Below are 121,896 nucleotides of genomic sequence, written 5' to 3' on the forward strand. Positions count from 1 at the left end.
CCTTTTTCTTATGGAAATGTTTGTCTTCAGCTATGCTAATGTACTATGCGTTTACCCCAAACTCTGTCATCAAGTCGGTTCGCCTCTTGGCTCAGAACCTACTTGAAAAACCAGTATGTTATACTCAGATATAGTTCCCCTAATCTATGTAAATGAAACTATTTGTATGGTGGTCTGCCCTTCTTCAAGATTCAAGTTAATCATTTTATGGCCCAGGATAAACCATTTGGTGCCAAGATTATCCCAAAATGCATCTTATGGGTGAGGGGCCGGGAGCCATTCTGAATTTTAAGACATTCCTTTCTTTCATTAACAGACTGCTAGTGACTATATAACATTCAGCTGAAGATTAGCAGAGGGGTACTCTTCTGCCCCCTTCTGATGCCTATGTCAGAAGCTTTCTCTATCTCCTTTATACTTTAATAAAACTTTATTATCCAAAAGCTCTGAGCAATCAAGCCTCGTCTCTGGCCCCGGATTGAATTTTTCTCCTCCGGGGGCCAAGAATCCCCGTGTCTTCGCATGATTCAACAACAACCTTTCAAAGGGATTTCAGACTGTATATATTTTTGAGAAAATATTTTACAAGCCAGACTTTGATGAAGGTGATATTTCCAGGCTGCCTTATTTTTTTAAAATCCACATATTCACAATATCTTTTTTTTAATTTTTTAAAATATAAATTTATTTCTTTTAGTTGGAGGCTAATTACAATATTGTAGTGGTTTTGCCATACATTGACATGAATCTGCCACAGGTGTACATGTGTTTCCCATCCTGAACCCCCCTCCCACCTCCCTCCCCATCCCATCCCTCTGGGTCATCCCAGTGCACCAGCCCCGAGCACCCTGTATCATGCATTGAACCTGAACTGGTGATTCGTTTCACATATGATAGTATACATGTTTATTTTCCCAAATCATTCCACCCTCTCCCTCTCCCACAGAGTCCAAAAGACTTTTCTATACACCTGTATCTCTTTTGCCGTCTCGCATATAGGGTCATTGTTACCATCTTTCTAAATTCCATATATATGCGTTATTATACTGTATTGGCAGAGAAGGCAATGGCACCCCACTCCAGTACTCTTGCCTGGAAAATTCCATGGATGGAGGAGCCTGGTAGGCTGCAGTCCATGGGGTCGCTAAGAGTCGGACACAACTGGGCGACTTCATTTTCACTTTTCACTTTCATGCATTGGAGAAGGAAATGGCGACCCACACTAGTGTTCTTGCCTGGAGAATCCCAGGGACAGGGGAGCCTGGTGGGCGGCCGTTTCTGGGGTCACAAAGAGTCGGACATGACTGAAGCGACTTAGCAGTAGCAGCAGCATACTGTATTGATGTTTTTCTTTCTGGCTTACTTCACTCTGTATAATAGGCTCCAGTTTCATCCACCTCATTAGAACTGATTCCATTGTATTCTTTTTAATGGCTGAGTAATACTCCATTGTGTATATGTACCACAGCTTTCTTATCCATTCATCTGCTGATGGACAACTAGGTTGCTTCCATGTCCTGGCTATTATAAACAGTGCTGAGATGGACATTGGGGTACACGTATCTCTTTCAAGTCTGGTTTCCTTGGTGTGTATGCCCACCAGTGGGATTGCTGGTCATATGGCAGTTATCTTTAAATAGGCATGTGTGTAATATGGTACCCTTCTGAAGAATGAGCTAAAAACTGCAGGAGAAAGAAACAGTTGCTGTCTATTATGAGCATATAATCTGAATTAAAAACAGTCAATATAAAAAGAAATTTTTTTTGACTGTGTCTCATGGCTTTTGGGATCTTAGTTTTGCAACCAAGGATTGAACCTGAACCCCCTGCAATGAAAAAGCAGAGTCTTAACCACTGGACAGCCAGGAAATTCTCACTAATAAAATTACTTTTATTTCATAAAATTTTACTCATTATATGCACTGGGGAAGATAATGTGATAAAGATGCAAGGGTTCCAATTAAAAAAAAATAATGAATAAATTCAGTAGTAGACCACCTTAACTGCCTCCTGAGAAATCTGTATGCAGGTTAAGAAGCAACAGTTAGAACCAGACATGGAACAACAGACTGGTTCCAACAGGGAAAGGAATACATCAAGGTTGTATATTGACACCCTGCTTATTTAACTTATATGCAGAGTACATCAGGAGAAATGCTGAGCTGGATGAAGCACAAGCTGGGATCAAGAGTGCTGGGAGAAATATCAACAACCTCAGATATGCAGATGATACCACCCTTATGGCAGAAAGTGAAGAAGAACTAAAGAGCCTCTTGATGAAAGTGAACGAGGAGAGTGAAAAAGTTGACTTAAAACTCAACATTCAGAAAACTAAGATCATGGCATCAGGTCCCATCACTTCTTGGCAAATAGATGGGGAAGCAGTGGAAACAGTGGCTGACTTTATTTTGGAGGGCTCCAAAATCACTGCAGATGATGACTGCAGCCATGAAATTAAAAGATACTTGTTTCTTTGAAGAAAAGCTATGACCAACCTAGACAGCATATTAAAAAGCAGAGAAATTACTTTGCTAACAAAGCCATGGTTTTTCCAGTAGTCAGGTATGGATGTGAGAGTTGGACAGTAAAAAAAACTGAGCTCTGAAGATTTGATGCTTTTGAACTGTAGTGTTGGAGAAGACTCTTGAGAGTCCCTTGGACTGCAAGGAGACCCAACGAGTCAATCCTAAAGGAAATCAGCCCTGAATATTCTTTGAAAGGACTGATGCTGAAGCTGAAACTCCAATACTTTGGACACCTGACATGAAGAACTGACTCATTGGAAAAGACCCTCATGCTGGGAAAGATTAAAGGCAGGAAGAGATGGGGACGACAGAGGATGAGATGGTTGGATGGCATCACCTACGCAATGGTCATGAATTTGAGCAAGCTCCGGGAGTTGCTGATGGACAGGGAGGCCTGGCGTGCTGCAGTCCATGGGGTTGCAAAGAGTCAGACAGGACTGAGCGACTGAAGTGAAGTGAAATTTAATACAGGGGCATAACTACAGACACAAATGACATTATTATAAAATTTAGTGAGGTTTAGAATATGAGTTATATCATAATTGAAATGGATGGCAGGAAAAAAAAACTAATGTAGCATTTAATATTTGAGGGAGGCTTCTTCTTTATTTTCTTTTCTTTCTGTCTTTTTTTTTTTTTTTTTTGAGAAAGCCTTTTTAGTGTGAGTACAATTTGGACAGTTAAGCTTCAATCTGCATGTGGTTGCTGTTGTTTAGTCATTAAGTCTTCTCTGACTCTTCTGTGGCCTCATAGGCTGTAGCCATGTTCTTCTCTCCATGCAATTTCACAGTTAAGAATACTGGAATAGGTTGCCATTTCCTCCTCCAAGGGATCTTTCTGACCTGGAGATCAAACCTGTGTCTCCTGCATTTGGCAAGCGGGTTCTTTATCACTGAGCCTCAGAGAAGCCTCTACCATCTACACATACTGCCATGGAAATCAAATTAATTAACAAAGAATCTCAGTGAATTTCATTTATAAATTTTCACAAAAGAGTGCTGCAATATATATCAAAAGCTTAACCAATATTGAGTAAAATAATAATAACAAAATGAGAGACAAAGAGTAAGAATATGAAATATAGAGTATTACATGAAGGGTAAATCTACTCCTGAGAAAAAAATATGAAAGTTCAAATTTATTTCATTTAGCCTATTTCCTATTGGTAGATATTTAGATTATTTTCAATAGTTTGCCCCTGATGCTGGGAAAGATTGTAGGTGGGAGGAGAAGGGGACGACAGAGGATGAGATGGTTGGATGGCGTCACCGACTCGATGGACATGAGTTTGAGTAAGCTCCAGGAGTTGGTGATGGACAGGGAAGCCTGGCATGCTGTGGTCCATGGGATTGCAAAGAGTAGTACACAACTAAACAAATGAACTGAACTGAACTGATTATAAGCTCTGATGCAATGAATACTTTGAAAGTGGTAAACTTTTGCAAGTTCAATTGCTAGAATTACTGGTTTAAATGATACCTGCATATTTAATTTTCAAATTCCAGGTGAGTTATATATTTCATTCAAATAATAGCAAATTATCTTCCATAAAGAAGACTAAACTTCCACCAACAATGAATGAGTGTGAAAAAAAAAAAAACCTTAAAATGATAAAGAATTAGACATATGTAACAAGGCCTGGCTCTAACATTAGCGTCTGGCCCAATTTTGTAGTTGAGGCTTCATTGCCTGTAGAATTAGGGAACACCCATACTAAACTGACTTTTCCATTAGTTAAAACCAAAGGTCAAGAAACAGGGCAGAAAAGTTGTCAGCCTCAGTTTCATCCTTTCTTAAGAAAGAAATTTCCTGCTAATCATTTTCCTAAAAGCGTTTTTCACATCTTTGTTCCTCAGACTGTAAATCAAGCGGTTCAGCATAGGTATAATGAATGCATAGAACACAGAGGTCACTTTATCAATATCCAGTAAATGGCAAGCACTGGGATGCAAATAAATGAAGATCAGGGTACCATCGTTGATAGAGACCACAATCAGATGGGATGCACAAGTAGAGAATCGTTTTCTTCTTCCGTCAGCAGATTGTGCTTTAAGAATGGGTGTTATGATGAGGATATAAGAGAAGAGAACTGTTAGAAGGCAGAAGGCTTCCACTGAACTAGCAAAGACCACCAGTACAATGTCATGGATGTAGGTGTCAGTGCAGGACAGAGAGAAGAGAGGGGAGATGTCACAAAAGTAATGGTTAATTTCACTGGAGCAGAAAGACAGGTGAAAGGTATTAGTGGTGTGAATCACTGAGCTCATGGTGCCCCCTAAAAACGCTCCAATTGCAAGCTGGCAGCAAATCCTCTTGGACATAATAACAGTGTAAAGCAGGGGTTTGCAGATAGCTATGTACTGGTCATAAGCCATGACAGTCAAGAGAAAAGGCTCTGTGTCCACCAAACAGCAGAAGAAATAAAACTGTGCAGCACAGCCATTGTGAGAAATGGTCTTCTTATCAGAAATTAAGTCCACAAGTAACTTGGGGGCAATGACTGAAGAGTAGCAAGCATCTATGAAAGACAAAATGTGGAGAAAAAAGTATATAGGGGTGTGCAAGTGAGGACTGATTGTGATTAATAAAATCATCCTAAGGTTGCCCATCAGGGTAACAGAGTAGACGGAAAGAAACACAGCAAAAAGAACACTCTGCAGTTCTGGGTGGTCACTGACTCCCAAGAGAAAGAACTGTGTCTTCACAGAGCTGTTCTCCACCTGCATTCTCTGCAGGGTTCCTGGAGGTTGGAATTTCAGCAGGGTACCAATGGGGATGTTGATAATAATCTGAAGAGAAGCTACAAAGGAAAATAATTAAAGTAGTTAGAATAGTAATTCTAAATCCACTTGGCACCATCATAACACTTGGGCATAAATAAAGTAAATTTAGTATAAGCATAGCTTTTCAACTGAAATACTTTTTTTTTAATTAGTTAATTGCTTTTTTTTTTTTTTTTTTAATGTTTGGCAGAGACATGTAGCTTGCAGGACCTTAGTTCCCTATGAGCAATGGAATCCATCTACTTTATATTGAAAGCACAAAGTCCTAACCACTGGATGGCCAGGGAATTCCCTGAGATAGTTTATTTAATTGAATTGATTGTTTATACTTCTATTTCTTAAAGCTATATATATATTTTTTTTTTTTTTCTTTTTTCCCCCTCATTAAATGAGACACCATCAAACCAGCGGGTGAACTCTGAATTTCTTACTTTTATCAACTCTTTCATCTGTCACCAACTTCAAGTGATTGGGGTTAGTTACATTGATACATAGCAAACTGAGTAACTAGCCTCTCTTTTCCTTTGTGGTATTTTTGTTTACACAACAAATAGATACATTTCTATTTCAGTTGAAGCCTTATACATGTAGAGGAGTAGAAGTTCTTTATTTCTCACCTTGAGATGAGAATTTGCCTCTGAGGACTAAAGAAACTAGTTAAAGTTTCTTGAAATACACTGATGAAATAGAAGGAGGTAAGATTCAGAACTAGTTATATAAGTAACTAAATCCTAACTCTGCCACTTAGCAGTTATAAAGTCTTCAGCAGGCCAAGTAATCACAGAATTTCAGCTTCATCACCTATAAAATGAAGAGGACAGTGCCTTCCTCGTCAAATCGGAGAAGGCAATGGCACCCCACTCCAGTACTTTTGCCTGGAAAATCCCATGGATAGAGGAGCCTGGTAGCCTGTAGTCCATGGGGTGGCTAAGAGTCGGACACGACTGAGCGACTTCACTTTCACTTTTCACTTTCATGCATTGGAGAAGGAAATGGCAACCCACTCCAGTGTTCTTTCCTGGAGAATCCCAGGGACGGGGGAGCTTGGTGGGCTGCCGTCTATGGGGTCGCACAGAGTCGGACACAACTGAAGCGACTTAGCAGCAGCAGCAGCAGCAGCATCAAATCGTATTAAATTTCCTTCTAGGCTCAATATCTTCACCATCTTGTTCATTCACTGTTCTAAAGTTGGCAACACAGTAATTCTGCAGAATCCCGTATATCTACTTTATGTTATCTGAAATCCAAGCTATGAAATACAACTAGAGAAATCCAAATGCTTGCATATTTATTAAATTCATCTAGGCTATTCAATAATATTCAGGAATATTGGATGGCCCCTTTGATTAAAATGATAAAAGATGTTATAAATGCTCAACTACCCACCTCTCTATGTTATCTCTGTACTTCCTTGTCATTGCTTTAGTCCACAGCTCTGTAAATTGTAGATAACCCATAGCAATGCAAGTGACACTTGTCTATAGACAGGCACATTTTGCCCAGGATAGAGATAATTGATTTCTCTCCCCAATGATGGTAAAAATCCAGCTTTACATCTATTTGTCAGTCTATTTGTGAATTCCTGATTTACGATATTGTGGTTCTTTGAATTATGTTATGTACATTTCATAACTTATTACGTATTGAACAAAGTAAGTAAAACCTTTGATGCCTGTAATGCTATATGCATTGTTATTGTTGCTCGGTCATTAAATAAGTGTTTGATTCTTTAGGACTCCAGGGACTGCAGCGTGCCAGGCCTTCCTGTATCTCACTGTTCCTGCCTATAAAAGTTAAAGTTAAACATGTGTGCATATATGTTATATACACATATATATTTTTCTTTAACAATTTACATTATTCATGGCTCTTACAAACTCAGTATTTAAATAACTTCAGATTTGAAAACATTTTCATTGTCATCTCATATTCTCTGTCTCAGAACATAATCTAAGCACATTACTAAAATCTTAACCTCCTGTCCTATCTTTTGTTCCAAGTTCTTAACAAAACTAAATGTCTTATTAAAACTGTGTATACATTTAGAGTTAATAAGCACAACTACCTGTGAAGCTATTTTTGGGGTACAGAAAATGAACTACAAACACAATAATAATTGTAGATTCTGCATTGTTCAACACCTATTTTTCTGCATCTGTTCGTTTCTGCATCTGCATTGTTTCTAGGTAGATTAGGCAAATTCTGGGTAAATGTGTGTATCTGACATTAATACATTTGCATCTCATAATTTTCAAAGTAAACTTTCTCATCTAATTTAATTCTCACAGCTCTTTAAACAGTGCTGATCAACTCTCAGTTTTATTTAGAAGAATTGATGATTTCAGCCCAGTGAATAGTCCAAGTCTGCATAGCTTTGCAATCAAAGAACAGGTCCAAAGTTTGGACATTCTGTACACTGGACATTCTTCAAGAAACACTACCTTCCCAGAAATGGAAATGTTAGAAATGGTGGAGCTTAGAAGATTACTGTAAATAATATAGTTATTTCCCCAAAACTCAATGTGCTCACCTGCCAGGGAAGTCCTTGGTCACTTTTTTTTTTCCTTTTATTTTAATTTCTTTAAGCTTTTTTATTTTGTATTGAGGTATATCTGATTAACAAACAATGTTGTGGTAGTTTTAGGTGAACAGAGAAGGACTCAGCCATACACATGCATGTGTCCATTCCCCCTCAAACTTTCATCCATCCAGGCAGCCACGTAACATTGCACAGAGCTCCCTGTGCTATACAGTAGGTCCTTGCTGATTGTCCATTTTTACTACAGCAGTGTGTGCATGCTCACCCCCAGGTCCCATTCTCCTCCCCCTACTCTTTTCCACTGGTAACCATAAGGTCATTCTCTGAGTCTATAAGTCTCTTTCTGTTTTTATAAGTTCATTGTATCAACTCTTCTTAGGTTCTGCATGTAAAGGATGTCATATGATATTTCTCCTTCTCTGTCTGAATTACTTCACTCAGTATGACACTCTCTAGGGCCATCCATGCTGCTGCAAATGGCACTGTTCCATTATTTTTAATGGCTGAGTAATATCATTATTTTTTAAAACATTTTTTTCCTTCTCCCTTAAAGTCAGCCCTCTTATCTGCCTGAATCCTTTTACTTGTGTATTGACAGTTGTTGGGATCAATGCATTACCATAAGATAGGACAAATAATATTAAAAAATCAGTTCAGCTGTAATTGATATATAGCTCCATCCATTCTTAAAAATAAATAATATATAACGAGCACAGTGTTCATTCTGATTCCTAGTCAGAGTCCAGTAATGGTGAGGTTTGTTTTAAGGTTGGCTGCTGTTGTTGTTTAGTTGCAAAGTCTTGTCCTGCTCTTTTGCGACCCTGTGGACTGTAGCCCACCAGGCTTCTCTGTCCTTGCAGTTTCCCAGGCAAGAATCCCGGAGTGGGTTGCTATTTCCTTCTCCAGGGGATATTCCTGATACAGAGATCACACCCATGTCTCCTGCATGGGCAGGCAGATTCTCTAACACTATCATGTGTCAAACATTAGGTTTTTGTTTCTGCTGTTATTTTTGTTAGATACTTTTTCAGAATTTAAAACCTGTATTACCCTAAGTATGTTTATCCTCAAAACATCAGTTTCTATGTGTAAAATAGGATCACACACTCTGATATCCAAATCCCAATGGGAAAACTTACCTGAGCAATTAGAGTTCTACAGAGGAGTTGAGTACACACAAAGGAAATGATGTAATGTGTTTTTCTATATCTTAAGAACATCTCGAGCAAAAATATATTATGACTTTCAAAATGGTAGATTGTTACACATAAAATTGGAGGATGATAGTTGCTATCTGATTTGACTTGTTCAAAGCAATTTATCAATTAATAGAAGTTCTATGTGACAGAACAGTGGTGAACTGAAATGAAGCCAAATATATCCATACACGAATTGAGAATTAAACATTGTTAACTAAAAAATAATATAGTTACAACCTGTAAGGAGACATTTCACTTGATGGGCATGTTAAGGACTTTGAGACCAGGAGGCAGCATCAGTAGCCATGAGAAAACCACTCAAGGAGGCAGGAGGCGGAGTCAGGCTATACACAAGTTTGCAACCAAGGGGACAGAGAATCGGAACATCAGAGATTATTGTGAGGTAGAGAAAATCAGATATCAAGTTAAGGAGTTAATTTTTCTTCTACATATGGAAAGATGCAAGCCTCTGGGCTCACTGAATTCATTCCTTTCATATGCAATTCAGCTCACTTCAGTTCGGTTACTCAGTCCTGTCCACACCCCATGGACTGCAGCATGCCAGGCTTCCCTGTCCATCACCAACTCCCAGAGCTTGCTATCTGGGCCAAATTCTGTCTCCTGATTGTTTGCATCCTTAATTCCTCGCTCACCTTAAGGCGTGGCCGATGTGGCAGATGGCTGCTGCTTGCATTCCCCGAGCTCTCAGCAAACACCTGTGCGGGTGGCAGCAGCTGCTGGCGTGCAGTTTTGGGAGCCCTCATTCACATTTGGAGGCCAGAAATCATGGATAGTTGTGACATTTCTTGTTTATGGATATGACAGCAGACATTTAATTTCACCGCATGAGAAAGTCAATGATGAATGAAATTGACTCCAATATGTGTTGTCTGTGCATCACGTTCAAGTGGAATTTTGGCCATCCAAGGTCAGAATTGACCTGATAATCTTAATACAAACATTTACTCTATGTATGTGTCTCAGCTGGTGTTCTGGATACAAAACAGAGAAAGGGAGGATAAATGGAACTCCATATGAAGAATTTGGCAAATGGAATACTGAACGAGAGACAAAACAGGAAAAAAAAATAAGAAATTGATGGGAGATTGAAAATTTCATGGCGTGATCGAAGTATTGAAATGAGATTTACAGCAATGTTGCCTCTGTGTGTGTGTGTGTGTGTGTGTATGGGCTTCCTTGGTAGCTCAGTGATAAAGAGTCCGCTTGCCAATACAGGAGCCACAGGAGGAGGAAATGGCAACCCACTCCAGGATCCTTGTTTGGATAATCCAATGGACAGAGGAGCCTTGTGGGTTACAGTCCATGGGGTCACGAAGAATAGGACAAATGAAATGACACAACTGAGTGAACACATACACAGTAAAATGAAGCACAAAAAAATTATAAACGAATGAAAAATTCACACGAATTCTTACAATTTGCAGGTAAGAGAGTGGCCAGATTATTTATGTGAAGCCACATAAAGAAATATAGAAGAACCTTTCTGTGTTTGCTTTACAGACAAGTCGGAGGAGCAGTCAGTGCACCCCCATTACTCCAGATGGGGCAGAGGGGAGCCTCGTACAGTGGACGGTGCACTATCTATAAAGTGAGCCCTCAGCTCACCCATGGCAGTGGAAACTACACTACAGAGAGGGTTCTGTCTATGCAGATCAGTGGTGACATAGGCCTTGGCAAATGCGGACTTCCAATGGGGAAGAAGGAAATGGCAGCCTGAGGGTGATGAAAACCAAATGCTTTGTCTTAAACAGCAGAAAATGGTGTTGGGAATGCAAGCGTGTGCTAAATTAATTGTTTTTTCCTTCATTGGCAGGCAGATTCTTTACTTACTTGGTCACCAGTATATATAAATATATATATAAATATGGGCTTAGCAGGAGACACCGGTTTAATCACTGGGTCAGAAAGATCCCCTGAAAAAGGAAATGGCAGCCCACTCCAGTATATTTGCCTGGGAAATCCCATGGGCAAAGAAGCATGGCTATGGTCCATGGGATAATAAAAGAGTCACATGTGACTTAGTGATTAAATAACAACAAACATATGCAAAAAAAGTGATATGAATCACTTTGCTGTACACCTGTAACTAATACAACTTTGTCAATCAACTATCAGATCAGATCAGATCAGATCAGTCGCTCAGTCATGTCCAACTCTTTGTGACCCCATGAATCGCAGCACACCAGGCCTCCCTGTCCATCACCAACTCCCAGAGTTCACTCAGACTCACGTCCATCGAGTCAGTGATGCCATCCAGCCATCTCATCCTCTGTCGTCCCCTTCTCCTCCTGCCCCCAATCCCTCCCAGCATCAGAGTCTTTTCCAATGAGTCAACGCTTCGCATGAGGTGGCCAAAATACTGGAGTTTCAGCTTTAGCATCATTCCTTCCAAAGAAATCCCAGGGCTGATCTCCTTCAGAATGGACTGGTTGGATCTCCTTGCAGTCCAAGGGACTCTCAAGACTCTTCTCCAACACCACAGTTCAAAAGCATCAATTCTTCGGCTGTCAGCCTTCTTCACAGTCCAACTCTCACATCCATACATGACCACAGGAAAAACCATAGCCTTGACTAGACGAACCTTTGTTGGCAAAGTAATGTCTCTGCTTTTGAATATGCTATCTAGGTTGGTCATAACTTTCCTTCCAAGGAGTAAACGTCTTTTAATTTCATGGCTGCAGTCACCATCTGTAGTGATTTTGGAGCCCAGAAAAATAAAGTCTGACACTGTTTCCACTGTTTCCCCATCTATTTCCCATGAAGTGGTGGGACCGGATGCCATGATCTTCATTTTCTGAATGTTGAGCTTTAAGCCAACTTTTTCACTCTCCACTTTCACTTTCATCAAGAGGCTTTTTAGTTCCTCTTCACTTTCTGCCATAAGGGTGGTGTCATCTGCATATCTGAGGTTATTCATATTTCTTCTGGCAATCTTGATGCCAGCTTGTGTTTCTTCCAGCCCAGCGTTTCTCATGATGTACTCTGCATATAAGTTAAATAAGCAGGGTGACAATATACAGCCTTGACATACTCCTTTTCCTATTTGGAACCGGTCTGTTGTTCCATGTCCAGTTCTAACTGTTACTTCCTGACCTGCATACAAATTTCTCAAGAGGCAGATCAGGTGGTCTGGTATTCCCATCTCTTTCAGAAGTTTCCAAAGTTTATTCTGATCCACACAGTCAAAGGCTTTGGCATAGTCAATAAAGCAGAAATAGATGTTCTACTGGAACTCTCTTGCTTTTTCTATGATCCAGCAGATGTTGGCAATTTGATCTCTGGTTCCTCTGCCTTTTCTAAAACCAGCTTGAACATCAGGAAGTTCATGGTTCACATATTGCTGAAGCCTGGCTTGGAGAATTTTGAGCATTACTTTACTAGCGTGTGAGATGAGTGCAATTGTGCGGTAGTTTGAACATTCTTTGGCATTGCCTTTCTTTGGGACTGGAATGAAAACTGCCCTTTTCCAGTCCTGTGGCCACTGCTGAGTTTTCCAAATTTGCTGGCATATTGAGTGCAGCACTTTAACAGCATTATCTTTCAGGATTTGGAATAGCTCAACTGGAATTCCATCACCTCCACTAGTCAATCAACTATATTTTAATTAAAAAAAAAATAGATTTCCAAGAACCTGAAATTGTGTTTCATTTTTACAGCTGGATTAATTGCTAATTGGATACCAGGAGAATAGAACTTTAAAATTTTGTTTAGAATATTATTCCAATTTATTTCATAGTTATGTAGAGAGACGGCATAAATTATTACACATGGCATGCTAACATAACTACTGCTTCTTTCTCCCCAGCCAACCCCCAACCAAGGGAAATATATTTTTATTAATAGCTCTTCTTTTACAACTTAAATTATATCCACAGGGCATTCAGTTTCTTTTTTTTTTTCCAATTTTAACTAGTGTAATGCTATGAACCCACTGGGGAGATGAAATTGTCCACTGGAAAAAAAAAATGCACAAACTAAAAGTTGAGAGTTATATTTTATTTGGCAGACATTCTGAGGACTTCAAGCCTGGGACACAGCATCTCAGATAGTTCTAAGAAACTGTTCTGCAGAGGTGAGTTCTGAAGAGGCAAGGGGGAGCCAGGAGAGACAGAAGATTTTGCAACAAAAGATCAGATAATCAGAACACCAAAAGATTATTGTTAATAAAATAAAACCAGATAAAGTAAAGAATTTAGCACTTTTTCTGTGTATGGGAAGATGCAACAGTTTGGGCTCTCTGACACTGTTCCTTTGATATGCACCTTAGCTACCTTGAGAGTCCCTTGGACAACAAGGAGATCCAACCAGTCCATCCTAAAGGAAATCAAGCCTGAATATCCATTGGAAGGACTGATGCTGAAGCTGAAGCTCCAATACTTTGGCTATCTGATGGAAAGAACTGACTCACTGGAAAATACCCTGATGCTGAGAAAGATTCAAGGCAGGAGGAGAAGGGGTCATCAGAGGATGAGATGGTTGGAATGGCATCACCAACTCAAGGGACATGAGCTTGAGTAATCTCCGGGAGTTGGTGATGGACAGGGAGGCCTGGTGTCCTGCAGTCCATGAGATTGCAAAGAGTTGGACATGACTAAGTGACTGAACTGAACTTAGCTATCTGGGGCTAGCCTACCTTAAGAAAACCTATTCTGTGCTTTCTCATCCTGAGTTCCCTCAGGGCTCACTGACCAGGCAGCTGTATTATGACAGCTTCATGACTACAAACTCCTTTGTTTACTGATGTGGCAGGCAATAGTTTTCATTAACAAAGTCCTCTCCAGTGGTTTCTGGAAAATCAGGGGATGTTTGGTGATAATAACTGAAGCAGAATGAAGAGAAACTGAGCAGATTTTTACATCAAATAATTCTTGTCCCAGATTCTCATTTTTGCTTAAGGTGAAAGATAACAGTGCAGATGGATTTCACCTAAAGTGAACAGATTAGAATGAAATTAAGGAAATGATTTTTTTTTTTGATAAATTTACAAAGGTTCAATTTTTTAATTAATTTTTCAGGCTAATTCATTCATCTATTCAATAAATATTTTTGAATTGCATCCTGAGGCTAAGCATTGTACATGGTAGACAACAGTGAACTAGACAGGAAGGACCAAACTTCTATGGAATATTTAGTCTAGAGAGATAAATTTCTCATTCAGTCTTACTTAAAAATTATTTGCTTCTAAATGTTATGATGGAGCTTTGTTAGGGTGAAACAAATACATAAAAAGGATATAAACAAACCTAATTTGACCCACTAACACTCCCATCCGACTCAGCAAGTTTATTAAGCCTATTATTAAAAATAAATAAATAAATAGGCGCCTTTAGGAAGGTAAGTCAAATTAACATGGGTCGGGGGTTGCTCTGTGCATGACATCTCACTGAGACTTCTCCAAGAAAAGAAAAAAGAGGTGTAAAAAACCCTCTCTGCAAAACAGAAGAGTGATCCTATTACCACTCTTCCTTAGTTTGGAGAGTTTAATGTAATGACTGTTCCCTAAACTGACTTAGGTGAAAGTGTAAGTAGTGGAAAATATTCAGAAACTGTACTAGTAAGATTACAAGAATCTATGTCAAAGTTCCTGCACTGCTTCTCTTAGAATCTTTAAATACTTTAGGATGAAAGTACTGTATCACCCAGAACATAATTTAGTGCTGGTTGCTTTTTTTAGGGCACCTTTTACATCCTTATTCCTTAAGCTATAGATCAGTGGGTTTAACATGGGGATGACACCTGTGTAAAAGACAGAGGCCGTTTTGTCTGTGTCCATACAGTAACTGGAGCTGGGTCTGAAATACATGAACAGGAGTGTGCCATGAAATATAGCCACAGCGGTTAAGTGGGAAGCACATGTAGAGAAAGCTTTGCATCTCCCCTCGGCTGAGTTCATCCTAAGGATGGTTGTTATGACGTAGCTATAGGAGAGGAGGACAGTGATAATGCTGGTCCCCACAACCCAGCCAATAAAAGTGAACATCACAATCTCATTGATGGATGTATCTGAGTAGGACAGGGCTAATAAGGGTGGGATGTCACAGAAAAAGTGATTGATGATATTGGAATTGCAGAATGACAACTGGAATGTACAACAGGTATGGATGGCTGAATCAACCAAGCCTACGATGTAGGCAATAACCACAAGCTGGGTACAGATTCCCCTGGACATGGCAATTGTATAAAGAAGTGGATTGCAAATGGCCACATAACAGTCATAAGCCATGACAGCCAACATGAGACATTCCACATCTTCAAAGGCTCCAAAAAAGTACATCTGGATGGCACATACATCATATGGAATCCTTTTTTGCTCAGATAAGAAATCAGCCAGCATCTTGGGAGAGATAGTAGAAGAATAGCAAATGTCACAGAAGGACAGATTGCTCAGGAAGTAATACATGGATGTGTGCAGTCTGGGGTCCCTCTTGATCAGCAGGACCATCCCGACATTGGCAACCACAGTTATGACGTGAACCAGCAGGAAGAGCAGGAAGAGCCCCTGCTGCACATCTTGTCTACCGGAAAGGCCTAAGAATATGAAGTCCGCAAACACAGTGCAGTTCTCAGCAGTCATCCCTCACATGTGAAAATTCCTAGTTATGAAAAAGGAAATGGAAGTTAATATCATCTTACTGTCTTAATTGCCAAACTGCTATTTGTTTCTATATTTCAGTAATTAGAAGAAGAGATAAATAATGCTAAGATGCCTTGAAGTTAAATTGACCCTTTGGGAAATATTTCCAACTTGATATAACTGATAAAATGATAATAATAATGATACACTTGTAAACCACTGTAGTGTTTGCAGCACAAACTCATTTAAGCTAAATCAGGCTATTTCCACATAAATTTGTATAGAATTTATGACCATTTTTGCTACTTCAATCTAATATTAAGGAATTTATGTCCTCAGATTGAAGGCAAGATTCTTACAATTAGTTGGTCCAGATAACCCTAGTCTTCTGACAAGATCTCTGCTTTGTTTTGTTTCAATGATGTACGGATGTTATCATATCCTATAATAGAGAAATATAGTTAATGAGTGACATAGATAGTGAATATATTGCTTTGCAATTTCTTCATCTTCCATGAGTGTGGAGCAGAAAGAGCTATGGCAAGTTTCTGAACATAACAAGAACTCTTTTTCCCCATTAAACTCTCAGGTCTGTTCAACTTTAGTATATGAGAGATAGAGAGTTTGTGAAGACTCACTGGAGCAGAAAGGTGATAGCTTTTGGGTAAGAGGGTGGAAGGGTGCCTATGTATGAAATGTTAGAGTGGGAGAGGAAGTCATATTCCAGGGCTGATATTCTCACCTCTGAAAGCTGCTGCTACATAGGGGAGATGATGAAGAATGTCTGGGACCCAGTTGTAGAGATGCTGATAGCACAGGTGACAGAGAGGCAAGAAAGGCAGTGTGGTTTACTGCGTGGATCCTTCTGACCAAGTCTACTCTTCTTAACATGATATATTTAACACAATTTCAGTTATGTAAAACAGATAATATAAATACTCATATGTTCACAGTCCCAGAATCTCAGAGACAATCACGCATGAACTGTGTCCCCATCCCATTCTCTAAAAATTTTAATAGTTTCATTCTTTAATTTGATCCATATTTCTCTTGAATATCTCTGAGGCCAGTCATCCTTGATTTGGGAGTCACTTGTCTTAGGGGTCTAGTGGTTTTCCCTACTTTCTTCAATTTAAGTCTGAATTTGGCAATAAGGAGTTCATGGTCTGAGCCACAGTCAGCTCCTGGTCTTGTTTTTGCTGACTGTATAGAGCTTCTCCATCTTTGACTGCAAAGAATATAGAGTGCCTGATGAACTATGGAATGAGGTTCATGACATTGTACAGGAGACAGGGATCAAGACCATTCCCATAGAAAAGAAATGCAAAAAAGCAAATGGCTGTCTGGGGAGGCCTTACAAATAGCTGTGAAAAGAAGAGAAGCGAAAAGCAAAGGAGAAAAGGAAAGATATAAACATCTGAGTGCAGAGTTCCAAAGAATAGCAAGAGGAGATAAGAGAGCCTTCTTCAGCAATCAATGCAAAGAAATAGAGAAAAACAACAGAATGGGAAAGACTAGGGATCTCTTCAAGAAAATCAGAGATACCAAAGGAACATTTCATGCAAAGATGAGCTCGATAAAGAACAGAAATGGTATGGACCTAATAGAAGTAGAAGATATTAAGAAGAGATGGCAAGAATACACAGAAGAACTGTACAAAAAAGTTCTTCATGACCCAGATAATCACGATGGTGTGATCACTGACCTAGAGCCAGACATCCTGGAATGTGAAGTCAAGTGGGCCTTAGAAAGCATCACTACGAACAAAGCTAGTGGAGGTGATGGAATTCCAGTTGAGCTATTTCAAATCCTGAAAGATGATGCTATGAAAGTGCTGCACTCAATATGCCAGCAAATTTGGAAAACTCAGCAGTGGCCACAGGACTGGAAACGGACAGTTTTCATTCCAATCCCAAAGAAAGGCAATGCCAAAGAATGCTCAAACTAACGCACAGTTGCACTCATCTCACGCGCTAGTAAAGTAATGCTCAAAATTCTCCAAGCCAGGCTTCAGCAATATGTGAACCATGAACTTCCTGATGTTCAAGCTGGTTTTAGAAAAGGCAGAGGAACCAGAGATCAAATTACCAACATCTGCTGGATCATGGAAAAAGCAAGAGAGTTCCAGAAAAACATCTATTTCTGCTTTATTGACTATGCCAAAGCCTTTGACTATGTGGATCACAATAAACTGTGGAAACTTCTGAAAGAGATGGGAATACCAGACCACCTGATCTGCCTCTTGAGAAATTTGTATGCAGGTCAGGAAGCAACAGTTAGAACTGGACATGGAACAACAGACTGGTTCCAAATAGGAAAAGGAGTACGTCAAGGCTGTGTATTGTCACCCTGCTTATTTAACTTACATGCAGAGTACATCCTGAGAAACGCTGGACTGGAAGAAACACAAGCTGGAATCAAGATTGCCGAGAGAAATATCAATAACCTCAGATATGCAGATGACACCATCCTTATGGCAGAAAGTGAAGAGGAACTCAAAGCCTCTTGATGAAAGTGAAAGTGGAGAGTGAAAAAGTTGGCTTAAAGCTCAACATTCAGAAAACGAAGATCATGGCATCCGGTCCCACCACTTCATGGGAAATAGATGGGGAAACAGTGGAAACAGTGTCAGACTTTATTTTTCTGGGCTCCAAAATCACTACAGATGGTGACTGCACCCATGAAATTAAAAGACATTTACTCCTTGGAAGGAAAGTTATGACCAACCTAGATAGCATATTCAAAAGCAGAGACATTACTTTGCCAACAAAGGTTCGTCTAGTCAAGGCTATGGTTTTTCCTGTGGTCATGTATGGATGTGAGAGTTGGACTGTGAAGAAGGCTGAGCGCCGAAGAATTGATGCTTTTGAACTGTGGTGTTGGAGAAGACTCTTGAGAGTCCCTTGGACTGCAAGGAGATCCAACCAGTCCATTCTGAAGGAGATCAGCCCTGGGATTTCTTTGGAAGGAATGATGCTAAAGCTGAAACTCCAGTACTTTGGCCACCTCACGTGAAGCGTTGACTCATTGGAAAAGACTCTGATGCTGGGAGGGATTGGGGGCAGGAGGAGAAGGGGACGACAGAGGATGAGATGGCTGGATGGCATCACTGACTCGATGGACGTGAGTCTGAGTGAACTCTGGGAGTTGGTGATGAACAGGAAGGCCTGGCGTGCTGCGATTCATGGGGTCGCAGAGTTGGACACGACTTAGTGACTGATCTGATCTGATCTGATCTGTCTTAGGGGGGCCAACTGAACTTTATGTCCCCTTGTTATACTTTGCCCTAACCAACTGTGTGATATACAACGTCATACCCATCCTCGTAAAAAAAGTGGAGTTGAACAGGTGGCTCAGTGATATAGAATTTGCCTGCCAGTGCAGGAGATGCAGAAGACATGAGTTTGCTCCCTGGATCAGGCAGATCCCCTGGAGGAGGAAATGGCAACTCGCTCCAGTATTCTTGCCTGGGAAATCCCATGGACAGAGGAGCCTGGCAGGCTACAGTCCATGGGATCACAAAAGAGTTGGACTATGTATATTTATCTGTGTATATCTGAAGAATGGATACTTTCAAATTGTGGTGCTGGAGAAGGCTCTTGAGAGTCCTTTGGACTGCAATGAGGTCACACCAGTTAATCCTAAAGGAAATAAACCTTCAATATTTGCTGGACGGACTGAAGTTGAATATTTTGGCCACCTGATGCAAAGAGCTAACTCATTGGGAAAAAACCCAACTCATTGGAAAAGACCCTGATGCTGGGAAAGATTTAGGGAAAAAGAGAAAGGTGCAGCAGAGGATGAGAGGGTTAAATAGCATCACCAACACAATTTGGTGCAAATGAATTTGAGCAAACTCAAGGAGACAATGAAGGGCTGGGAAGCCTGGTGTGCTACAGTCCATGGGGTTGCAGAGTCAGACATAGGTTAGCAACTGAGCAACAATAACAAATATATTCATTTGAAATAAAGATTGGAAAAGTAAGTAAAATGAAATTTTGTGTATATTTCATATCTTCCTTTGTTTATATAACATGCTTTCTTTCAAAAAAAGGATTAAAAACCTAAGGAAATCTCAAATATATATCAGAGAAACAAGAAAGATATCAGTACCTGTCCCAGAATTCCTGACTTGTTTGTTGCATGCAGTTGTATCTGCCAGAGGATTCAGCATTGTCTCCTGCATGACCTAGATTATATAACCATCTCTGTGTCTGGTCCCTGGGTGGTGAACCCTTGGTCTCTCAGGAATAATTAACAGACATCATGATGTAGTTTATCATCTGGCATTTCATACAAGTAACTTGATTGTGAATGGAATATAGATACAGTTAAATAGTACCAATCAACAAGCATTCTTTATATCCAGTTCACAAATCCTTATACATGTACTTTATTTTTGTTTGATAAATTACAAAACAAATGCATAACCATTCACCCTTAGATAATTACACAGACACACAGGCATCCCATTAAACACATCCACAAAGTAAAGATTTTGTAAAAACAGCAAATATCTGAACATATATATACTACCTACGGATAACTAGATTTTGTTTTCTACACCACTTGGCTCTTAATTTTTAAATAAAAATGATGTTACAATAAATTATGTAATTAATTATACATATACATATATACACATAACACCACTTAGTGTATATTCAATTACTAATACCATAAAACCTGTGACGTGAGAAAATTAAATATATATAATTTATCATCTTTCCACATTTTCATATTGTGTGGATCACAGCAAACTGTGGACAATTCTTAAAGACACAGGAATACCAGACTGCATTACCTGCCTCCAAGGAAACCTGTATGCATCTCAAGAAGCAACAGCTAGAACCAAACATGTAGCAACAGACTAGCTCAAAATTGGGAAAGGAGTTACCTTAAGGCTATATATTATCACTCTGCTTATTAAACTTATATACAGAGTACATCATGTGAAATGCTGGGCTGGATGAAGCACAAGCTGGAATCAAGATTTCTGGGAGAAATATAAATAACCTCATATATGCAGATGACACCACTGTTATGGCAGAAAGTGAAGAGGAACTAAAGAGCCTTTTGATGAAGGTGAAAGAGCAAAGGGAAAAAGCTGGTTTACAACTCAACATTCAAAACACTAAGATCATGGCATACAGTCCCATAATTTCATGGCAAATACATGGGGAAACAATGGAAACAGTGACAGACTTTATTTTCTTTGGCTCCAAAATCACTGCAGATGGTGACTGCAGCCATGAAATTAAAAGACACTTTCTCCTTGGGAGAAAAGATATGACCAACCTAGGCAGAATATTAAAAAGCAGAGACATCACTTAGCTGACAAAGGTCAGTATAGACAAAGCTATGGTTTTTCCAATAGCTACGTATGGATGTGAGTTGGATCTTAAAGAAAGCTGAGCATCAAAGAATTGATGCTTTTTTTTTATTTTTATTTTTTTACTTTACAATATTCTATTGGTTTTGCCATACTTCAGCATTTTGTTGTTGGAGAAGACTCTTGAGAGTCCTTTGGACAGCAAGGAAATCAACCAGTCCATCCTAAAGGAAATCAGTCCTAAATATTCATTGGAAGGACTAATGTTGAGGCTAAAGCTCCAATATTTTGGCCACCTGATGGGAAGAGATGAATCATTGGAAATGACCTTGATGCTGGGAAACATTGAAGGCAGGAGGAGAAGGGGATGACAGAGGGTGAGATAGTTGGATGGTATCACCGATTCGATGGACGTGAGTTTGAGCAAACCCCAGGAGACGGTGAAGGCCAGGGAAGCCTGGCATGCTGCAGTCCATGGGGTCGCAAAGAGTTGGCATGACTTAGCAACTGCACAACAACAACATAGTTTATCAAAGTCAGATATTTCTTAAAATAAATTCTATGTGGGAACTTCCCTGGGGGTCCGGTGGTTAAGACCCTGCACTTCCACCACAGAGGGTGAGGGTTCCACTTGGCACCCTTGGTGTGGGTTAAGATCCCACATACATGGCAGGCCAATAAATAAATAAATAGAATTAAAATCATAAAAATAAATAAATAAATTCTATAAATGATATTTAGGAGCAAAAAGTATTAAAATGACTTAAAACTTGCAATTTTTGCTTTTTCACCTATACTCACTTTATATTATCTAATTTTCACTGCATGTTATTATAGATTTGACATATTATCACATATATCCTGACCTAATAGCCTCATAATACGAAACAGAACTTGAAGCCCAGAGGGAATAATATTCTGCAATTCTGTAGATATTGTTTCTTTGCTTCCATAGAAATACCTCAAAAATAGATTCCTGAATATAGCACAATGAAACAAATTTGTCTTAAAATATAACTCTAAGTAGTCTTTCAGATGTTATGGCTTGTTTATGTTAAAGTGACACTTGAAAACTCACAAAACAATGACATATGGCTCCTAGATTTCTGGGAGGACTGATGGATCATACAAGTCCCATTTCTAAACCAAGGAGGGATCCAGCAGTGACCGAGAGCAGAGGGGCAACTAGGAAGTGCTGTCACACTGGGAGGGCGTCTGTTTTAGTTACATCACATGGACTCGAACATAATCAATGTCGGGGTGAAGAGAAAGTGATGTGGGGGACCACTTCGTTGCAGTTTCAGGAAGGAATAGGAAGTAAAGAAAGTGGTGTTCCTTGACATTGTACACCCTGACAGTTTTGAGGAGGTGATCTCTGCATTATCCATCTATTGCAGTATTTTATCACACGTGTGAATCATTGCTGTATACTTCTGAGCACAGGTTGCTACTTGTTCTTTAGACACTTATAGGTGATAAATATTCTTCCCAAATGTACTATAATCATGTATATTACCTCTACAACTTCAGATGTGTAAATGCAAAATGTGAGCAAACAAGAAAAGATGTGCAAGGCATGTACCAGTTTATGCATTCCAGTAATTCAGTAAGTTTCATATTTCTTCTGAGCTCTAACTTGGAATAAATACAAAACAAATGACTTTCAGTTATTTTTCTTTATGCCTTCATATTGTTTACTGTTATAGTATTTCCCCTTGCTGTCTATAAAGCTAAAATATCCTTCAGACAAAATTCAATTAAATTAATAATTTTCATAAAAGAGATTTTTGTTACAATTATTAATGCTTTTCCTTAGTGTATTCTCTTCTTTATGTGATTACCTCAATATGAAAATACCAAATGTACTTCTGTGGCAAATATTGACAAGAAAAATCTCAAAAACCCTATGTAATTGCAAAAAGTATTTCAGCATGTATGTATAAGATGATGATATATTTGTGGTCATTAAGAATTTATTTCCATTCTCTATTTCTCTGGTGTGAAGTCAATCATCATCACCATAACCTGATTTCTTTTTTTTTTTCAATATTTATTTATTTTATTTGGCCGTGCTGGGTCATAGTTGTGATATGCGAACTCTTTCATTTTGGCACGCAAATTCTTAGCTATGCATGTGGGATCTAGTTCCCTGACTAGGGATCGAACCCAGGTCCTCTGCATTGGGAATGCAACATCTTAACCACTGGACCACCAGGGAAGTCCCCCATAACCTGATTTCTTTCCAGACTTATTTTTCTCAGATGCTTCTCTTTCTCTAAGAATACCATGTTTCCTCAGGCTACACTCTGTTTAGACAGAACCCCATCTTATCTTCACAAACCTGACTGCCCATCCAGGCCATGAGGACTAATTCTCCCTAAATGTATAACATGGATAGCAGTACACTACTGACAATTGAATAACATAAATTGCCAAGCCTAAAGACTCCACCAGAAAATTACTAGAGCTAATCAATGAATATAGTAAAGTTGCAGGATATAAAATCAACACACAGAAATCCCTTGCATTCCTATACACTAATAATGAGAAAATAGAGAAATTAAGGAAACAATTCCATTCACCATTGCAACGAAAAGAATAAAATACTTAGGAATATATCTACCTAAAGAAACTAAAGACCTATATATAGAAAACTATAAAACACTGGTGAAAGAAATCAAAGAGGACACTAATAGATGGAGAAATATACCATGTTCATGGATTGGAAGAATCAATATAGTGAAAATAAGTATACTACCCAAAGCAATCTATGGATTCAATGCAATCCCTATCAAGCTACCAACGGTATTTTTCACAGAGCTAGAACAAATAATTTCACAATTTGTATGGAAATACAAAAAACCTCGAATATCCAAAGCAATCTTGAGAAAGAAGAATGGAACTGGAGGAATCAACCTGCCTGACTTCAGGCTCTACTACAAAGCCACAGTCATCAAGACAGTATGGTACTGGCACAAAGACAGAAATATAGATCAATGGAACAAAATAGAAAGCCCAGAGATATATCCACACACCTATGGACACCTTATCTTTGACAAAGGAGGCAAGGATATACAATGGAGAAAAGACAATCTTTTTAACAAGTAGTGCTGGGGAAACTGGTCAACCACTTGTAAAACAATGAAACACTTTCTAACACCATACACAAAAGTAAACTCAAAATGGATTAAAGATCTAAATGTAAGACCAGAAACTATAAAACTCTTAGAGGAGAACAGAGGCAAAACGCTCTCCGACATAAATCAGAGCAGGATCCTCTATGACCCATCTCCCAGAATATTGGAAATAAAAGCAAAAATAAACAAATGGGACCTAGTTAAAATTCAAACCTTCTGCACATCAAAGGAAACTATAAGCAAGGTGAAAAGACAGCCTTCAGAATGGGAGAAAATATTAGCAAATGAAGCAACTGACAAACAACTACTCTCAAAAATATACAAGCATCGCCTGCAGCTCAATTCCAGAAAAATAAACGACCCAATCAAAAAATGGGCCAAAGAACTAAACAGACATTTCTCCAAAGAAGACATACAGATGGCTAACAAACACATGTAAAGATGCTCAACATCACTCATTATCAGAGAAATGCAAATCAAAAAACCACAATGAGGTACCATTTCATGCCAGTCAGAATGGCTGCGATCCAAAAGTCTACAAGCAATAAATGCTGGAGAGGGTGTGGAGAAAAGGGAACCCTCTTACACTGTTGGTGGGAATGCAAACTAGTACAGCCACTATGGAGAACAGTGTGGAGATTCCTTAAAAAATTGGAAATAGAACTGCCTTATGACCCAGCAATCCCACTGCTGGGCATACACACCAAGGAAACCAGAAATGAAAGAGACATGTGTACCCCAATGTTCATTGCAGCACTGTTTATAGTAGCCAGGACATGGAAGCAATCTAGATGTCCATCAGCAGATGAATGGATAAGAAAGCTGTGGTACATATACACGATGGAGTATTACTCAGCCATTAAAAAGAATATATTTGAATCAGTTCTAATGAGGCAGATGAAACTGGAGCCTATTATACAGAGTGAAGTAAGCCAGAAGGAAAAACACCAATATAGTATACTAATGCATATATATGGAATTTAGAAAGATAGTAATTTAGAAAGATAATCCTGTATGCGAGACAGCAAAAGAGACACAGATGTATAGAACAGTCTTTTGGACTCTGTGGGAAAGGGAAAGGGTGGAATGATTTGGGTGAATGGCATTGAAACATGTATAATATCATATAAGAAACGAATTGCCAGTCCAGGTTCGATACAGGATGCTTGGGGCTGGTGCACTGGGATGACCCAGAGGGATGGTACAGGGAGGGAGGTGGGAGGGGGGTTCAGGATGGGGACCACGTGTACACCCGTGGCAGATTCATGTTGATGTATGGCAGAACCATTACAATATTGTAAAGTAATTAGCCTGCAATTAAAATAAATAAATTTAAATTAAAAAAAAAAAAGAATTTTCCACAGTTTGTTGTGATCCACACAGCCAAAGGCTTTAGCATATCAATAAAGCAGAAGTAGATGTTAAAAAAAAAAAGAATAACATAAATTGCTTCTCCAAAGGTTTGGGCATTAATAGAGAATACCTTTTAGAATCATGAGGGCATGGAGGGAGAGACTGAAGGTTGAATTTAAAATGCAAGACTTTGGAGACAAACAACTGAGATAAAAAATCTGTATCTAAACAAACTTCCTTGATGCCAATGATGTCCCTAAACATAATACTGTATAGGTAACTATCTATTTAAAATTTAAAAATAAAATTTACATTTAGTAAATATTCATATAGTTTTCTATAAAGTATGTCAATTCACACCTCCACTATGACTTTTCAGTGTGAATCATCTGGGTTTTCCACATCTTGTGTTAGCTGCTCAGACGTGTCCGACTCTTTGATTCTATGGATTGTACCCCACCAGGATCCTCTGTTCATGGAATTCTCCAGGCAAGGATACTGGAGTGGGATGCCATTCACTTTTCCAGAGCATCTTTCTGACCCAGGGAATGAACCCAGGTCTGTTGCAGGCAGATTCTTTACCATCTCAGTCACCAGGGAAGCCCTTCCACATCTTAAAGAACACTTATTGTTGTCTGTCTTTTCAATCCTCGTCCATTGTGTAGAATGTCTGAGTCCCTGATGATACAAAAAGCTGGAGATAAACTTACGTGAATATCCCTTTTGACGAAATGTCTCTTAAAGTCAAAATTCTGTATAGGTCAGTTAATTCGGCTTGATTGATGGGATTGGGCCTTCTGTAACCCACTGGACTGGAGATGTAATTTTTCCATCCATTGGTATATATGTATGCATTCAGTTCAGTTCAGTTCAGTCGCTCAGTCCGATTCTTTGTGACCCCATGAATTGCAGCACGCCAGGCCTCCCTGTCCATCACCAACTCCCGGAGTTCACTCAAACTCACGTCCATTGAGTTGGTGACGCCATCCAGCCATCTCATCCTCTGTCATCCCCTTCTCCTCCTGCCCCCAATCCCTCCCAGCATCAGAGTCTTTTCAATGAGTCAACTCTTCGCATGAGGTGGCCTAAGTACTGGAGTTTCAGCTTTAGCATCATTCCTTCCAAAGAAATCCCAGGGCTGATCTCCTTCAGAATGGACTGGTTGGATCTCCTTGCAGTCCAAGGGACTCTCAAGAGTCTTCTCCAACACCACAGTTCAAAAGCATCAACTCTTTGGCGCTCAGCCTTCTTCACAGTCCAACCCTCACATCCATACATGACCACAGGAAAAACCATAGCCTTGACTAGACGAACCTTTGTTGGCAAAGTAAAGTCTTTGCTTTTGAATATGCTATCTAGGTTGGTCATAACTTTCCTTCCAAGGAGTAAGCATCTTTAAATTTCATGGCTGCAGACACCATCTGTAGTGATTTTGGAGCCCAGAAAAATAAAGTCTGACACTGTTTCCCCATCTATTTCCCATGAAGTGGTGGGACCGGATGCCATGATCTTCATTTTCTGAATGTTGAGCTTTAAGCCAACTTTTTCACTCTCCACTTTCACTTTCATCAAGAGGCTTTTGAGTTCCTCTTCACTTTCTGCCATAAGGGTGGTGTCATCTGCATATCTGAGGTTATTCATATTTCTTCCGGCAATCTTGATGCCAGCTTGTGTTTCTTCCAGCCCAGCGTTTCTCATGATGTACTCTGCATATAAGTTAAATAAGCAGGGTGACAATATACAGCCTTGACGTACTCCTTTTCCTATTTGGAACCAGTCTGTTGTTCCATGTCCAGTCCTAACTGTTGCTTCCTGACCTGCATACAAATTTCTCAAGAGGCAGATCAGGTGGTCTGGTATTCCCATCTCTTTCAGAAGTTTCCACAGTTTATTGTGATCCACACAGTCAAAGGCTTTGGCATAGTCAATAAAGCAGAAATAGATGTTTTTCTGGAACTCTCTTGCTTTTTCTATGATCCAGCAGATGTTGGCAATTTGATCTCTGGTTCCTCTGCCTTTTCTAAAACCAGCTTGAACATCAGGAAGTTCATGGTTCACATATTGCTGAAGCCTGGCTTGGAGAATTTTGAGCATTACTTTACTAGCGTGTGAGATGAGTGCAACTGTGCGTTAGTTTGAGCATTCTTTGGCATTGCTTTTCTTTGGGATTGGAATGAAAACTGCCCTTTTCCAGTCCTGTGGCCATGCTGAGTTTTCCAAATTTGCTGGCATATTGAGTGCAGCACTTTCATAGCATCATCTTTCAGCATTTGGAATAGCTCAACTGGAATTCCATCACCTCCACTAGCTTTGTTTGTAGTGATGCTTTCTAAGGCCCACTTGACTTCACATTCCAGGATGTCTGGCTCTAGGTCAGTGATCACACCATCGTGATTATCTGGGTCGTGAAGATCTTTTTTGTACAGTTCTTCTGTGTATTCTTGCCACCTCTTCTTTATATCTTCTACTTCTGTTAGGTCCATACCATTTCTGTCCTTTATCGAGCTCATCTTTGCATGAAATGTTCCCTTGGTATCTCTGATTTTCTTGAAGAGATCCCTAGTCTTTCCCATTCTGTTGTTTTTCTCTATTTCTTTGCATTGATCGCTGAAGAAGGCTTTCTTATATCGTCTTGCTATTCTTTGGAACTCTGCATTCAGATGTTTATATCTTTCCTTTTCTCCTTTGCTTTTCGCTTCTCTTCTTTTCACAGCTATTTGGAAGACCTCCCCAGACAGCCATTTGCTTTTTTGCATTTCTTTTCCATGGGGATGGTCTTGATCCCTGTCTCCTGTACAGTGTCACGATCCTCATTCCATAGTTCATCAAGCACTCTATCTATCAGATCTAGGCCCGTAAATCTATTTCTCACTTCCACTGTATAATCATAAGGGATTTGATTTAGGTCATACCTGAATGGTCTAGTGGTTTTCCCTACTTTCTTCAATTTAAGTCTGAATTTGGCAATAAGGAGTTCAGGGTCTGAGCCACAGTCAGCTCCTGGTCTTGTTTTGGCTGACTGTATAGAGCTTCTCCTTTGGCTGCGGAGAATATAATCAATCTGATTTCGGTGTTGACCATCTGGTCATGTCCATGTATAAAGTCTTCTCTTGTGTTGTTGGAAGAGGATGTTTGTTGTGACCAGTGCATTTTCTTGGCAAAACTCTATTAGTCTTTGCCCTGCTTCATTCAATATTCCAAGGCCAAAGTTGCCTGTTACTCCAGGTGTTTCTTGACTTCCTACTTTTGCATTCCAGTCCCGTATAATGAAAAGGACATCTTTTTTGGGTGTTAGTTCTAAAAGGTCTTGTAGGTCTTCATAGAACCGTTCAACTTCAGCGTCTTCATAATACATGTATATATAATATAATATATATTATATTTATGTATAATATATAACAATATAATAATTATTATAACAATATATAATATATAATAAATATATAATATACACAAAATAATATATAATATATAATAATATAATATATATTATATATATAATTATACCTATATAATTATAAATTATCTGTATAAATATATCTATAATTATAAATATAATATATATTATATATAATTATATATTTAATAATATATATCTTAAATATGTTATAAATTATTTACATATATTTAATATATATGTAATATACATGTTTTATATTACATGTAAATTACATATATATTAAATATGTATGTATATTTAATATATAATATATTTAATATATTATATTATTAAATATATAATATATTATATATATTGTATTTATAATTATTTAATTATACATATTATACATTGTATATGTGTGATATATACACATTATACATATTATATATATGTATAATATGTATACAATTATACATATTACACATATGTATAAATATACTATATACATATTATACATATATAATTATATATATCTCGAGTGATCTGATCTGATCTGATATATATTATATATATTATATTATATATTATATATATTATCAGATCAGATCCTTCGCTCAGTCATATCTGACTCTTTGCGACCTCATGAATCACAGTACGCCAGTCCTCCCTGTCCATCACCAACTCCCGGAGTTCACTCAGACTCACGTCCATCGAGTCACTGATGCCATCCAGCCATCTCATCCTCTGCTGTCCCTTTCTCCTCTTGCCCCCAATCTCTCCCAGCATCAGAGTCTTTTCAATGAGTCAACTCTTCGCATGAGGTGGCCAAAGTACTGGAGTTTCAGCTTTAGCATCATTCCTTCCGAAGAAATCCCAGGGTTGATCTCCTTCAGAATGGACTGGTTGGATCTCCTTGCAGTCCAAAGGACTCTCAAGAGTCTTCTCCAACACCACAGTTCAAAAGCATCAATTCTTCGGCACTCAGCCTTCTTCACAGTCCAACCCTCACATCCATACATGACCACAGGAAAAACCATAGACTTGACTAGACGAACCTCTGTTGGAAGAGTAATGTCTCTGCTTTTGAATACGCTATCTAGGTTGGTCATAACTTTCCTTCCAAGGAGTAAGCGTCTTTTAGTTTCATGGCTGCAATCATCATCTGCAGTGATTTTGGAGCCCAAAAAATACAGTCTGAAACTGTTTCCAATGTTTCCCCATCTATTTCCCATGAAGTGATGGGACCAGATGCCATGATCTTCATTTTCTGAATGCTGAGCTTTAAGCCAACTTTTTCACTCTCCATTTTCACTTTCATCAAGAGGCTTCTGAGTTCCTCTTCCCTTTCTGCCATAAGGGTGGTGTCATCTGCATATCTGAGGTTATTGATATTTCTCCCGGCAATCTTGATTCCAGCTTGTGTTTCTTCCAGTCCAGCATTTCTCATGATGTGCTCTGCATATAAGTTAAATAAACGGGGTGACAATATACAGCCTTAATGTACTCCTCATATTATACATATATTAGATATTATATTATATATATATAAATGTATATATATACATATATTACGCATATATTATATATATATTATAATATATATTATAATATAATATATTATACATATATATTTATATCATGAGAAACATTGGGCTGGATATATTATGTTGTATATATATATTAAATATATATATATATATTTCGGAGAAGGCAATGGCACCCCATTCCAGTACTCTTGCCTGGAAAATCCCATGGGCGGAGGAGCCTGGTAGGCCGCAGTCCATGGGGTCACGAAGAGTCAGATACGACTGACTTCACTTTCACTTTTCACTTTCATGCACTCGAGAAGGAAATGGCAACCCACTCTAGTGTTCTTGCCTGGAGAATCCCAGGGATGGGGGAGCCTGGTTGGCTGCCATCTATGGGGTCACACAGAGACGGACATGACTGAAGTGACTTAGCAGTAGCAGCATAAATATTTAATAATATATATATATATAAATATATATTTATATATTTATAATATTTATTTATATAATATATTTATATAATATATAACATATTTATATAATGTATATAATATTATATACATGTTATTTTATATATTATATATAAAATATTATAAACAATATTATATACATATTATATGTATATAATTTACATATTATAAATGTATATTATATATGTAGTATAAAATATACATTTACATATGTATGTTATATAGGTTATATATAATATGTATTATATTATTATATATTATTGTAATATATATTACATGTATTATATATATTATAAAATATACATGTTATATTATATTATTGTATATTATATATAATATATATCATTATATATATTATTATATATAATATTATATATATACACACATATATGGCAAATTTGGCCATATATAAATTATATATATATTATTTATAAATATTAATGTTATATATATTATATTTAATATATTTAATATATTTATAATATATATTAATATATATTAATATTATATACTATATATAATGTGTATTATATATTTAGATTATCTATATTATATATATTATATGTATATTATGTATATTATATATATTATATATATAGAGAGAGAGAGAAAGACAGAGAGAGAGAACCCCATCCTTCTGTTATACTTTTTAAATTATCCCAAATAGAAATTATTGATAGAGGCATATCGACATAGATACAGCACATGGTAGCTGGAATATTCAGTAGTGATTATTGCATTCATAACTCTCTTTTGACCAGTGGAAAATGAGGCCCATGGAGGAAGTGATTTCTTTAAGGTTACAGTTACTGTAAATTGAGTGTTCATACATACACAATTTTGTTGAAACTGCTTCTCCAGTTCATAGCTTATTTCTAGAGAGGTTTTCAAGCTAAGTTAAATTTGCTGCCTCTGAAGAAAGAACCACATACTTATCAAATCAATGGAGCTCTTACAATTTTGATTCAACAAACTCTGCTAACTATCTTTCTACCAGTATGAGCTCATGGCTTCTATTATTCTGTATATAACCTAACTACCATCCCTGGTTTTGCTTATTTGTGGGGATACCAATTGCAGAGTAGAAAGAAAGAACTGTGAGCAAAAAATTGACCTAAGTTACAATCTCATTACACACGGTTACTGAAGGAGGCCATGCAATGAGAGGCTGACAAATGACTCAGAGAGGAAATTGGACTGGACAATATAAAGAAAGTGTTAAACTCAAAGTTGAAGTTGAGTAGTCAGGGAGAGGGTGAACTAGCAAGAGAGAAGAAAGCCTTCAGTATTGAAAATGTATGCTGTGTAATAAATTACATCAGAGTTGCATTTATTGCAGTGGAAACTATCTTTAACAGTAGTTTTTTCAGAGGAAGGGATAAGTTAGAAGGTTGGAATCAACATAAACACACTACTAGATATAAAGTAGATAATCCACAAGATCTTACTCTATAGTATAGGGAAGTCAGTACTCTGCAATAACCTATATGGGACAATAATCTGAAAAAGAATAGATACATGGACTTGTATTACAAATCACTTTTCTGTACAACTGAAACTAAGACAAAATGTTAATCAACTCTAACCCAATATAAAATAGAAATTAAAAGTAAAATTTTGCCAATACAGATCACTGTGAAGGTAAGGTGTGGGTAATGCTGGCTTTCCGTGGGGAAGAATGGAATGGTAGCCTTATGATGAGAATCAAGTGTCTTGTCCTAAATATGGAACCAGAAATGTCCTAAGTGTGTGAGTTCGTCACAAAAGATAGACATTGTTTCCTTTGCAGCTAAATGTGCCATTTCAACCATGGCCCTTGGGGCAGGACCAGAGAATTACGGATTTATTAGCCAAATTACTTCTTGTTGAGGTGCAACCAGGGAATTGCATCATTAGTGTTGTTTCAGGCATTTGGGGGAGAAGGCAGTGGCACCCCACTCCAGTACTCTTGCCTGGGAAATCCCATGGACAGAGGAGCCTGGTGGGTTACAGTCCATGGGGTCGCTAAGAGTCGGATGTGACTGAGCAACTTCACTTCCATTTTTCACTTTCATACATTGGAGAGGGAAATGGCAACCCACTCCAGTGTCTTGCCTGGAGAATCCCAGGGACGGGGGACCCTGGTGGGCTTCCGTCTATGGGGTCGCACAGAGTCGGACACGACTGACGCGACTTACCAGCAGCAGCAGCAGGCATTTGGACTGATTTGGGAATGGTGTGCCTAACATAGATCACTGTGAAGAGACCTCTGCTCAACTCGGACAAAGAATGAATGCAGGGTCCTGAATGACCAGTCCTACGGGCAAAGAACTCCAAACATGATATGATGATGGGATGTGTAGTGAGATCTGAAACCCTGGATGACCTGCCTCTGAAGTGGATAAAGATGGATCCTGAAGACACCACTCATGACCTGGTGCTGTGAATTTTTGCCATCTCATTTCAGGGCTCGTTCCTGAGGGAGTTATGAAGCCTTATATGATTGTGCAACCTTATGTAAAACAGCGAGTTGGAGCCTGCTGTACAGCACAGGGAGTTTGATGTGGTGCCCTGTGGTGACCTAGAGGGGTGCCATCCCAGAGCGGAGGGTCAGGGTCGATGGGGGCAGTGGTGGAGGGGTGGGGGGGTGGTGATATATGCACACACATAGGTGATTTGTTTGATGCACAGCAGAACTAACACAACATTGTAAAGCAACTGTACCCCAACTTTAAAAAATCCAGATTGAATACTCACCTCTCTCACATCTTAATCATTATGTTAAAACAAAAATAAACAGAAACAAATGCAAAAAACCCTGGTTTCCTTATCATATGTAAAGGCATTAATACAGTGTCATTAGATAAAAAGTTAAAGGAACAAAGTAAAGTCTATCTTTTTTTCCTTAAACATACAGTGGGTAGATGGTAAAGAATCCATCTGCAATGAAGGAGACTAAGGTTCAGTCCCTGGTTAGAAAGATCTCCTGAAGAAGGAAATCCAGTATTTTTGCCTGGAGAATTACATGGACAGAAGAACCTCATGGCCTATAGTCCATGGGCTCAGCAAAAGTCAGACACTACTGAGTGACTAAGCACCTCAGCACCTTATATGTAAATGATGGCCAGAGAATCCAATTTTACATAACACAAATAAGCTTATTTTTAATAGGCATGACTATCTTTAATAGGTTTTTAACAAAGTACATTGAATGTGGAAGGGGTTTGGACAATAATTAAAAGGTACTGATATATAAAATATACTGAGGGGAAAAAATCCATTATTTGAAGTTATAAAAGAAAATAGGTGGGTCATGGAGAAAGCAAGGGAATTTCAAAAAAACATCTGCTTCTGCTTCACTGGCTGTACTACAGTCTTTGACTATGGATCACAAAAATCTGTGGAAAAATCTTAGAAGTGATGGTATTTTGCCAAAAGTTTATTGTTGTTGTTTTTGCCAAAAGTTTTCATTTCCTTCTCAGGTTCAAAGGATTTGTTAACAAAGTAACCCACTCATTATACACAATTATATAATGCAGATATTTAATAGACAATTATCTAGCTTACTTTCAAGATACTAACATTAACAGAGCAGAGGATACATCACCAAACTGGGTTTTGACCAACATCCAGACTTAAACAGCGCTGGGAGTTTCCATGTCACAGACATCTGGAGTCCCAACTGGGAAAGGGTCCCAGGCAGTACCTCCACTCTGCTCTGTGGGTGAGACTTCAAAGACTGTCCTGATTTCGACTTATAATCCCAGGACAGACTCAAACGGATACATTCATCAATCTGGGACCAAATTGCAAGCCTGGTTTCAAGATAATGCTGTTGGCTTTGCCATGGAAAACTTGGAACGTGGCAAAGCCTGGGGCTTGGTTGGCCAGGCCGCCTCCAGGGGCTCAACTATCTCAGGATTCTTCCCTCATCTTATCTATGGGGCTGCAAGTCTTGCACTCACAGCGGTCACTCCCAGTCAGGGCAGTGCCCAGGTAGGTTAGAAGCAAGGTCACAGGCCTGCTCTGCTTTGTCTCTGAAGCCTAAACAAGACTATTTATTTACTTTCTTTAACAGATGGGAGTACCAGATCACTTTATCTGTCTCCTGAGAAAATTGTATATGAGTCAAGAAGCAACAGTTAGAACTGTACATAGAACAAATGACTGGTTCAAAATTGGGAAAGGGGTATGACAAGGCTGTATATTGTCATCCTGTTTATTTAACTTATATGCAGAATGCTGGGCTGGATGAATCACAAGCTGGAATCAAATTTGCCAGAAGTATCAACAACCTTAGATGTGCAGATGATACCACTCTGATGGCAGAAAGTGAAGAGGAACTAAACAGCTTCTTGATGAAGGTGAAAGAGGAGAGTGAAAAAGCTGGCTTACAACTCAACATTCAAAACACTAAGATCATGGCATCTGGTCCCAATGTCTCATGGCAAATTTTGTTGTTCACTCACTAAGTCGTGTCTAACTCTTTGCAGCCCCATAGGCTGCAGCACGCCAGGCTTCCCTGTCTTTCATCATGTCCCAGAGTTTTCTCAAACTCATGTCTATTGAGTCGGCAATGCCATCCAGCCATCTCATTCTCTGTTGTACCCTTTTCCTCCTGCCTTCAGTCGTTCCCAAATTCAAGGTCTTTCCCAAACATTTGGCTCTTTGGATCAGGTAACCAACATATTGGAGCTTCAGCTTTAGCACCAATCTTTCCAATGAATATTCAGGGTTGATTTCTTTTAGGATTGACTGATTTGATCTCCTTGCTGTTCAAGGAACTCTCAAAAGTCTTCTCCAACACCACAGTTCAAAAACACCGATTCTTTGGACCCAGCCTTCTTTATGGTACAATTCTTACCTCTGTACATGACAACTGGAAAAGCCATATTTTGATGACTACTACTAAAATTCTGTTTAGAATAAAGTTCCAGTACACATCGCAGATACACAGGGAGCCAAATCAATCATTGCAAATATAATCAATTCTAAACATTACCTTGCGTTTGTTTCTTATCTTCCTGTATACCAATACTTAAAATGATAACTTTCTATTTCACTTAAAAGATAGCAATTGGGCTTTTTCCTTTTTTTTAAATATTAACTGAGGTAATGGCTCACTGGTAAAGAATCAGCCTAATAATGCAAATGACGTGGGTTTAATCCCTTGGTAGGGAAGATCCCCTGGAGAAGGAAATGGTAACCCACTCCAGTATTCTTGCCGGGGAAATCCCATGGACAGAGGAGCCTGGTGGGCTACAATAGTGTCACACACAACTTTGTGACTAAAAACGACAACAGCAAAAGGCTCATGCTAGGAACACCTCAAGAGGTGGAGTTGTGTTTTCCAGTGACCTTTAAAGAAGACCCAGGTTCTTCATCCCCAACTTCTAATCATGAGTTTCTGTGCATCTGTGAAGAGCACCGTATCTGTTCTCTGCAATATTGGCAAAATAGAACATCCACAGGATGATAACCAGTCTCTGAAGTGTAATAGCAATCTAGTACACATGATTCTAAGGTTACTTAGTGATATTATTGGGGCAGAATTATAAGGAATAGACTATGCATGAAGTTCTGTCAATCCCTATGATCCCTGTGTCTGTTACTCATTCAACTAAGTCTGGAGGCACGAAACAGAGACGTATTTCTTTTACACTGAATACACATCTGTGCTAAGTCGCTTCAGTTGTGCCTGACTCTTAACGACCCCATGGACTAAAGCCCACCAGGCTTGACTGTCCATGGGATTCTCCAGGCAAGAATACTAGAGTGGGTTGCCATGCCCTCCTCCAGGGAATCTTCCCCATTAAGGGATCAAGCCCACATCTCATTTCTCCTGCATTGGCAGGTAGGTTCTTTACCATCTGGAAGGCACAGTAAATATACTAGAATAAAGTGAAACAAAGGGAGGGGTTCTTGCTAGTGTATTTGGTAAATTTACAAGGACTCCTTTGCTTAATAATGCAAGGGGTCCTCATTCATTTATTCAATAAGTGTTTTTGAATGGCATTCTGAAGCCCAGCAATATAAATATCAAAATAGATAATAGGTGAACAAGAAAGGAAAGGAACTTGCATCTATCGAGGTTTTAATTACAACACATGGTTTTATGTTTATTCTTATTTATTTATGAATTTATTTTGTATATGAAAGTATTTATTCACTGCCTCTACAATTTTACGTGCTATGATGACACAGTTATAGAGTGATACAAGTACATAAAAAGTGTACAAAAAAACTATTTGACTCACTAATATTCTCTTATTGCTGAGCCACTTTATTAAATCTATTGTTTAAAAAATGTACTGGAATCATAGGATGGTAAGTTGAATTGACATAAGTGGAGGGATAGCTTGGTGAATGCTATCTCACAGGAGGCTTATCCAAGGAAAGAGGTATAAAAAAGACCCTCTCTGCAAAACAGCGTATTGCTCCCCTTTCTCAGTCTGGAGACAAACTAAGATCACCAATGACTACTTTCAACACTCAATTTATGCACAAAGGTAACTAATGGGTAATATCCAGAAGACTGTAATGATGAGACTACAAGAATCTATCAGTACCTGAACTTCAGCTCTCAGAATCTTTATATATGTAGTTTTGGTTGAAAACACTGTATCACTCAGAACACAATTTATTTTTTTATTTTTTTAAATAGATTTTATTATTTAGAGTAGTTGTAGGTTCACAGCAAAGTTTAGCCAGAAATACAAAGGCAAATACAAAGATTTCTCATACAGACTTTATCCCCTCCAATTTTTCTTTCAAAATAGAAAGATCTGGCAATGTTTCCCACATAGCAAGATTTGCTTTGAGCTTAAGAGCAGCTGTCCTGTTTACTGGGGCTGCTGTTCTCTATTTTACCAGTTTGCAGTCAGTCACTCCCTACAAGCAATTGCCTTCTGTCATGTACATTATCTAACTCTTAAAGATATGTAAGAATAAAACTTCCTTGTGAAAGAAAATCACCTTAACTTGTTGCAATAAAAAATCATACGAGAATCTGCTATAACAGCTTATTGAAGCTACAGAAACCTACAAAATGTCAATATTTTGACTCTATAAATTTGAACTCCTAACAGTGAACTTAAAAATTATGTATATCAAACAGTCCCATAATTAAGGGAATTTTAATTTGGTACATTGTCATATAATCTATAACCAGTGATTAAAAGTTACAATTGTAGAGTATATGACACAATAAAGCATGTTACAATTTAAGAATACTTTTCCTAAATAGATAGTAGCAGTCAAGCGCTCTCTGTAGTTAATTTTCCACATAGTAGTATTGATCCATACCTGCTTTAAAAAAAAAGTTACCACACAGGTAATCATTTCTCCATTGCTAGTTGAATCTGACTACTCTTCCTCTGCTACTTCTGAATTTCTTCCAAGCTGTCTCTCCTGCCTGCTCACCTAAGCCAGAAACCTGGTTATCCTGTTTTCACTTAGTCATCTGTGTTACCACTGCATCATACTATTCTCTCTGCCTCCATTCTTATTCCCTTTTATCTTCCACACAGGTGCCAGAGTAACCTTTAAAATTTGAATTTGATGATGCTATTCTTTTCAGTGGCTTCCTAACTCTCACCAGCTTCTTTAGCTTAATGCCTGGTTGTCACAGAAGATAGTGATGTGACTTGTGGAAAGGTGTCAGCAGACACAATGGGAAGTTTCTTTAATGGCAAAAGATAGAGACTTTTAGAGACCCAGTGTTATTTCCTACTGAAGCTTTTCTAATTGTCCTCCTCTGTCTGGAATGTACACTTCATTTCCCTGGTTCTGTTTCCTGGGGTTAACTCTTATCTGACTTTTAAATGTAGCTCAGATACTATTTTTCCCCCAAAGACCCCGTTTCCCCCACCCCTGTTTAGGTTAAGTTCTTTCTCCTGTGTTCCTATAGCTCTTTGCACATCTCTGTCATTATTCAATGTCTTCTGAAGAGCAGTGTTTCAAAAATAGCTATGAAATAAGTGGTCTATGTCAAACAGATACAGAATACAAAATTGAGTACTCTGGAATTTCTAAAAGCCTTTATGCTAACATGCCTCAGCATTCTCCAAGAGTAGGGTACAGTATGAAGCATCTTCCAAACAGAGCAATGAACCATCTATTCAACTATTTATTTTAAATTTCAAGTTTCTTAATTATTCACTTTTTAAAATTTAATTTAATTTTATTTTTTAACTTTACAATATTGTATTGGTTTTGCCATATATCAACATGCATCTGCCACAGGTATACACGTGTTCCCCATCCTGAACCCTCCTCCCTCCTCCCTCCCCTTACCGTCCCTCTGGGTCGTTCCAGTGCACCAGCCCCAAGCATCTAGTATCGTGCATTGAACCTGGACTGGCGACTCGTTTCATATATGATATTATACATGTTTCAATGTCATTCTCCCAAATCATCCCACCCTCTCCCTCTCCCACAGAGTCCAAAAGACTGTTCTATACATCAGTGTCTCTTTTGCTGTCTCAGATACAGGGTTACTGTTACCATCTTTCTAAATTCCATATATATGCATTAGTATACTGTATTGGTGTTTTTCTTTCTGGCTTACTTCACTCTGTATAATAGGCTCCAGTTTCATCCACCTCATTAGAACTGACTCAAATGTATTCTTTTTAATGACTGAGTAATACTCCATTGTGTATATGTACCACAGCTTTCTTATCCATTCATCTGCTGATGGACATCTAGGTTGCTTCCATGTTCTGGCTATTATAAACAGTGCTGTGATGAACACTGGGGTACACGTGTCTCTTTCAATTCTGGTTTCCTCAGTGTGTATGCCCAGCAGTGGGATTGCTGGGTCATAAGGCAGTTCTATTTCCAGTTTTTTAAGGAATCTCCACACTGTTCTCCATAGTGGCTGTACTAGTTTGCATTCCCACCAACCTCAGAACACAATTTAGTACTGATTACTTTTTTAATGGCAACTTTCACATCCTTATTTCTTAAGCTTTAGATGAATGGGTTTAACATGGGGATGACAACTGTGTAGAAGCCAGAGGTTATTTTGTCTATGTCCATGGAGTATCTTGAGTTGGGTCTGAAATGCATGAACAGGAGCGTGCCATGAAATATAGCCACAGCTGTTAAATGGGAGGCACACATAGAGAAAGCTTTGCGTCTCCCCTCGGCTGAGTTCATCCTAAGGATGGTTGCTATGATATAGCTGTAGGAGAGGAGGACAGTGATAATGCTGGTCCCCACAACACAACTACTGGATATGAACAGCATTATCTCATTGATGGATGCATCTGAGGAGGAGAGGGCTAGCAAGGCCAGGAAGTCACAGAAAAAGTGATTGATGACATTAGAACTGCAAAATGATAATCAAAATGTACAACAGGTGTGGATTGCTGAATCTACCAAACCTTTCACGTAGACAACAGATATTAGCTGGGTATAGAGTCTTTTGGACATGGAAACTGTATAAAGAAGTGGATTGCAAATGGCTACATAATGGTCATAAGCCATGACAGCCAACATGAGACTTTCCACATCTGCAAAGGTCCCCCAGAAATACATCTGCATAGCACACAAGTCAAATGGAATCCTGTTATGCTCAGATAGGAAATCAGCCAGCGTCTTGGGAGAGACAGCAGAGGAGTAGCAGACATCACAGGAGGAAAGATTGCTCAGGAAATAATACACGGGTGTGTGCAGTCTTGGGTCCACCTTCATCAGCAGGATCATCCCAACACTGGCGACCACAGTTACCCCATAAACCAGCAGGAAGAGCACGAAGAGCCCCTGCTGCATGTGCCTTCTATCTGAGAGTCCTAGGAATATGAAGTTAGTAGTTACACTGCAGTTCTCGGCACTCATCACTCAAATCTGTTGGGAAATTCCTGGTTGTGAAAGAAGAAATGGAAATGGAGGGTAAATATGTCAATTTACTATCATTATAGTTAAACCCCTGGTCCTTTTGTAGATGTAAGTAATCAAGAAAAGAGACAGACCTTCCTAGGACTGCATGAGGCCAACAGACTCTGAGAAATATTCTCCAATTTTGTTTAAATGAAAAAAAAAATTGACAACAATACATTTGCAAAGCACTGTAGAGTTTTGCAGTGCCCTTTCATCCAAACTAAATCAGACTGTTTTCAATCCAACTTGTGTAGTATTTATGACCATGTTTGTGGCTTTCCTGATGGCTGAGATGGTAAAGAATTAACCTGCAATGCAGGATACCTGGGTTTGATCCCTGGGTCAGGAAAATACCCTGGAGAAGGGAATGGCTATCCACTCCAGTATTCTTGCCTGGAGAATTCCATGAACAGAAGATCCTGGTGGGCTCTACAGTCCATGGGATCGCAGAGTCAGGCACAACTGAGTGACTAACACTTTGCTGCTGCTGCTGCTAAGTCGCTTCAGTCATGTCTGACTCTGTGCGACCCCATAGATGGCAGCCCACCAGGCTCCCCCGTCCCTGGGATTCTCCAGGCAAGAACACTGGAGTGGATTGCCAGTTCCTTCTCCAATGCATGAAAGTGAAAAGCGAAAGTGAAGTTGCTCAGTTGTGTCCGACTCTTAATGACCCCATGGACTGCAGCCCACCAGGCTCCTCCATCCATGGGATTTTCCAGGCAAGAGTACCAGAGTGGGGTGCCATTGCCTTCTCTGAACACTTTGCTACTTCTGTCTAATACTAACAAAATGATATGCTCTGAGTGAAGCAAGGGTCTGATAATTGGGGGTTCACATAACTTGTCTTTTGACAAGATTGCTGGTTTTTTTGGTTTGTTTTGTTTTTCAGTGATGTAGAAATGTTGTTATATCCTGTGTTAGAGAAGAGTATTAAGTAAGAAGCACAGGTGATGAATATATTGCTTTCTTATTCCCCCTGTGGAGAGGGCAGAACTATAGCCAGTTCTGAATATAAGAAGTCCTCACTTCCCCATTAACCTCTCAAGTCCCTCCAACCTCATCATAGGAGGGATAGATGGTTCATGTCTCAGAACCCGCTGGGACAGAGAGGGTGGTGATTTTTGGATAAGAGGGTGGAAGGGTCTCTATGAACTAAATGCTGAGATGCACACAGAGTAACATGCCAGTGCTGACCATTCTTCTGCTTGGAAGTTGCAGTTATACTGGGGAGATGATGAAGAGCATTTGAGATCCAGTTGCAGAGATGCTGGTAGCAAGGGTCATAGAGGCAAGGAAGAAGGCTTGGTTTGCTGCGTGAGTCCTTTCTGCCCTAACCTACTCTCTTCCACACTTTGTATTCTGCCATAACAGTTTTGTAAGACACATAACATAAATGCTCTCATAGTCACACTTCTGTAACCTCAGAGACATTCACGTCTGAGCTGTGGCCCCACTCCAATTCTCTAAACATTTTAATATTGTTTGATTGTTTTATTTGAGCCAGATTTCTCTTCAGTATCTCTGAGTTCTGCCTTTCTTTGGTTTAAGAATTACTTGTCTTTGGAAGGACAATGGAATTCTATGTCCAACTGTTATATTTTACCGAAACCAATTATGTGACATATAATGTCATCAGTTAGTCAGCTGAGTCACTCAATTGGGTCTGACTCTTTGTGACCTCATGGACTGCAGCACGCCAGGCTTCCCTGTCCATCACCAACTCCCAGACCTTGCTCAAACTCATGTCCATTGAGTCAGAGATGACATCCAACCATCTCATCCTCTGTCATTCCCTTCTCCTCCACTTGTCCTCTTAAAAAACAGGAATTGAATGTAGATGAGAGATAGAGAAGAGCACTGGAACAGTGGTCTAGTGATCACTGTGCAGGTTTTCAACCCTAGGACTTAACTCGTGTATCTGCTTAGAAAGACATAATTAAGCAAAAATACTTTCCTTTAAAACTTAAAGCATTTATAGAAATATAATATGTATGTTACACATAATGCATAGTATAACAGATAAATTTTTAAAATAGTAAAACATCTGACCATTTCCATAATGCATGTTTGCTCCTTTTATATTCCCTATTTATATGTATTTAAAATAAACAACTTGTACAACTAACTAAAATAAAAATGTGTGTACTATTTCATATGTTCCTTTGTTTATATAAAATACCTTCTTTCAAAAAAGCATTAAAAAATAAGGAAATCTCAAATATAAATGAAAGAAACAGCAAAGATATCAGTGCCTGTCCCAGAACTCCTGACTTGTTTGTTGCACGCAGTTCTGTCTGCAGGAGGGTTCAGCATTGCCTACTGCCTGACCCAGATTATATAATCATATCTGTGTCTGGTCCCTGGGTGGTGAACCCTTAGTCTCTCAGGAATAAGTAACAGATATGATGTAATTTATCATCTGATATTTCATACAAGTAAGCTGATTGCACATAGAATATAGACCTTTAGAATAGTTTGCCTTTGGCCCCCTTAATGCCCAATATTATACTTATTCAGAAACAGTGAATGCCTCTGATCTGCAAGCATTCCTAATTCCCAGTTCACCAATCCTTATGTAGCCACTTTGTTTTCATTCAACACATTAGCAAACAAATGCATACCCATTCCCCCTCACACACTTACACAGACACACAAACACTCTCCATTAAACACAGTCATGAAACAAAGATTTTGTAAAATCAGCAAAAATCTCAACATATTTACATTCTGAAGGGATAACTGGATGTTTTCTACACTATTTGGCTTTTAGTTTTTAAATAAAAATGATGTTAGGATTATGTGTATGTACAGGGAAGCCTGACTTGTATGGACACAGTGACTGACCAACAGTGACTGACCAACAGCAAGGCTTTTTATATTATGTCATAATTACAGTCTGTTAGAAATAATTTTAATAATTATTTAATTGACAGTGGTCACTTCCATTATATGGCAAGATTCATTAGTAGAAAAGCAGATGGAGTCACGATGAAATAAAGCCCACATAGAGTGCAACAGCAACTTAGAAAACACTAACTTTCGGAAAATTTAAAAAATTAACACATATAAAGACTGAAGAAACACAAATTTGACAAATAAAGAGTCTGAAAATTTTCCACAAATAAGGAGTATTAAACAGAAGTTTAAGATATAAAATGAAACCTGTGGCATTTAGGAAATCATACATATTGCTAGGAAGATAGTACAAATACAAACAGAATCATACAACATTAGTCAAACCAATTTTGATTTTCATATATTATTGTGTAACATTGGGAGGAAAATGTATACGAGCAAATTTTCAATGGAACCATTTTATATTTTTACATTTCATCAGAGCCTCTTTCACATCTTTGTTCCGTAGGCTGTAAATCAGAGAATTTAACATGGGAAATCACAAGGGTATAGAACAAGGAGGTCATTTTGTCTTCGTCTAGAGAGTAGGAAGTACTTGGCCTGAAATACATGAAGAGCAGAGTTCCCCGGAAAATTGCCAAAGCAGTTAGGTGGGAGGTGCAGGTGGAGAAAGCCTTGAACCTCCCCTCAGCAGAGTGGCTCTTTACCACTGGTAGGCTGATATAACAGTAAAACACAAAAAGACCTGAGAGGGTGATCAGTTCAATGAAGCCAAAAATGATAAATATCACTAATTCATTGACCTGTGTATCTGAGCAAGATAGCAAGAGGAGAGGAGGAACATCACAGAAAAAATGGCTAATTTCATTTGACCCACAGAAACATAAGCGGAAAGTTAATATTGTATTTATCGAAGCATCCATAATTCCCACCATATACACCCCAGCCATCAGCAGGGAGCACACCTTGCCAGACATCTTGACTGTATGAAGCAAGGGGTTGCTAATAGCCATGTACCAATTGTAGGCCATGATCGCCAACAGTAGACACTCAGAATCTGCAAAGGTACAGAAGATCAGGAATTGTAGAGCACAGCCATAGAAGGGGATTGATTTGTTCTTAATGAGGAAGCCTGCCAGCATCCTGGGTCATGGCTGTGGAATAGCAGAGGTCACTGAAGGAGAAGTGGCTGAGGAAAAGTACGTGGATGTGTGCAGCTGGGGGTCTGTTCTAACTAAAATGATCATCCCGAGATTTGCAACAAGAATAATGAGATAAACAACTAGAACGTGGTAAATAGAGTCACTTTGATTATAGGGCTACTACTAATTCCCAAGAGAAGGAATTCTTTCAAGGAAGTGCAATTTTCCCCATCCATTCTTCTTTATTCTTCTTGTAAAAATGCTCCAGAAATGACTGAAACAATGACATGTCAATGTTTTTACTCTTTTTGAGACAAAATATTATCTGTAAATCAGATAAAATTAATTCCAGTACATTTTATTCTGAGAAAATAGCCCATACAAATTTCCCCACGATTTGATTTTAAAAGGTTAAGTGTGGGATAGGAGTTTTGAGAAAGTCTGACTCTAAATTTGGATGTCACCTATGATGTATGTGACTAGTTGGAACCTTCACTTGCTTTATTTCAGCAATCAGTTCTTTACTGAAACCTCATTGCATGTCAAACATAATATGAAAGTAACACTTTAATTAAAGACGAGGTTGGAGTATTCAACCTTATATTTTAAAGATACCTATCCAACTAGGAATACAAGTGATTACACTTCTTGAGTACTTAAGAATCATAATGTGTTTATTTGTTCTTTTGCTTGTTCAATTGCTAAGACGTGTCTGGCTCTTTCAACTCAATGTTGAAGCCTACCAGGCTCCTCTGTCCATGGGATTTACCAGGCAAGGACACAGGAGTGGGTTGCCATTTCCTTCTCCAGGGCGTCTTCCCGAATCAGGGCGTCTTCCCCATCCGCTGAACTGCAGGCGAATTCCTTACCACTGAGCCACCTGGGGAGCCCAGTTTGCTCATTATTGTGTATTAAATAATGACAGAATGAACTTATCTCTGATTTTGAAAGAATGAACAATATGGTATTATTGTCTCTGCTCTACTTTTTAGTGTAGATATTGAGCATTCAATATATTTTAGTAAAATTATCTCTAGAAATATTTTACTGCTTTGACACATTATTATTACTCACGTGCAGGAGCAGTCTGCTATCAAAGGACATATCTCTTGACCAGATAAAGAAAAATTCTAGAAACAAGAAACTTTAGCTAATGCATTTTCATCCCTTTTGATCTTAACCCTGCTTGTTCATTAAAAATAGATGGGACAAAAGTGGCAAACATATATTTGATATAAGCTTCTATTTGTGTGTATGTTTATATGTATGTGCACGTGAGTGCTTGTGTGTGCATGCACTCTGTTGATATGACATTTGGAGTATGAATGATGAACTGATTTTGCTTTAGATTTGAGTAAATATGATATGTGGTTCTTATGGATTGAATTTGCACAAATTATTAATAGTATTAGTATTGTAATAAGTCATTATGCACAGCAGCAAAGAATTTGGCTGCAATGCAGGAGACACAGGTTCAATCTGGGGCTCAGGAAGATCCCCCGGAGAAGGAAATAGCAACCCACTCTAGTATTCTTGTCGAAAAAATCCTATGGACAGAGGAGACTGTTGGGCTACAGTCTTTGCAGTCACAAAGAGTCAGACATGACTGAGTAATTGAGCACACACAACATGAACAATATGACACTTTTTACTGTTAAAATATTCAAAAAAATCTTATATCTTTGTTATACCTTTTCACAGTGCTTAAAAAAAAATCCAACTTTTCCCCTTAATTTTAAGATATACATATGTAAAATTGTTTCCTAATCAAAATAAATCTGATTTGTCCTGCTTTAATAAGAAATACAATGGGGGACAGATGTATACCCATGGCTGATTCATGTCAGTGTATGGCAAAACCACCACAATATTGTAAAGTAATTAGCCTCCAATTAAAGTTAATAAATTAATTTTAAAAATAAATACAATGTTTTTTTTCCATTAGATTACAGATAATTAACCAAAGAAAATAAATAAATAAAGTGTTCATTTACAAGTCTCTAAGTATTTGATTCCTTAGTTTTTGAAATCTTATTCTTCATTCTTCAAATGTGGCAACTCAGAAACCTACCTGCGATGAGCAAGTTCTCCTGAGCTTGCCTCTGGCAGGTGAACAATGTAGACAGATCACACTTAATTTTTACTTAGTGACAGTTGGGAGTTAAATCTCTAAGGCACTTGCCCTCACTTTTCTGTGTTATGCAAGCATGAGATTAATTAGATTTCTAGTTTTGTATTTTCCCCCATGAATGCTGTAACTTTAGAAAATGCCAAACTTTAATTCTTCACACTTGAAGAAAATTGATCGTATCAGGACGGTTAAATGATTTTTTAGTATGATTTATTGTGACCCCAAGTCTACATCATCTTCCTCCTGTCAAATAAGACATATAATGAAACTCAAATGGACTCTCTACTTATTTTATCTGTTATTATTTCTTTTGCTAAATTTATGAAATTAATAGATTTATTAAATATAGTGATTATTTATTAATTTGTTTACCCTTAATTATTTTCAATGTTTCTTTACTGCTGAAACAATTTCCTTCACCTTCCTACTTTGGAATATAACAGTTTTTCAATGGTATGTTACTAACCAATACCTTCTTATCCTCATAAACTGTCTGTGATTTCATTTCTGAAGTCACATGTTATCCAACAAGATTTCAATTATTTGTATAATTTCACACATATAAAATCATTTATTTTTTTTCTCTAAATGGATTCTGCAGGAAGAAAAAAAGTGAATTTCTAGATCCAGTTCTAAACTAATTTGATTCATCAGAACACCATTGAAATCCTCAGTTACTTAGTTTCTTTGATGATCTTACACCAGAAGTTTATATTCAGTTTATAATTATGGTGGTATTAAAGAGTTATCATGTTTCATCTTATACTTTGCACTGTTTAGCAAATCAAAACCAAAATATTTTTATAAATAAAGATATTGATGAAGTGATGTGCATTTAAGTTCCCTTAACAATCATTTTGTTAACCTCTACATCAAAGGGTAATACAAAAATAGCTGTTCAGAGACATATATGGTACTCAAGTGGTAAACTAATAGCTGAAGGTAGGGCAGGTTTCTGTATATGACTTTTATTCTGCAACTCTGTTGAATTTATTGATGGGTCCTAATAGTTTTCTTTTTTGCCGATGTCTTTAGGATTTTCTACACACTGTATCAAGAATCTTCAAGTAATGGTGTGTGTGTGTGTGTTTGTGCTCAGTTGTGTCCGACTCTTTGCAAACCCATGGACTGTAGCCCGCCAGGTTCCTCTGTCCATGGGATTCTCCAGGCAAGAATACTGGAATGGGCTGCCATTTCCTTCTCCAGGTCAGGTAATGACCAGTTCAGTTCAGTCGTTCAGTCGTGTCCGACTCTTGGCGACCCCATGAATCGCAGCACACCAGGCCTCCCTGTCCATCACCAACTCCCGGAGTTCACCCAAACTCATGTCCATCAAGTTGGTGATAACCATCCAGCCATCTCATCCTCTGTCATCCCCTTCTCCTCCTACCTCCAATCCCTCCCAGCATCAGGGTCTTTTCCAATGAGTCAACTCTTCACATGAGGTAGCCAAAGGATTGGAGTTTCAGCTTTAGCATCATTCCTTCCAAAGAACACCCAGGACTGATCTCCTTTAGAATAGACTGGTTGGATCTCCTTGCAGTCCAAGGGACTCTCAAGAGTCTTCTCCAACACCACAGTTCAAAATCATCAATTCTTCAGCACTCAGCTTTCTTCACAGTCCAACTCTCACATCCATACATGGCCACTGGAAAAACCATAGCCTTGACTAGACGAACCTTTGTTGGCAAAGTAATGTCTCTGCTTTTGAATATGCTATCTAGGTTGGTCATAACTTGCCTTCCAAAGAGTAAGCATCTTTTAATTTCATGGCTGCAATCACCATCTGCAGTGATTTTGGAGCCCCAAAAAAATAGTCTGACACTGTTTCCACTGTTTCCCCATCTATTTCCCATGAAGTGATGGGACCAGATGCCATGATCTTCATTTTCTGAATGTTGAGCTTTAAGCCAACTTTTTCACTCTCCACTTTTACTTTCATCAAGAAGCTTTTTAGTTCCTCTTCACTTTCTGCCATAAGGGTGGTGTCATCTGCATATCTGAGGTTATCGATATTGCTCCCGGCAATCTTGATTCCAGCTTGTGCTTCTTCCAGCCCAGCATTTCTCATGATGTACTCTGCATATAAGTTAAATAAGCAGGGTACAATATACAACCTTGACGTACTCCTTTTCCTATTTGGAACCAGTCTGTTGTTCCATGTCCAGTTACCCATTTAAAAAAAATGCAGAATGAAATAGTAGTTTAATGGGTCCAGCTTGATGGCATTAGGATTCCTGAAACACATGCTAACTATCTTATGATTGCCACTTTCATCCAAGGTCTAACTGACCTAGAGATATCACATATTCTATTGTTATGAATATGCTTAAAGAGAAAAAAAAACAGGCACACCAATATAATTGGCTATTGCCTTGATAGGTTCATACTAATGTAGCTACAGAATGTGGTAGCAGGAATAGACAAGAAAGATTATTCTGTCTAACCCCATCTTTTAGCAGAGTAGACACTATGTCCCAAAGAGAAAAAGTGATTTGTTGGAGGTCACATTGCTAGTGAGCTGAAATACAAATTCAGACCCAATTCCATTATTGTTTCTTCAGTTCACAGAATGCTGAAGAAGATGACTTCAAACTAGGTTAAGTTTGCTGCCTCTTAAGATCAAGCCACACACATTGATGTAGTGAGTACTAATACACACAGCAGAATTATCACACATACACAGGCACAGATATACACACTATATTTTCATACTTTAAAAACGTCATCCAAATAGTCTTTAGAAAATTACATTATACTTGACCAGACAGAACATTGAGTGTTTACTGCTTGATAATTTTCTTAAAATTAAACACAAACAGAACCAACAAATCCTATTAAAGCAGTCTTTAAAGAAAAGAGTTTAAAAAAAACAAGGGTAAAGAGGTTAAGGGATGTCTCTTTATCTTAAACATATATGTGAAAGATAGTCATTGAATCTAATTTTATGCAACACAAAAGGTTTAATTTTATAAACATAAATATGTTAAGTATGTTTTTATTAAAGTAAATTGAGTGTGGAAGGAGTTGGACTGTAATTAATTTCCTGATATGTGAAATATTCTATGAACAGAAAATATATTATCTGGAATATAAAATAAAATATTTTAGAGTAATATATACTTTTGTGTTAAAACTCAATTCAATCAGTAATTGAAAGCAAATAACCTGCTGATAATTATGTTTTAATGTGTTGCTTTATTCTTATGATATTTTAAAGTACATAATATTCAGCACTCTTTATGCCTAACGAGATATATAGAATTAGAAAAGAAATTAAATTGAAAACCTTGTATAACTCATTATCCCATCCTCCTGGAATCAGAAAAGAGTGACTCCATGTTCATTTTTGATGATGTAAAATAAAATGAGTGGTCATGACAACCTGATATAATGTTATGTTTTTCATAAATGGATTACTGCTAATTTATTACTGTGAGAACAACCTTAGTACTTAATTTAGTGTTACAAAGTGAGGATTACTTAATATCCATCTACTTGGCAATCACCACTACTTAAACTGTTAAGAATACAGTTCCTGTTTATTTCACAAATACACAGAGAGTGAATATAAGTACTCACAAATGGAATACTAATGCAAATACTACTTTTTCCCCCACTGAACACAAATTTTTTAATAACCATTCCTTTACAACTGCAACTGTATTAACCAGGTTTTTTTTTTCTTTCCCCTAATTTTAAGAAGAATAATGCTATGAGCACACGAAAATGGGGCAAAAATGGAAACAGTGGTAGAGTTTATTTTCTTGGGCTCCAAAATCAGTGTGGACAATGAATAAAGTATGAAACTAAAATATGCTTGCTTCTTGGAAGAAAAGCTATGACAAACCTACAAAGTGAAAGTAAAGTGAAGTCACTCAGTCGTGTCTGTCTCTGTGTGACCCCATGGACTGCAGCCCACCAGGCTCCCCCGTCCCTGGGATTTTCCAGGCAAGAGTACTAGAGTGGGTTGCCATTTCCTTCTTCAGGGATCAAACCCAGGAATCAAACCCAGGTCTCCCTCATACTAGACAGACGGTCTAGACAGTATGTTAAAAAGCAGAGACTTCACTTTGTCGACAAAGGTCTGTACAGTCAAGGCTGTAGTTTTTCCAGAAGCCACGTATGGATGTGACAGTTGGACTATAAAGAAAGTTGAGTACCAAATTGATGCTTTAGAAATGTGGTGCTGAAGAAGAGTCTTCTCTTGTGTTGTTGGAAGAGGGTGTTTTGCTATAACCAGTGCATTTTCTTGGCAAAACTCTATTAGTCTTTGCCCTGCTTCATTCCGTATTCCAAGGCCAAAGTTGCCTTTTACTCCAGGTGTTTCTTGACTTCCTACTTTTGCATTCCAGTCCCCTTTAATGAAAAGGACATCTTTTTTGGGTGTTAGTTCTAAAAGGTCCTGTAGGTCTTCATGGAACCGTTCAACTTCAGCTTCTTCAGCATTACTGGTTGGGGCATAGACTTGGATTACTGTGATATTGAATGGTTTGCCTTGGAAACGAACAGAGATCATTCTGTCGTTTTTGAGATTCCATCCAAGTACTGCATTTCGAACTCTTTTGTTGACCACGATGGCCACTCCATTTCTTCTGAGGGATTCCTGCCCACAGTAGTAGATATAATGTTCATCTGAGTTAAATTCACCCATTCCAGTCCATCTTAGTTCGCTGATTCCTAGAATGTTGACGTTCACTCTTGCCATCTCTTGTTTGACCACTTCCAATTTGCCTTGATTCACGGACCTGACATTGTAGGTTCCTATGCAAAATCTACAACTGGGTATTGTTTTTGCTTTGGCTCCATCCCTTCATTCTTTCTGGAGTTATTTCTCCACTGATGTCCAGTAGCATATTGGGCACCTACTGACCTGGGGAGTTCCTCTTTCAGTATCCTATCATTTTGCCTTTTCATACTGTTCATGGGGTTCCCAAGGCAAGAATACTGAAGTGGTTTTCCATTCCCTTCTCCAGTGGACCACATTCTGTCAAACCTCTCCACCATGACCCGCCTGTCTTGGGTGGCTCCACAGGGCATGGCTTAGTTTCACTGAGTTAGACAAGGCTGTGGTCCGTGTGATTAGATTGACTAGTTTTCTGTGAGTATGGTTTCAGTGTGTCTTCCCTCTGATGCCCTCTCACAACACCTACCATCTTACTTGGGTTTCTCTTACCTTGAACGTGGGGTATCTCTTCACGGCTGCTACAGCAAAGTGCAGCCACTGCTCCTTACCTTGGACGAGGTGTATCTCCTCGCTGGCCTCCCCTCCTGACCTTGAACATGGATTAGCTCCTCTCGGCTGCTCCTGCGCCATCGCAGCCTGGCACTCTCGGCTGCCACCCGGACCTTGGACGTGGGGTAGCTCCTCTCCGCCACGCTTCTGCTGGGTCAGTTGCAGCCGGCATTTTACTTCACGGTCCGTCACAGCCGGCGCGCTTCTCAATGCAACTGCTAGATATTGCTAATTCAGTCAGACCACACAGATATCTTATATTCGGGGGAAAGGCTCCACCAGAAAGCAAATGTTCACCAAAAATCCCTATAAGGCAAGAAGCAAAATGGATCTGAACTTGAAACCCAGATCTGGGGCAAGGGCTGTAGGGAGCATGACACTGGTCTGAGCTGGGGGGCAGTTCCCAAGCATTATGACTGGTACTTAACCACCTTCCTGGCTCAGGGTTTACAAGTCAATAGTTGGAAAGGACCTGGAAGATTATGTCATCCAATTCCTGCCTTTGACAGATAAGGAAATGGAGGTGCAGGGAGGTTAAGTGCCTTTCCCCAAGTCCCACATCCAGAATTAGCAGGGGCAGGACCAAAACTCAAGACTTTCAACAATTTCCCACCTTGTCACCTCTGCTTTAGAGCAAAACGACCATGGTGTTGCCTGTTGGTTAAATTGCCATCTCTCTCAAAATAGACCTGTCTCTGTCTGCACAAAGGTCCATCTAGTCAAAGCTATGGCTTCTCCAGTAGTCATGTACGGATGTGAGAGTTGGACCGTAAAGAAAGCTGAGTACTGAAGAATTGATGCGTTCGAACTGTGGTGTTGGACTCTTGAGAGTCCCTTGGACTGCAAGGAGATTAAACCAGTCCATCCTAAAGGAGATCAGTCCTGAATATTCATTGGAAGGAATGATGCTGAAGCTGAAGCTCCAATACTTTGGCCACCTGATGCAAAGAGCTGACTCATTGGAAAAGACGTTGGGAAAGGATTGAAGGCAGGAGGAGAAGGGGATGACAGAAGATGAGATGGTTGGGTGGCATCACCGACTCTATGGACATGAGTTTGAGCAAGTTCTGGGAGTTGGTGATGGACAGAGAAGCCTGGCGTGCTGCAGTCCGTGGGGTCTCAAAGAGTTGGTCACGACTGAGTGACTGCACCGCACTGCACTGTCTGTATCTGGCTCTCTTTCTCAGCTGGGAGAGTGACATCAGCTCTCCCGAGAAGCCCAACTGCCTCTCTGCTTAGCTGTGCCATCAGCTTTAGAGTACCTAAGCCATGACGACATGGCTCAGCCATTCTGAGATCCAAAACTCACCAGGTGGATAGGTTTCCTGTGGCAGAAGTCAGAATACTGCCAAGTGGGTGGCTTAGAAGAGCAGATGGAAATGTATTCTCTGAAGGTTGAAAATCTGAAATCAAGGTGTGGGCAGAGCCATGCTCCCTCTGAAGGTTTTATGGAGAGACCCCTCCTTGCCTCTTCTGGCTTCTAGGTGTCTCCAGCCATCTTTGATTTCCCCTGGCTTGTTGCAAACCCTCTACAGCATCTTCCTTCATCTTCACATGGCCTCCCTTCTGCATCTTCTTCTCCTCTTAAAATAACATTAGCCACTTTGGATTTAGAGCTCTTCCTAATCCAATATGACCTGATCGTAATGTAAGTAATTACATCTACAAAGAATCTATTTCCAAGTAAGTTTGAGTTCCGAGACCCTGAGTGGACCAGTTTGGAGAGGTCACCATTCAACCACTGGGTGAATAGTACACTGGGCTTCCCTTGTGGCTCAGCTGGTAAAGAATCCACCTGCAATGCAGGAGACCTGGGTTCAATCCCTGGGTTGGGAAGATCCCCTGGAGAAGGGAAAGGCTACCTACTCCAGTATTCTGGCCTGGAGAATTCCATGGATTGTATAGTCCATGGGGTCGCAAAGAGTCAGACATGATTGAGACTTTCAGTTTCAATTTTCCTGTGGCTGGCTCAGCCAACTGCCCTGAGTGTAGAGCATACGCTACTGTATTGAGTATGGGCAATCCCCTCCATCCTCCTCCCCCTCACCCCTCCCCTACACCAGGACTGTGTAACCCAGGACCCAAACATTGAGCAGTTAATGCTGGAAATAACTTCTGAGACCATCTGACCTGTGGCTGTTAATCTCTGTTGCATAAGAGAATCTTCCCAGGAGAGTTTTGAAAACACCAATGTCCAAGCTCAAACCCAGAGATTCTGATTCAGTTGATCTGAGGCATGCTTTGGGCATTTATAATAATCAAGGCTACTCAGTTGATTCTAATATGCTGTCAAGGTTGAAACCCACCAATCAAGCCCACCACTTAGTTTTCAGATGAGAGACTTGAGGCAGACAAACCTTAGCCACTCCCCTCTGCTTCCCAATCCCATCCATTCATTGCTACTGTCCAGCTTCTGATTCTCTGACTGGAACGTCTCACTCTATCCAGATTGTACAAGGCCCCCAGAGTTGACAGAACAATATCACCATGGTGGCCAGCATGCCCACTCATGAGAGTGTGTGTGTGCATGCTAAGTCTCTTCAGTCATGTCGGACTCTGAGACCCCATGGACTATAGTCCACCAGGCTCCTCTGTCCATGGGATTCCCTAGATAAGAATACTGGAGTGGGTTGCCATGCCCTCCTCCAAGGGATCTTCCCAAACCAGGAATCAAACTCAAGTCTCTTATGTCTCCTGCACTGGCAGCCGGGTTCTTTACCACTAGTGCCACCTGGAAGAGAATCCAGTAAAGCCCCTCAAGGACCATGAGGCAAGATGGCAGCCACCTTGCTGTGGTCACCATATCCACCTCAATTTCCAATGCACACCCATGACCTATGGAACCACAAACTGGCCCAGGCTTTGTAAAGTGCTACCCAAATGCACTTGGTCACTCTATTATATCATTCGTGGTAGCATCACCTCAGGAACCTGGTAAAAGTGTGCACTTTGCCCACTCACCCATTTGCTTCCTATTACACATGTTCTTAGGCATCTTTCTGGTGCTGTTCTATTTTGTCATTATCACTGCACAGTTTATAAAAGCAAGACACATTTTTCTTACTTCTTTTTAATTTTTGTATATTCTGGTATCACACCCAATACAACAAATTCTTTTTCCCTTGCTTTAGCCAGAAAAAAAAAGCCAAAATACACACCAAAATGGCCAGCTCAACACCTGAACCACCACCAAATAACCCTAAGATTTTCTTTCAAACAGCACTCTCTTTTGGGACCAGAGCTGCAAACAAAAGTTGAACAATTATGATGGAGGCAAAACAGGTTCTACTGCTCTGTCTCTCCTAGAATTCTAGGCACCTCCCTAATCCATTTCTCCTTCCTCTTGTCTCCAATCTTGAGGGAGCCCAAGATCAGCAGGAAAAGGAACCCCACAAACAGCCTCTACACCTTTGCCTTGTCAAAGATTTAAAAATCAGGAAGCAAATAACCTTAGTAGAATAACCTGTGTGCTCCTTTTGCTTCTTTTAAGTGTAGTCCACACTGTTGGGAAATTATGTGCAAGTGTTTCAGAGACTCCAATGTACCTTTCAAATACTTTGGCATATGGTATGACCAGAAACAGGGCTTTCCAGGTGGCACTAGTTGTAAAGAACCTGCCTGCCAAGGCAGGAGTCATAAGAGATGCAGGTTTGATCCCAGGGTTGGGAAGATCCCCTGGAGGAAAGCATGGCAACCACTTCAGTATTCTTGCCTGGAGAATTCCACAGACAGAGGAGCCTGGCGAGTTGCAGTCTTAGGGTCGCAGAGCTGGACACAACTGAAGCAACTTAGCACACACGCACATGACCAGAAACAGCCAGATGGGACAACACTGCCCAGGGCTCAGCAGCAGGTCTAGGCTCTGGGCCTCCCCCCAGGTCACAAACCTCAATCCTGGGCATTTTGTGTTTGTGAAAGTCACTCAGTCATGTCTGACTCTTTGTGACCCCATGGATTGTAGCCTGCCTGGCTCCTCTGTCCATTGAATTCTCCGGGCCAGAATATTAAAGTGGGTAGTCATCATTCCCTTCTTCAGGGGATCTTTCCAACCCAGGGATCAAACTCAAGTCTCCCACATTGCAGGCAGATTCTTTACTGTTTGAGTTACCAGGGAAGCCCTAGTTGCAGCTAAACTCAGTTTTTGTGTCAGTTCTGTGGGCTTCCAGAAAGAATTCAGAACTATAACGTGAACAAACATCCTCTAACTGATCCACCTTAAGTAGCCAGGGTTTTGTGAATTACATGTTCTTAGGACGATGCACACCTTGGTTCTCTTAACTGTAAAAGAAAGATTGGTTTTTTTTCCCAAAGCCTAATAGTGAGCCCCTGGAGGTGGGGAAGGAGACCTGGGTGGAATGTTGCCAAGAGTGTGTTTCTGGTCAATTATCTGGTCAGGGAAGGAAGGAACCTGGACCTCACTGTACAGGTTGTGTGTGTGTGCACATATGTGGGTACATGAGTGAATGAGTGTGTGTGACTGTATTGCATGAGTAAGTATGCTTGTGTGTGTCTATGGGGACGTGTGTGAATGTTTGTGTGTTTGTGTTGCAGGAAGGGGGATCCCTTTCAGGGCATGAGAGTGGGCTCTCATTTGCATTTCTGAGTCTAACACTCAGAAATGAATTGTCCAAGGAGAACCCATGTGCTGACTAAGCAAGAGATTTTATTGGGAAGGGGTGCTCCAGTGGAGAGCAGAAGGGTAAGGGAACCCAGAACTGCGCTGCCACATGGCTTGCAGTCTCGGGTTTTATGGTGATGGGATTAGTTTCTGGGTTGTCTTTGGCCAATCATTCTGACTCAGAGTCCTTCCTGGAGGTGCACACATTGCTCAGCCAACATGGATACCAGTGAAAAGGATTCTAGTAGGTGGTCAGACATGTGGCATTTCCTTTGACCCTGCCTGAATTCTTCCGATGGGTGGTGGCTTATTAGTTCTGTGTTCCTCACCAGGACGTCCTCTCATAAAATATCTCAATCAGATGGTTACTGTGGTACCTGGTCAAGGGGGATGGTTTCAGTCAGTGTGTTTCTCCTAACATTTGAACAGGTGTGAAAGAGTTCTGTGACCATGCTGTGTGCATGAATGTATGTGAGTGTGTATGTACATGTGTGTGTGTGTGTATGTGCATTTGTGTCTGTCTGTGGGGGCTTGGGCATATACTCAATTCCTGGGGATAGTCCTGTAGTTCACAGGTAACCTGTTGAGACCTCTGGTCTCAGAAGGTTGGTTCCTGGGCTAAACAGGTTGCACCCCTGTTTGCTGGACCATGCCCAGAAAGTACACCTCTGTGGCACTCATATTCTTTTCCAGCCTACACTTGGAGATTCTGTGTTCAGAAGTAAAGCTAATTTTTTCTGAATCGTCCAGCCTCTTGGGCAACTGAAAGCAAGAACAGAATCTCCTTAGCCCAAGAACCTCCCCAGGATCAGCCTCAAAGGAGAGCTGCTCTCACGACTTTTATTTGCATCCCTGGTGACAGGGTAGAGTCTGCCTGCAATGCAGGAGACCTGTGTTTGACCCTGGGTGGGGAAGGTCCCCTGGAGAAGGAATTGCAACCCACTCTAGTATTCTTGCCTGGAGAATTCCATGGACAGAGGAGCCTGGTGGCCTATAGTCCATGGGGTCACAGAGTTGAACATGACTGAGCAACTAACACACACATATGGTATGTTTGGAAGAACAAATGCATTTAGTTTCAAAAATGCACGCCTGGAGAAGACTTTAAGGCAGGTGAACAACCCTGGGATACTTCTCACCTGCCAGCACAAGAACAGCTTTTGAGGGGCCTGCGAAGTGGGTGTGGGGTCCCTGGGAGGGGAAGGCTGCCAGGAACCAAGAGATTTCCAACTACACTTAAAAATGGAGCTACCTGCAAGACCTGTATGTCAGCCACCTGGGCAAGGACAGGCGATGTGCATTTTTTCAGACCTCTTTAAGGCTCTGTTAAAATGTCTTTGCATGTCACAATTCTAATACAGATAATTTCTAATTTAACTAATGATAACCAGTCAATCCTAAAGGAAGTCAACCCTGAACATTCATTGGAAGGACTAATGCTGAAGCTGAAGCTCCAATATTTTGGCCACCTGATACAAAGAGCCAACTCATTGGAAAAGACCCTGATGCTGGGAAAGATTGAGGGCAGGAGAAGAGGGAGGCAAAGGATGAGTCAGTTGGATGGTGTCACCGACTCAATAGACATGAGCTTGAGCAAGCTCTGGGAGCTGGTGAAGGACAGGGGAGCCTGGTGTGTTGCAGTCCATGGGGTCACAGATTCAGACACGACTTAGTGACTGAACAACAACAGCAATACTTTCTAGTTCAAAGATGCTCTTGCAATTTTCCTATTATTATTTCTTTGACCACACTGCATGTGGGATGCCAGTTCCCCAACCAGGGATGGAATCTGCATGCCCTGCAGTAAAAGCACAGTGTTAACTACTCGACCACCAGGGAAGTCACACTCTCATCATTTTTAAGGAAGCCCACTTCAGTTCACTTTCTCAGTGGAGGGTCCCCTTCTAAAGTTTCTGTAAGCATTAACTCCTATCCCATCTTATCTAACATTATTATTATTACTTTGGCTGCCCTGTGTCATTTTGAGGTGCATGGGCTTCTCCAGTTGTGGCACTCTGGCTCAGTAGTTGTGTTGAATGGGTCTAGTTGCCTGGCAGCTTGTGGGATCTTAGCTCCCCAATCAGGGATCAAACCCGTGTCCCCTGTATTGGAAGGCAGCCTCTTAACCACTGGACCACCAGGGAAATCCGATCCTACCTTTTTATTTTAAAAAATAGTGTAATGTAGGGTTATCCCTAGGATAATGTGGGTCCTGGTCATTTTAGTGGTGTCCTGGGGCAAATCACATCTTGTGACTGACTTCCCGTCTTTCTCCATCAGGCAAGGATCGGGTGAAGCAATACATACATACACATACACACACACACACACACACTGTCTCAGTGGAGGATGCAAAGTAAAATAAGGAAAAATTAAAGATATTGGTTCCAAATAAATATTTTCATAATTTGTTTAATTTCTAAGGCACAAAGGGTTTTCGTAGATCGCTTTAACCTCTAAAAATACAAACTTGGCACTAGTAACATCAGGTAGTCAATTCATTTACTAAATTTATTTTTTTTTTCATTTACTAAATTTAAATGTAACATGGTAAAACTCATCTTCAGAATCTGATTCCTAAACAGATGTGAAACAGGAATCACCAGGACTCATGCCAGAGACAACTTCCTAAAATAAATGGCTAACAAAGCAAGTGGACGGCTGGGAGTTTGGCTGCCCCTGGTTAAACCACAGCATCCAGTACGAGGGAAGAGAAAGTGGCCATCGTATGAAGGCTTTGTTCCTCTTACTAGACATCTTTTTCTAAATCCCAGAAACCTCAGAATGCTGTCTCCAACTCCACAAGCGAGTTTTCTGGAAGGTGTGTGCCAATGTCAAAAGGACACAGCCTGGCGGATAACGCTGGAACCCTGGGAGTCTAGATGAGCATGGAAGGAGTCTCCCATTCTGTCCTCCAAGCCTTGAGTAGGAACCCAGACCCCACACACGGCTGCCGCCATGAGGCTGGCTCAGGGGTGGGGGAGGGGAAGGCATAGATGAACCAGAACACTCTTTTGACTCAGTACTTTCCACTTCCTCCCCATCTTGCCTATTTACCACAACTGCCCAAGATGAGTCACCAAGAATTTAATCTCCCTGGATTTTCCCTGCCCGACCTTGAAATGATGCTAGAGAGCGCAAAGATCCAGCAGGATACAGGCCAGCCCAACACGACATCATGGCCAAAGAGGTGCAGTGTTACGCCATCTGAAGAACCGAGATGTGCTTGGTCAAAGTTGAAACAGGGGGCAAGGAGATTCTGCAACACAGATGATGTTAAGAGTCCTCCCGCAGGCCTGGTGTCTGAGAGGGAGGGAGCAAGAGAAGGCCTCTGAAAGGGAGCCAGAAGGAGAGACAAAGAGAGGCACCCTCCTCTGTGCCTTCCCTGGAATCAGGGACAGAGGCATCATGGAGACAGGAACAAGGTAGGCGGCGGTGGGGCCCTCCCACAGTTTCCGGTCCCCGCCACCCTCCCACTGCTGCCGGTCCCCGCTGGTCTTCGTAGGTCCTCACATCTCTGTGGACCCTGAGGTTCTCCATCCCTCTGAAACTTGGCCACAAGCGTTCACTCGAGGTCTGTGGTGCCGAATCTCTGTTTTAGGTCCTCTAGGGCTGACCATCAAGGTATTACCAAGGGGGGCAGTCCCTTCACCAGTCCTTGAAAATAAACTAACACAATACCACAGAGGCAGGAAATTATATGTGGTGTGAATGCATGTGTGTCAAAGAGTCTGAAGACTCGGAAGATACTCACCGATACACTATCAGTAGTTATCTAAGTGTAGTGAAATTCTAGGTGACTTTTGTCTTTCTTTTTATACCTTCTGACTTTGTTTCAAGTATTAAGATAAGCGAGTATCACTTTGTAATTATAAAAATTATTTTGTTCTAAAAAAGTTGAACTACCATTTTAGAGCAGAAAAATAGGTTACGCATGATTATGAAAACTATCAGAGAAAAACACATTTTTTAAAAAATAAAGGAGGTTAATAATAAATAAGGTTTGAATCCAAACCTTATTTGCTTTGAAACGTAAACTGCACAACACATGCCCTAAATATCATGGATTACAAGGTCCCAGAATGCCAAAGATATAAATGAACATAAACCAGACAATTGGAGTGTATAACAACAGATACTGGTATTATTCAGATACACAAGTGAGCTGACAAATTACAAGGCTAGGAATCATTTCCTGTTGAGTGGATCATGCTATGGTATCCCCATTGCTAAAGTATGGGCATTATTTTGCAAAGAATGGTTACTGGGAGGAAAACACAAAGGAGACACTCTTTTCATAGTCTAGCTCACATAGCTGAGAAATGAGACAGAAAACAGCCCAGGTTCACTTCATTCTTTTGGCAACATCTGAATATGCGTGTTCAATCTCCTGGTCGGCAGGACATGTGTTTGTGAATTCATCCCGAGCATATGCATTGTTCAAGTACCTCCAGATGCCAGTCATTTCAGAAGGAAATTCAAAATCTCTGTATCTCTTGGCCACGATCTGAAAATGAAAAGGAAACAGTCAAGAAGGGAAAACCCACAAACATAGGCAGTTTCTTCAGACAATCCATTCTTCTGAGGCGTGTACTATATTCTTTCTCAAGTTCCCATGTCATTCTACAGCCTTTCAAGCTGCCCAAATTGCGATGAGTTTGCAGGGGGCACACTGAGTGTGGGACTCAAAACACAGGTGCTACACAACTGTGCCCATCCATTCATCACAGATGGTCCTCGTGACCCGCTGGCATGAATTTGCTCTATTGTCTAGTCGCTCAGTCATGTCCAGCTCTTTTGTGACCCCATGGACTGTGGCCCACCAGGCTCCTCTGTCCATGAGATTTCCCTGGCAAGAATACTGGAGTGGGCCACCATTTCCTTCTTTAGGGGATCTTCCTGACCCAGAGATTGAACCCAAATCTCCTGCACTAGCAGGCAGATTCTTTACCATCTGAGCCACCAGGGAAGCCCTGAGCTTGCTCTGTAATCTGGTGGATTTCTCTTTGTGCTTCTAGTAGTTTTCTCTCCCTGTGTTCTGCTGCTGAGTTATTTGGTGCCTAAAGATTCAGATGGCTCAGATGATAAAGAGTCTGCCTGCAATACAGAAGACCCAGGCTCAATCCCTGGGTCAGGAAGATCCCCTGGAGAAGGAAATGGCAACTCTTTCCATTATTCTTGCCTAGAGAATCCCATAAACAGAGTAGACAACTCATGGGATCGCATAGATTCGGACATGACTAAGCAACTAACAATTTCACTTTCAAGGGTTCGGGATGGATTTTCAGTTTAGATTGTGCTAGGATCACTTTGTAGTGCCCTCTCTTTTTCCAATTTGCTGAGCCTCACCTCCTGAAACCCCAAGCAACCATGTATGTTACACCTGTGGATTTCCATCATTCTGCCCAAGAGTATCATTTCACTGTGGGTCTACCGTGTGCAGAGGGCAGATTCATGAACTGAAAAATCCTTATCCTCAAGGAAACAGTGGATATAAGGATGGGGTAGCTGAGAATGAATATCATGAAAACACAGTGGTGTGAGATGTCTCCTCTGGCTGGAGGGTGTCACTGGGAATTCATCACAAAGGACAGTGTATCCTCTTTGCAGATGGTATGGGTTCCCTGCGGTTGCCTTAAGAAAGCACTACAGTCATGGGTGGCTTAAACAACAGAAATGTCTTCTCCCACAGTCTGGGAGGCCCAGAGTCCAAGATCATCGTGTTAGCAGGGCCAGGTTCCCTCTGAAGCCTCCGGCGAAGGATCCGTTCCAGGTGTCTCCCTGTCTCTGGCTCATGGGAGTACAGCTCCAGTCTTCACCTGGCATTTTCCCTGTGTTGGCATCTCTGGATCCAAACTCCCTTTTATAGGAACATCTGTCATGTTGGATTAGGGGCCCACTCCACTGCTCCTAATCAATTAACATGACCTCATCTTAACTAATTACATCTGCAAAAACTCTATTTCTAAATAAGGTCAGTTTTGAGATATTGGGAGTTAGGAGTTGGGTCTAACTTAGATACGAATTTGGGGGGACAAATATTTAGAAAGCTATGACAAACCTAGACAGTTTACTAAAAACCAGAGACATCCCTTTGCCAACAAATGTGCATCTAGTCAAAGCTGTGGTTTTTCCAGTAGTCATGTATGGATGTGAGAGTTGGACCGTAAAGAAGGCTGAGCACCAAAGAATCGATGCTTTTGAACTATGGTACTGGAGAAGACTCTTGAGAGTCCCTTGGACTGCAAGATCAAACCAGTCAATCCTAAAGGAAATGAACCCCGAATATTCATTAGGAGAACTGATACTAAAGTTCCAATACTTTGACCACGTGATGCAAAGAGCCGACTCAATGGAAAAGACCCTGATGCTGGGAAAGATTGAAGGCGGGAGGAAAAGGGGACGACAGAGGATGAGATGGTTGGATGGCATCACCGACTCAATGGACATAAGTTTGAGCAAGCTCTGGGAGTTGGTGCTGGACAGGGAAGCCTGGCATTCTGTAGTCCATGGGGTCCCAAAGAGTCAGACACTACTGAGCAACTGAACAACAATACTTGGAAGGACTAATATTTCCCATTGTATTGCCTCCTGGGATGTTTGGATGACAAGAGCATGGAATTCGTCACCAGTTAGAAGATCTTAATGACTTATTTCTCAGATTTTGGAAGCTGCAAGCTAATGATGCAGCAAGACAGGACCACATAACTTTCCAAAGAACCTCCTAAATTAATATCTTTTACTTGAATTCAATCTTACTAGATGCATTGGAGAAGGAAATGGCAACCCACTCCAGTGTTCTTGCCTGGAGAATCCCAGGGACAGAGGAGCCTGGTGGGCTGCCGTCTATGGGGTCGCACAGAGTCGGACACGACTGAAGCGACTTAGCAGCAGCAGCAGCAAGAGATTACTGTCAAGACTCCTGCTTTTCTTTTATTTGCATTTGCCTGCTTTTGCTTTACCCAAACATTCTGGGTAAATTTATTACATATGTGCCTCTCATAAATGTAAACTTGTTTTATATCCTATCTTACTAATGTTATACTTTGTTTTCCAACTTCCTGTAAATATTTTTGCATTTGTGTATGTGTGCACTTCCCTCTCTGGTGGTTTGGAAGGTTTATGGTCTGTTTTAACTCTTCCAGTGGTGGTGGTTGTTTAGTTGCTAAGTCATGTCTGACTCTTTGTGGCTGCATGGACTATAACCTGCCAGGCTCCTCTGTTCATGGGATTTCCTAGGCAAGAATACTGGAGTGGGTCCGGTGGTTTCCTATATAACTTAAAAAAATAGGAATTCTTTATTTCCTCACTATCAACTATTCTTTGACTGATCTCTACTTACTCCTGACAATAAGCAAGGAAATTAGTATACTTACATTTCTTTTCATTTCTGATCTATTATACTCCTTCCAATGGTGTGAAAATAGAAGTTTACTATATTTGATTCAGTCCTGTATCTGTAATTCCCACTGCTCTTGAGTTTTAGTTCTGGTTTCAGATCTAAAGAGGTTCTATGTCTATCACTAATGCTTTTATACCACACACCTTCTCTGTTCCTGGATTCTTATTTTATCCTTTTTTATTATGTCATAATATAGAAATTTTATTTTTACAAAATGGCTCAGGGATGCTTATTCCATCAAGACCAGAAGTCTAGGTGAAAGCAACAATTTACTTGGATATAAAATTCTTACATCACACATCCTTTCCTTTAATCCTTTAACTATTAGCTGTGCTGGGTCTTCGCTGCGGCACGCATTTTCTCTAGTTGTGGTGCATGGGCTTAGTTGCCCCAAAGCATATGTGCTCTTAATTTTCCGACCAGGCATAGAACTTGCATCCCCTGCACTGGAAGGCAGATTCTTAACCACTAGGCCACCAGGGAAGTCCCCAATCCCTTAACTATTAAACCACTGTTTTCTGGCTTTTAATGTGATCCTAGAATCCCACGGAGAAGAGAATGGCAACCCACTCCAGTATTCTTTTCCTCTTTTAATTAATTTATTTTTTTAATCAAAGGATAAATGTTTACAGAATTTTGTTGTTTTCTGTCAAACCTCAATATGAATCAGCCATCAGTTCAGTTCAGTCGCTCAATCCTGTCCGACTTTTTGCGACTCCATGAACTGCAGCACACCAGGCCTCCCTGTCCATCACCAACTCCCAGAGTTTACCCAAACTCATGTCCATTGAGTCAGTGATGCCATCTAAGCATCGCATCCTCTGTTGTCCCCTTCTCCTCCTGCCTTCAATCTTTCCCAACATCAGGGTCTTTTCAAATGAGTCAGCTCTTTGCATCAGGTGGCCAAAATATTGGAGTTTCAGCTTCAACATCAGTCCTTCCAATGAACACTCAGGACTGATCTCCTTTAGGATGGATTGGTTGGATCTCCTTGCAGTCCAAGGGACTCTCAAGAGTCTTCTCCAACACCACAGTTCAAAAGCATCAATTCTTCTGAGCTCAGCTTTCTTTATAGTCCAACTCTCACATCCATAAATGACCACCGAGAAAACCATAGCCTTGACTAGATGGACCTTTGTTGACAAAGTAATGTCTCTGCTTTTTAATATGCTGTCTAGGTTGGTCATAACTTTGCTTACAAGGAGTAAGTGTCTTTTAATTTATTGCCATAGGTATGCATATATCCCCTCCCTTTTGAACCTCCCTCCCATCTCCTGCCCCATCCCACTCCTCTAGGTTGATACAGAGCCCCTGTTTGAGTTTTCTGAAACATACAGCAAATTCCCATTGGCTATCTATTTTACATAGGGTAATATAAGTTTCCATGTTACCCTTTCCATACATCTCACCTTCTCCTCCCCTCTCCCATGTCTGTAAGTCTATTCTCTATGTCTGTTTCTCCATTGCTGCCCTGTAAATAAATTCTTCAGTACCAGGATTCCATATATATGCATTAGAATACAATATTTATCTTTCTATTTCTGACTTACTTCACTCTGTAAAATAGGTTCTAGGTTCATCCACCTCATGAGGACTGACTCAAATGTATTCATTTATGGCTGAGTAATATTCCATTGTGTATATGTACCACAACTTCTTTATCCATTCATCTGTCGATGGACATCTAGGTTGTTTTCATGCTCTAGGTATTACAAATAGTGCTGCATTGAACAATGGGATACATGTGTCTTTTTTGATTTTGGTTTCCTGAGGGTATATGTATAGGAGTGGGATTGGAAGAAGCACAAGCTGGAATCAAGATTGCCGGGAGAAATATCAATAACCTCAGATATGCAGATGACACCACCCTTATAGGAGAAAGTGAAGAGGAACTAAAAAGCCTCTTGATGAAGGTGAAAGTGGAGAGTGAAAAAGTTGGCTTAAAGCTCAACATTCAGAAAACGAAGATCATGGCATCCGGTCCCATCACTTCATGGGAAATAGACGGGGAAACAGTGGAAACAGTGTCAGACTTTATTTTGGGGCTCCAAAATCACTGCAGATGGTGACTGCAGCCATGAAATTAAAAGATGCTTACTCCTTGGAAGGCAAGTTATGACCAACCTAGATAGCATATTCAAAAGCAGAGACATTACTTTGCCAACAAAGGTTCGTCTAGTCAAGGCTATGGTTTTTCCTGTGGTCATGTATGGATGTGAGAGTTGGACTGTGAAGAAAGCTGAGTGCTGAAGAACTGATGCTTTTGAACTGTGGTGCTGGAGAAGACTCTTGAGAGTCCCTTGGACTGCAAGGAGATCCAACCAGTCTATTCTAAAGGAGATCAGCCCTGGGTGTTCTTTGGAAGGAATGATGCTAAAGCTGAAACTCCAGTACTTTGGCCACCTCATGCGAAGAGTTGACTCATTGGAAAAGACTCTGATGCTGGGAGAGATTGGGGGCAGGGGGATAAGGGGACGACAGAGGTTGAGATGGCTGGATGGCATCCCCGACTCGATGGACGTGAGTCTGAGTGAACTCCGGGAGTTGGTGATGGACAGGGAGGCCTGGCGTCCTGCAATTCATGGGGTCGCAAAGAGTGAGACACGACCGAGCGACTGAACTGAACTGAACTCATGGTGCTTTTATTCCTAGTTTTTTTTAAGGAATCTCCATACCATCTTCCACAGTGGCTATACCAGTTCATATTCCCACCAACAGTACAAGAGTGTTCCCTTCTCTCCACACCCTCTTCAGCATTTATTGTTTATAGACTTTTTGATGATGGCCATTCTGACCTGTGTGGTGTGATAGTTCATTGTAGTTTTGATTTGCATTTCTCTGATAATGAGCAATATTGAGCATCTTTTCATGTGCTTGTTAGCCATCTGTATGCCTTCTTTGGAGAAATGTCAGTTTAGGTCTTTTTCCCACTTTTTGACTGGCTTGTTTGTTTCTCTGGTATTGAGTTGTATGAGCTGCTTATATATTTTGGAAATTAATCCTTTTTCAATTGTTTCATTTGCTATTAGTTTCTCCCATTCTGAGGGTTGTCTTTTCACCTTGCTTATAGCTTTCTTTGCTGTGAAAAGCTTTTAAGTTTAATAAGATCTCACTTGTTTACTTTTGTTTTTATTTCTATTACTCTAGGAGGTGGGTCATAGAGGATCTTCCTTTGATTTATGTCAGTGCCACTCCAGTATTCTTGCCTGGAGAATTCCAGAGGAGCCTGACATGGGGTTGCACAGAGTCAAACACGACTGAGCTGCTAACACTGTCACCTCAGTTTAGAGACGTATGAGGCTAGTCTGAATTTCTTTGTTGGGTAGGTGCACTTACCTTTTATTATTACTATTATCATCATCATCTGGGCACCCAAAGGGGTTTTTTTTATCATCAAAGTTCAAATATAATTTACCAGCTATATCACAGTGTGTTGACTGTCCAGGACAATATTTTTCTAATCATGGATGGCTATTTAAAGTCAATGTTCAGGTCATCCTTTAATTCAAAACACTTTACCTCTGAGTCTTCTTTTGCCTCTTTTTTTCTTTCCTGTTCTTTTTCCTGGAGGTTCACCTTTACCTCTTGCTTCTTCTCCATTCGATTTGAGATCATTTCCTCAGGCTGTCTTCCAAATCCTTGATGGATTTCTGCAATGTCATTTTCCACCTCTTGCTACTCCTAATACAACTTCTAAACAATTTCTGAAATTGTTTTGTCTTTAAGGTTTTTTTCAGTTCCACCAGTTTCATTTTCATCCTCTTTATGAGATTATATTTTTTGACACTTTGTTACTTGTCTTCGAGCACTTTCTCCAAAGGTTCATGTGTTATGCTGAGTAGCTCAGTCATGTCCAACTCTTTTGAGACCCCATGGACTGTAGCCCGCCAGGCTTCTCTGTCTATGGGATTTTTCACCTAAGAATACTGGAATGAGTTGTTATTTCCTACTCCAGGGCATCTTCCCAACTCAGGGATCAAACCCACATCTCCTGTGTCTTCTGCATTGCACTTGGGTTTTTTACCCACTAAGCCATAGGGAAGGATTCATATTGTCTTTCATTTCTTTGAGGCTGTAGAGAAGTATCTGTCTGAAAAGTTCAAATACTTTTCAGTTACTGAAACCAATCTTAACCAGAGAGGTGTTTCTCATCTGCCTTTTTCTCTTTTGTTCTATTTAACCCTTCCCCCTCTTCTTTGTGATCATCTCTATCCACATAGAGGTCCCACTTAGATTCCTCTTGGTTACTAACCATCCTTTAATGGGCAGACCCATTGGACCTACTATTTGCTTAAAAACAAGGTGGAGAGCAATGGGAGGAAGGCCAGGCAACAGGCAGACCAATTTGGATATTTATCCTCAAACACCTGTTCATCAAGGGGCTTCCCTGGTGGCTCAAATGGTAAAGAAACTGCCTGCATTGCAGAAGACCCAGGTTCAACTCCTGGTCAGGAAGATCTCCTGGAGAAGAAAATGACAGCCCACTCCAACAGTCTTGCCTGGAGAATTCCGTGGACGGAGGAGCCTGGTGGGCTAGATTCCATGGGTGGCAGAATCAGACACAACTGAGCGACTAACACTCCAACTTTTTTCACCTGCTCTTCAAACACTGCTCTATACTCTGCCCCAGGGACACATGAGGGTCTAGTGCCTCCTCCACTCTGAAGCTCATGGATTAGGAGGAGGTCGCCCTGGCTAAAAGTGATGCTGAGGTCATCTACAGTCTCTCTTCTGAGTGATTCCAAGCTTATTTCTTTTCTCTGCTCAGCAGTCACAAAGCAGAATGCCTCTTTCCTTCTCTCCTCTCCTCCATCTCCCCTCCCTGTTCCTTTGGCTCAGGGGACAGTGGCAGAACACACAGATGACACCTCTGAACAGTTTCACCTTCAGCTCTGCCTCCACAGAGATCTCATCTCCGTAGGGCTGGTCCCTGCCTCTCTTGGCCCACTCGGTGCTCTGTCCTCAAACAAAGAAGCTTAGGTTGGGCACTTCAAGGCTGTATTATTTACTTTTACAGACATCCGAACTTTACTGAAGATCTAGAGAAGCTAGTGTCTAAGTCTTTGAGTTGGTGGTCCATCCTTCTCTAATTTTACAAAAGGTGGAGGGGGATTTCCCTGGTGGTCCAGTGGCTAACACTCTGAGCTTCCAATGCAGGAGGTGCATATTCAGTCCTTAGATGGGGAACCAAGGTCCCAGGTGCTACCCACTGCAGCCAAAAAGAAATTAAAGGTGGAGATAATGCTTTAGATTTTCAGAATGCTTTTGCTGGTTTCAGGATAGGAATAGATTATAAAGTCCTCTATTTTCTCATTGTCTTACCATAAATTCCTGTAGATTGATTCTCATTGCCTTTCAGAAGTGCTCCATCCTGGAAGATTATTAAGCTGCTGGGTATTTTGAGTGCTAAGTGGCTTTGAAGATTTTGCAGTTAGGTCTTCCATTGGAGCCGTGGACTGCTTTATTTTACTCTGAAGTTTATACCCTCTACTGACATTTTAAACATTCTTTTTTTATAGGAGCTAAACAAGTGGCACCTGATCTGTGTATGTATGCATGTGTGTACATACGTGTCTTTTTCTTGCCTTCCCTAAACTCCATGTGCTTCTGTGATGTTACACTAGTCAGAGCAATGATGAGAATATGTTTAATAAAGGGACTAAACCAGACACAATGACATAAATAATCTATTGGAAAATGGCTCCCAAATGTCCGGTTTGGATAATCACCAATGTGGCAGGTTTGAAGGACTGATTTGCCATCATGAAATTTTATGTCAGAACACTGGCATTTATTAAAAAGAAAATTCACTTGGAGGATCAGCAGCATCCTCAAGGCTTAGCTTTCAGGTTGGTGCCCCTTGAACACATCAGGGAAGAGAGAAGAAAGAAGATGAATGGAGCAAGGCTGGGAATGGAGTAGGGAAGGAAAAGAAAGGCAAAGAGTGACTGGAGTAACGGGGTGGCCAGTCACCCACAGGACAGCTATGCCACAGACTGTGGGAACCTAATTTGTAAATTTCTAAATGCCAAATTAGTCATGTATGGATGTGAGAGTTGGACTATAAAGCTGAGCACTGAAGAACTGATGCTTTTGAACTGTGGTGTTGAAGAAGACTCTTGAGAGTCCCATGGACTGCAAGAAGATTCAACCAGTCCATCCTAAAGGAAATCAGTCCTGAATATTCATTGAAAGGATTGATGCTGAAGCTGAAACTCCAATACTTTGGCCACCTGATTCGAAGAGCCAATTCCTTGGAAAAGACCCTGATGCTGGGAAAGATTGAAGGCGGGAGGAGAAGGGGACAACAGAGGATGAGATGGTTGGATGGCATCACTGATTTGATAAACATGAGTTTGAGTAACCTCTGGGAGTTTGTGATGGACAGGGAAGCCTAGCATCATGCAGTCCAGTTCAGTTCAGTTCAGTCACTCCGTCATGTCCAACTCTTTGTGACCCCATGAACCTGCAGTCCATGGGGTCGCAAAGAGTCGGACACCACTGAGCGACTAAACTGAACTAAAATGTCAAATAAACGCATTATTAGAACACAAGGTCGTTGACTTGTATTTCCCTATGTCTTCTCTCCAATCTCCCTATCCTTATACCAAGGACCTAGTTCTAGACCTGGTATGATCTAAATAATAAGGATGCCCCAGAACAAGGGTTGGGCTTCTTCCTGGGGCATCTAGGGCTACTGAGGACCAAGGGCATAGCAACAGTGATAATGATACAACAGCTAACAGCGGAGTGTAACAGCCAGACTCGGGCACTTTGGAGAGCAGCCATAAATACGGAGACCAAGGGTGGGGTCATCTGCTTCTGAATTTCAGAGTCACCCCCAGAAGTTCTGCTTTTAGTAAGTCAGGGGCTGAACTGATGGGTTTACATTTCTAAAAGGGCTTCCCTGGTGCCTCAGTGGTAAAGAATCTGCCTGCATTGCAGGAGATGTGGGTTCAATCCCCAGGTCAAGAAGACTCCCTGGAGGAGGGCATGGTAACCCACCCCAGTAAACTTGCTGGGAAAATCCCATGGACAGAAGAGTCTGGTGGGCTGCAGTCCACGAGGTCAGAAAGAGTCAGACACAACTGGAGGCCTGAGCAGGCACATTTCTAAATTAGAAGGCATAATTCTTATGCCAACAAATGTTGGAGAACCACTGGTCTAGGGAATCTTTAAACCCTAATTATACATGACCAGTGACCCTTATTTCATGTTCAGTCACCTGGGAAAACAGGCTGCATGTGGTCCAGCCAAGGAGCTGTCAGCTGCTCACCAGCTGTTAAGGGGTCTGTGTTAAGAGCCAACCTCCTCCTTTATCCCAGGGTTAGGCTTACTCTTCCCATCACCAACAATTGACTGAGTTCACAATTTTTTTTTTCAAGGTTGGCTCAGTTTTTTGGTTGTTGTTTTTGCTTTTGGACTGCACTGCTCAGCTTGCAGGATCTTAGTTCCCCACCCAAGGATTGAACCCAGGCCACCCGGGTGAAAGCGCTGAGTCCCAACCACTGGACCACCACCAGGGAATTTCTAGAGTTCACATTTTAATCCTTGTAGATTCCACACACCATCTCCAAGACTGGAGTGTGAAATACCAGCTATAATCAATGTATTCCCTCAAATTGCTTTCACAGAGCTTGTCTTTAGGCTGTGGGGGTTAAGACTGGAAAAAAGAAGCTGTGAGGATGGAGGGATGAGAACCAAGCTCTCAGATGCTTCATGAGAGCCGCCAAGGAACACCTGATAATAGCATCCACAGATCTCAGACTTGGGGCTTGGCTGCCGCAAACAGAAACGAGCTAGACTTTTAAATTCAAGAGCTGGTGTTTTAGATTGTCTTGGGAAAAAACCCACAAGTCAAAACAAAATGGAACAAAGCCCCATTCATGTATTCAGCACCCGACGTAGGAGGAAGGACAAACCTTAATAATGTGGAGCTTGGGTAAGAGGTTGCAGTCAGCCAGCGTGAGCTCATTGCCATCCAGGAACTTCCGCCCAGAAATAGCAGCTTCCTCAGTGCTGTAGGCATCTATCTCATCAGGCAGGGGACTGTTCAGATAACTATCTAGCTTCTTCAGGGCCTTTAACAGGTTCCTTTCATAAACTGAAATAGGAAGGCAGAAAACAACTAAGATGAGCCATGGAAATCCATGTCTCCTCTGTCTTTGTCATTGTTCAGCTGCTCAGTCATGTCCAGCTCTTTGCGACCCCGTGGACTGCAGCACACCAGGCTTCCCTGTCCTTCGCCAACTCCCAGAGCTTGCTCAAACTCATGTCCATTGGGTTGATGATGCCATCCAATCATCTCATCCTCTGTTATCCCCTTCTCCTCCTGCCCTCCTCTCTCCAGATATCAAAAAAAAGGAGTCTGTCCCTTCCCTCCTGAGACACGGCCAGTGAATGTTAGAGACTCAGGAAGGAGACAGGTGGGTTTATGAGATCTAAATAAAAGACTCACTTCTCCTCGGAAAATAATTCTGCTCTTTAAACAACACTGTTGCTTCTAGAACTCATTCATTTATTCAAAAATCTATATGGAAAAACTTTCATGGTGGGCATCACCGACTCAATGTACATAAGTTTGGGTAAACTCCGGGAGTTGGTGATGGACAGGGAGGCCTGGCGTGCTGTGGTCCATGGGATTGCAAAGAGTCAGACGTGACTGAGCGACTGAACTGAACTGAATGGTTAAGACTCTGCTTTCCAGGTGGGATGGGAGGTGGGAGGGAGGCTCAAGAGGGAGGAGATGGGTGTATACCCATGGCTGATTCATGTTGATGTATGGCAAAAACCAACATAATATGCTAAAGGAATTATATTCCAACTAAAAATAAATAAACTAAAAAAGACTCTGCATTTCCAATGCAGAGACATGGAACTAAGATCCCACACACCACACCATGTGATCAAAACATTTTTTAAAAATTAAAAATTAAAAAAAAAATCTTTATGGAAATCATATAATGAAGGAAGCATCAATAGAAGTTTCATTCACCCTGAATTCCATGGGAGAGCAAGGAATTACTGGTGGTGATGATCTTCTCCTAAAAATGTCCTTTTCTGGACAATCTCTAGAAAAGCACTCAGTCCCTGAAACCCACGTGCAGGCTAAGAGTAGGAGGTACTTTTCCCTTATTTCTATACACAGGTCCCTCCCCCCTGTGCAGTGAGTCAGAATTCCCCAAATCTTATAAGAAGCCACACCAGAGGCGGAATAGAGGTCCATGCAGAAAACAGAAAACAGGAAGATGGGAGGGACTCACTCTCATTTGCATCCTTCTTGGTGTTTTTTATAAATGCTGAGAACTTGGCAAACACATCATTTCCAGCAGAGTTAGATTCAGGGTGTTGGGTTCCCAGCTTAGGGTACCTTGAAAAGTTCAAAGTGAGAGTATCACAGATCAGCAATGTTTGAGTTAGGAGAATAGAAAGCAGGAGGGGAAGAAATGCCTTTCTTTGAGCAGATATAAAAATGAAAACTGCTCCTTAAGTGTTTTCCTAATCTATCCATCTTCAAAGTTGGGAGCAACACCAGCCAGGAGTAAAGCACTGGATGGACTGTTCTCATCCTGGGATGGAGGGTCCCCTGGCCTTGCTGGTCTCGGTTCTCTCCCTCCTAAAATAAAGATGATGAACTAGAAGGCTCCCTTGCAGGCCCAGCCTGCTGCGATGTTGCATGTAACACACATTCCCAACGGGCCATCAAAACGGGCCACCCACGTGACATCAGCCCACTTCCTGCCATCAAACCCTAATTGCCAAATGGCAGAGTAGAGAATTCCCAGCCACCTAGACTCAGGGCTTCTAATCTCGCTGTGTTTCCTGTGGCACATCACAGGTACAGCTCAGGAGGTAAGCGCCATGGCCATAGAAAACCAACACACAGCACCAAGAGCTTTAGAAGTGTCTGTGGACAGGGAAGGTTTTGATGAGGCCCACCTTGGGGGAGCCAATTTCTCCTCTAAGAACTCCTCGATCTTATTCACATCTGTCTTGACTTCGCCGTCAAAAGTCATGAAAGGTGGATTGGTGCCGGGAGCCAAGTTCTGCAGGTCCGCAGGTTTCCTGGGCAGGGGGGAAGGGCAGTGCCAGGGTTGGGATCATTGCCAAGGCTTAACCAGGCCCCCCGACACACACACATACACACAACAGTGGAAGAGAAACCACCTTTGAGAATTTCAAAGGCAACTGGGAGTTTACAAACTGTCCTACTGGCAAGGAAAGTGTGGCCCTTTATCTGGAGACGAGGCTGAAAAGTTAACCCTCCCCAGTGTTATCAGCCAGGAGCGGGGCTCAGGCAGGCTCCAGAGAGAGTCACGGCTGACCAGTCACGGGGTGGGCAGGCTCCTCCCGGTTCCCCTCCTCCTACTCCTTCCAGGTTACATCTGACCCCATCCTGTAATGACTCTGTGGCCCACGTACTCCCGCTCCAATCCAGGGTCTTGACCCAGGGTGGATATGCCCGGGACAGGGCCCACGGGTCCTAGGAGTGTGCATGCGTGTACCCGTGTGTTTCTGTCTCTGTGTGTTCCGTCTGTGTGTGTATGTGTGTGTGTGTGTCTGTGTATGCGCCTGTGTCTGTATGTCTCCATCTGTGCATGTGCACCTGTGTGTCTGTGTGCCTCTGTGCCTGTCTGTCTCTGTGTGTGTATGTGTGTCTGTGTGTTGTGTCTGTGTATGTGCCTATGTCTGTATGTCTCCATCTGTGTGTGTGTGTGCACGCCTGTGTGTATGTGTTTCTGTGTGCCTCTGTGCGTGTCTTTGTCTCAGTGTTTGTGTGTGTGTGTCTGTGTGTTTGTGTCTGTATTTGGGTCTGTGTTTGTGCCTGTGTCTGTATGTCTGTGTGTATGTGTGTCTCCATCTCTGTGTGTGTGCCTGTGCCTGTGTGTCTGTATGTGTCTGCCTGGGTGTCTCTCTGTGTGCCTGTGTGTATAGGGAATTGGGGATAGTTATTTCAATACTGTAGAAATCTGGTCTTACCTTTTCAAGTCCACTGTTGTCACATTAAATATAACACCCTTTAGCCAGAGAATCATAAAGAGACGCTGAGAAAATGGGCAATTTCCAATACTCTCACCATCACAGCCAGCCTGCAAATGGAAGAGGAGATCTTCATCAGAACTAGTCTCACAATTACAAGTGCCAGACTCCACTCTGCACGCACACAAAATCATGGTGAATGTTTGTTAACAGTGATGATACTGTAAGTAGCCTTCTGAGGTCCCTTCCCCCAGCCTACAAGTGGGAGATGTGGGCGGGGAGGACACACGCACTCGCTGAGCCTTCTGCCTTCCTTCCATCTCCTCACCACTTACTTCCTGCCATTTGGGGCCTCTGAATAGCAGTTCTCAGAGGGAAAAGAGCAGCCAGAGGGAACCCCCTTTATTACTAAAGGCAAAAAAGAAAGACATACTCTTCCCCTCCCTCCATCTCTTGATCCTCTTTAGAGACACACCTCTCTTGCCAGGATGATCATTTGTGAAAAAGACCAGCAGGCTCTCTCACCAGGACACGATGCCCAGCATTCTCTACTGTTTCCATCTCTGGAATGAGGACTAGTTCCTATGAGTTCTAGAACCCCAGGACACTAAAATGTTTAGGTCCCCTCCTCCACTGGGGAGCATTTGTACTTAGATGGCAGATTGTTCACAGTTGATATGGAGGGTAGGAAAGTAAGTAGAAACAATGTCTCCCTGATAACCTGAGCAGGTCACATCCACACACAGGTACCCGGACGCAGGCACAGAACACTGAGCAGACATCCTCCCTTCTGGGGCTTACGGGAGAAAAGAAAGGCAGATGTTAGAGAAGAGAGGGGAGCCATAGACTTCATCCTCCTGGGGCAGTTCCCAATCTCTTCTTTCTCTTCCCAACAAAGTTATAGCACTAACAAAATGCTGCCGGAAAGACCAGAAGACTCAGCCAGGCTCTGATGACAGAAACGGCCATATTTAGGCCAGGAAGTCCATTTATTCCACCTGCAGTCCAAACGGAATTGAGAGGAAAGCACTGAATCTATAACCTGAATAACAGAAAGGGAGAAAGTCAACTGCTGGTTTGAGAATTGCAGAAAGGAAAAAAGATGCTTCAAGAAAATCGGGCATCTTAAGAAATTCTTCAGAGGTGGTTCTCTGGCATGAAGTTCTTAAGTCACCTGGAGAGGCTGTTCATAACAAGCTGTTCCTACAAATGATGAGTTGATAAGAGACCCCAAACTCAGTATTAAAAAACACTCGATCCACCTCTTCACAAAGACAAAGCCCAGATGGCCAACAAGCACGTGATAAGGTTCTTAACATCATTAGCTAACAGGGCAACGCAAGTTATAACCGTAAATAGATTCGACGACACACCTACCAGAATGGCTAAAATGAAAAGCTCAGACAATATGAAGTGTGGACAGGAAGGTAGAGCAGCGGACTCACCATCCACTGTTGGTGAGAGTGCAAATTGGTGCAACCACTCTGGAAAACTGTTTGGCAGTTATTTACCCAAAATAAACATGCATTTATGCTATGGCAATTATTTACCCAAAATAAACATGCATTTATGCTATGACATAGTAATTACACTCCCAACAGAAATGAGTGTTAGGGGCACAAAAAGCACTTAAATGAATATTCCTAACAGCTTTAGTGTCATAGCCAAAACCTGGAAACAACTGAGACACCGCCAAGAGTAGAATGAATAAATAAATGGTAGTGAGAGAGTCATTTCCTAGGCAGGTTGATAAGAAGTCTAGGGGTCCCCAAGGGTCTGGAATTCTCAAGGAGTAAGAAAGGACAAACTTTCTTTTTTCCTCCACATTCCTTACGATTATGTATCCTGCCTGAGGACAGTCTCTGGATTAATCGTTCTGGCTAATCCTGTTATCTTAAAATGTAAATTATGGGAGTAGGTCTGGTCTTTACAAGGATTATATAACAATAATGTATCCTGCCTGAAGGCAGTCACTGGATTAAACCTTCTGGCTAACTCTGTTATCTTAAAATGTAAATTATGGGAGTAGGTCTGGTGAGATCTTTACAACCTCCAGACATTCTTTGGATTCACTGGAGAGTATATAACTCCATTGCTAACATTAGCAAGTGGGTACTCTTTCTACCCTTTTCTGATGTCTATGTCACAAGGTTTCTCTAACTACTTTATACTTTAATAAAATTTTATTACACAAAAGGACCCCATAGCCCAGGGGCGGCAGCCAAGAGGAGCTACCCCATGTCCGAGGTCGGGGCAGTGGCCGAGAGTGCCAAGCTGCAACGGCAGGAACGGCCGAGAGGAGCTACCCCACGCGAGAGGTCAGGGGCAGCAGCTGAGAGGGGCAATCCCACGTCCAAGGAGCAGTGGCTGTGCGGGCGCCATGAGGGCCTAGAGGAGGTACTCCACGTTCAAGGGCAGGTGGGCTGGTGGTGAGGAGATACCGCTCATCCAAGGTAAGGAGCAGCAGCTGCGCTTTGCTGCAGCAGCCTTGAAGAGATACCCCACGCCCAAGGTAAGAGAAACCCAAATAAGACGGTAGGTGCTGCAAGAGGGCATCAGAGGGAAGACACACTGAAACCATAATCACAGAAAACTAGTCAATCTAGTCACACTAGGACCACAACCTTGTCTAACTCAGTGAAACTAAGCCATGCCCTGTGGGGCCACCCAAGACAGGCGGGTCATGGTGGAGAGGTCTGACAGAATGTGGTCCACTGGAGAAGGGAATGGCAAACCACTTCAGTATTCTTGCCTTGAGAACCCCATGAGCAGTATGAAAAGGCAAAATGATAGGATACTGAAAGAGGAACTCCCCAGGTCAGTAGGTGCCCAATATGCTACTGGACATCAGTGGAGAAATAACTCCAGAAAGAATGAAGGGATGGAGCCAAAGCAAAAACAATACCCAGTTGTGGATGTGATTGGTGATAGAAGCAAGGTCCGATGCTGTAAAGAGCAATATTGCATAGGAACCTGGAATGTCAGGTCCATGGATCAAGGCAAATTGGAAGTGGTCAAACAGGAGATGGCAAGAGTGAATGTCGATATTCTAGGAATCAGCGAACTAAAATGGACTGGAATGGGTGAATTTAACTCAGATGAACATTATATCTACTACTGTGGGCAGGAATCCCTTAGAAGAAATGGAGTAGCCATCATGGTCAACAAAAGAGTCCGAAATGCAGTACTTGGATGCAATCTCAAAACAACAGAATGATCTCTGTTCATTTCCAAGGCAAACCATTCAGTATCACAGTAATCCACGTTTATGCCCCAACGAGTAACGCTGAAGAAGCTGAAGTCAAACGGTTCTATGAAGACCTACAAGACCTTTTAGAACTAACACCCAAAAAAGATGTCTTTTTCATTATAGGGGACTGGAATGCAAAAGTAGGAAGTCAAGAAACACCTGGAGTAACAGGCAACTTTGGCCTTGGAATATGGAATGAAGCAGGGCAAAGACTAATAGAGTTTTGCCAAGAGAATGCACTGGTCATAACAAACACCCTCTTACAACAACACAAGAGAAGACTCTACACATGGACATCACCAGATGGTCAACACCGAAATCAGATTGATGATATTCTTTGCAGCCAAAGATGGAGAAGCTCTATACAGTCAGCAAAAACAAGACCAGGAGCTGACTGTGGCTCAGATCATGAACTCCTTATTGCCAAATTCAGACTTAAAGAAAGTAGGGAAAACCACTAGACCATTCAGGTATGACCTAAATCAAATCCCTTATGATTATACAGTGGAAGTGAGAAATAGATTTAAGGGACTAGATCTGATGGATAGAGTGCCTGATGAACTATGGACGGAGGTTCATGACACTGTACAGGAGACAGGAATCAAGACCATCCCCATGGAAAAGAAATGCAAAAAAGCAAAATGGCTGTCTGGGGAAGCCTTACAAATAGCTGTGAAAAGAAGAGAAGCAAAAAGCAAAGGAGAAAAGGAAAGATACAAGCATCTGAATGCAGAGTTTCAAAGAATAGCAAGGAGAGATAAGAAAGCCTTCCTCAGCGATCAATGCAAAGAAATAGAGGAAAACAACAGAATGGGAAAGACTAGGGATCTCTTCAAGAAAATTAGAGATACCAAGGGAATATTTCATGCAAAGATGGGCTCGATAAAGGACAGAAATGGTATGGACCTAACAGAAGCAGTAGATATTTAGAAGAGGTGGCAAGAATACACAGAAGAACTGTACAAAAAAGATCTTCACGACCCAGATAATCATGATGGTGTGATCACTGACCTAGAGCCAGACATCCTGGAATGTGAAGTCAAGTGGGCCTTAGAAAGCATCACTACGAACAAAGCTAGTGGAGGTGATGGAATTCCAGTTGAGCTATTTCAAATCCTGAAAGATGATGCTGTGAAAGTGCTGCACTCAATATGCCAGCAAATTTGGGAAACTCAGCAGTGGCCACAGGACTGGAAAAGGGCAGTTTTCATTCCAATCCCAAAGATAGGCAATGCCAAAGAATGCTCAAACTACCACACAATTGCACTCATCTCACACGCTAGTAAAGTAATGCTCAAAATTCTCCAAGCCAGGCTTCAGCAATATGTGAACCGTGAACTTCCAGATGTTCAAGCTGGTTTTAGAAAAGGCAGAGGAACCAGAGATCAAGTTGCCAAGGTCCGCTGGATTATCGAGAAAGCAAGAAAGTGCCAGAAAAACATCTATTTCTGCTTTATTGACTATGCCAAAGCCTTAGACTGTGTGCTAAGTTGCTTCAGTCGTGTCTGACTCTGTGTGATCCCATAGACGGCAGCCCACCAGGCTTCCCCATCCCTGGGATTCTCCAGGAAAGAACACTGGAGTGGGTTGCCATTTCCGTCTCTAGTTTTTTTCATCCATATGGTCATCCATACATGATCACTGGTTTTGCCAGTGGTCATGTATGGATATATTGACTGTGTGTATCACAATAAACTGTGGAAAATTCTGAAAGAGATGGGAATACCAGACCACCTGACCTGCCTCTTGAGAAACCTGTATGCAGGTCAGGAAGCAACAGTTAGAACTGGACATGGAACAACAGACTGGTTCCAAATAGGAAAAGGAGTACGTCAAGGTTGTATATTGCCACCCTGCTTGTTTAACTTATATGCAGAGTACATCATGAGAAACCCTGGGCTGGAAGAAGCACAGGCTGGAATCAAGATTGCCGGGAGAAATAGCAATAACCTCAGATATGCAGATGACACCACCCTTATGGCAGAAAGTGAAGTGAAGTGAAGTCACTTAGTCGTGTCTGACTCTTTGTGATCCCATGGACTGTAGCCTACCACGCTCCTTTGTCCATAGGATTTTCCAGGCAAGAGTACTGGAGTGGGTTGCCATTTCCTTCTCCAGAGGATCTTCCCAACCCAGGGATTGAACCTGGGTCTCCCTCATTGTAGGCAGACGCTTTACCAGCTGAGCCACAAGGGAAGTCAGAAAGTGAAGAGGAACTAAAAAGCCTCTTGATGAAAGTGAAAGAGGACAGTGAAAAAGTTGGCTTAAAGCTCAACATTCAGAAAATGAAGATCATGGCATCTGGTCCCATCACTTCATGGCAAATAGATGGGGAAACAGTGGAAACAGTGTCAGACTTTTTGGGGGGAGACTCCAAAATCACTGCAGATGGTGACTGCAGCCATGAAATTGAAAGACGCTTACTCCTTGGAAGAAAAGTTATGACCAACCTAGATAGCATATTCAAAAGCAGAGACATTACTTTGCTGACAAACATCCGTCTAGTCAAGGCTATGGTTTTTCCAGTGGTCATGTATGGATGTGAGAGTTGGGCTGTGAAGAAAGCTTAGAGCTGAAGAATTGATGCTTTTGAACTGTGGTGTTGAAGAAGACTGTTGAGAGTCCCTTGGACTGCAAGGAGATCCAACCAGTCCATTCTAAAGGAGATCAGCCCTGGGATTTCTTTGGAAGGAATGATGCTAAAGCTGAAACTCCAGTACTTTGGCCACCTCATGTGAAGAGTTGATCACTGGAAAAGATTCTGATGCTGGGAGGGATTGGGGGCAGGAGGAAAAGGGGACAACAGAGAATGAGATGGCTGGCTAGCATCACCAACTCGATGGACAGGAGTCTGGGTGAACTCCGGGAGTTGGTGATGGACAGGGAGGCCTGGTGTGCTGCGATTCATGGGGTCGCAAAGAGTCGGACACGACTGAGTGACCGAATGACTGACACAAAAGCTCTGAGTGATGAAGCCTCATCTCTGACCCTGGATTGAATCCTCCTCCAGAGGCCAAGGATCCTGGCGTCTTTCCGTGATTCAGCAACAACTTTTCAGTAGTATACTCATATACGGGCTTCCCAGATGGCACTAGTGGTAAAGAACCTGCCTGCCAATGCAGGAGATGTAAGAGATGTGGCTTCAATCCCTAGGTTGGGAAGACCCCCTGGAGGAGGGCATGGCAACCCACTCCAGTCTTCTTGCCTGGAGAATCCCGTGGACAGAGGAGCCTTGCGGGCTACAGTCCATAGCGTCACAAAGGGTCAGACATGACTGAAGCAACTTAGCATGCAAACTCATATACTACCCCACACTACACCACATACACCACACCATACACTCATACCACAGTGGGGAAAAGCAGCTATTACTACAAACTGCAATGTGGATAAATCTCACACACATAATGTGGAGGCAAAGAAACCAGACTCAAGAGTCCTTTAGGAGAGTCCAATGTAGGTGAAGTTCAAATACAGGAAAACTGTGTGACAGGAGTCAGAAGAAGAGCTGCCTTTGGAAGCTGGGTATTGTCTGGAAAGGGTGGAAGGAGCCCTTAGGGTGGTGGAAATATTCTATAGCCTGAGTGGGGTGGTGGCAACATGGTGGGTATACTCACCTTGACAAAGTCTTAATTAAGGTTTGTTTCCTTTACTGCAGGTTTTACTCCAATAAAAAAAAAAGAAGAAGCAAAAGTATTAATTTTAAAAATAGAGAGTCTGATTCAATAGGTATTGTATGGGGTCCAGAGATCTGAATTTTTAACAAAGTTTGCCAAGGTAACATAATGCTGGCAGTCCAGGGCCTCAACCCCACCTTGGACAAGAGATAAGGCTGGTCCAGTGCTACGGTTAAGGCATAAGACAGAATGGTTTGAACGACACCCCAGTGGATGATCTGTTGATGAGAAGGTTCTTACAAGAACTTCTAGCTGATAAATCCAGCTGCGTAAGTGTAAAGATAATGGGTGAACTTAATATACATGAAGAGGCACCAATAGACTCAGGTAAGTGGCCTCAGAGTTCCCTAAGCTGTGAAGCACTGGATTCACAGGCTCCAACTCCTCCAGCTCTCCCTTCCCGCTTCTAGCATTTATGGGCAGGTCCACCTGGTGTTTCCAGTAGTCATGTATGGAAGTTGGACCATAAAGAAGGCTGAGCACCGAAGAATTGATGCTTTCGAGCTGTAGTGCTAGAGAAGATGCTTGAGAGTCCCTTGGACCGCAAGATCACGCCAGTCCATCCTAAAGGAAATCAACCCTGAATAGTCACTGGAAGGACTGATGCTGAAGCTGAAGCTCCAATATTTTGGCCACCCGATGCAAAGAGCCAACTCACTGGAAAAGACCCTGATGCTGGGAAAGATTGAAGGCAGGAGGAAAAGGAGGTGACCGAGGATGAGATGGTTGGATGGCATCACCAACTCACTGGACATGAGTTTGAGCAAACTCTGGGAGATAGTGAAGGACAGGGAAGCCTGGTGTGCTGCAATCCTTGGAGTAGCAAAGAGTCGGACATGACTGAACGACTGAACAGCCTGGTGTCTGTGACAGATTAGGGGTGTGACAGTTAGGACCCCTGCAGATGGCCCTGTGGCTGCCTGAGGCCATACCCTGCCGGGGGGCCCCATAGCCTCATGGCCATTTTGAAGGCTGCCCAGTCTCCTATAGGCTGTGTCCTGGAGCAGGCATCAGCACAGAGCTCAGCTACATAAAACTCTGAGCAGCTTGTTGCTGGAGATCCCTCCTAATCATGGTGCTTTCTTAACCACTGCAGGTTTGGGCAGAGTCACACCAGAAAAGGGGGCGAAGGAGGAGATGAAAGTTCAGGGACACAAAGGCACGTATTTGGGTCAGTGCTGACTTGTTCCACAGCTTCTAAACCTCTTATTTTTATGGTGGTTACACTAAGCTCAGTCAAGCCTAAGGTAAGTTCTGCATAGTCAGGCCATTTTGTTTCTCCTTCTCTCTTGTGTCTCTACCCTCTGGAATCCTCTTATAACTCTATGCTGAACGGGGCAAGATCCCCGAGGAAATGCACTTTGACCAGGAGCTCTGTGCCTGGGACCAGCCGCTTTCTACGGCATCTGGCGAACAGCTACCCTGAATGGGTCTCTCTGCCTGGCTGCTCTGTCTCTTTCATGGTCTCAAACTCAAGCCAGTGTTTTCCCTTGAAATTGTTCTCAGCTTTTCCTGAACCCTGGAAGCTCCTTCTTAAGGAGAAACAAAAAGGGAGGGAGGAGCAACTCGTCTTTTAAAACCTAAAAATGGCCTGTGTCATCCAGCCAGGTAAACACTTCACCTTCTTAACAGGTTCCTTCCCAGAGCTGGAACTGGGAATTAACACAGGACCTGGAAGGTGGAATGATGGTCTGCAAGGCACAATGCCCACAGCCCAGAAGGTGGTGATGAAAGCTGCCTTTGTACATTGCCCACCCATGTGATCATCAAACAGAATTGTTCCGACCCAGCTCGGGCGCTGGTCTGAAGGCTGTCAGGCATTTTAGAAGAATCAGCCAGCTGCCACGACTGCCCATAAAAGATTTTTGCATATCCAGTGTTGCCTCACCTTAAATTGTTCTAAAAAACAACAAAAAAGTTTTCTGTCTCAGTCTGTTGTAAATGAGGGGGTTATGGGAACATGGCGGGAGTGATTAGGATGCCTTGCTGCCTGATTTTATTACTTTAATGTGCTTCAATGCCAGGATGTGCCAGCAAAAATAAAGGCAAAGATACACCATCTCCACTGCCCATTATTGGGCAACACCAAGGGAGTATCGCCCTGGTCATGGTCATTATCAGACGAGACGATGGGATAAACACACAGGCATTAGGGGTGAATAACTGACACGGCTGCCATAATTAAGACATCATATGCAGTTTTATTTTCCGATGCTGGTATTTTTACACTCTGGGCTAAGGTTTCTCAGCAGAGTTCTCAGTCTACAGGGAAATTTTTGTATGTATAAATTTCTGATAAAATCAAATTAGGCAGTTTGAGAGATCAGAGTGTCTTTTTGTTTCCAGTTAAGACCCAAGCACTTGGATAACCCAGATTCGTAGGCCCGCCTTTCGAAATGGAACATTTCTGAGTGCCTACGACGATGGTCACTCTCAAAAGAAAAGCACTGGTGCCTCTGACATGTTCTGAGAAATCTCGTCTGCCCCAGAGCCCGTTTGCAGCATTGGAGGATGTTGGTAATTCTACTGAGTCCTGGCCTGGGCCCACCTCCCACCTCCCAGCCCGAGCTGTAAAGGTTCAAATGTCGCTACAAAGGTCAGCAGGTCTTCAGACCGGAACCTACTCTCACCTCCTCTTTACGCACTTAACTCCATTTAGAGTTTGCGGAGGAGCATTTTGGTAAATTTCCTTTCAGTGCTTTTTGCTTCCAGCCAACGACCTTTCCAAGGCTGGGCTGGAGGGACACATAAGGAGCACCAGTCACCCCCACCTGCCACTAAAGTCACTCCTACTCCCCACGGCCTGTGAGGGACTGTCCCCCACCCCACCTGACAAATGGATGATGACCCTCTGGTGGCTCCAGATCACACTACCTGACCCTCCAGCTGAATCCCACCTTCAGGGTCTCTTTCTAGAAAATTCCATGAGGGCCTAAAAGGTAAACACATTCTGCAAAGGAAGCATTTTTCCTTACTCCACGTAAAGGTCATGAAAAAACAATTGGAGGGGACTTCCCTGGTGGGACAATGGATGAGAATCCACCTGCCATGAAGGGGGACATGGGTTTGACCCCTGGTTCGGGAAGATCCCACCTGCTTCAGAGCAACTCAGCTCGTGTGCAGCAACTACTGAAGCCTGTGCACCTAGCACTGTGTTCTACAACAAAGAGTGCAGCCAAAATAAATTAACTGTTAAAAAAAAAATAGTTCAAGGGTGGAGGGAAGATAAAGGAAGAGGCAATAAACTGGAAGTACTCTGTCCCTTTTCTGACAACTGGTTTTCAACCAAGAAGATGAGAGTGAAAAGTGTTAGTTGCTTCATCATGTCTAACTCTCTGTGGAGAGAGTTAGCCCACCTGGTTCCTCTGTCCATGGAGTTCTCCAGGCAAGAATAGAATTTTCATCTCGTGTGCAGGAAAGTGTCCTGTAGAAACACAGGAGGAATCCGGGGGTCAAACAGCTAATGTAGTCAACTCCATCCCAGGGATCCAGAGAAAATCAGTGAGTAATGATGGACGGTGTTCCCAACATTCTGGGGAGGACTTGCTGCTGTTTAGTTGCTCAGTCATGTTCAACTCTTTGCGACCCCATGGACTATAACCCACCAGGCTGAATAAAAGAGTTGCTGATCTGAGGAGGTGAAGGTCAGAAGACAGTTTGATGTGGGAGGCCACAGGCAGCCACGAAGAACAGCACTCCCCCAAGAAGAATGATGTGGTCAAAGGGCTGGTCAGGACTCTCCTCTGTTGGCAGCTGCCCCCGTGGAAGGCTGGAGACAGCACAGCCAGAGAGGAACAGCTGCAGCCAGCCGGATGGGAGCCGACTCTCCACTCCAAGACCTGCCTGCACACTCCCATGAACTCCTCCAAGGTCCTCTGCAGGAAGCCTGATGCCCTCATGTACTTTGGGGCCTGGCGATCAAACCCACCTTGCAAGGCCAATGGCAGAGATCCTGCCTCAGAGCTAGACAGGCAGCCCTCCCGTGGCCACGGTTCCTGCACACACACCATCTTATGACTGACTCCAGGGGTGGCTGAGCACCCGTCCTGGAAGGTGGGAGCTATAAACTCAACCCCAGGAGGGTGGGAGGGTGAGCTCGGGGTGCTGGTAAAGAGAAATGTGGGTGCAGTTCTGCATGTGCACCCCTAGAGCACAGCCTGAACCCACCATGTCCACCTGCCCCTAGGAGCGACAGGTGGGAGATGCTCCTCCTAGGTCTTTCCCTGCTCCCAGGGAAGCAGGTGGGAGCTCCAGGATCTCCCTAACCATCCACACAGCCAGTGTCTAGAGCCAGGGACCCGTCTTCCTTCAGCCAAGGGTCCCACAGGACATGGTGGAGTTCCAGGCCCACGGTAAGCACTCCATGTGTGAAACACTAAGGGCCTGAATCCCATGGCTCCAGGCACCTGAAGCCTGGTCCACTTCACAAAGTGCCTCCCAGGCCCGCCTTCCTCTCTCTTCTCAAGGCCAATGTCCATGAACTCTTGATTTTTTTAAAAGCTCACAAAGATAAGGTGCTGAAATGGAAGACCTCGTGTACTCACGAATCTTCAGAGCTTCCTAAGGGACATATTTTCTTCTTAAGAATGGAGGAAATCTCTCCCATTTTTGAGCCATACTTTTATGACAATTCTACAAAATTGCATGTAACTTTATATTTTAAAAAGATACAGTTTTGTAAATATTTGTATGTACATATATTACAAATATTCCACTTGTTTGATTTTGAATTACAGATGTCAAATATTCTGTTTTGGGGGGGTTATGTTTTATTATACTTTGTTAAAAAAGGAAAAGTTGTACATTTTTAGAATGTTTGTATGAGTAAATTTAATGTACTGGAAATAAAAATTTAAAAAAGAAAAAAAGCTCACAGTGTCTCACAACTAAGAGATCACCCAAGGAGAGCAGCATTCAATGGGAGTGGAACAGAAGAAATGGCAGCGAGGCGGGAGGGGGAGGGGAGACGGAGGGGAGGGAGGGGTGGGGGAGAAAGAAGGAAAAGGACAGGGGAGGGAAGTGGGAGGGGATCAGAACACGAGGCACTCAGGTCATGGGCAGCAAAGTCTTCCCAAAGCCTCTTGGATTTGAGGTTTGACTTAAAATGCAAAATTTAAATCAATCTGAAACTTCCTGGTTTTGAATAATCTGTACGTTTGACAAAACATCTATACAATTCTTCCTGTTTGCCAGACACCTTGAAGTTTCTGTTTTGAGCAACATGAGATCTCTCGGAGGCAACGCAGTCCAGGAGGATGGGTGGGGGGCCAGGGAGGGCCAGTGTGAACTTGGGTCCCACTCCTTACTAATCGAGTGGCCTCGGGCAAACCATTTGTTCTCCCCAAGCCTCATTTTCTCCATTTAAAAGCCAGGGATGAGAATCCCTACACCTCGGAGGATCTCTAGGTAATACACACCGGAGTCTCCTGGGCACCCAATAAAGGCGGCTATTAAAATTGTCATTAGCATCATCATTCCTCTTCTAAATCTGCAGGGCCCAGAACAATTAGGGAATTTAGGATACTTTTTAACAAGGCTCAATTAGTGTGATTTTCATGCCAAATTGTATAGGCCTTAAAGAAATACTGATTTTTTTTTTGCGCCCCAAAACCTAACGCCTCCTGTATCTATTCCAAGTGAAAATTAACAACGTAAGTAGCTTTCTTAATTGCAAAAGCAAACAGATCCTCAGCCAGGAGGCAAAACGGCAGAGCTCCAGCCTGGCATTTGTATCTGGGAGTTACCCCAGCCTCTTGGGGAAAAGTCCAGAGGAAAGGGCATCTGGAAAGCTGGGGGCACCTGACCGACAGGAGGGCTGAGGAGCCCAGGGAAACTGCTTTCTTTTCAAGAAATGATGCCGCAGGCCTCCGTCATTTGTCCACCATCATCTGGGCTTCCCTGGTGGCTCAGAGGGTAAGGAATCTGCCTGCCATGCACAAGACCTGGGTTCGATCCCTGGGTCCAGAAGATCCCCTGGAAAAGGAAATGGCAACCCACTCCAGTATTCTTGCCTGGAGAATCTCATGGACAGAGGAGCCTGGCGGGCTACAGCCCATGGGGTCGCAAAGAGTGAGACACCACTGAGCAACTAACACTTTCATCTGAGGGAGGGTGAGTTTCATATAATGAGGGAAGAAGGCAATCCCTTCCCCATCAGGACTTGGTGTTCAACATGCTGGAACTGCAGATCCACGTGGAGAAAGGCTATTTTAACCAAGCAGAGGATAAACAAGGAAGCCCATCTCTTCCTTGTCAAACTAGAATGTTTTGGAAGCAAAAAGTAAGTAGGTAAGTAAGTAAAGTCACTCAAACGTGTCCGACTCTTTGCAACCCCAGGGACTGTAGCCCACCAGGTTCCTCTGTCCATGGGATTTTCCAGGCAAGAATACTAGAGTGGGTTGCCATTTTCTTCTCCAGGGGATCTTCACAACCCAGGGATCGAACCCAGGTCTCCAGCATTGCAGGCAGACACTCTACCATCTGAGCCACCAGGGAAGCCCTTCGGAAGCAAATGCCCCCCCAAATCAGCAATTTTGAAGGTGATCTCTAAAAAGTAACACTTCTTAAAGCCCTGTTCTGTCTTCAAGTCTTTCCAAACTATTTATAGACATGGGCCTCTCCTCTCAATGGAAACAGTGACAAATATTATTTTCTTGGGCTCTAAAATCACTGTGGATAGTGACTACAGCCATGAAATTAGAAGATGCTTGCTCCTTGGAAGAAAAGCTATGACAAACCTAGATAAGCGTATTAAAAAGCAGAGATGTCACTCTGCAGACAAAGGTACGTCTAGTCAAAGCTATGGTTTTTCCAGAAGTCATGTACAGATGTACGTGTTAGAACATAAAGAAGGCTGAGCACCAAAAAACTGATGCTTCCAAACTGTGGTGCTGGAGAAGACTCCTGAGAGTCCCTTGGACTGTAAGATCAAATCAGTCAATGCTAAAGGAAATCTATTCATTGGAAGGACTGATGGTGAAGCTGAAGCTTCAATACTTTGGCCACCTGATACTAAGGGCCAACTCATTAGAAAAGACCTTGATGCTGGGAAAGATTGAGGGCAAGAGAAAAGAATGACAGAAGATGAGATGCTTGGATGGCATCACCAACTCAATGGACATGAGTTTGAGCAAACTCCAAGAGATGGTGAAGGACAGGGAAGCCTGGCGTGCTGCAGTCCATGGGGTCACAAAGAGTTGGACACAAATTAGCAACTGAACAACAACAGATCCTCTCAAACTCTTGTAAGATGTCCTATTTCTACTCCCATTTCACAGATGAAGAAACCAAGGCTCAGGGGGACTAATAAACAACCTGCCCAAAGACCCAAACATGATTAGGTGAATAAAGATCACTCATGTTCTTGTAAACTGGATCCAGTTAATGATCGCAACTCCTCTCCAAGCCTTCAAGATGGAAACCAGACTCCTCACCACCACCCTTTTCCTGAACATCACTCAGACCCCAACACAGCTTTCTCCTTCAAAATTCTTTTTGCCCAGGTCTCCTAGCTTCCCACCCAGATTCCTGCAGCAGTCTCCAGATGGGTCTCTCCTTCCTGGGATTTCTAGCCCCTCTGATCTTTCCTGTATCCTGGACAAGACGAACCCAGATAAAATGCCACTGTCTGAGCTCATTCTGCCGGAATGTTCCCCAAGTGCAGATTCCAGTTATGTTGCTCTCAGTTGTGTGTGACATGGGCAAGGTACCTGACCTCCCAGGGCAGCTCTTTGCTCATTTACAACAGAAGGTTAATTGTGCCTGCCCCTCCATGTAGGGTGAGAATGAAACAGATGTTATACAGAATACACAGGACAGTGCCAGACATGAGGAAACACTCAATAATCTGTTATGCCTCCCCTCCTTTCCTCCTTCGCCTTCCTCCCCTTCTCCCTCCTCCTCTCCATGGTCTAATAGATGCCGGCCAGTGGAGCCAATCACTCCCCTTAAATGCTGTCCTTCAATATCCCATGTCACCTTCCTGTCCACCCCGCCACCACCTCACTCCCACTCAAGTCAGGTCAGTAAGTTCTCCCAAGCTCTGGACCCTTTTCTGTGACTCTCTGGTCAGTATTTCTTTTTGCCTTTTCTGAAGTCCGCTGACCATACTATCCTCGGCTCTGCCCGGTGTTGCACCAAACTGTTCCTTGATTATTTCCTATTGGTTCCATTCCTTTCAGGGAAAACCATGCCAGACTCCATGGAACCAATGATTAACGGCAGTGCCTGGGACAGGTTCTTCCCACCCACCACTGACAGCATCCACTGCACACAGCCAGGCTATGGAACCATTCCAGGAAAACTCACGTTGAGGAGCCAGTGATCACTGTACTCAGAAGTTCTAGGAAGCTCCTTATCACGAGGAGTTCATTGAAATACAGGGGAACCAGTCTCACCCCCGGAAAGGGTTATCAGCAAGCCCAGCCTCATCGCCCCCAGTTCTCTCCCCAGGCCGTCTGTCCTGGGGCTCCTTTCTCCTCCCACCCAAAAGGACAAGGCCTGGGTGATCTGGTTTGTTTGGGACTGTGATGATTTAAAGTTGGAAATCCCTCATCAGCCCCCTCACTAAGTCTCAGGCGTGCTAGGATGGCTGGTCACCCCACTGTCCACTCAGATGACAGCTTTGTTTTTTGAGAGGGTCATAAAAAAGCATTAGTAACAACTTCCGAGTAACCTAGAAGGAGGAAAGGAGGAGAAGGGGATGACAGAGGATGAGATAGTTGGGTGGTATCACTGACTTGGTGGACATGAGTTTGAGCAAGTTCTGGGAGTTGGTGATGGACAGGGAAGCCTAGTGTGCTGCAGTCCATGGTATCACAAAGAGCTGGACACAACTGAACTGAGTAACCTAGAAGTGGGGCTTTGCTCCTCCCGAACCAGAAAAACTTCAGCACAGATGAACGTAACCCATTGATCAGATTAGGTAGCTGATCCTTGAAAGCTGAGGATCCAGGACTATAGGTCCCTGGAAGAGAGAACAGATGAACAGAGGTTGAAGTCCATGAGGGGTGGGGAAAGAAGTGGGAATTTAAGACAATCTTGGCAAACTCCTCAGTAGCTCAGGGTCAGCTATTAAAGAAAGGGCCTTCTTCCTCCCCACTGTCAGACCACCTTTGGGAAAGAGAAGCAGTTAAAAATCAGTAGTGCAGTGCAGTTAACAAATGTTCCCCAGAACTGCCCATCTCTGAATGTGATCAGTGCAGAAACACTAACTAGAAAGATATATGCACCCCCATGTTAACCAAGATATGGAGACAACCAAGTGTCCATTGGCGGATGAATGGATAAAGTAATATGATATGTATATATCGTGCTCAGTTGTGTCCAACTCTTTGCAACCCCATGGACTCCAGATACATTCCCTTCTCCAGCTACATATATCATCAGGTATGTGTGTATATATCTTTAGGTATGTATATCTAGAGAAGGAAATAGCAGCCCACTCCAGTATTCTTGCCTGGAAAATCCCATGGACAAAGGAGCCTGGACAGCTACATACAATCCATGGGGTCACAAGAGTCGGACACAATTGAACGACTATACCACCACTACCCTCTCTCTCTCTCTCTCTCTCTCTCTCTCTCTCTATATATATATATATATATATATATATACACACACAAAATTGAATATTATTAATCTATAAAAAAGTTTGAAATCTTGCCATTAGTGACAATGGAGATACTTGCCATTACAGACAAAGGAGAGACCTTGAGGGTTTTTGAGGACACAAGAAGACAAACACCATAAGATCTCATTTCTACATGGGATCTAAAAAAGAAAAACTTCATAGATTGGTGGCTGCCAGAGATGAGGAGGGAGGGAGGTGAAATGGGTGAATGAGGTCGAACGGTACAAACTTCATGTATTAAATAAGTCATGGGAATGTAATGAGCAGCATGGCAATTATGGTTAATGATACTGTATTGAATATTTGAAAGTTGTTAAGAGAGTAGATCTTAAAAGTTCTCACCACAAGAAAGAAAAAAAATGTTGTAACTCTGTGTGATTTATGTTAACTACACTTATTGGGGTGATCACTTTAAAACATACACAAATATCATATCATGATGTTGTACACCTGAAGCTATATCATGTATGTCAATTATATCTCAATTTTTTAAAATTTAAGAAATTAAACTAAAAAGTTATTAAATCAATGGATAATTGAAAAAACTGCCCTCCATCATGGACACCCTGGATACTGAGTTAAGCCTGCATTAAACCACAGCCCCTGGAAGAGTCGTTCATTCAGCATTTCAGTCAAGATCTTCCAGACTCTCAGGTTTAGCCTCTGAAGTTCCAGGTAATTGAGGAAATAGCAAATTGAAATGAAATCAGAACACTCCCAACATGGGGATGCTAAGACTCACCTTTCCACAGCATGACATATTACTATGCGTCAATCTCCTATTTCCTTCTAACGGCGCTTGGTTCAGTAGACTGAACCAAGGGGAACTTCCCTGGCAGTCCATTGGTTAAGACTCAGTGCTTCAGCTTCAGGGGGCACAGGTTTGACCCCTGGTTGAGAGAGGAAGACCGTGCATGCCACTCGATGGAGCCAAAAAATCATAAAAAATTATTAAAAAAAAAATGTGCCAGCAGGTCTTGGGCCTAGTGAAGTACTTAAAAAAAAGAAGAAGAAGAAGAAAACTGAGGGGCCTCTGAGAGACTGGACACTAGCAAAAGGTGCTGTTCCTTCCTCTTAAATTAGAGGATGAAAACCTTGAATTATTTTCAATATTCTTGCTTAATTGAGGGCTTATTTCTTTTCTTTTTTTTTCTTATAAGATGACCTACCTTATTTGAGAATCATCAGTAAAGAGTTGAGATTTAAAAAACAAAAAACTGTAGAGCAGATATATTTATATTGGCATAGTGGTTTCTTAAGATTAACAATCATAACCACCAGGTGCACAAAGAGAGGGAAGTGGGTGGAGTATCACTGAGATCTAAGAAATATAATAATGAAAACCACTTTAAACAGGTAGTGCAATTCATGTGACAAACCTACCCCAGAATAGCCCATCTCTGGGTGTGACAGACACTCCAGACTAAAGGGTACCACACAGAGGAGCCAGAAACCATCACCTGCTCATTCTTAAATCCTTAAATTAAGCTCAGCAAAGGCCATGATTTCTCTTTGACCCTCCATATGACCCTTTGGGTCAAAAAGAACAGCAAAAACTTCTGTCCCTAACAGGAAAGTCTAGGTACCCCACCCGCCTCAGGTCAGCAGCTGGAAGAAACCCTGGCAAACCTGAATGTCCACCTCCCCTAGGGAACTTGGGGCTGAAGTGTTCATCACTCTGTCATGTCCAACTCTTTGTAACCCCCTGGTCTGGGGAATTCTCCAGGCAAGATACTGGAGTGGGTTGGCATTCCCTTCTCCAGGGAATCTTTCCGACCTAGGGATCAAACCCGGGTCTCCTGCATTGCAGGCAGATTCTTTACCATCTGAGTTACCAGGGAAGCCTCTAGGGCTGAAAAGATCAGTATAATTAGTAAGTGGCAGCTTGGAACTCAGCTCCCATCTTTCATTGTAAAAAAGAAGACATATAAGTAGAGGCATCTTCTCAAAATAGTTCATCCAAGGCCCTAAGAGATTCGCAGATTCCCAATCTGTCTTTTGACAATGTCATTACAAACAAAATAGCTGTGTTATGAAATGATGATGTTGATGGTAATGGTGATGATGATAGCAACTAACACAGAGCCTTTACTCTTTGCAAGTCCTAGTTCTAAACACTCTACTGATATTAACTCAATACATCCTGACAGCAACTCTATTAGATGCATACACTATTACTATCTCCATTTGCTGGTGTGAAAATTGAGATACAGAAAGGTTAGCGTAACCTGTCTAAGGTCACATTGCAGGCCTTGAACCCAAGAGTCATCTAGAGTCCATCCTTTTCATCCCATTCTAGACACTGGCTCATGTCCAAATGGAGAGGCTCTAGCTCCCTGGGTGGGCAAGATCCCCCTGGAGAAGGAAATGACAACCGACTCCAGTATTCCTGCCTGGAGAATCCCATGGACAGAGGAGACTGGTGGGCTACAGTCCATGGGGTCATAAAGAGACACAACTGAGCAACTAACACTTTCACTTTCTTTCCAGCTTTTTTTCTTTCCAGCTCCAGCAAGATCCCTCCTCAGGATTAATGCCTCTAGGGCTCTGGCTGGGTTATCTGCTTGTTTATCTTAACCCACTTCCTTTCAGTAAGGTAATTTGCAGGATCAGATCAGATCAGATCAGTTGCTCAGTCGTGTCCGACTCTGCGACCCCATGAACCCATTATAAAACACACAGCAGAGGGCTTCCCTGGTGGCTCCTGGTACCTGCCTGCCGGTGCAGGAATTCGATCCCTGGTCCGGGAAGATCCCACATGCCTCAGGGCAACTAAGCCCATGCACAACAGCTGAGCCTGAGCTCTAGAACCCAGGAGGGGACCCCAACAATTGAGCTCAGGGGCCACAAGTACTGAAGCCCTCACGCCCTAGAGCCCGTGCTCCACAAGAGAAGTCACCGCAATGAGAAACCCAGGGACCACAACCAGAGAAAAAGCCTGCGTAACAAAGACCCAGCACAGCCAAAGATTAAATAAATACATAAAGTCTTAAAAACACACAGCAAAAGCAAGTGGAAAGTGCAGAGGGCAAATAGTGTTGGGACACTGGACAGTCCTGGGGGGACAACTTTGGTGGCCAAGTGGGCTGGGTGCTGGAGAAACCTCTGGCTGTGTGCAACAACCCTCTCCAGGAAACTTCTGCAAGAAATCACCGTGACAGTGGGTTCACACTGCGTGCTCCAGCCCACACGTGGAGCGCAAACCGTCTTTCTGCCCGATGAACGACAGGTCTCCCTCCTTGGACATGCACAGCCATGCAGGGCTGGCATCGACCTGCGAAAACTGAGGAGTCAAGTCCTGCAAAGCTGTGCTGCAAAGCCCTTCTTCCAGCAGGGCAGGCAGAGCCAAGGTGTTCCTTGAAAAACCCTTGTTGAATCGACTCTAACCCAGCTTATCACAGTCCCTGCAGCACGTTTCATGTCAGGTGGCCAAAAGAGTTTGGGTCTGGGATTTTTAAGGCAAGTAAAACCAAATGTGTATTCTTGGCCATAAATAGCTTTCTGTAAACCCACCAGTCCATCCTAAAGGAGATCAGTCCTGAGTGTTCATTGGAAGGACTGATGCTGAAGCTGAAACTCCAATACTGTAACCACCTGATGCGCAGAACTGACTCACTGGAAAAGAGCCTGATGCTGGGAAAGATTGAGGGCAGGAGGAGGAGACAACAGAGGATGAGATGGTTGGATGCATCACCGATTCAATGGACATGAGTTTGAGTAAACTCTGGGAGTTAGTGATGGAGAGGGAGGCCTGGCGTGCTGCAGTCCATGGGCAAAGAGTTGGACACGACTGAGTGACTGAACTGAACTAAAACACAAAAGAAAGTGTTGAACACAAAGCTTGACACTGCCTACTGTAGAAAAATGATTTTTTAGACTTGTCTTTCTCATGTCAGAGTCCAAGAAGGCACTGGTTAAGGAGGACCAGTGGGCAATCGCAGAAAAAGGCAGGAAAATAACCACCAATTCACTTTCCAAGTAGGTCTTTTGCTGTTGTCGCTGTTATTGTTGTTTGTTGTTTAGTCACAAAGTCATGTCCAGCTCTTTTGCAGCCCCATGGACTGCAGTCTGCTAGGCTCCTCCATCCACAGGATTTCCCAGGCAAGAATACTGGAGTGGGTTGTCATTTCCTTCTCCAGGTGATCTTCCCAGTTCAAGGATTGAGCGTGTGTCTCCTGCATTGGCAGGCGGATTCTTTACCACTGAGACACAAGGGAAACCCAAGTAGGTCTATGCCTGACCACAAGTCATCCCAGCCATGGCCTGTGGTGACAATGGTGGAATATGAAAGAACAAATTTAAAGACTATTTGCTGCTTCAGTAAGCTGGACAATGACCCCTCAAAGATGTCCACATCGTAACACTCAGAACCGGTGAATGGCAACAAGGTTATGAATTTGAGATGGGGAGGTTTCCCTGAGCTGTCAGGTAAGTGGGCCCACTCTGACCACATCCATCCTTAAAAGTGAGAACCTTTTCCAGCTGCAGTCAGCGAAGATTTGACTAGGGAACAGTAGTCAGAGAGATAAACCTGCTGGCTTTGAAGACGGAGGAAGGGGGCCCTGAGTTGAGGAAGGCAGAAGACCTGCAGAAACTGGAAAAAGCACAGATGTGGATTCTCCCCTGAGCCTCCAGAAAGGAGGTCTAGAAGGCACCACCTTCTTAGTGGTGCCTTAGTTTTAGCCCAGGGAGATGTGTGTCAAACTTTTGACCAATGGAACTGTCAAATAATACATCTGAGTTGGTTAAAGCCACCGAGTGTATGGTCATTTGTTACAGCAGAAATAGGAAACTAACACAACTGATGATGATTCCATATGGGAATCCTGAACCTTTTTCTAAGACGATTCAGTGGATCAACTGCACCCCAGTCACGCAGAAGGACCCTGAAGCAGGCAGTATGTGGCCTATTTCTGGAAACTTCCTGCACGAGCCTCTCCTCAAGGCCAAGGATTTGCAAGGTTGACAAACAGCCAAGCTAAGACCACAGCCCCTCTGTGTGGGCTTGAGAATACAATGACCCCTTTGAAATATCGGGAGGCTTGCTCATTCCTTCACACCACCCCTTAGGGCCACATGGTCTAGCAGACCAGCTCCTCAAAGAGCTTTCTACTTGACTCTGCAGGCTATATACTTTGCTCTAATTTCTTAACCTGGTAAAAGCGATCCGAGGATCCATCTGGCCAAAACCTAAGAAGGCATAGTCCCAGATCATCCTCTCAAGAGGATGAGGAGGTCCACTGTGATATTCTGCTCTTTTTATTCTTGTTTCCTCCCAGTGGTTTTTCTAGAATCTGCCTTCTCAAAAAAGAGCTTTATGGCTTCAAGCCATGGAACGTGTTCAATAGACCTGGCGCTCCCTAGTGGTCCTGAGATGCACTTTCTGGCTTACCACCTTCCCTTTAGACATATCCATACAGTCCATCCTATAGGAAATCAGTGCTGAAGATTCGTTGGAAGGACTGATGCTGAAGCTGAAACTCCAATCCTTTGGCCACCTGATGCAAAGAACCGACTCATTGGAAAAGACCCTGATGCTGGGAAAGAGTGAAGGCAGGAGTTGAAGGGGACGACTGATCTGAACTGAACTGACTGAAACACAGTTGTGACCCGAACAGTAGTGGCTTTACTGATGCATTTCAAGTTGAGATCAGCAGCTGATGTGTGCACACTTTGTTCGTGATAGGAAAATAGCAACTGAAGATTTGTAAACTACTTAGGAGAGAGGAAGTGTGAAGAGTGGAAGAGTAGGGTCACCCCATGTGCTAGGCAGAACCGATCATGAAAAAGAAATTCTGATTTTCTCCAGAAATATTCAGATTAAATGTGTTCAGAAGTCTCTAGCTCGTTTGCATAATTATTTAGAAACAAGGGCTTCCCCAGTGGCTCAGTGGTAAAGAATCCACATGCCAATGTAGGAGACATGAGTTCAATCCCTGGGTCAAAGATCCCTGGAGGAGGAAATGGCAACCCAATCCAGTATTCTTGCCTGGGAAATCCCATGGACAGAGGAGCCTGGTAGGCTACACACAGTTGTATGGGGTCGCAAAGAGTCAGACAGAACTTGGCCACCACACAACAACAACTTAGAAACAGTCAGCCTCCTGAAAACTTTAAAAAAAAAATCCCTCTCTATTTTTTCTTTGTAATGTCTGTAAGTTTTAAAGAGACCAAAGGTCTGAAACTATCTATTTACAAAGATGAAAGTCTATTGCCTTAAAGACACAGTAGTTTGATGACCAACTTATGAAAATTGTTTGGATCAGAGTCAGGAAGGGAGGGGAATGGAAATTTCATATATTTTGTTCTAACTGAAACTAGTCAGTTAATCAGAAACAACTTAAAGGTTACTGAGAGAATTCTTGTGACCAATGCTTTTAAGATTTTAGAATGTATGCTTTTAAGATTTTAGAATGTGTTCCCTTTAATGCTTAAAGATGGCAGAAATCAGAGGCTTTATGCTTAATTTTTTCAGGTAGAAAGGAGGCATCACCTGTGTGGTATGATATGTGAGTTCTGGAAGAATCCACATGTCTAAAAATGCCCACACCAGCCCTCCGTGAAAGCCTGAATCTCAAAGAATTGTCTAGAAAAAGCCACTGTCTGTTAAGAAGTGGCAGTGGTTATCTTCCCCAGGACTAACACAGGAAAAGACACCAGTCCCAGAAACCTCTAACCTTTCCACAAGCTGACACTGTTTGTCTATTTACATGAAAGGGTCCATTTTGGTGACATTTTCTACATCTTCTTACAGGTGTTTGATGAAGTGGCAAAGCCATTAAAGTCTTTTTGTAAAGGTATGCTTGTCAGATCTTATTCTAAAAGATTCAAGGCACTTTTGAGAAGCCACATTAATTACTACAGCTGGTCACTATAGTGATGAAATATATTTAAAATGTAAAACTAAATCCCAAAGACTCTAAATAGAAAGAAAGCTTGAGAAAGAACATCAACATTGGAAGCTCACACTTCCTGATTTCAAACTACATTACAAAGATATAGTAATCAAATAGTATGGTATTGGCATAAAAATGGGCACATAGATCAATGGAACCAAATAGAGAGCCCAGAAATAAACCCATGCATGTATTTATAGTCAATTAATTCACAACAGAGGAGCCAAGAATATACAATGGGGGAAAGGACAGTCTCTTCAATAAATGATGTTTCTTAAACTGGACAGCAACATACGAAAGGATGAAACCAGATCACTATTACATTACACAAAAAAATTATTCAAAATGGATTAAAGACTTGAATGCAAGACCTGAAACCACAAAATTCCTAGAAGAAAATATATGCAGTAAGCTCCTTGACATCAGTCTTGGTGACAACTTTTTTCCTACTTGACACCAAAAGGCAACAAAGGCAAAAATAAACAAGTAGGATTACATCAAACTGAATAGCTTCTGACCAGCAAAGGAAACCATCACCAAAATAAAGAAACAATTTACTGAATGGCAGAAAATATTTTCTAATCATATACTGATAAGGGACTAATATCCAAAATGCATTAAAAAAACATGTACAAACTAACAGCAAAAAACCAACAATCTGATTTTTAAACGGGCAGAGGTTCTGAACAGACATTTTCCAAAGAAGGCATATAGATGGCCAACAGGCACATGAAAAGATGCTCAACATCCCTCATCAGAGACACAGGAGATCAAAACCACCATGAGCTATCACCTCACACCTGTTTTAGAATAGCTATTATCAAAAAGGGCTTCCCAGGTGGCACAGAGGTAAAGGATCCACCTGTCAATGCAGGAGACACAAGAGACACAGCTTCGATCCCTGGGTGGGGAAGATCCCCTGGAGTAGGAAATAGCAACCCACTCCAGTATTCTTGCCTGGAAAAGTCCAGGAACAGAGGAGCCTGGCAGGCTGCAGTCCAAGGGGTTGCCAAGAGTCGGACACCACTGAGTGACTGAGCCCATACGTCACATTATAGACAAAAATATAACAAGTGTTGTAGAGGATGTGGAGAAAAGGGAACCCTAGTGCTCTGTAGGTGAGAACGTAAGATGGAGCAGCCCTATAGAAAACAGTACGCAATTTTCTCAAAAAATTAAAAATAGAACTACCATTAGATCCAGCAATTTCATTCCTGGGTATTTATCCAAAGAAAACGAGAAAACTACCTGCTGCTCACAGGTCAAAGACCAGTGGTTCCAGTTGTGCCCTTCTTCTCTGCTTTAACTTTTCTGTAGGGCAGAGAGAGTGCTAATAAGACAGGAAACCACCCAGTTGGCCCTCTGGACCTTGGTCCCGTCTCGTCCCTTTTCTGCCCTCTAGTGGAGCAACAAAACAGGACCGTGAGGACAGCAACAACCAAGAAAACACCTACTGCCAGAAACAAGTTTTTTCTTTAAAGAAATAAACATCTGCACAGTTGCTAGCACTTTCTAGATGACTTTGTACACCCACCAGTGGCTGGAGTCGTCTGTGCCCAGTGGAGGGGCAGGCTTTGCTCATGGTCTGTCTGTACTTTATCAGTAAAATTGTTCATTAGAGTCCTCGATCCACGTCACCAAGGGGACTATGCCCTATTTTAAAGCATGGTCCTCACTCCTCCATAATCTTAGAACATAGGGATGGCTTCATTCCTCTTCACACTTAGATTTTAAGAAATCTATTTTAGATTCTAAGATCTGAAAACAGATCTGAACCCTAAATGCATCCCCAAGTATCAGTTCAGTTCTTGCTCAGTCGTGTTCAACTCTTTGCAACCCCATGGCCCACAGCAAGCCAGGTCTCCCTGTCCATCACCAACTCCCAGAGTCTACTCAAAGTCATGTCCATTGAGTCAGTGATGCCATCCCACCATCTCATCCTCTGTCGTCCCCTTCTCCTCCTGCCCTCAATCTTTCCCAGCATCAGGGTCTTTTCAAATGAGTCAGCTTTTCGCATGAGGTGGCCAAAGGATTGGAGTTTCAGCTTCCACATCAGTCCTTCCAATGAAGTGATGGGACCGGACGCCAACTTAGGACATGCGACTTAGCACTCTCCTAAGCTGGTAAAATCTGAGCGGGTGAAAAGATGGCCAAGGGGAGAGGTCCAGAGTGGGTAAGAGCAGTTCCGAGGGGCGGGGGGCAGAAGAGATGACAGGAGGGCTGTATGTGGCCAGGTCTTCTGTTTGGTGCCTGCGTTTCCCCTTTGAGTCACTCTAAGCAACGGAATACGCTCAGTCATTCAAGAAAGTAAACCCCCAGGGGATAGCAAAATGGGCTGCATTATTAAGCTGGCTTTCCAGAACAAGAGGTTCCTTTGTTGTAATAATTCCTTGTGAGAATTTTACAAGGAAATAGGCTTTTCATCTCTATGTGAAAGCTTCAGTTGGTATCAGGCCATATTATTAAATAAGGATTAAAAATAGCCCTGGAGTTTTTAAAGCATAATTCCTATAGGAAGATAAATAGCGAGTTTCATTGTGTTGGTCCACTTACTTCTTATGAGTTGATTCCACCCGCTGTGACCATAAAGACTGACACACAACCTAGCCTTTGGTCAGAATTTAAAGCTAAGAGCAACTGGGTTCAGTGATTAAGTTATGTGGATCAAGGGTGGTCACCCACCTACTCCACCTAATAAGACATTGATTGTTACTACAGTTGAAAAGAGAGTTGGACTATGAAGAAAGCTGAGCGCCGAAAAATTGATGCTTTTCAACTGTGGTGTTGGAGAAGACTGTTGAGAGTCTCTTGGACTGCAAGGAGATCCAACCAGTCCATCTTAAAGGAGATCAGTCCTGAATATTCATTGGAAGGACTGATGCTGAAGCTGAAACTCAAATACTTTGGCCACCTGATGTGAAGAGCTGACTCACTGGAAAAGACCCTGATGCTGGGAGGGATTGAAGGCAGGAGAAGGGGACGACAGAGGATGAGTTGGTTGGATGGCATCACCGACTCAATGGACATGAGTTTGAGTAAACTATGGGAGTTGGTGATGGACAGGGAAGCCTGACGTGCTGCAGTCCATGGGGTCGCAAAGAGCTGGACACAACTGAACGACTGAACTGAACTGAAGTTGCATGTCCAGTTACCAACTGTCCAGGAAAACATCACTCCACATTTAACAGCCTCAATTGTCTGTTTTATTATATATCATGATTTGGTGAGTCAGGAATTTGGGGAAGGCTTGCCTGAATGATGCTTCTGTTTCATGTGACATTGACAAGGTCACTCAGTGGTGTTCAGCTGGTGAACCAGGTGCATGACAGCGTCACACACCTGTCAGGTGTTTTGGCAGAATGGCCAGAAGGCCGTCCTCAGCTGGGACTGTCAAGTGGGTACCTACAGGCAGCCCCCAGCGTGCTGGCCTCAGGGGGGGTCAGTGGACAAGGCGGAAGCTGCATGGCCCTTTGAAGTGAGAGCCACACAGCATCACTCCTGCCATATTTTCTTGGTTACCAAGTAGTCACCAAGGTCAGGCCATATTCAGAGGGAGGGGAATCAGAGCCCACTTCCCAAGGGTCTGATGGGAGGTCCGGGAGGAGGGTCAAAGAATTTGCAGCCATCTTGAATTCACCACACTATCTGATTTCAGAGTGTGCTGAAATGCTCAAACCATTTACTTATAGATTCAGGTCTTTACTGAAGTTGCTCAATCATGTCAGACCCCTGTGACCCCATGGACTGTAGCCCACCAGGCTCCCCTGTCCATGGGATTTTCCAGGCATGAGTAGTGGAGTAGGTTGCCATTTCCTTCTCCAGGGGATCTTCCCGACCCAGCGATTGAACCCGGGTCTCCAGCATTGTAGGCAGACACTTTTACCATCTGAGCCACCAGGGAAGTCCAGGGCTTTACTAACTTGAACCAATTTAAAAAAAATTTTTTAGCCGGGCATAAAAGCAATGTTGTTCTTTCATATTATCCAGTGATGAGCAGGGCACTGTACCTGTACTACTTTTTACAGTAAGTCTCACTAGCTGGAGAGTGACAGACCAACCTTCCTTTCTTGTTGCTGCTCACAATGCAAATAACCATAATATACTGGTTAAAATGACATTAACCAAAAATCATCCTCCTCCATTTCTGATGTGTCAATACCTCTAAGTTTTCTCTTTTTTTCCCATGGAAAGCAAAGGTGACCTTTATTCAAATGGTAAAAAAGAATGCTTTCTGCATGACGTCCAAAGGTGATACGAATTTTAGAAATACATTTTTTCCATGAAAGACAAACACACACACACACAATAAAGGAGAAAGATTAAGGGTTAGAAATATGTATCACAGGTGATTAATTAAGCACTAAAAAGTATGCAGGAATACATTCACTGTCATTTTTTTAAATCAAGTAATTTCAAGTGGAGAATATTAAGTAAAAGCTCAATTCTTTCAATTAAAAAAATTTAAAAAGCGGTGGACAGAACATCGTATGACTGACCAAACAAACTTTTTATATTGTCCAACTTTCTCACAAATATGTCTATACACACACAAAGGCAAGCAATTGGGGGAAAGAAAACAAAACGTCCAATTCTTTTTGAATAATGTGATGAAAGACCAATAAAAGCACTCTACTTGCTGCATACAAAGGGTTCTCACAGACAAGTTTTGATTAACAGAGTAGATGTCTAACACAGAGACAAACGTGTATGTGTGTGTGCACGGGCATGCACTCAGTCACTTAGCTGTGTCCAACCCTTTGGGACCCCATGGACTACTATAGCCCATGGGGCTCCTCAGTCCATGGAATTTTCCAGGCAAGAATACTGGAGCAGGTTGCCATTTCCTACTCCAGACCTCTAAGTTTTGTTAAGCATGGAATTCTCTGCTCAGAGAGTTAAATGATAGCAAAAAGCCACTGAGTGCAACCCAAACTTCATCTTGTCGGGTAATTTATGGGAAGAGAGTTGAAGGCATCCAGCCTGGATGAAGTTCAAATGAAAGGGACAAAGTAGAGGAGAGATAAAGGCTTTCAAAGATTCTTTGAATCCACCGCATCCGAGGACCTGACACCCACCGAAAACACAAAGTGTTAACTGTCCTCATTTAGGGAGAAAGCCTGAAGTCTCTGGCTCTCCATTCTCACCTTCATGCTGGATGACCTTCACAGCACTTGGCAGCTGAGCTGTGCTGGGTGTCTTGGCCACGCCCGTGGCCATTGTCCTAAGGGCCCCATCCGACTCCCTGGTGCGCCCACCAAGGGTGCCTCCCTGTCCTGATTCTCATCCCCACAGCTCTCGGTGGTTGGAGGTGGACTGAGGAACTGTGGGTGGCTAGGGGTGCACAGCGAGGGTCTTTCTACTGGATCACCAAGAACCTCACAGGCCAGAGGCAGAGTCCCGCAGGTTCAAAAAAGGGAACCCAATCTCTGGCTTCCCAGAATAGCCCTAAACTTGCACACTCTAAGTGAAAAGGGTGCACTGAGGCTAGTAGCTCCTTAACCAGCACATACTGCTTCTCCTGGATAAGAATAAATGGCTGCCACTTAGACATGACAAAGAAGTGACTGTAAAAAGGGCCTATGGGGACTTCCCTGGTGGTCCAGTGGGTGGGGCTCCATGCTCCCAATGCAGGGGGTATGGAGGTTCAGCCCCTGACTGGGGAACAAGATCCCACATGCCCGCCACAGCTAAGAAGTTCACATGCCACAGGGGGGGTCTCTTGGGCCATGGCTAAGGCCCAGTGCTACCAAAATAAGTAGATAAATAAAATAAGTATTTTGTAAAGGGCATATGGAGTGGCCCACCCAATTTTTTCCACATGATGTAACAGCCATGTTTGTCATTCATCCATCCACTGAGCACAGCTGGTGGCTGAGACGGTCAAGAAACCTCCTGCAATGCAGGAGACCCAGGTTCGATCCCTGGGTCGGGAAGATCCCCTGGAGAAGGGCATGGCTAGCCACTCCAGCAATTCTTGCCTGGACAATCCCATGGACAGTGGAGCCTGGCGGGCTACACTCCTTGGGGTCAAAACGAATCGGACACAAATGAGCAACTTTCACTTTTACTTTTCAACACAAAGGCGGAGCCCTCACTGTTTGAGATCTAGAGACCACACATCTCCTTTCTGTTGGTCGCCGCCCAGCCTTCCATCCTGCTCGTCCCACCTGTCCCAGCTAACTCCGGCCCCAGTGCTCTCCTGCCTCATAAAACATCGAAGTTATTTCCTCCCAGATCACCCTCTAAGGCTGAAAGCTCCAAAAAAGAAGGTTCTGTGTTCATCAACACTGGCCTCAAGCAGTGTTACATGGTGTGTACTCCTGATTCAACTTTAAATAGACTTCTTGTTGATCAGTCACTAAGTCATGTCCAACTCTTTATGACCCCATGGACTGCAGCACGCCAGGCTTCCCTGTCCTTCACCATCTCCCAGAGTTTGCTCAAACTCATGTCCATTGAGTCCGTGATGCCATCCAACCATCTCGTACTCTGCAGCCCTGCTCTCCTTTTGCTTTCAATCCTTCCCCGCATCAGGGTCTTTTCTAGTGAGTTGGCTCTTTACTTGGGTCCAAAATACCACTTGGTAGTTAGAAAGACTGAAAAGCAGCTTTTACGTTGCCCTACATCAAGACTCAGCTTTCACACAGATGACCAACTACAGAAGAAAAGAGAAAGAGTTGAAATAGAGCCCATAAAACTAGTAAAAATGGAGAATTTTTGGTTTTTTTTTTCCTGGCTTTCAACTTTTTATTTCATATTAGGGAACAGTCAATTAACAAGTTGTGGTAGTTTCAGGTGAACAGCAAAGGGACTCAGCCATACATGTATGTGTATCCCCCAAAACCCCTTCAAAAAATGGAGAATATTTTTAATCTCATGACCATGCAGGGATATTTAAGATCAGACTTACTCAGTCTGCAAGGGAAGTCTGATCTTAAATATGTGCCCACATGGTCTGCATTTCTTCACAGAGCTACACTTTCAGAAGCTTCAAAATTATCTTTTCAAACAATCTTTGGTATTTGTGTATTTCCATCCTCTGTCTCATCTGACGTAAGCCACGGGTAGGCTTCCGCAATTCCCTGGTCCTCTGCAAATAGGACTTGTCATCCATCTCTATACATTGTGGTCAATTCTTTCAACAGATGGAATCCAAAAAAGAACACCTGGCTAGGAGGCACAATGTTAGAAACAGTACTTCACCACAGATAATTATTTGTCATGAATTCATTTCAGGAGATGGCAAGATCAAAGGGATATACCTTTACATTTTCAGGTGGAGCAGTGTGGGTGTGAAATGATGCTGCTATCTATACATTTTAAACTTTGTTTGAACAGGAATTCTAATAATGTAGGCAAGAGTTTGATCCTGAAAGGATGTGTGCTTGATAAAATGTAACCTACTAATTAAAAAGAAAGGGAGAAAGGCAAGATTTGAAATACCTAATCCTTCAGGACTTAAGAAGTTAGAAAATAAAAAGCAAAACAGAGCATTTAAACTTTTCAGGAAATGCAGTTTCTAAGAGTGCTGTCACAGCCGATGCTTTGTTTTCCCAAGTATCCATTACAAGAAATTACTAAAGCAAAAAGGATACATTACTCCAGCACAAATAGTCAAAACAGACAGGGGTCTAACTTCCTTAATATAAAAATCAGGAAGAACAAGAACAAATTTCAAAGGCAATTTGAAAAATGAGCAAAGGACATAAACAACAAAGGATAGATCACAGAACAGATGCTAATGGTTTTTAAATATGTAAAATTAAACTCAGTCTCATGTATACTAAAAGAAATGTGCGTTAAATGACAATGGATCTCATTTTTCACTTCTCAGATTCAAAAGGTAGGGAACACACTGAGCAGGCAAGGATGAGGAAGCAGACACAGCACTCATGGCGGGTCAGGGGAGCACTGTTTGGCATAACCTCTTTGGAGAGCAAATTTAATACACGTTATCAGAATCTTAAGTATGCACATCCTTCCTCTTAGCAATATCATTTCCAAGAGTTTAGGTTCCATATACGAGTATACATCTTTGGATGGATTTTCACTACAGCACTGCTTATCACATGAGAAAGGGGAAACGACCTAAATATCCAACAGTGCCAACTGAGAGTAGAATACACCCACTACGAGAAAAATGCAAAATGTTAACAAGAATGTGAGGGAGCTACAGGCACCAATGGGGAATGATGTCCAAGACACAATGTTAAGTAAAGACAGCAAGATGCAACCAAATGTATTTCCAGTGCACTACCTTTCATGGCATCTGGTCCCATCACTTCATGGCAAATAGCTGGGGAAACAGTAACTGACTATATTTTTGGGCTCCAAAATCACTGCAGATGGTGACTGCAGCAATGAAATTAAAAGATACTTGCTCCTTGGAAGAAAAGTTACGAGCAACCTAGACAGCATATTAAAAAGCAGACACATTACTTTGCCAACAAAGGTCCATCTAGTCAAAGCTATGGTTTTTCCAGTAGTCATGCATGGATGTGAGAGTTGGACTATAAAGAAAGCTGAGTGCCGAAGAATTGATGCTTTCAAACTGTGGTGTTGGGGAAGATTCTTGAGACTCCCTTGGACTGCAAAGAGATCCAATCAGTCCATCCTAAAGGAAATCAGTCCTGAATATTCATTGGAAGGACTGATGCTGAAGCTGAAACTCCAATCCTTTGGCCACCCGATGCGAAGAGCTGACTCATTTGAAAAGACCCTGATGCTGCGAAAGATTGAGGGCAGGAGAAGGGGATGACAGAGGATGAGATGATTGGATGGCATCACCAACTCAATGGGCATGAGTCTGAGTAAACTCCGGGAGTTGGTGATGGACAGGGAGGGCTGGCATGCTGCAGTCCATGGCGTCGCAGAGTCGGACATGACTGAGCAACTGAACTGAACTTTTCGTGAAAAAAAACAACAACAACAACAAAAGTGTGGTATTTTAAAAACGTTTTTGGCCTTCTCTTTAAAAAGTGGAGTTGAGGTACTTCCCTGGTGGTCCAGCAGTTAAGACTGTGCTTCCAATGAAGGGGATGTGGGTTTGACCCCTGGTTGGGGAACTAAGATCCCACATGTGGTGTGGGCAAAAAAATAGCTTCTAAAAAATAAATAAATAAATAATAAAAAGTAAAGTTGAATTCCACTCTCCTTGAAGGCTAGACTACAGTATAAGACAGAAATTATAGCGTGTGATTTCTCAGTTGCTGTGCTCAGTCAGTCAGTCATGGTCAGCTCTTTGTGACCCCCTGGACTGCAGCCTGCCAGGATCCTCTGTCCATGCGATTTTCCCAGGCAAGAATACCAGAGTGGGCTGCCATTGCCATCTCCAGGGGATCTTCCTGACCCAAGGACTGAACTCGCATCTGTTTCATCTCCTGCACTGGCTTCTGAGACAATGTCATAAAAGGCTTCCTCTCTTGGATCTGTGCTCTGGGGAGAGCCAAATGCCATGTGACCAGGACACTAAAGCAGCACTGTGGAGAGTCCTGGTGACGGACAAGTGAACCTCTTGACAACAGACATGAGTCAACCACCCCCACGGAAGTGGATCCTCCAGCCCCAGTCGGTCCTTCAGATGAGACCACAGTCTTGGCCAGCATCCTGGCTACAACCTCATGAAGCAGAACTACCCAGCTTAAGCCACTCTCAAGCTTCTGACACACAGAAACCTTGAATAGTAAATGTTTGTTGTTTTAAGGTGCTAAGTCTTAGAGTAATATGTTACACAGCACTCAGTAACCAATGCAGTGAAGATATTCACATATATGCTTAAATATTTGCAGAATATCTCTAAGGAGAAAACTAAGAGACTGGGCCTCAGGGGTGGAAGAAAACATTTTTTATCGTACTGTATCTTCTTATATTTATGTTTTTATTTTCCTAATGTATTATCTTTTCTTTAAAAAGATACATTTAACAAAAGAACCTCATAGATTCCATGAATGACTGAATTGTGCATAAATATCTTTAATCTCCCTATTTTAACTCTTAAAAAATTTAATTTGTTCCACTTGTGAAATAAAACTGAAGTAAATAGTAAAATACAAGTTGAAATATTTTAGAAAATATCTCCCCCCAACTCTGCCCAGATACAGAGCCTACTTTATAAATCAGTACTCTGTCAGAAAAAGAGCAGAGAAAATTAATGATGAAAAAAGAGAAGCTTAAGAGATTTAAATATCCACCTCCCTGATTCTCAGAGAAAACTTTTCTTGGCTGAATATCACAGGAGCTCAGAGAATGGTTAGGGCAAAACCAGCCTATTTTAGAAAATCTTGAAGAATTTGTGCTAGGGATTATCCAAGGGTCCCACTCTCTGTGTCTCCTCAAATACAATTAAGTCCATAACTCTTTAGGGACCACTCTACACGCAGGTCCTCTGTACATGCTTGTAGAGCCCCCACTCAACAGGATCCCACTGTCCCTTCCTCCCCAGGTGACCATTATGTGCCAGACTATAGTGCCTTCATGGAGAAGACTAACTCTGGCCCTTGAGCAAGGGACCCTGGACTGAGCAGTGGGGAACAGAGTTTGAATCCAGCAAGGCACCTTGAACCAATCATCCATCCTTCTGACTTATTTACCTTCCATTACCAAGAAGAAATCTGAGCACCAAAGAATTGATGCTTTTGAACTGTGGTGTTGAAGAAGACTCTTGAGAGTCCCTTGGACTGTAAGGAGATCCAACCAGTCCATCATAAAGGAAATCAGCTCTGAATATTCATTGGAAGGACTGATGCTAAAGCTGAAACTCCAATACTTGGCCACCTGATGTGAAGAACTGACTCATTTGAAAAGACCCTGATGCTGGGAAAGATTGAATGTGGGAAGAGAAGGGGATGACAGAGGATGAGATGGTTGGGTGGCATCACTGACTCAATGGACATAAGTTTGAGTAAACTCTGTGAGTTGGTGATGGACAGGGAAGCCTGGTGTACTGTGGTCTATGGGGTCACAAAGAGTTGGACACGACTGAGCAACTGAACTGAACCAAGAACAGATGGAGGGCCTCCCACAATCCCTCTGCCGTGCCAGGTGGTGAGGACATCCCATGAATCTCACTCAAGGGCATGTGCTGTGCTGTGTGTGCACGTGTGTGTAAGAGGTTAGCAAAGCATCTCTGTTCCCACCCCAACTAACCCTGTATGATTTCACAAACGTAATGTGTAAGGGGACGACAGAGGATAAGATGGTTGATAGCATCCATTGATGACTCAATGGACATGAGTTTGAGCAAATTCTGGGAGACAGTGAAGGACAGGCAAGCCTGGCGTGCTGCAGTACATGAGGTCCCAAAGAGTCGGACACAACTGAGCGACTGAACAATCACAAAATTTGTAAGCAAGTGGCATAGACACTCAGAAAATAATGATAAAAGAAATGTCATTTGGGGGGAAAAATTAAAGTTACAGAACTGCATTTTTGCTCATTTCCCTTTTGAACACAAAATTCATATTTGGTTATGGAAATAGCATCTCCATTTTAAGCTTTTCGGACACCAAACCAAAGAGGTCTCAGCCTGCTTGCTCCTGGAGAAAGATGCACAGAGTCCACCAGATGTTGGTCCCAACAGACCCCTTTGCCACTCCCAACCCCCATTCAATGTGACAATGTTAGGACAACTCAGTTAATTTACTTATCTATTTAGGGGGGCAGCATCTCTTGGAGACAATGCTTATTCAAAGGCCATGACTTGAGTTCTACTTTGTTGCACTCAGTTTCACCTCCCTGGAGAATCTAAATATAATGGCAAATACAAGTTTCCGAGCTCAGCAGTAGCTGTGTATTAGTGGTTAAATGTATGGTGTCCAAAACATAGTTTAAGAAATTCTTAGATTCTGGTCCAGGATTAGTCACTTGTCATGTACATTAAGGTTTTTTTAATTAAGTCAGGTGAAATCTGCTAGGAAATCCATTTTTTAGACTATCCCACCCCTGCTGCATGTGTGCTCAGTCATGTCCGACTCTTTGAGATCCCATGGACTGTAGCCTGTCAGGCTCCTCTGTCCATGGGATTCTCCAGGCAAGAATACTGGAGTGGGTTGCCATTCCCTTCTACAGGGGATCTTCCCAACCCAGGGATCGAACCCGTATCTCCTGCATTGCCAGGCAGATGTTTCATCAATGTGCCACCTGGGAAGACCTATCCCACCCCTGGACCCTGCCTGAAAGTATTAGAAGAACCAAACCTGTGAGCAAGACTTCCTTAGCTACTAAATCCTTGTGTCTAAAGTCCTTACTTTACTCCATGGTGTTAGTATCTTGTTTGTCATTTGTTCTTGGTGTGTTATTATGTTGTCATCCTTTCCTTTGTAACGAAGAGAAGAATTTTTGTTTCTAAAGACATTGCCAGGGTTACCCTATAATTTGATAAATAATTGTCACTTCTTTGAGAAAACAAAACTAAAAATTACATGATCAGCAATTCATTTACCACACAATAATTCAAGGAGGCTTTCCAGTGGCCTGCTTTATACATTCATGGCTCTTTTACAACCAAGAATACATTCTTGCATAGGTACAGAATAAAATAAAATGACAAAGTAATAGAATGACAATTCTTACCAAGATAGGTAATATAAACTACCAGGTGACTAAATTTAGAAGCACATCTTATTATTACATTTCACTGTGTCGTATGTCATTACTTTCTGATAACCAATACATTTGTCACCTATACATTTTAAAAATAGGAATAAATATTAAAAATTTCCCAAATAGAATGAGACCTAATTAACTTAAAACTTTGTTTAAAAGAAAAAAAAAACTGTGTTTACTAGGCTGTCATGAAGGCTAGGTGAATGGTTAGAGGAACATTGTAGTATTATCCTTAAAGAACAGCTCTGTGAAATTTACACTCCAGTCATGGCATCAAAAACCCACCAAGACACACTGGCCCCTGACATGTTTACAAAACCTAGATGGTCAGATGTCCACTATGGAATACAGCGTCCAGATAAAGTACAGCCCAAATAAGGAGCTTGCTAAGCTGCTAAGTCACTTCAGTCGTGTCCGACTCTGTGCGACCCCATAAATGGCAGCCCACCAGGCTCCCCCGTCCCTGGGATTCTCCAGGCAAGAACGCTGGAGTGGGTTGCCATTTCCTTCTCCAATGTATGAAAGTGAAAAGTGAAAGTGAAGTCGCTCAGTCGTGTCCGACTCTCAGCGACCCCATGGACTGCAGCCTACCAGGCTCCTCCATCCATGGGATTTTCCAGGCAAGAGTACTGGAGTGGGGTGCCATTGCAGTTAAATTTGGCAAAGAAATCCTATTCTGAACTAATTTAAGGATTCTAAATCAAGTATCACAAAGTCAAGAGATAAAACAGGCTAAAGGGCTTTTGCTTGAGTTTTGCTTTGGGATTCTTTTGTTTTTCAGGACAATGATTATTAGAAGCAAGAGAAGAAAGTGAGATGCCTTAACAATCCTATGGGACACATCCCAAGAGACCCTTAGAAGCTGCCTCAGGCAGTAGTTGCTTCAAAACCAGTTTCACTGTTTGGAGGTCCATTTGTTACTTTAACAAAAGGAAAAGGACTGAGCACCCTGCCAATCATCAGAGTCAAACATTCTGGCTAAGCCACTCAGGACACGCCCCCTTGCCTCTGCCTACCCACACTACGCTAAGCAGAATCTGAGAAAACAACTTGTTTTTACTTTTCATAATATTCTTCTCCCCCAGAGAATGGAAGTAATTGGGTATCTAGAGGTATTTTCCCTAAAATAAAATAAAATGGCAGGGATGGAATGGAAAAGGGACTATCCCCATGCAAAAATCAATGAAAGTTGATCAGAACTAGCAGATGTAACAAGAATTCACACTTATACCAGGCTTCTTTCAAGTCAGGTACTGTTCTAAGTAGAATCTTATCTTGAATCCCAGCAACCTCATAGAGTAAGTACTATTGTTGTTCCTGTTTTATCCATAAGCAACGAAGGCACAAAAAGGCTAAGTAACTTGCCCAAGGTCACACAGCAAGAAAGAAACAAAGCCAGGATTTGGCCCCAGCTCACTGGCTCTAAAATCTGTGCTACTGATCATTACAATATACCACCTCCTACAGGCAGCCACCGGTTCACACACACCATGCATTTCCAGACCTGTGCTCCACACTGGAGACAGCGTACAGAGGGTGGTGTGAGTGGAGCTTTGACATGGGGTACCCAAGCCAAATCAGGGTTGGGAAAGCCTCCCTGGAGGAGACGATGGCCACGCTGAACCTTGGACACAAGCAGATAACCAGGCAAGGGAGGGCGAGAGGGATGAAGGGGAAGAAACTTGATTCGGGTAGAGCACATGGAAAATTTCAAGGCAGAAAAGAATGTGGTTCTCCCAAGGACCAGTAAGTAGTTTAATTTGGTGGCACAGTGGTATCAAGAGGTGGGGGTGAGGGGGCACCCAGGCAATGCCAAGGAGACAGGAATCACATCCCAGAGAGCCTCGTGATCTGGCTAAGGAGTGGGGATTTATCTGCCATAAACAACTGAGGAATTTTATACTAGGAAACAAAATGATCAGATCTTTTCTTCCTTAGCTCACTGGCTATGACGAAGGACTAGACTGGAGAAAACCAAGGATGGAAGCAGAGTCCAGTTAGGAAACTGTTTCCAAGCTGTAATGAGAGACTGGTATCCTATAGCCCAGAAACCAGAGCCAGGGGGAAATTTCTTAAACCAAGGAGCGGAGCTGGAACACGCACAGCAGTGCCGTGTTCAGGTTCCCCCTCCCTTAACTCCCCTGAAGTCTTCGTGCTCCAGGGACCCTCCTTGGGGTTTGTACCCTCAGATTATGTCCCAATACATGATCTGAAAAGTCTCAGCATCTTAAAAATTGCCCCGAACAACACAATGAATAAAAGCAAGCCCATCCTTCCCAAACTCTCTTGCCACTCAAAGAATTCTTGAAATTCTGATCTTAATCATGTTGGGAACTTTTTTTTCCCTTATTTCCTTTTTTTTTTCCAGTTATTAAAATTTGCTTACATTTCTCTCAAGGAGGTTGGGTCATAACTGGCCTCTATAAGCCTGGAAATATTTTGCAAGGATTATGATTTAACATACAATGCACATTCTTGACCTTATTATCTGCTGCTTTCCCGGTCTGGCCAAAGGTCTTTGGGAAGAGCTTTTTCAACAAAAAACCTGCTCCTGGACCTTGGTCCTTATTTGTGATGCCTTATAGGAATCCCTATTTAAACTCAAAACTACCTCACTTGTATCTCTACAGAATCTTTGTCCTCTTTGACTCTTTGAAGTAAGGCTGAAAATAAGACAAAGAAGCAAACAATGGTTATCAGCATATTGCATGCCTCTTAAAAAAAATGCTAAAATGTTCCAGAAATATTACCATATTTAAATAAACTTCCATTTTCCTCCCAAACATACGTTATTGATTCTCCCAAAACGAAAGAGGTTTTGGGAGTTGAAAATTTGGGCCAGGTCTGGGCCTCTGAGATTTGAGTCCTAGTATACAGTTTCACTTTACAACCTATCTGTTAGCATTTTTTCACTTTAAGTATTAGCGTTTCCTTTGGCAGAAATTGTTCGGAACATCAATAGGGCTTGTCGGGGTTTTGCTTTTGTTCTGTAGGTTCTTTGAGAACCTCCAGACTAGAAGGGCCAGTTAGGATTTTCAGGACAAAGGCCGGTGGAATGCTGAACCTACCTCCCACCATCCCCATCCCAACCTCTTTGTTTCCAAACCCTCAATTCTTCCCCGTCACATTCCTTTGGATTTCCCCGACTCGGTGAGAAAAAAAAATTCCGCCTGCCAAAGCAGGAGACGTGGGTTGGATCCCTGGGTGGGGAAGATCACCTGGAGAAGGCAATAGCAACCCACTCCAGGAGTCTTCCCTGGGACATCCCATGGACAGAGGACCCTGGAGGGCTAGAGTCCATGGGGTCGCAAAGACTCGGACACAACTGAGCGACTTAACAACCACGCTCCTTTAACTCTTCTCGTTGAAACGCAGGCTGTCCTGCCTGGCTCCCGCGGACAGAGGGCTCGGTGACCATTGGGCGCCGAGAGCATGATCCCTGAGCGTCCCTCTGGGATCAGATCTGAAAAGACACGACTGAGGGTGCTGGGAGGGGGCGTCCCGGGAGTTGCGGGAAGCCAGGTTTACCTTAACGAAGAGGGTGATGTCGTGGTCCTGCCCCGGGGCCCCCTCCTCGGACGCCTCGCCGCCCTCCTGGCCGCCGTTCTCTGGCACTATCCCGCCGCCGCGTTCAGCGCTGCGCTCGTCCGCCAGGTGGTTGCTCAGGTCGGCCTGGGGCTCCCCGACCTCCGCCGGCTGGATCGCCTCTCCAGCCGCGGTGCCGTCGGGGGACTCCTCCTCGCCCCCGGCCGTGGCCTCCTCGCCCGGCCCCTGGAGACCCTGCTCCGGCCTCTCCTCTTCTGCCTCCTCCTCCTGCCCCGAGGGCCCACCCTGGTCCGCTTCCTCACTGGCCTCTGCCCTCGCGTCCCCTGGAGCCGCTTCCCCCGCCTCTTCTCCCTCGGGGTCGCCCGTCTCCTCCGCTGAGCCCCGAGGCCCCCGCGCAAGCTCCCCGGGGGTGCACTCCGCGCTCTCCGGCGCTGGGGCCTCAATCGCCTCTGCCTGGGACTGGGATTTGCGGTCCCCTCCGTCCCGGGACTCACCCTCGGAGCCCTGCGCTCCTGCCGTCGGCACCCCAACATCCGTACTGGCCCCCGTTGGCCCCCCGACATCTGTGCTATCCGCCATCGATTCCTCGGCTCCCACACTCTCCCCCGCCGGCCCCTCTGCGTCCACGCGGGCCCCCACCGACCCCTCGGAGTCCACGCTGTTCCCCACCGACTCCGGGGCGTCCACGAGGGCCCCCATCGACCCCTCGGCTACCACGCTTTCCCCCACCGACTCCGGGGCGTCCACGTGCGCCCCGGACGCCCCAGGCGCGCTGCCGGCCGGCTCCCCCGGCCCGTTCCCCGCCTCTTCCTTCGCGTTCAAGGCAGCGGGATCCCTGAGCCCCGCCTGAACCTCCCCCGGCTCCTCGCCCTGCGCGCCTGGCCCGGGGCTCGCCTCCTCCTCCGGCTCCGCGCCGCTCGTCGGCCCCTCTCCCTCGCGGGCGTCCTCCCCTGCCTCGGCCTGGCCCTGCGCCCCGCTCCCGCCCCGCGTCTCGGCTCCTGGGCCCCCGCCGGAGCCAGGTTCCAGCCCGCCCGCTCGCCCTCCGGCCGGTCCCGGGCCTTCTCCCTCGGGCCCCGCGGCCGTCGCGGCTGCGCCCGCCCCTTCGCCCCCCGGCGCCTCCGCGGGGCCCTCTCTAGCCTCCTCTCGCTGAGCCTTCGGGCCGGCGGCCTCCGGCTCGTCCCGCCTCTCCGCCTGAAGCGCCGGGCCCCCGGACGGGCTCCGAGGACGCGGGGCGCCCCCGTCCAGCTCCGCGACCCAGGCCATGGCCGTAGATCCCTGTCTTGAACCGGTGACCCTTCCTGGACTCTGCTGAGGAGCCGGTTGGCGCTAGGCGAAGGGGACGGCGCGGGGGACCGTTGCACCCCCTCGGAGAGGACACCCCTGCTCCGGGCTCTGGCGGCGTCTGAGCGGTGCGCTGGGCGCGCGGGGCGAAATCCTCTAGTCAGAAGACGCCGCGCCCCTTCCCCCGGGGTTAAGCTCTCTGGGTTCTTTCACCGCTCCTGTTTCTCCCTGGTTCCGCGTCTGCTTCCCACCTGTACCCCTAATTCCGACCTTGGTTCCCTGGAATGGCGCCCGCGGGGGTGCGGTGCGCGGCTAGGGAGGGCCGCTTAGCGCCTGCACCCGTGGAGGTGCCTGGCTCGGCGTTCGGAGGTTGACCAGGAGTGCCCGGTGCCACCTCCATCCCCGCTGGGGCTTGGGCGGGGTTTGCATCCCCCTCGGTTCCCCCTACGTGGGTGGCCTGAGAGCCTGGCCAATGACAGCCTTTCTTGCGGCCCTTGTGGATTTCAGTGAAAAGATCCTGATCCTGCCGGCAGCTTGGGAGCTTTCTGGAACAGCTTCAAGTTCCAGAGCCATTAAAATCACCCCCAGACGCCCAAATACCTAATCCCCACTTTCCCAGGAGTCAAGTGTTAAACTTCAGCAGCTGCGCAACTGCAGGTGCCCCTGAAATGCCTCAGTGCCTACGAGTCAGGTGGATACATCCTGGAAGAAGGAAGGCAAGGCAGCACCCTTTCCTTCTGATTTCTGCAGGGGCCTATTGAGAAGTTCCAGAGGCCCCGATATAGAAGGAGAGGAGCTGTATCATGTAATCTATCGTATAATTCTGCATCTTTCTTTGATTTTCTGTAATTTAAAATGCATTATTTCTAGCTCCGGTGGTTCAGATGGTAAAGAATCTGCGTGGAATGTCAGACACCAGGGTTTGATCCCTGGGTTGGGAAGATTCCCCTGGAGAAGGAAATGGCAATCCACTCTAGTGTTCTTGCCTAGAGAATACCATGGACCAAGAACCTGGCGGGCTACAGTCCATGGGGTTGCAAAGAGTCTGAGCGCGACTAAAACACACATTTTACAATGAATACAGGCTCAATGCTGAAAATAGGGTAGCTAGAAAATAACAGCTCTTGAAAAATTTTCTGTAATCTCATTACCCATGTTAAATGAAGATATCTCCTGCCATGTCAGTAAACAAGAAATGTCACAGCCATGAGTGACTTCTGGCCTCCAAATGTGATTGAGGGTTCCCAAAACTGCAATCCAGGGGATGCCACCACACTCCATGGTGACTGCTGAGGAGCTGGGGGAATTACAAAAAGCAGCCATCTACCACTGTTTAAGGAGAACGAGGAAACTGGATTTGGCCCCAGATAGATAAGGTGCATATGAAAGGAATGAATTCTGTAAGCCCAGAGGCTTGCATCTTCCCAGACTTAGAATGCTAAATTCCTGAATTTGATACCTGATCTTTGATGCTCAGACTGCCTAGTCCCTTTGTTAAACTTGTTCATAGCCTGACTTCCCCTCCGGCCTCCTTGGAGCAGTCTCTCAGATTTAAGTAAGGTGCTGTCTCCAGGGCTGCAGTCTTCCCTTTGCCCCAAATAAAACTGAACTCACAAGTCTCAAGTTATACATATTTTTTAGTCGACACCCACAATAAACACTTTATTTTAGAGAGAAATAAGGAGGTGGGGTGGCCTGGGGGCTGGGTGCTAGGAGGCCAGAGCAAGACTTTGAGTATACAGCAGTGAACAAGACTGAGAAGTTTCCTCCCATTATCAGAGCTTTGAGGTGGAACAACAGCAACAAAAAATAATCAAACCAGATACCTTTGGAGTTTTATATAGACATATATACTGGAATAGGGCTTTCCTGGTGGCTCAGACGGTCAAGAATCCGCCTGCAGTGCTGGAGACTTGGGTTCAGTCCCTGGGTTGGGAAGATCCCCTGAAGAAGGGAATGGCAACCCACTCCAGTGTTCTTGCCTGGAGAATCTCATGGACAGAGGAGTCTGGCGGGCCACAGTCCATGGGGTCACATAGAGTTGGACACGACTGAGCGACTAAGCACACACAAACACATGAACATATAGAAAACCTTAGCTCCTGTATCTCACACCCCCATATCCAACCTGCCAGGAAATCCTATTATCTGTTTGTTTTTTTTTTTTTTTTTTAAGTATATCCAGAATGCAACCTCTTCTCTCTACCCTCATTGCTACCAGACTGGTCCAAGCAGCCATCACCTCCTAACTGGTTCTCCTGCTTTTCCCTCACCCTTGTATAGGCTGTTCTCCACAGTCAGTTGATCCTCATTTGAAATCACCAGTCCACCATGCCACTTTTATGCTTGAAACCTTTCAAAGACTTCCTGTCTCATGTCAAGAAAAAGCCAAGTCCTTACACATCAAGTATGAGATTCCATAAAACCAGGCACCTTAATCTCTTCTGGCCTCACCGGCTTCTAACACACCAACCTCTCTGCTATTTCCTGGAACTTGCCGGGCAACCCTCTGCCAGGGATGCTCCCCGTATCCTCAGTGATCACTCTTTACCTTTGGAGATCTTTCACAAGCTCTTTTCTCAAAGCACTTATTTTACTTTATGTTTTAATTTTATTTTTATGGGAATAATCCTTAAGACCTACCCTCTTAGCAATATACAATATTGTTCACCATCGTCACATTGTTGTACATTAAATCTTCAGAACTTACTCATCTTTTGCATAAGTGAAACGTGGTACCCGTGACCAACACCTTTCCAATTCCCCCTCGCCCCACTCCCTGACAACCACCATTCTATTCTCTTTCTATGACTATTTTAGATTCTACCTATCAGTGAGCTGATGCAGTACTTGTTTTTGTTTTTCCAGCTTATCTTACTTAGCATAAGGCCCTCCAGGTTTATCCAAATTGTTACAAACGGCAGGATTTTCCTCTTTTTTTTTTTTTTAATAAGACTGAATAACATCCCATTGTCTGTATCTACCATATTTGCTTTATCCATTCACCCACGGAAGAACATTCAGATTGTTTCCGTATCTTGACCATTGTAAGTAAAGCTGCAGTGAACAAGGATAAGTCTATTTTCAAACACAGCCTCTACTCTCAGTCGCCCTTTTCTGCCTTGTTTTTCTCCATAGCAGTTATCTCCTTGTGACATAAGGTATTCTACTTACTCATTATCTGTCTCCTTCATCCCACCCCACCGGGATGGTGGTTCTGTGAAGCTGGGCACATAATAGGCACTCAGTAAGTAAATGCTGAATTAGTGAATGCAGGCATGCTTTCATATACATCAACCTGTATACAAACACATACACACATATATATATAATTTTTTTTGGTCATGCCACATGGCATTTGGGATCTTAGTTCCCTGACCAGGGATGAAACCTCTGCCCCTTGCATTCGAAGCGCAGAGTCTTAACCCCTGGAGTGCCAAGGAAGTCCCCAGTCTGAGCCAGTTTTCAAATACACTTTTTTCAGTTGGTTTTATACTTTGGGGGATAAGCTAATGTCATGAGACAGGCTATACACAGAAAATCTTATCTACTGACTTTGGTGAGTACTTCAGTAAATACTTTTAATTACTAGCAAAGGTCAATCAGTTGGTATAAAGGAACACAAAGGAAATGCCAAATAAATCGAGCTGTGAAGGTCACTGTGAAGTCACTTAGAGATTTGTGCAGTGTTGACTCTGTTGGCCAGCACCAGATTAGCTATTTAAATACCAAGGAGGGTTAAACAGAGGTGAGGAATTCAGGGATGGGAGGGAAAAGGCAAAAGTGCTGATAATTAAGTCGATTTTTAGTAATTTTAGAGTTTTCCTACCATCTTTTATGAGGAAACACGAAGCAGGGTAACTCAGGGATTACAAAAACAATCTCAAGGGCTTATAAATAAATAATATAAAGGTTTGTTGTTTTTACTGTTTTCTCAGAACGAGCAGACTCATTTCCACAGAGACCCTCTCTTTCTCCAGCAGGTCTCTGCTCCTTTCAGAAGAGCCCTTGGGAAGATGGTGTATCTAGAACATTCAGGCCACAGGCTACACTGTGGCCAAACAAGACGTCCCCCTTGGGTTGATTTCTCCTCAAAGACCTCCTCCTCCTCACCTAAGAATGGCCCCAAGGCTGGCTGTGCTCCATCACTTAGATAGGTATATTTCAGTTTGTTGCTGTCGTTAGTCACTCAGTCGTGTCCGACTCTGCGAGATCCCATGGACTGTAGTCCGCCAGGCTCATCTGTCCGTGGGATTCTCCAGGCAAGAAGCCTGGAGTGGGTTGCCATTTCCTTCTCCTACTTCAGTTTAGAGAAGGGTATCTCAGGATATCCCTGGTAATCTAGTGGTTAAGACTCCACACTTCCACTGTGACAGGCTGGATTCAAGCCTGATCAAGTCATGTGGCCCAGCCAAAAAAACAAAAAAAGGAAGGATATTGCCACCAAATCATCCTCACCTAGGAGGCAGGAATTTAAGCACAGGTAGAGCATCCTGTAAGCCAGTGAAAACATCACACAAACCAACACGAATTGTGTCACGTGAAACAGGTAGTTTCTCTGATCACTTTGCCTGACTTAAATCCCACCTTATCACATGTTAACTGTGTGATCTTGAGGATGTTTTTCATCTAGAACAGTGGGCATAAGAGGATTATTGTCATTGTGAGCTTCGAATCAGAGGATGTATGTGTGATACTCAGCACAGCACTGATTCTTGTAAACACTACAATTTCCTTGTTGTACTTGTCTCAGGAGATAGAGCTGTCACATCTGGACAGAACGGTGTATTACAGGGCAAGAAGAGCCATGGAAAACTAGGATGACACTTCATCCCACTTAGCCTGTGATGGTCCAGGTTATGTCTGCTCTTTCCACCAAGACGATGAGAGGATTCCCCCCACCCCCCACACAGGAAGTGTCTTGGTTTGAGGGCTTCCCTGGTGGCTCAGACAGCAAAGAATCCACCTGCAGTGCGGGAGACTGGGGTTTGATCTCTGGGTCAGGAAGATCCCCTGGAGAAGGGAATGGCAACCCACTCCAGTATTCTTGCCTGGAGAATTTCATGGACAGGGAGCCTGGCAGGCTACAGTCCTTGGGTCACAAAGAGTCAGACAAGACTGAGCAGCTAACACTTTTGACTTTCACCCTGAACTTTTCTAACTGCTGGGAGTTTCCTCTGTTTTCTTTCCATGTGATTTTGCACTATTTTTAAAACAAACTAGATTCTGAGCAAATACTTATTGGATGATATAAAAGATTTTAAAAAGGGAGAAGAGGAGGTAGGAGAAGCAAAGGAAGAAGGGGAGGGAGAGGAGGGGGAAGCACTCCAATTTTTATTACAAACCACCTGCTGAAAGTCTTGCTGCAAAGTTAGTTCATAACCTGGAAGGATGATTGGTAGAAACACGTTCAGCCCAGCGGGGAGGGCAGGGGAGAAAAGGTACAGAAACCTTCTGCTGAGCTAGCTTCTGGGTCCTGGTGACTGTAGTTTGAACCTCTCATTCTCGTCACCTTTACTTCTAACACCAGAAGGAGCAGTAACAATCTTGGTGGAGATGGAAATAGTACTAGAATTTAAGAACAAAAGTCGGTTCAAAATCTCCCACCTCTATCTGTACAGTTTCTCTTAGCATTTTGGTCGATCGCTCAGAGCTTTTGTGTAATAAAGTTTTATTAAAGTATAAAGGAGATAGAGAAAGCTTCCGACATAGGCATCAGAAGGAGGCAGAAAGAGTACCCCCCTGCTAGTCTTCAGCTGGATATTATATAGTCACTAGCAGTCTGTCAGAGAAAGAAAGGAATGTCTTAAAACTCAGAATGGCACCAGGCCCCTCACCCATAAGATGCATTTTGGGGTAATCTTGGCACCAGATGATTCATCCCGGGCCATAAAACGATTGGCTTGAATCTTGTAGAAGGGCAGATTACTATACAAATA

General features: G+C 42.6%; 2 protein-coding genes, 1 long non-coding RNA gene, 1 other non-coding gene and 1 pseudogene across 4 annotated transcripts; 1 reads left to right on the forward strand and 4 right to left on the reverse strand.

Annotated features, from left to right (window-relative positions):
- Positions 1-14,241: 14,241 nt before the first annotated feature.
- Positions 14,242-16,279, reverse strand: LOC113898332 (olfactory receptor 5W2-like). The gene has a single exon (XM_027551365.1). The coding sequence runs from the start codon at positions 15,639-15,641 to the stop codon at positions 14,703-14,705; it is 939 nt and encodes a 312-aa protein (XP_027407166.1). The 5' UTR covers positions 15,642-16,279; the 3' UTR covers positions 14,242-14,702.
- Positions 16,280-23,118: 6,839 nt separating this feature from the next.
- On the reverse strand, positions 23,119-23,191 carry TRNAG-CCC. The gene has a single exon. It is a non-coding gene; the product is annotated as a tRNA-Gly (tRNA).
- Positions 23,192-39,657: 16,466 nt separating this feature from the next.
- On the reverse strand, positions 39,658-40,943 carry LOC113898340 (annotated as a pseudogene).
- An 18,241-nt stretch (positions 40,944-59,184) lies between these two features.
- On the reverse strand, positions 59,185-116,386 carry CLIC6 (chloride intracellular channel 6). The gene is made up of 6 exons (XM_027536422.1): positions 114,659-116,386; positions 75,074-75,183; positions 74,033-74,158; positions 73,357-73,463; positions 72,016-72,197; positions 59,185-61,198 (listed from the first exon to the last, which is right to left on the reverse strand). The coding sequence occupies exons 1-6, from the start codon at positions 115,937-115,939 to the stop codon at positions 61,037-61,039; spliced, it is 1,968 nt and encodes a 655-aa protein (XP_027392223.1). The 5' UTR covers positions 115,940-116,386; the 3' UTR covers positions 59,185-61,036.
- Positions 81,218-85,687, forward strand: LOC113889899. Its single transcript, XR_003510429.1, has 2 exons — positions 81,218-83,247; positions 84,347-85,687. It is a non-coding gene; the product is annotated as an uncharacterized LOC113889899 (long non-coding RNA).
- Positions 116,387-121,896: the final 5,510 nt, after the last annotated feature.

This window comes from Bos indicus x Bos taurus, chromosome 1 (genome assembly GCF_003369695.1).
Source record: "Bos indicus x Bos taurus breed Angus x Brahman F1 hybrid chromosome 1, Bos_hybrid_MaternalHap_v2.0, whole genome shotgun sequence".
Taxonomy (NCBI): Eukaryota; Metazoa; Chordata; class Mammalia; order Artiodactyla; family Bovidae; genus Bos; species Bos indicus x Bos taurus.

Coding starts and splice junctions, on each gene's coding strand:
- LOC113898332 (XM_027551365.1), bottom strand. CDS start 15,641: ATGACTGCTGAGAACTGCACTGTGTTTGCGGACTTCATATTCTTAGGC.
- CLIC6 (XM_027536422.1), bottom strand. CDS start 115,939: ATGGCCTGGGTCGCGGAGCTGGACGGGGGCGCCCCGCGTCCTCGGAGC. Junction 75,184..114,658: donor ACATCACCCTCTTCGTTAAG/GTAAACCTGGCT, acceptor TTCCATTTGCAG/GCTGGCTGTGATGGTGAGAG. Junction 72,198..73,356: donor CAAGAAGGATGCAAATGAGA/GTGAGTCCCTCC, acceptor TTCCTATTTCAG/TTTATGAAAGGAACCTGTTA.